Here is a 120,507-nt window from a genome sequence, read left to right on the forward strand (position 1 = left end):
CAACTCAGAGCATGCTGTGCAAGCCAGAAAGTCTCTTAAGGCAGCAGTCGCCAACCTTTCGGACCTCACGGACCACCAGTGGTCCACGGACCACCGGTTGGCAACCGCTGTCCTAACACAACACATCAAAAAAAAAAAAAAAAAAAAAAGCTTTTTCTGCAGCCAGGAGACAATGTACTGAAATTATGGGAGATTTAATCACAAAGGCAGCAAAACTACAAAGGAGACGATGCAACTCCACAGTTTTCCTGTACTAAAGTCAGGGCTTTTAAAGGGAAGAAGTGGGACCCTGCGGCCTGGTATGGTGAAGTTTGGGTGAATATACATAAGAGACTTGAGATCGCAGAGTCAATGAAGTGGAGATGCCAGAACTGCCTTTTAAAGAAGGGGCCTAAAGCCCTGGCTGTGTGGCTCAGTTGTTTGGGCATGGTCCTGTGCACAGAAATGTTGCGGGTTGGATTCCTGGTCAGGACACATGCCTGGTTGTGGGCTTAATCCCTGCTAGAAGGCATGCAGGAGGCAACTAATGGATGTTATACTCTCACATTGATGTTTCTCTTTCCCCCTCTCTCTAAAAATCAATAAACTATTCTTTTAAAATCAATCAATAAGGGGCCTGAAGGCTCAGGAGAGTGGGAATGTGAGGATGGGCTTATTCCGTGAAAACAAGATTTGCCATTTGATTCTGTTCTCTGGGAGCTGCCCAGAGGACACTCTCTTTGCGAAGGCACGAGGGAATGTGACAGTGATGTGGTCATTGAGTTACTGAGAAGCTGTTGGTGGCTGTCCCCTGTAGGCCATGGTTGACAGCAGGAGATACTGCTGTGGGACTGGGCTTCCCAGTGTCATTTGGGGATGATGGTGACAGTAAGCCAGAACAGTGAATAGGGAAACTGAGACAGATATATCTAGGCCTAGAGGTAACATCAGTTATATTTCAGTTCCAGACCTAGAAAGGCAACAAAACCAGGTGGGAAACACCAGGCCAGCTGCAATAATGCCCCCTGTCCTGACACTGACCAATCAGTGCAGACCACGACCCTTAAGGAACACACCAGGAAACTGATGACTATTCTGCTGAAACTCTCCCCTGAAACCTCCCCTAAGATTCCCCCCTGCAAGGAAGAGATTACCCCAGCCAATGTGGCTCAGTGGTTGAACCAGGAGGTCACAGTTCGATTCCCGGTCAGGGCACATGCCCAAGTTGCAGGCTCGATCCCCATGGGGGGCATGCAGGAGACAGCAAATCAATGAGTCTCTCTCATCATTGACGTTTCTATCTCTCCCTCTCCCTTCCTCTCTGAAATCAATAAAAATATATTAAATTGAGAAACATGAATCTAAGAGTCGACATCTTTAAATTTGGTAACACATGGATTAGTTAAGAGTACCTGATATTGTGGAGGAATAAGATAGAAAAAGGTAAGTGTTTGATTTTGCTTACAGAGGTATAACTTACCAAATTGCTGTAGGTTATAGGTAGTTCAGTAGAAAAATATCTTATATCTAAAAGACAAAGATTAAAATCCAGTAATGTTTTTTAAAGAGAGAGGACCCACATGAATAAAATTAGAAATGAAAGTAGGCAAAGTAACAACTGACATCACAGAAATACAAAGGATTGCAAGAAAATATCATGGACCTAGCTGGTTTTGTTCAGTGGTTAGAGCATTGGCCCACGGATTGAAGAGTCCCGGGTTTGATTCTTTTTTATTTTAATATATTTTATTGATTTTTTACAGAAAGGAAGGGAGAGGGATAGAGAGTTAGGAACATCGATGAGAGAGAAACATCAATCAGCTACCTCCTGCACACCCCCTACTGGGGATGTGCCCACAACCAAGGTACATGCCCTTGACCAGAATCGAACCTGGGACCCTTGAATCCGCAGGCCGACGCTCTATCCACTGAGCCAAACCCGTCAGGGCTCGGGTTTGATTCTGATCAAGGGCACCTATCTCAATTGGAGGTTCGATCCCCTGCCCTAGGTAAGGGCTCGGGCAGCAGGCAACCAATCAATGTGTCTCTCTCACATCAATATTTCTCTCTCTCTCTGTCTTTTCCCCTTCCCTTCCACTCTAAAAGTCAATGGAAAAACAAAAATATATCCTTGGGTGAGGGTTAACAACAAAAATAGACCCCGATTGGTGTGGCTCATTGGTTGAGGCTCGACCTACAAACCAGGAGGTCATGGTTCAATTCCAGGTCAGGGCACATGCCTGGGTTGCAGGCTTGATCCCCAGTGGGGGCCGTGCAGGAGGCAACCAATTAATGATTCTCATCATTGATGTTTCTATCTCTCCCTTCTTCTATGAAATCAAAGTATATTAAAGAAAATATTAACTATATGCCAAAAAATTGGACAACCTAGGTGAAGTGAAGAAATACCTAGAAACATACAACCTTCCAAAACTCAATCAGGAAGAATCAGAAAACCTGAATATGCCAATAACAACTAATGAAGCAGTAATAAACAAACAAACAAACAAACAAAAACTCCCAGCAAACAAAAGTCCTGGACCAGAGGGCTTCACAAGTGAGTTTTACCAAACATTCAAAGAAGAACTAACACCCATCCTCCTCAAACTAGTTCAAAAAATTCAAGAGGATTTCCAAGCTCTTTTTACAAGGTCTGCATTATCCTAATTACAGATAAAGTAACCACAAAGAAATATAGGCCAATGTCCCTGATGAACATAGATGCTAAATCCTCAACAAAATATTGGCAAATTGAATCAAACAATACATTAAAAAGATCATACATCAGGATCAAGTGGGATTTATTCTGGGGACACAAGGTTGGTACAATATCCACAAATCAATAAATGTGCTACAACACAAATTAAGGATAAAAACCACATGATCATATCAACTGATGCAGAAAAACATTTGACAAAATCCAACACCCTTTTTTGATAAAAACTCTCAGCAAAGTGGGAATAGAGGGATCATACCTCAACATAATAAAAGCCTTATATGACCTACAGCCAACATCATACTCAATTGACAAATACTAAAACCATTTCCCCTGCCGAAACTGGTTTGGTTCAGTGGATAGAGCGTCGGCCTGCGGACTCAAGGGTCCCAGGTTCGATTCAGTCAAGGGCATGTACCTTGGTTGCGGGCACATCCCCAGTAGGGGGTGTGCAAGAGGCAGCTGATGGATGTTTCTCTCTCATTGATGTTTCTAACTCTCTATCCCTCTCTCTTCCTCTCTGTAAAAAATCAATAAAATATACTTAAAAAAATAAATAATAAAACCATTTCCCCTAAGAACAGGAACAAGACAGGGATGCCCACTTTCACCACTCCTATTTGGCATAGTATTGGACGTGCTAGGCATAGCAATCAGACAAGAAGAAATAAAAGGCATCCAAATTGGAAAAGATGTAAAACTGTCATCATTCACAGGTGACATGATTTTGTACATAGAAAACCCTAAAGACTATCAAAAAACTATATTTAATGAATAAATTCAGCAATGTAGCAGGATACAAAATTAATACCCAGAAATCGATGGCATTTTTATACACCAATAATGAATTCATAGAGAAACTAAAAAAACAACCCCATTTACCATCGCAACAAAAAAATTATACCTAGGAATAAACTTAACTAAGGAGGTAAAAGACCTGTACTCGGAAAACTACAGGATGTTGAAAAAAGGGATAGAGGAAGATATAAACAAGTGGAAGAATATATTGTGTTCATGGATTGGTAGAATCAACATCATTAAAAGGTCCACACTACCCAAAGCAATCTATAGATTCAATGATAATGGGTTAATTTCCAAAATATATGAAGAACTCATATAACTCAACACCAGGAAAACTGGCGGGCTGGCACGGCCATGGCCTACTCAGCCCCAGGGTGCCTTATGGGCAGCGCCAGCTCAGCCAGGTTCAGTGACCCTGAGTGGGGGCGGCTGAAAGGCTTAGGAAAGACAGACAAGAGAATGAAAGCTGGGAGGGGTGGGGGGGGGGGGGGGGGGAAGAGTCAGAGAGAAACTGCAGTGTGAGGGAGACACATCCATTAGTTGTCTCCCACAAGACTGAGTCTGCAACCGAAGTACAAGCCCTTGACCGAAATCAAACCTGGGACCCTTCAGTCCGCAGTCTGTCCACTGAGCCAACCATCTAGGGCTTCTCCTCCTTGAGGCATCTGGTCTCAGCAGGATCCAGCCAGTGTTCCTGGACTGAAGGGGGCGGGGTGGCTGCTTTCGGACTACAGGGTGCTGGGACAGTGGCTGCTGGGGAGCCATCCCTGGCTCCCAAGCAGGTAGAGGCTGCCAGCCCCCCCCCCCCCCCCCCCATGGCTGCTGCCCATCAGAAGGAAAATGCTGCCCCTGCCCTCGCAGGGCCCAGTCCCCACATATGAGCGCCCTGGGGTCCCCCAGATGAGTGTCTATGCCACCAGCTTCTGCCTGGAAGGGCTGTTGGGGAGCAGGAAATGCACCCATAGCTGAAGAGTGATGGAAACTTCCGGAAGGTTCTCCCAGTGGCTTGGCTGGAGTCTCCAGGTCGGGAGAGGAGACTACTTGTTAGCGTACTTGTTAGGCCACATTCCCCGCCGAGGACTGCTGGCCCAGAAGCACGCTCCATCCGCCCGCCTGCCAGGAGAATCTGTGGGCGTGGCTCTGGAGAGTTCCGACGCCGAGCCACATGAGGGGGTGGGGGTGGGGGGGTGGGAAGACCCTGGAGGCCATGGTGGGGGGTGGGGGGTCAGGGAATGCACCCTGGCGGGATCCGGGAGCCGCAGCGTCTGCCTCCGGTCGGGGTGCCTCTGGGGGTCCTTTGATTGTCTACCTCTCCGGTTCTGAAACCACACCTGGATTCTGGACTGAGGAATCTGGGTTTGCTTGGCTAGTTCTTCTCGGACAGTGATATCAGGGTAGGGGTCCTTTTCAAAGGCCTCGATAAGAACCCGAAGTTGGTTTTTGCTGAACTTGGTCCTCTTGCACCTCCCGCTTCCTCCGGGCCTGTTGGAGGCCATGTCCTAGGGCACCTACCCACCAGCAGGGACCCAGGCAGGAACTGCCTTCCAACTGGAGTCTGGTAGGGAAGTCTGCATCCCTTTAAATACAGTTGGAACTGATGGGGGAATGCAAAGAAGATTATGTGAAAGTAGGAGGAAGTAAGGCGGGGAAATCTCTGGAATGGCATTACGGGATAGCTTAAACGATGTGCCCACTTGAGGGTGGTTACCCTTATGAGGGGTCTAAAAAGAGAGGCATTTCAAAGGTGTGTTAATCCATGGACACAGACAATAGGATGGTGAAGACCTGGGGCAAGGAGTGGGGGCAGGCTAGAAGGGTTCAATGAATGGAAAAGGGGACTCTGTAATACTCTCAGCAATAAAGATTTAATAAAATAAAACAACAACAACAAAGGAGTGTTAACCAGGCCAGGGCCCCATGTTATTAATTCTAATTGACCTTCCTGTTAGCAGTTTTATGACTGGGATTTCCCGAGTTCTGTAAATCTTTACCCAGTTTAGTGTTAGGTTTTTAAATTTGTCAGAAGCCTGTATTTTAGCGTACTTGTTAGGTTGTTGTTGTTTTTTTGTCAGGTTTTTAAAGAATGAATCTTTGAAGATGAAAAATATTTGTAGGAACATTTTCTTTTCTTTTTGCCAAAGCATCAAACAGTTGTCTGTAAATGATAAAAATCTTTAAAATGGCCATGGTAAAAGGGGACATCTGTAATACTCTCAACAATGAAGATAATTTTTTTTTTCTGGGTACAGTGAACTTTATTGATGGTGCACGGCAAAGTAGGGCTCCCTGAGCCCCTCCCCTTCTTCAGGGGTCTGGGATGGAAACAGTGGTCAGGAGATTCTCAGTGTGTCGGGGATCAATCTGGGCAGGGACTCCCCAGCAGCTGAGGGCCTCTCTTCCTCTCGCTGGGGCTGGTGGTCCAGGGGTTCTTACTCCTTGGAGGCCATGGGGACCAGACGGTCCACCACCCTGTTGCTGTAGCCAAATTCATTGTCAGACCAGGAAACGAGCTTGACAAAGTGGTCATTGAGGGCAATGCCAGCCCCAGCATCAAAGGTGGAGGAGTGGGTGTCACGTTAAAGTCACAGGAGACAACCTGGTCCTCAGTGTAGCCCAGGATGCCCTTGAGGGGGCCTCTGATGCCTGCTTCACTACCTTCTTTATATGATCGTATTTGGCAGCTTTCTCCAGGCGGCAGGTCAGATCCACAACCGACACATTGGGGGTGGGGACACGGAAGGCCATGCCAGTGAGCTTCCCATTCAGCTCAGGGATGGCCTTGCCCACAGCCTTGGCAGCGCCGGCAGAAACAGGGATGATGTTCTGGGCAGCCCCTCGCCCATCACGCCACAGCTTCCCAGGGGCCATCCAGGGTCTTCTGGGTGGCGGTGATGGCATGGACTGTGGTCATGAGTCCCTCCACGATGATGAAGTTGTCATAGATGACCTTGTCCAGGGGGAGCAAGCAGTTGGTGGTGCAGGAGGCATTGCTGACAATCTTGAGGGAGTTGTCATACTTGTCATGGTTCACACCCATCACAAACATGGGGGCATCCACAGAAGGGGCAGAGATGATGACCCTCTTGGCTCCGCCCTTCAAGTGAGCCCCAGCCTTCTCCATGGTAGTGAAGACACCGGTGGACTCCACCACATACTCAGCACCAACATCACCCCATTTGATGTTGGCAGGATCTCGCTCCTGGAAGATGGAGATGAGCTTTCCACTGCTGACAAGCTTCCCGTTCTCAGCCTTGCCTGTGCCTTTGACCTTGCCATGAGTAGAATCATACTGGAACATGTAGACCATGTAGTTGAGGTCAATGAAGGGGTCATTGATGGCGACAATATCCACTTTGCCAGAGTTAAAAGCAGCCCTGGTGACCAGGCGCCCAATGCGGCCAAATCCGTTCACTCCGAGCTTCACCATCGTGTCTCAGGGTTGTGGCTGCTGGCACAGCGCAGGAGGAGAGGCTGTCTGACGAACAGGAGGAGCAGAGAGCCAGATAATTTTTTTTAATGGCTATGGTTGACGAGCTGGTCAATTCCCATACATACATATAAAGAATGAAGTTGTCTTAGCTATCTATCCAACTTTAGTTACTTTGACCATCTATAAAATTCTTTTCTCAAGATCTCTCCTCCATGAACCTTCTGCAACTTCCACAAAATTTCTGCAACTTATATATAACTTTCAGGTTGTTTTTTTTCCCATTTCTTTATTCCCCGCCATTACCCCTCTCCTCAACCTCCCCACTCATGCCCTCACCCCCTGTTGTCTGTGTCCATTGGTTAGGCCCATATGCATGCATACAAGTCCTTTGGTTGATCTCTCCCCCTTACCCCCACCCTCCCCTACCTTCCCTCTGAGGTTTGATGGTCTGATTGATTTTTCTCTGTCTCTGCTTTTGTTCATCAGTTTATGTTGTTCATTATATTCCATAAATGAGTGAGATCATGTGATACTTATCTTTCTCTGACTGGCTTATTTCATTTAGCATAATGCTCTCCAGTTCCATCCATGCTGTTGCAAATGGTAAGAACTTCCTTTTTACCGCAGTGTAGTATTCTATTGTATAGATGTAACACAGTTTTTTAATCCACTCATCTGCTGATGGGCACTTAGGCTGTTTCCAAATCTTAGCTATTGTAAATTGTGCTGCTATGAACATAGGAATGCATATATCCTTTCTGATTGGTGTTTCTAGTTTCTTGGGAGATATTCCTAGAAGTGGGATCACTGGGTCAAATGGGAGCTCCATTTTTAGTTTTTATAACTTTCAGTTTTTGTCATATCTTTCCCTGTCTTATTTTGAAACAATTTTACTTTAGGACAAAATTACTTTTCTATTTCTTTTTATACAAAAACAAAAATCCAAAACTAAAACCAAACCAAACAAAAACCACCCATATCCTTTATATCCTTATTAAAAAAATATTCTATTTTCCCCTCAACAACAGTGCATCTCTATACTTCATACCTTCTTCTACTGAAAACATGTCTTATTTTTCATATACAGTCTTTTTGTTTCATGATTTTCTTTTTTAAAAAAATATTTTTATTTCAGAGAGGAAGGGAGAGGGAGAGAGAGATAGAAACATCAATGATAAGAGAGAATCATTGATCAGCTGCCTCCTGCGCACCCCATACTGGGGATCGAGCCCACAACCCTGGCATGTGCCCTTGACCAGAATCAAACCCGGAACCCTTCTGTCGGGACCCTTCAGTCCACAGGCCGATGCTCTATCCACTGAGCCAAATTGGCTAAAGCCTTATTATTTTCTAGAAGTTTTGTAAACACTACAGCTGTTTCACAAATTAATTTTGGCAGGGGTCTACAGTCTGTTTTAAAGATTTTTAAAAATTGATTTTTAGAGAGAGAGAAAGAAAGAGGGAGAGAGAAACATTAATGTGAGAGCGAATGTTAATCAGCTACCTCCTGCATACCCCCTACAGAGGGCCAAGCCCACTAACCCCAGCATGTGCCCTGACCAGGAATCAAGCCGGCAACCTTTCTGTGCATGGGAAGACGCCCAATCATCTGAGCCTCTCCGGCTGGGCAAACAGTCATATTTTTTAAAGGCTTGCCCTTGACTAGAGCAATGCAGACATAGCCAAGGAATGCCAACAACCACCAGAAGTTAGAAGAGGCAAGGAATAGATTCTTTCTCGATCCTCCAGCCCTACCTACCATCACCTTGACTTGGGCCCAGTGATACTGACTTTGGATTTTGGCTTCTAGAACTGTGAGAGAATATATGTTTTGTTGTTTTTTAATAGATTAATAAAAGGCCTTGCCTGGCTGGTATTGCTAAGTGGTTAGAGCATTGGCTGGAGAACCAAAGGGCACATACCTGGGTTGTAGGTTCCATCCCTGGCCAGGTTGGGGAGCACGCAGGAGGCAACCAGTTGAAGTGTCTTTCTCACATTGAAGTATCTCTCTCCCCACCCCCGCTTCTTCCCTCCTTTCCACTCTCTAAAAATCGATGGAAAAAAATGTCCTCAGGTGAGGATTAAAAAAAGACCTTTTTAGTTTTCTCCCTTCAGTCTCTGTGGACAATGTTATAGTTAGTTCTTAGGTGTTTACATGTTAAAGACATGATAAGAGTTATAACTTTAAGAGATGGAGAAGGACTAAGTGTTGTTTTTTTAACTTACCAAAATGTCAGAATTTTAGGAATTTTGTATAATTTCTAGAACATTTATATGAACAATATATCAAAATAATCAAAGGTTTAGCATAATTTATTTGACAATGCTTCCTGTGTAATTTAATACATCAAATAAGACTGATTAGTGTAACTTCCCCACTTTACAAAGTGAGAGAACAGACACCCAGTTCCTAAGAGTGCGTCCTGTGGCAAACCTGCCCATCGTGGTGTTGAGCAGCTGAAGTTTGCTGGAAGCCTTCGGTCTGCTGCTGAGGAGCGAGGGGCGAGCTGGGTTCCCCTGTGGGGCTCCGAGAGTCCTAAATTCTTACTGCTCGGTGAAGATTCCACGCACACATTCTTTGAGGTTATCCCTATCCATCCCATTAAGCTATCAGATGGAATCTGACACCCAGTGGATAACCAAACCAGTCCACAAGCACAGGGAGATGCAAGGTCAATGTGCTGGCAACTGGGGCAACAACCCCCCTTGGCGGGAAAACCCCCGCCCTTGAGGGAAAAATCCCTCTTATCACAGTTAAAGACATGTGACCTCCAGCTCCTTTTTCTTTTTTTAATAGGTCCAATGTCTCCACACCCTCACCAATATTGTTTTCTTTTTAAAAAATTATATCCATCCTAGTGGGATAAATCTCAAAAATGCCCCATGCCCCTCTCAGGCTATGCTTATCGAGATTGCAGAGCAGTCAATCCAACTCACTGGATATTGATTACGTTTTTCAAATACTGTGTGCACATTCTACGTTGTCCCTCGACCCCGATCTTCTCCTCGCTCCAGATCAGCGATTTTCAACCGAAGTGCCAGTTGAAAACGTGCAACAGCTGACTATTCAGTCAGAGGCACTGACCTCTTTTCCTTTAGATTTGTCAAGTAAAAAAATGACCACAGCCAACACCACAATAGCCATCCAATGTGAATAATCAAAATTATACCTTTTTTTTGGGGGGGGGGGAGGAGAGTCAGATAAAAAAAATAATCTATTTTTTGGTGTGCTGCAGAATTTTAGTAATTAGTTTATGTGAGCCATGAGATGAAAACGATTGAAAACTGCTGCTCTAGTTGGCTGGTGTACCTCAGTGATTATGAACCAGGAGGTCAGGGCGCATGCCTGGGTTTTGGGCTCGATCCTCAGTAGGGGACAGCCGATCCATCATTCCATCTTATCATTGATCACCTCCCTTCCTCTCTCTGAAATCAATAAAAAATATGTTTTAAAAATCATGGTGAAATACAAATAATATAAATTTACCATCTTAGCCGTTTTTAGGTGTGCAGTTCAATAGCATGAAGCGTATTCACATTGTTGTGCAGCCATCAGCACCATCCGTCTCCAGAACTTGCAAAACTGAAATTCCTGAACACAGCTTCTCATTTCACCTTCCTCCCTCTCCTGGTAACCACCACTCTACTTTCTGTCTCTCTGAATTAGACTAAGCACCGTATGTAAGTGGAATCACACAGCATTTGTCTTTTTGTGTCTGGCTCATTTCACTTAGCATAATGTCCGCAAGCTTCATTCGTGTCATAACATGTGTCAGAATTTCCCATGTTTTGTTTATCCATTCATCCGTTAGTGGGCACATGAGTTTCTTTCACCTCTTGGCTATTATGTATAGTGCTGCTACGAACATGAGTGTGCGAATATTTCTTTGAGACCCTGCTTCCAATTCTGTAGGGTGTATACCCAGAAGTGAGCGAAATTGCTGGGTCACATGGGAATTCTATAGTACTTTTTTTTAGGAACCTCCATACTGTTTTCCATAGTGGCTGCATCATTTTACATCCCCACCAACGGTGCACAAGGGTTCTAATTTATCCACATCCTTATCCACACTTGTTTATTAGTAGCCATCCTAATGGGTCTGAGATGGTATCTCATGGTGGTTTTGTGTTTCCTGTAATTTCCAATACAATCAATATTGCAATGAAAAGCCTTGTGAATAAGGTGGGATGCTCGATTTTGCTTATAATAACAGGAATGCAAAATAAAAATGCACTAAGTTGTCATTTCCCAGCTAAAGCCTAAGGGCTTACAAACATACTCTGCGGGCAAGGCCGTGGGGGAGCTGGCGTTCACATAAGTTGATTCAGGACATGCAGAATGATACAGCCTGCCTGGCTGGCATGGCTCAGTGGTTGAGGGTCGACCTATGAACCAGGAGGTTATGGTTCGATTCCGAGTCAGGGCACATGTCTGGGTTATGGGCTTGGCCCCAGTGGGGGGCATGCAGGAGGCAGCCGATCAATGATTCTCATCATTGATGTTTCTATCTCTCTCTCCCTCTCTGAAATCAATAAAAATTATATATTTTTAAAAATGGTACAACCTGCTGTTTATGAAAATCTGACAACATGCATCAAAGTTGCACGGGCCTTCACCCTCTAGCCAAGCCGTCCCACTTCCCTGAATTCCTCCCACACCCGCAGCCCTGACGTGAAGAGCTGTCTCCATTGTGAATGGTTTCCGTAGGTCCCCTTCCCGGGAGGAGTTGTGAGGTCGGTGTGCCTTTTCTCATTTCCAACCCCCACCGGGAGACCAACTGGGCAGGCTTTGCAGGTGCCAGACAGAATGTCCCTTCAGACCCGCGCCGCGGTGGGAAGTGGATAAATTCCTCCTCTTCGACCCCAGGGGGCGTTCGGAGACACATTTCATAAGGTCCCCCGGCGTGTCCTGGGGGACGGCGTGGAGGTCACCTTGGTAACGCGGGCTTGTGTCGGCGCGCTCTCCTTTCCTGGCCGCTTACACTCCTCACTGTCATCGCCTGAATCAGCCCCCCACAGGCTCTGCTTTCAGGAGAACCCAGGCCAAGTCAGATACAGAATAGTGCACTCCACCAGATTCATACGAGCTTATAAATGTGTCCGGCAGTATGTTTAGTATTTAAATAGCAGAACTTAAAACGAAAAGCAAAAATCCTTACCCTGCCCTAATCCGATTCCACGTGGGAATCAGTAGACATAGATTTAAACCACTTTCACTGCACAAACAAGGGAAGGACTTCGGGGGGCTGAACCCCCTGCCCAGGCCCAGCCACTCACAGCCTTCTCCGCGGTTGGGACTGGAGCACGGGGGCGCCCCCTGCTGGTAACGCGGAGCCTGGGCCGCGTGGCGCCTCCTGTAGGGGCAGCACCTTCCCTGGGGTGGGGGGGCGGGCGGGCCCTGGATCTGTTTGTTCCTACACGCTCCTGAAGCCGCTTTGAGATTCTGGGGGACGCCTCTCCCTTGGTGCCTCAATAGTCAGGAGCCCAGGGCTCCTCCCCCAGAGTGCAGCTCCTCTAGTGTCCCTCTTGGCCAGCTGCCCTGGGCCATCGAACCGACTGGAGAATGGAAGGGGCACTGGATTGGGACATGGCCCGGAGTCTGGTTCTGCCCTGCCCCGTTGGCCGGGTCTCTGCCTGTGCACCTCCCTGAGCCTGCTTCTGGGGGGTTTGGGATTGCTGAGAGGCCCCGGGGAGACCGCTGGTGAGGACCCCGCATTGAGGTCTGGCCCTGGAATCGTCACTGACCCAACTGCCTGAGCCCCCTCCTCTCCCCCCCAACCCGACGCTGTCCTTGTGGTGACTTTTGGTTCCTGTTGCTCAGCTGGAAGGTGCCTTACACCCACTCCACCCCACACACTTCCGGTGACTTCGCACTGCCCTGGGCCTGGCAAGAAGCTTTCCTTTATCTGTTAAACTAGGCCAGGGTCTTGGGGAAGCCTGACGTTTCTCAGACTCTTTGGCTCAGTAATAATTCAACTCTAAAATAAATATTGAATTCCAGGACCAAAACACTCTGTCTTATCAGTCAACAGACTCAGCCCTGAACGGGGAAAAACAGACTCAGCCCTGAACAGGGAAAAACAGACTCAGCCCTGAACGGGGAAAAACCGGGGGGAAAGGTGTGGAAGGTGAGGAAGGCCAGGGCTTTAGTGCAGCATGGGTGGGATACTGCCTGTCTCCTGGCTGGTTGATTGATTGATTGATTGATTGATTGGGTGGCTGTTGACTGAGGTGACTCCTTCAAAGACTAAATGAAATTTAGGGGTGCTACGAAGCTGATTTCGCCTTACGAGCTCTGAGCCCCACTCATTGGAGGGAAACAGGGCAAATTTGCTCTTTGATGGTGACAATCTGGATTTAATTTAGTCTTTTGGGTGATTCTTCCATCTTTCAAATGCTCTTCCTTTCTCCCTTCTCGTCTGTAGCCGACACTGGGCTGCCTGTGTAACACTATCCTCTGCTTCTGCTGCTTTGCCAACAGGACTGCGGCTGGGTTCAGGGGTAAATCCAGACCCTAACCTGCATTCCTCACAGCAGAGCCGCTCCCTGGCCTTGGTTGGCTGGGGCTGAGCACGTAAATTTAACCCAAGTCCAGAAAGCTTTCTGATTTTCAGAACTATGAATTTTGGGTTGGGGATAAAGGACTATGGACATGCTTTAATTTGCATTTCTCTGAGTACTTGTGAGGCCTCGTAAGTTTTAGGCCACTTATGTCCTGTTTTCTTTTCGTTCTCTTATTTATTGACTGGAGGCCTGGTGCACAAAAATTTGTGCACTCGGGAGTGTCCCTTAGCCCGGCCTGCACCCTCTCACAATCCGGGACCCCTCAGGTAGGGTCCCTAGGCCTGGTCTGAGATCAGGCCCTATCAGGGCTTTCCTTTCCCCAGCTGCAGGCAAGCTGGCCCCACTCCCGCCGCTGCCACTGCTTGCCATCTGTGCAGTGCTGTCCCCCCTCCCCTGCCACCAGTGGCCTCCCTCTGCAGGCGACAGGTGTGGGGTGTGATGGCTTGGCTGGCCTGGGCCTCCCTCTGTGGGGCGATCGCTGTCCAGCAGCACATCTGCCATAGAGTCGCTGAAGGTGGCGGAGGCCTCCCTCTTTCTTTGCTAGGTGGCAGGGCCAGCCCTGCGAGGGGCCACCTGCCTACCCGATCGCCCCGAACCACTCACCTGCCTACCTGATCACTGCTAACCACTTGCCTGCCTACCTGATCACCCCTAACTGCTTGTTGCAGGAAGAGACCAGCCCTGTGAGGGGCCGTCTGCCTACCTGATCACTCCTAACCGCTAGCCTGCCTGTCTGATAGCCCCTAACTGCTTGCTTGGGGGCGGGGCCAGCCCAGCGGTCTCTACTCAACTGGTCTCTGGTAGTTCCGGTTGTTACGCTTATGATGGCTGGCCTTTTATTATATACGATTGATTGATTTTAGAGAGAGAGCAAGGGAAATAGATAGGTAAACATTGATTTGTTGTTCCACTTATTCATACATTCCTTGCTTCTTGTATGCACCTTGACTAGGGAACTCTCAATCTTGGCATATCGGATGGCTGTCTAACCAACTGATATGCCTGGTCAGGGCACGTTCTGTTTTCTTACTGGTCTGTAAAATTGTAGGTGCTATTGTATATATTAAGGCTTTTGGCTCTTTGTGTTTCACATATTTTATAAATATTTTCTTAGCCTATCATTTGCTTATATAGTTTCTTATATCTTTTTTCTAGAAAAATTTAAGATTTGTGTGTAGTCAAATATATATTTCTTTTAGCTTCTTGGTTTCCAGACTTATTTAGGGAGTTTACCCCACCCCCAAGTTATATAAATACTAGAGGCCCGATGCACGAAGATTCGTGCAAAAATGGGCCTTCCTTCCCATGGCTACCGGCACCGCCTTTGCTCTGGCCAGAGCAGCCTTTCTGCCTTCCCATGCTTCCCAGAGGCCCAGAGTGGCTGGGGTGGTGCGGAACGCTTGTGTCGTTGCTTGGCGCCTGAGTATGCAAATTAACCTGCCAATGTTTGTTGGGTTAATTTGCATACTCACTCCTGATTGGCTGGTGGGCGTCACTAAGGTACGGTCAATTAGCATGTTACTCTTTTATTAGGTAGATTCTTTTGTTTTTTTTTCTTCTACTACCTTAATTTGTTTTATATTCAAAACAAATTAAGGTAGTAATTTGTTTTATCTTCAAAACAAATTAAGGTAGCATCTGTGCAGTGCTGTTCCCCCTCCCCTGCCACCAGTGGCCTCCCTCTGCAGGCGACAGGTGTGAGGTGTGATGGCTTGGCTGGCCTGGGCCTCCCTCTGTGGGGAGAATCAACACATTAAAAATTGTTTTGTGTTGCCGAAGCCGGTTTGGCTCAGTGGATAGAGTGTTGGCCTGCAGACTCAAGGGTCCCGGGTTCGATTCGGTCAAGGGCATGTACCTTGGTTTCGGGCACATCCCCAGTAGGGGGTGTGCAAGAGGCAGCTGATCGATGTTTCTCTCTCATCGATGTTTCTAACTCTCTATCCCTCTCTCTTCCTCTCTGTAAAAAATCAATAAAATATATTTTTTAAAAAAATTGTTTTGTGTTATTTTAGAGTAGAGTTTCTCAGTCATGAAACTATTAACATTTGGGGCCAGATAATTTTTGTTGTGGTGGTGGGTGTGCTCCTGGAAGGGAGAATGCACTGGATCCTCCATCCTAAGGGTTTTTTTTTTTTTTTAATATATTTTATTGATTTTCCACAGAGAGGAAGGGAGAGGGATAGAGAGCTAGAAATGTCGATGAGAGAGAAACATCGACCAGCTGCCTCCTGCACACCTCCCACTGGGGATGTGCCCGCAACCAAGGTATATGCTCTTGACCGGAATCGAACCCGGGACCTTCCAGTCCGCAGGCCGACGCTCTATCCACTGAGCCAAACCGGTTTCGGCTTTTTTAAATATATTTTATTGATTTTTTTACAGAGAGGAAGGGAGAGGGACAGAGAGTCAGAAACATCGATGAGCCGAAACCAGTTTGGCTCAGTGGATAGAGCGTCAGCCTGTGGACTCAAGGGTCCCAGGTTTGATTCCGGTCAAGGGCATGTGCCTTGGTTGCAGGCACATCCCCAGTAGGGGGTGTGCAGGAGGCAGCTGATAGATGTTACTCTCTCATCAATGTTTCTAACTCTCTTATCCCTCTCTCTTCCTCTCTGTAAAAAATCAATAAAATATTTTTTAAAAAAAAGAAAGAAACATCGATGAGAGAGAAACACCGATCAGCTGCCTCCGGCACACCCCCTAATGGGGATGTGCCCACAACCAAGGTACATGCCCTCAACCAGAATCGAACCTGGGACCCTTGAGTCCATAGGCCGACACTCTATCCACTGAGCCAAACCAGTCAGGGCAGGGTTTGTTTTATTTTAAAGAAATCTTTATTGTTCAGATTATTACAGTTGTTCCTCTTTTTCTTCCCCATAGCTCCCCTCCACCCAGTTCCCATCCCACCCTCTGCCCTTACCTCCCCACCCCCACTGTCCTCATCCATAGGTGTGTGATTTTTGTCCAGTCTCTTCCCGCACCCTCCACACCCCGTTCCCCCTTAGAATTGTAAGTCCACTCCCTTTCTATGCCCCTGATTCTATTATATTCACCAGTTTATTCTGTTCATCAGATTTTTTATTCACTTGATTTTTAGATTCACTTGTTGATAGATATGAATTTGTTGTTCATAATTTTTATCTTTAACTTTTTCTTCTTCTTCCTCTTCTTACAGAATACCCTTCAGCATTTCATATAGTCCTGGTTTGGTGGTGATGAACTCCTTTAGCTTTTTCTTATCTGTGAAGCTCTTTATCTGACCTTCAATTCTGAATGATAGCTTTGCTGGGTAGAGTAATCTTGGTTGTAGGTTCTTGCTACTCATCGCTTTGAATATTTCTTGCCACTCCCTTCTGGCCTGCATAGTTTCTATTAAGAAATCAGCTGACATTCATATGGGTACTCCCTTGTAGGTAACTAAGTGCTTTTCTCTTGCTGCTTTTAGTATTCTCTTTGTCTTTTGCTCTTGACATTTTAATTATGATGTGTCTTGGTGTGGTCCTCTTTGGATTCCTCTTGTTTGGGGTTCTCTGTGCTTCTTGGACTTGTAAGTCTATTTCTTTCACCAGGTAGGGGAAGTTTTCTGTCATTATTTCTTCAAATAGGTTTTCAAGATCTTGCTCTCTCTCTTCTTCTGGCACCCCCATAATTCGGATGTTGGTATGCTTGAAGTTGTCCCAGAGGCTTCTTACACTATCTTCATATTTTTGGATTCTTTTTGCTTTTCCGGTTGGGTGTTTTTTGCTTCTTCGTATTTCAAATCTTTGACTTGATTCTTGCGATCCTCTAGTCTGCTGTTGGATCTCTGTATATTATTTTTTATTTCAGTCAGTGTATGCTTAATTTCTAGTTGGTCTTTTTTCATATCCTCGAGGGACTCACTAAATTTATCGGCCTTTTCTAGAAGATTCTTGAATAACCTTATAACCGTGGTTTTGAACTCTATATCCAGTAGTTTGCTTTCCTCCATTTCTGTCATTTGTGACCTGTTTCTTTGCCTCCACATTTTGGCTGCTTCCCTGTGTTGATAGAGTGGCTTTGTGTGCTAGGTATCCTATAGGGCCCAGTGGCTCAGCCTCCCCAGTTACCTGAGGTGGACACTCTTGGTGCATCCTTTTGTGGGCTGTGTTCACAGTCTTGTTGTAGTTAAGCCTTGATTGTTGTTGGTATCACTGGGAGGAATTGACCTCCAGGCCAATTTGCTGTGAGGATCAGTTGTGTCTACGATGGGAGAACTTCTGTGCTGGAGACACCCTTATGGGGCAAGACTTGCCTCAGTGGGGCTTTGGTGCTCATTGAGTCTGCCCCCTGAGTGTGTCCCTTATGGATCTGAGGAGTTATAATCTGGATGGTCCCATTCTGACCACTGGGTACCCTGGCTCTTGGATCTCCAAGCGGGTGCAAATTTAGCCTCTGCCTGAGGCCACCCAGCAGGAGCTATGGAGAGATCTGCAGATTCCTCTTCTTTGTTTGGGGTTTAGAGGTGCCCAGATGAGGCCCAGCTGTGAAGCAATGCAAGCTGCTGTGGAGCCTTGGGCCTTCTTTTGGATGTTCTGGGTCTTTCTGACCCAGCTGCAGTTTGTTAGGTAATTTTTTTAAAATTTCTTTATTGATTAAGGCGTCACATATTTGTCCTCATCCCTCCATTCCCATCCCACACTCCTCCCCACGGATGCCCCAACCCCCTGTTGAACTTAACCGTTGGATAGGCTCATATGTATGCACACAAGTCCTTTGGTTGATCTCTCCCCCTCCCCCTACCCTCCCCTATCCTCCCTCTGAGGCCCAATAGTCCGATCGATGCCTCCTTGTTTCTGGTTCTGTTCTTGTTCATCAGTCTATGTTGTTCATCATTTCCCCTAGATGAGCGAGATCATGTGTCACTAGAGATATACTTTTAAGAACTGAATGTGAGACAAGCAATAATAGTTATGCTGACAGGCAGATGAATCAGTCTGTAGTGAGTTTCTTTCTGGACCAACAGTTCTTTAGAGACCCAATTTCAATGTCCACCAGTTCCTTATGTGTACATGTCGGCACTGACCCCTCAGCTCTGGATGGTGGACAAATGGTGGTAACGGAGGTCCGACTCCCTCTGGTTTGGTCTCGGCCGGACCCAGGGGCCCGGCTTCACCCGGATTCAGGTGCACGTGGCCTCACCCAGACCCAGGGGCGCGTGGCCTCTTCCAGACCCAGGGGCGCGTGGCCTCACCCGGACCTAGGTGCGCGAGGCCTCACCCGGATCCAGGGACACATGGCCTCACCCGGACCCAGCGGCGCGTGGCCTCTCCCAGACCCAGGGGCGTGTGGCCTTACCCGGACCTAGGTGCGCGAGGCCTCACCCGGATCCAGGGACACATGGCCTCACCCGGACCCAGGGGCGCGTGGCCTCTCCCAGACCCAGGGGCGCGTGGCCTCACCCGGACCCGGGACCCAGCCTCACCCGGATCCAGGGACACATGGCCTCACCTGGACCTGGGGGCGCGTGGCCTCTCCCAGACCCAGGGGCGTGTGGCCTTACCCGGACCTAGGTGCGCGAGGCCTCACCCGGATCCAGGGACACATGGCCTCACCCGGACCCAGGGGCGCATGGCCTCTCCCAGACCCAGGGGCGCGTGGCCTCACCCGGACCCGGGACCCAGCCTCACCCGGATCCAGGGACACATGGCCTCACCTGGACCTGGGGGCGCGTGGCCTCTCCCAGACCCCGGGGCACGTGGCCTCACCCGGACCTAGGTGCGCGAGGCCTCACCCGGATCCAGGGACACATGGCCTCACCTGGACCCGGGGGCGCGTGGCCTCTCCCAGACCCAGGGGCGCGTGGCCTCACCCGGACCTAGGTGCGCGAGGCCTCACCCGGATCCAGGGACACATGGCCTCACCTGGACCCAGGGGTGCGTGGCCTCTCCCAGACCCAGGGGCGCGTGGCCTCACCCGGACCCGGGACCCAGCCTCACCCGGATCCAGGGACACATGGCCTCACCCGGACCCAGGCTCCAGCCTCACCCAGACCCAGGGGCACGTGGCCTCACCCGGACCCAGGGGCACATGGCCTCCCCCGGGCCCGGGACCCAGCCTCACCCGGATCCAGGGACACACGGCCTCACCCGGACCCGGGATCTAGCTTCACCTAGACCCAGGGGCACGTGGCCTCACCCCGACCCAGGGGCGCGTGACCTCTCTTGTTAGGTAATTTTAGATAGCAAAGGGCCAGGTCATCCATATGCAAAAGCCTATGCACACAGCTTGGGTGGGGTAGGGTCTCAGGGAATCAACAGGGTGGAGCAAACAGCAATGGCTTCCCGTCAGCCCTGCCCTAAGAGGCCCCCAGGTCTCAGTGTCCCATGGTACTCGCTGCAAGCACCTCTGAGAGAAAGCCTCCCTCATGTTCCGGCCTGATGCCAGACAGTCCAGTTTCTCCCCGTATGAGTCTGGGTCCCCAGAGTCTTGCCGGAACTGGAGTTCAGAGCAGTCGGGAGCTGTGTCTCCCTCCGATTGAAAAAGACAACCATGTACTCAGTCGCCAGCCCTTTCCGCGCTCGCCTCCATACCTCTGCACTTTACTCCTACACCTCCACTGAGTCTCAGTGTGCTTTTCTCTTCCCTTCTAGTTGTAGAATTTCCACTCAGCCAGCTTTCCTGTGGTTCTGGATGATGTCTGTTTTGTCTTTTAGTTGTAGTTTTAAAGGGGTTGCACAAGGCAGCAAGTTCAGGTGTTTACCTTTGCCGCCATCTTGGTTTTTTACCATCCTAAGGGTTTTAAGGGTGAGTTCTTAGGGGAGGTCCCAGGGGAAGATCTGAATATTCAGCTGCTTTCCAGGTGTGTCCTTTCAGGGTCTAGGTCTCCACTGATTGATTGGTTGGCGCCAGGGCAGAGGGTCATTATCCAGTGCAGCTGGTCCTGAGGTCAGCTGTGGGGTTGCTTGTCTGGTTTTGCTGCTTTTCTGGGCCTGGAGATGAAATACACCTGAGGCCTAAATATTATCTCTAGGGAGAAAAGGTCAGGGGGCCCAAACCGCATGACCAGCGATATGCTAGGGGAGGAAAGGTCACCCTGGGGGTGAGGCCCCACCCCACAATTGTCCTTTGCGAGGCACCCGGGGCTTTGTGCCCTGGTGACCTTCTGTACCTGGCCCATCGTCCTTGCTCTGCTCATGACTGTCTGTCTGCCTACCACAAAATTACTTGGACATTCCAAAGATATGTTATCGTAGATGCAGAAAGACAATAGAAAGGCTCAGTGAAGGTAAAGATGGACCTTTGTCAGGGAAGATACTGACCTAGGACATGACTACCCACCATAAACTGCTTTTAGGTAAAAAAATTAATAATAATAATTTCAGACCACCCTTTGTGGTTATTTTAGGCCTCTGAGTTTGCAAGGCCACCATGAACACCCCTGAGGTTTAGTCAGGCTTAGTATGTGGCCCCCTTTTCGTCCATGTATTCTTTCATTTGTTTCATTGACACAACCTCCCAATCTATAACAAGTGTGATAGTTACGGGAGAGGAGAGGACCTCGTCTCCCCTGGTTGCTGCTGGGGGTGGAGTCCTTGGAATATTGCTGGAATACGTATTTTTGGAGGCCCCCGAGGGAGGATGTGTGATAGAGTAGAAAGTTTTATTTCTGTGGAATTATGTTTCTGGATTTCCAAAGTCCCATTTCCCTCATTCCAGTCATAGAAGAAGTGTAGCTTGGGTTTCAGTAGAGCTAAGATCAGTCAGTGTCCAGCGTTTCCATTCCATGTTGGAGCCAGGTCAACATCAGGCTAACTGTAGTCCCTCAGCCCATTGCTTTTAACTGTGGTGGGTACAGCATAGCTAACAGTCATTGCATGTGGGGGTCCGCATGGCCCTGGGCCACAGGGGAAAATGCAAGGGAGCCAAGAGCCAAGTGCCACATGAGCAACAAGAGTCCCAAGAGATGCCCGGCCAGCATGGCTCAGTGGTTGAGCATCGACCTATGAACCAGGAGGTCACAGTTTGATTCCAGGTTGGGGCGCATGCCCAGTTGTGGACTCAATCCCTAATGTAGGGCTTGTAGGAGACAGGTGATCAATGATTCCCTCTCATCATTGATGTTTCTATCTCTCTCTCCATCTCCCTTCCTCTCTGAAATCAATAAAAAAATATATATTAAATAAAAAAGAGTTCCATGAGAGTGAACTTGTTGTGTTTAGGGGATTATATATCTCCAAATTTCCATGCACTTTAAATGGCCATGCCCATTATGGCGAATACCCCCTGTTCCCAGGTGGGACTGACAACAAGTTAGAGTTAGTTCCTCCAACTTTATGGGCATACATCGATGTCCCCTTTGTTGGATCCCTGGGGAGTGTGACACTAGCTTCCTGGCTGCCCCAAATGTGCCTATAAGCCTGACTCCCCCCTTTGCGTCTTTCCTATTATTAGTAACCAGTCAATTGCAACAGTATTGCCATCCTAGATGTAAAAAGACAACACACAGCCTTAGTTAAGGTGAAGATTAACCTTTGTTAGGGAAAAATATCGTTTTAGGACATAACTACTCACCATGAACCACTTTTAGTTAAAAGTTTTCATTTCAGACCATTATTTGTGGTTACTTTAGGCCGCCATACAGGCCTCCCCTGAGCTTGTCAGGTTTAGTATGTGGCCCCTTTTTATCCACAGTAATAACTATGTATGATACCACGTGGGTACTAGACATATTAGGGTGATCACTTCATACAGTATCTATAATAATAAAAGGGTAATGTGCTAATTAGACCAGACGTCATTCCGGACATCCTTCCAGACGAAGCCGGGGCCAGAGGGAAGCCTGGGGGTCCCGGGGGCCAGAGGGAAGCTGGTGCCGGCAGCCAGGGGAAGGAAGGCCTACTCTTGCACGAATCTCGTGCATTGGGCCTCTAGTATAAATATATAATCACTACAATTTATACCTGGAATATTGTAGGTCAACTATAATTAAAAATAGAAGTGTAAGCCCATAAATAAACAAGACAATCACAGAGTGTAGAAACAGTGTGTAGGAAATAAACAGAGGAATTTGATAGAGAGAGGCCTGACCAGCATTGAGGGAAAAGTGCTCCAGGCAGAGGAAACACCATTTGCAAAGGCCAGGGGTGGAAAAGAGAAGACAGGAGCTCAGTGTGGCAAGAGTGTAGAGAAGGGAGTAGAAAAGTAATGAGAAGAAGATGGGGAGGTACATAGGAGTTACATCATGCAGGATCTTATAGGCATGACAAAGACATCATTTAATTTGCCGAAACCGGTTTGGCTCAGTGGATAGAGCATCGGTCTGCGGACTGAAAGGTCCCAGGTTTGATTCTGGTCAAGGGCATGTACATTGGTTGTGGGCACATCCCCGGTGAGGGGTGTGCAGGAGGCAGCTGGTCGATGTTTCTCTCTCATCGATGTTTCTAGCTCTCTATCTCTCTCCCTTCCTCTCTGTAAAAAATCAATAAAAAATATAAAAAAAAATAATTTGAAGTGCAGTATTAGCTTCTGAAGGACTTAAAGCTGGATTCTGTGATCTAATTTGCAGTTTTGAAAGATCACTCTGAAATGATAATGAGCAAGGGGCTTTTGTGGGTAATAAAAATGTTCTAGACGTAGAATGTATTAATGGTTGTGTGGCAGGATAGTAAGAAGTTAGGAAAATTCCTGGTCAAGGGGATTGGGGAAACTGAGAAAAGAAAATTAAACAAGGCTAAACGGTTTGGGCAGCTTGCAGCCAGCTTGTGAATTTCAAGACCCGATCTTCCCCTACCAAAGACACTTGAGAGCAAATAGTTTATATTCTCTTCCCTAACCAAAGAGTATATAGTTTAAATCACCCTGGCCTGGGAAAAGAGTGAGTAAAGACACAATTAATGCCATTTGTGCCAGCTAAACCCAGGGACAGATGAAGTCTGGGAGACAAATAACAAAAAAAAACAAAGAATTTGAGGGGGGAATATTAGGCAGGAAATATAGCTGCAAGGGCAGGAAGAGGGGAAGGAGGGAAACGGGAGAGTTTATCTCACCCACCGAACAAAGAAATCAGCAGTCTTGGGAATTGCCAAGATAAAACTGCCAGATGGCCGAAACCGGTTTGGCTCAGTGGATAGAGCGTCGGCCTGCAGACTCAAGGGTCCCGGGTTCGATTCCGGTCAAGGGCATGTACCTTGGTTGCGGGCACATCCCCGGTGGGGGGTGTGCAGGAGGCAGCTGATAGATGTTTCTCTCTCATCGATGTTTCTAACTCTCTGTCCCTCTCTCTTCCTCTCTGTAAAAAATCAATAAAATATATTAAAAACAAACAAACAAACAAAAAACTGCCAGATGTTCTCATAAATTCTGGGAAAAGCTGAAACAAGGGGGCCTTAAAATCTAGTCTATCTGGCAGGGGACTTTGAAAACTATGGAAGGAAAAGTACAAAACCCTTGAACTCACACTCAGACTAGCTGAGTTGCACACTTATGCTTTATGCCAAGTGTATTTGTAATAAATTTGTGTGCTTTGCTTCCTTAATAAATTCACTTGCTTTGCTTCAACACTGCTTTCTGTCACTCATCTGAATTCTTTCTCACAAGTGTGATAACAGCCAAGGAGGGGAGAGCCCCCTTCCACTTGGGCAGCTCTCTGGTAACAGTTTTACATTAAAAATAACTGTATGCACCCTGGCAGGTGTGGCTCAGTTGATTGGAGTGTCTTCCCATGCAACAAAGCGTGGGGGGTTTGATTCCAAGTCAGGACATATGCACAGGTTGCAGATTTGATCCCCTGTTGGGGTGTATGCAGGAGGTAGCCAATCAATGTTTCTCTCACATCAATGTTTCTCTCTTTAACAAGAAGAAGAAGGAGAAGGAGAAGGAGAAGGAGAAGGAGAAGGAGAAGGAGAAGAAGGGAGGGAGTGGGAGTGGGAGGGGGAGGGGAGGGGAGGAGGAGGAGAACAAGAGGAAGAAGAAGGAGGAGAAGAAGGAGAAGAAGGAGAAGAAGAAGAAGAAGAAGAAGAAGAAGAAGAAGAAGAAGAAGAAGAAGAAGAAGCAGAAGAAGAAGAAGAAGAAGAAGAAGGAGGAGGGATAAAAATATGAATAATAAAATGTAAACAAATACATATCTAGCAACAATGGAATCTAAAAATCAAAATAAATGAACAAGAAATCAAATGAGCAAAATAAACTGGTGAATAAAATAGAATCAGAAGCATGGAAGCATGGAACAGACTGAGGAATCTCAGAGGGAAGGGGGAAGGGAGCGGGAAAAGTTTAACCAGAGATCTTACTTGTGGACACAGACAGGAGCTTGGTGAAGGCCTGAGGTGGGGTGGGAACTGGGTGGAGGGGGGCAATGGGGTAAAAAAGGGTACATCTATAATACTTTCAACAATAAAGATTTTAAAAAATCTATTATTAAAAAATATCCTTCAACATTTTATGTAATACTGATTTGGTGGTGATGAACTTATATAGTTTTTGTGTTTTGTTTTTCTTTTGCCTGTGAAGCTCTTTATCTGACCTTCAATTCTAAATGATAGTTTTGCTGGATAGAGTAATCTTGCTATTCATCACTTTGAATATTTCTTGCCACTCCTTTCTGGCCTGCAAAGTTTCTGTTGAGAAATCAGCTGACAATTCGTATGGGTGCTCCCTTGTAGGTAACTAACTGCTTTTTTCTTGCTGCTTTTAAAGTTCTCTTTGTCTTTAACCCTTGGCATTTTAATTATGATGTGTCTTGGTGTGGGTCTCTTTGGGTTCCTCTTGTTTGGGACTGTCTGCACTTCTGAACTTATAAGTCTATTTCTTTCACCAGGTAGAGGAAGTTTTCGGTCATTATTTCTTTAAATAGGTTTTCAGTATCTTGCTCTCTTTCTTCTCCTTCTGGCACCCCAATAATGTGAATGTTGGTGTGGCTGAAGTTGTCCCAGCAGCTCCTTACACTATCTTCAGGTTTTTGGATTCTTTTTTCTCTTTGCTCTTCTGATTGGGTGTTATTTGCTTCCTCACATTTCAAATCACTGATTTGATTCTCAGCATCCTTTACTCTACCATTGATTCCTTGTAAATTATTCTTCATTTTAGTTATTGTATCCTTCATTTCTGACTGGTCCTTTTTCATGTCTTTAATGTTCTCACTGATTTCCTTGAAATTCTCATGAAGGTCCTTGAAATTCTCACTAAGTCCCTTGAAGCTCTCATTAAGATCCTTGAACATCCTAATAACCATTGTTTTGAATTCTGTATCTAGTAGTTTGCTTGTTTCCATTCCATTTAGTTCTTTTTCTGGAGTTATCTTCTGTTCTTTCATTTGTGACATATTTCTTTGTCCCCGAATTTTGGCCACTTCTTTTGTTTGTTTCTACATATTAGGTAGAACTGCTATGTCTCCTAGAATTGCTAGAGTGGCCTTGTGTAGCAGGCGTCCTGTAGGGCCCACTGGCTCAGCCTCCCCAGTCACCTGAGCTGGACACTCTAGGTGTGTGCCTGTGTGGGCTGTGTGCACAGTCTTATTGTAGTTGATCCTTGATTACTGTTGGCTTCACTCAAGGAATTGAGCTCCAGGCCAATTGGTTGTGAGGACAAGCTGCAACTACTGCTAGAGTTGCTGTTCAGCAGACACCCTTATGGAGCAGGACTTGCTTCAGTGGGGCTTTGGTGCTCACTGAGACTGCCCCTTGAGTGTGTTGTTTATGGATGTGTAGAATTGTAACCTGGTGTGGTCTGAAGCCGTCCACTGAGTGCACTGGCTCTGGGGCCTCCTGGGAGGTGCAAAGTCAGCCTGGGCCACCTGGCATGAGTTACAGAGCAATTTGCAGATGGCTGCTACTTGTGTTGGGCTTGGAAGTGCCCAGGACAGGCCAAGCTGTGAAGCAAGGCCTGCTGCTGCTAGTGCAGGGCCTGAGGTTTGAGGCATGCTGAGGCCAGATGCTTCTTGTTTGAGAGATTTTAGAAAAATCTGAGCATGCGTCAAGACACGCCATTCATATGAAAAAGTCACTGGAAATAGCATGGGTGGGCCTGAAAGTTGGGTGGGGCAGGACCTAAAAATTCAAAAAATAAACGTATTTTTATGTAGTCAAATGTACCAGTCTTTCCCTCTGTGGTTATGTCTTTGACTTCATGCTTAGAAATGCCTTCCTCACCTGAAACGTTTATAAATACATACATAACATTTTATTTTAGCTTTGCATAATTTTAAACTCTAAGTAGACTTAATCTATTTAGTTTGTTTCTTATTTTAATGTCTTTAGTTTATTTTGATGTATGGTGTGAGATAGAGCTCTAATGCTATTTTTCCCCCAAATTGCTAGTCGTTGGTTTTAACACCACGTATTGAAAATTATTCCCATTCTGATATGAAATGTCACCTTATTGTATGTTGGATTCCCAAATACATCTTGGACCTGTTTGTAGATTATGCCCCATTCAGTGATCTCTTTCTGTGCTGGTGCCACAGTGTTTTTATTTCATTATTGATTGATTGATTTTAGAGAGAGAAGGAGGAAGGGAGAGAGAAATACTGATTTGTTGTTCCAGTTATTTATGCATTCATTCATTGGTTGATTCTTGTATGTGCCCTGACCTGGGATTGAACCCACAACCTTGGTGTCTTGGGACAATGCTCAAATCAAGATACCCAGTCAGGGCAAGAAATTGGAAACTTTGTGCATTGCTGATGGGAATGTAGACCATTCAGCCTCTGTGGAAAATAGTTGGACAGTTCTTCAAAAAGTTAAACATAAAATTACCATATGAACAAGCAATTCCACTCCTACTTATGTACCTGAAGAATGGAAAGTAGGGAGTCAAACCGATCTTGTATACCAAAGTTCATAGCAGGATATTCACAATAGCTAAAAGGTGGAACCAACCCAAATGTCCATCAATAGATATATACTGGTAAAAAAAAAATGGGGTATATGTGAACAACAGAATATTGTTCAGCTTTAAATATAATGAAATTCTAAAAAATATAATAAAAAATAAAGTAAAATTGATGAAATTCTGGCACCTGTTATAACATGGATAGACTTGAAAACATTGTGTCAAATAAAATAAATCACACACAAAAGTTCAAATATTGTACAATTCCATTTATATCAGGTACCTAGAATAGGCAAATTCCTAGAGACAGATCATAAATGAATATAGTTTTACATATTTAATACACCACTTGTTAATTTTGTATCCTGCTATTTTCCCACATTCCCACATACTATATTTCACATACATTTCTCACATTATTAAGAATCTACACAAACATACTTTTAATAGATGTGATGTGTCATCACAAACAATGAAAAAAGTAGAATATGCCAGTTTCCAAGCCTAAGATGTCAATTTTAAGATACACAATTACTTTTGGTACAGCTAAGAAAAAAATGCTGCCTATTAAACTATGACTTGCCTTTGGTCTTTAAGACACATCTCTACTTTAGAGAGGTTAAACTGTGAAGAAAATGTGTTTTAGAATTGATGAAAAAGATAAATGAGTAGCCCAGTTGGTGTGGCTCAGTGGTTGAGCCACTCAGATGGTCACAGTTCCATTCCCAGTCAGGGCACATGCCTGGGGTTGTGAGCTCGATCCCCAGTGTGGGATGTGCAGGAGGCAGCTTGATCAATGATTCTCTCTCAACATTGATGTTTCTCTCTCTCTCTCTCCCTCTCTGAAATAATTTAAAAAAAAACAACAACAAAAAACAGCCAATAAACTAAAAGAAAAGTATCCCTGGCTTTGACTTCATTAAAATGAAAAACTTTAGTATATCTAAAAAATCAACAACAGCCGAAACAGGTTTGGCTCAGTGGATAGAGCGTAGGTCTGCGGACTGGAAGGTCCCAGGTTCGATTCAGGTCAAGGGCATGTACATTGGTTGCGGGCACATCCCCCATGGGGGATGTGCAGGAGGCAGCTGGTCGATGTCTCTCTCTCATCGATGTTTCTAGCTTTCTATCCCTCTCCTTTCCTCTCTGTGAAAAATCAATAAAATATATATTAAAAAAATATAAAAAATCAACAACAATGAAAAAGTAAATAGAAAAATGTTTATGGCAGCTATGGCCATGGGTGAATAGCCTTAGTGAAGACCAAAAGATCACTGGAGAAAGAAGTCAAACTGACAATTTATATGAGGGAATTGGCGGTAAATGTATAATATTGTACCTCACTAGTAATCAAAAAGATACAAATTCGAGATATTTTTTCTCTCGGAATGAAATTAGCAAAGATTATAGGAAATTTTTATTTCCAACAAAACATGCAACCCTCACACACCAGAGAGGATTGTTTGTGCCCTTTTTTTATTAGTAGCCCTAAAAATACTCAGATCCTTTTATGATTATGCAAGTATGCACATGCATTTTAGGAAGTTAGAAAATAAAAGCAAACATTTCTTTTTTTGAGAGAGAAACATCAATTTATTTTTTTCACTGATTTATGTATTCATTGGCTGATTCTTGTATGTGCCTTGACTGGATGGGGGATCCAACCAAAACCTTGGCGTAGCTGGAGGATGCTCTAACCCAGCGGTCACCAACTGGTGGTCTGCGGACCGCTGGTGGTCTGTGAGGTCTGAAAGGTTGGCGACCGCTGCTCTAACCACCCGAGAACCCAGCCATGGCAAGACATGATGCCATCCACCGACGGGGTTCAGATAATTTCATCAAATAATTTTACTTAGAGAAATCCGTGCTGAGGAAATTATCTAATTTTTCTGATGATTATACATTTACTCTTATTACAGAAAATCCCAGAAAACAATAGAAAAAAATTAGGAAAAAAACTCCAGAAGTGTGGCCATATTATTAAAAGGTAAAAACTTGATTTTTGTTTTTAATGTACTACTACCAAGGGGATCAGGATTTTCCCCTCATCTAATCAGAAACCAGTGTTCTTGGTCATTTAATAGGGCCAGAACGTGTTTTTGTGATGTTCTGGAGGGAGTACCTAAGAACAAAAAGGGTTCTCCTTGCTTTTGGATCACCCAGACACAGACCTGCTTTCTGGAACACCTGGGACTCCCGCATCGTGGTGACTTCAGCAAAAATGCCTTTCATTTCTAGGCCCTGAGCGCTTGAGGCAGGCAGCACCCTTCGCCCTCCCGTTCCCTCTGTGCGCCCTCACACTTTTCCTTACAAACAGCTCCTGCTGCCAGGCCTCTCGGGATCAGGACCTGCCAATCCCTAGGATCCCGGCTTGGATTACCCTCTCGTTTATTCCTCTCCAGTTTTCTCACACCTGTCAATCCTAGCTGGCCCCCAGACCAGGGCGCGGCGGGAACAGGCTCCGCCAGCATCTTCCTTCCCTAACCGTGGTAACCCCGCGCCGTGTCCAACACCGCCTCGTGGTGGTTTACTGCCGGTACCGACCGAGCCCGAGGTGGGGGCGGGTACCGATCAGACAAGGGGGGCCTGGGACACCGCGGGCCGCCTCCGCCACTTGCGGTGCTGCTGGAAGTCACGATCATCATCGTGCCAAGGCGCACACCGGGTGACCCAGGGTCCCGCACAGCTCAGGACCTCCGACCGGCGAACCGCGGGGGCTTTAGGCCGATTCCACTCGGGAAACACAGCCCGGCGCGCACCTGGGGCCCAGCCCGCGCTCGCGTGGCGCAGCGTCCGGCCACACCTCGTGGGAGCGGCCCGCGGCACGCTCAGGGCCCGCCGACCCTAGGGCGGGGCAGGGGGGGGTCGCAGGGTACGAGTTCGTTAGGACAAAAGCGGGGTACGGGCCTGAGGTACAGGCACGGGGACCCCGCGCGGGCGGGGGCTCCAGGCCCGCCGGCGGCAGGTAAGGGGAAGGGGAGGCACATTTGCTGGGACCAGCTCCCGGCGCCGCGGGGCTGGCCTCGGGCTAGGAGGGTGCGCAGCTCCGCTGCCCCCGAGAGGCCCTGGTGGTCCGGGCGGCTCTGGGGAGAAGGAGGGTGTCATTTCGGGTCGGCCAGCAGCGCGATTTAATAGGCTGGAGGCAGGAATAGGAAGACGGCCACCTAAGCCCAACGCAGGGCCGGGGACTGCCAGACGACCCCCATAGGGAACAGGCTGCCGCCATTCCCCTCCCCCCCTCTGGCGGGTAAGGCGAGAACGGTTTGAAGGAAGACGCATGCGCAGGAAACTGAATAATAACTCGCTGAAGCTTGTACAATAATCGCGACAATACGCAGGCGCAAAAAAGCCCGTCGGCTTTGTGCAGGTGGGCGGGGCTGAGCCACAAGCGCTAGGGCGTAACCACCGGCTGGTCCGAGTGGGCCGGCTCTTGACAGTGCGCCTGCGTCGGAGCGCTGTGTGACGCAGGGGGCGGGCAGTGCCTGGCTGCGCGTGCGCAGAGCTTGTTCAAAGGGCCTTATTTAGGTTGCGCAGGCGCCCGCTGGCCATTTCGCTCAGCCACGCAGAAGTCGTGTGATCAGGTGAGTGTTTGTTGCTCGGTGTGAGCCGCCCAATGGCCCCTGAGGATGCCGATTTTGTGAGGATTGCTTGCCCCAGGTCTCTGTAGAGCCTGAGGCGGGGTGGGGGGGACCTTCTCAAGGTACGGGCTGCCGCCTGGGCCGCTAGGGCCCGCAGGCCGCGCCGACTCTATTGTGTGATATGTCGGAGGAGGCGGAGCGGAAGCGCGGCCGCCATTTCCTTGCCTCCACGCTGGCGCCAGGCCTGGCCCCCTGCAGCTTGGTCCTCGGGTAACTAGAGCCCAGGGCGGCTTGGGCGGCCCGTCCACTGGCTTTTAAGAGGGTGTTGGGTGTTGGAGTCGCCGGGGTTGGGACTTGTGCACGGACTTGGTTCTATTGAGGCGCCGTGGACCCGCGGGCTGCCTCGCGGGGGAGGGCAGTTTAATTTGAACAATTTCCAGGTCTGACCCTCATCCCCTCGCTGCAGTCTGCTTCGACGCCAGGATCCACTAAGAGACGATGATGTTGGGTACCGAAGGCGGAGAGGGATTCGTGGTGAAGGTCCGCGGCTTGCCCTGGTCTTGCTCGGCGGACGAAGTGCAGCGCTTTTTTTCTGGTGAGTTTGAAGCGGAGGCGGGAGCTCGCAGTCTGGGCGCGGGGCGGGCGGCGGGCCGGAGAGGGCCGGAGAGGGCCAGGCCCGGCTAAGGGCGCCCCCTGGCGGGGCGCGGGCGCCGGCGCAGCCGTTCCCGCAGGGCTGCTCGCGCCCCGCGTCCGCTGTTACGCAATGGAAACAGCGAAAGCCCCGCCCTCCCGCCTTCTGGGCCCTGTTGGAAGACGGCGGCCTCTCCGGCGGATTTTTTTCCTTTTGTTTTGGTAATCCTCACCCAAGGGTACTTCTTCCATTGATATTTGGAGAGTGGATGGGAAGGAGGGAGGGAGAGAAACATCGATGAGAGAAAGGCATCTATTGATTGCCTCCTGCACGCGCCCCAACTTCGCTGTGGATGGAACCTGCAACTCGGGAATGAACCTTCCGTGCGTGGGCGTCGTTCTAACCACTGAATACATGGGCCAGGGCGGGATTTCTTTTTCCTTTACCTACCTTTAAGCACTAGCCTTTCTGTGATGCCTTCTAAAGGATAAATTGGATTTCCCCCTCAACCCTAAGAAAATGGCTCAGTGGCTGGCTGGGCAAATAGTAATATTTTGAAGACTAAAGTATAACAACTTTACAATTTTGGCATGTCCTTGAAAAGGAGGCATTTTGGTTCCTAGAGTTAAATTGTCACTTTAATTAACGACAGATTTGGCAATTAAGTTCTTCTTTATCTAGTTCTTGATCTGGCTCATTTCACAGTTGAGGACACTGAAGCCCAGGCAAGTTCAGTTGCCTACTAATTTTTCCCCAAGTAATGTAGGTTTCCTGTATAATTTCTGCCAAAATATCCTTGTTCCCATTAGTGTAAGAGTAGACTGATACAAATTGATTTGGAAGAATTCTACAGGTTTTGGAAGGACACTTGTAGTATTGACTAACTATCTGAATTCAGTGTTGGTAACGGAAAGCGACCTGTAATACAAGAACCAAGTACACTGGAAGCCACCTTGCAGTGGGCAAGACTGGTTTTAGCTTCAGCTGTTCAACTTGGAGCATTTTAGCTTTGTAACATTGATCCCCTTTCAGGTGAGTATTGGCCCTGCAATTTGGATTGTAATGTCACTGCTAGTAAGGTAAAATGATCGAAGGTCCCAGAGCAAAAGTTGAGACAAATATATTCAGGAGATGCATTAAAATAATAAGGTTCAGAATTAACTTACTGAGAAGTTACAAATGATGTTAATGGAGACAGTTGGGGAGTAAGTACTTGGAGATTTTTGTCAAGAAACTTTGAATATTGGCTTTTATTGATGGCTTGAGAATAAAGTCTGATCTGGAGGGGATAACTGCTTAATTACCTCGAAGAGACTCTAGGAGTATCTTGGTCATTTTAGGCTTTGCATGCAATCTACTTTGTTGAGGGGGCATGATAGGCATTTCATCAGTATCACCCAGAGGTGATTTTAAATTTTAAATTCTGTATTAACGGTTGTTTTCTTTCCAGACTGCAAAATTCAAAATGGGGCTCAAGGTATACGTTTCATCTACACCAGAGAAGGCAGACCGAGTGGCGAGGCTTTTGTTGAACTTGAATCAGAAGATGAAGTCAAATTGGCCCTGAAAAAAGACAGAGAAACTATGGGACACAGATATGTTGAAGGTTTGATTTATGTTGCCCTAGTAACAGTAAATAAGCATTAAACAGAGACCTATTTTATCCCTCCTGAATTTTAGGTATTTGACCGCATGGAAATGGTCACCTAAGGGTTTGTGGCAGCTCTTCCTAGATTATCTAAAGACCTAGGAAGTCTGAACTTTGTTCTCTAACTTTCCAAAATTGACTAATTCTAAGCACCTCTTTCAGTATTCAAGTCAAACAACGTTGAAATGGATTGGGTGTTGAAGCATACTGGTCCAAATAGTCCTGACACGGCCAATGATGGCTTTGTACGGCTTAGAGGACTCCCCTTTGGATGTAGCAAGGAAGAAATTGTTCAGTTCTTCTCAGGTATGTAGTCGTGTTTGTTGCTGAGCAGTGAGTTTTGGCTAGCTCCTGGCAACATGATTTAATAGACCTTAAAGTTGAGCAACTTAGATACTTAAACAGGTTGTGAGTATATGCAGATGAATTAATGTTTTCTTCCTGGAGACCTTCATATAATTTAGACCCATCTTAATGGTGGAAATTTTGTATTTTGAAAATGCTAACTTGCCTATATTTAGTATTGTAGTTCAGAGTAGATCTTTAGGATTGTCCTCAACAGCTTTAACTACTTTCCTCACAATGCTGTGCAGCAGAGTACTTCACGTTACAGGTAAGATCCCTAAACATTAGGTTAGTGTGAGATAGGTGGTTGTGATTTACGGCAGGTGTATATATTGTAAGACACGTTGGGTCTTGGGACCAGAAATATCTTTTAATGGTCTAATTCTCTTTATGCAGAAAAACTGGTTTAGCCAGGAAATTCTAAATTTGCTAAAAGTCAAAGAATATTTGAATGTATAGTCTTAATATCTGAAATACAGAGAATGTTTTAAAGTTGTTCTGGGCCTAAATAGTATTTGAATGTTTTTATGCTGAAGAGCTGATAAAATTGCATGTTTAGTAGAATGTTTGATCCTATATCTAAAATACTATTAATTGATATTCATGATGTCATAAACTGGAATTAAGAACAAGAAATCCTCTCATGATTTAGGGTAGTATAAATTAAAATCCTGACTGTTAGATATGTGTCAAGTCCTAATATTTTGCCAGAATTTTTGAGATCAAGTCTGTTTTTATTGTTTTATCTAAATTGGTGAGAATTTAATGCTGTCAACTGTCAACGTTAAATATGAACATAATTTCATATCTTCTAGGAAAGTGCTTTAAGCCCTTTTTGTAAGCTTGGGAATGTATCCACGGAAAGGATTTTTCATAGACGGAATTTCCAGAAGTGAATCATACTACTGTTAGAACATAAAAGTGCATGATTGTTCTGTCTAGATCAGTTTATTTGTTTGCTGAAAGTTTAGATTGTATGTTTGTCAATGATATACTTAAGCAATGTTTCAATTTGTATATAAAATGTTTAAATGTGTAAATTTTTTTTAACTTGAAGTTCCACTAACGTAAAACATTGAACTATAAAAATGAGGTAGCAGGTGTTTCTTGAATTTAGTAAAACTGTTGTATTTGTTTGAAACTATTAAATTATTGTGTAATTGTCAACTTGAGTAGATAAGAGTGTTTTTAATTTGTTGAATTCTTAATTCATCCTGTGCTCAGCAAGTTTTTTCTTTGTGCCATGGGTGTGTTAAGAATTGTTATACTTAGCCATAATGGAACTTCATATTACTGCAATGCATATTTAAAGAGTACTTGTTGAAAGCATACCGTTCACCTAAAGTTAAAATTCTGGTTTATTTAAAGCTATAAGAAGAATCATTTCTGGGCTTGTGATGTTAATATTGCCCCCCTACTGGGGTTATTTGTCCTTGGGTTGAAGGGTTGGAAATCGTGCCAAATGGGATAACATTGCCGGTGGACTTCCAGGGGAGGAGTACGGGGGAGGCCTTCGTGCAGTTTGCTTCACAGGAAATAGCTGAAAAGGCTCTAAAGAAACACAAGGAAAGAATAGGGCACAGGTGGGGATGGATGGTTGGTTGGATTTGTCACTTTTCTTATGGTAAAACATTAAATCCATATTCTCTCTGCTTAGGAATAATAAATCTATTTCCTAGTCCCAATTAATTGATGTTTGGCCACAGTTTTCAAACTTTACACTATGCCCAAGTCCCATAATGCATTCAGATTAAATTTTAGATTTTAAAATTAGAACTTCTCAGTTAATTTGGTCTACTTTATAATTTTGTAAGGTATCTATTTAACCCCAATCAATTGAGTTGAGAGACTATGGCTTTTAAAAAAAATGTAATGCAAACCTGACTTTAGCTGTAACACACCCACATAGTAAATTAATATTACCATAAGAAAATGTGATACTTTCTGATCTTGTTTTTAAAGTTGAAATGCAACAAACTTTCTTGCTGTATAAATATTCTGCATATGTATTAATAAGCATAGCTTTCAAGAAATTGTCACAAAAGGTTTTATTCTCTTCGCTTGTGACTATTTTTCATTGAAGCATGCGCTTACCTATGCTGATTCCTACTAAAAGCATAGGCTGGGGTATTTATTGGCGAAAGAAAATGTGTAGTGTGGGCTAGACTGTTGGTGGAGGCTGGCTTTCTAGCCCACTTGCTATACGTGCTGCCAAAGGATTTAAGACATGAAATGTTGAAAGTTGAGTGGAATCTTTTCCCTCCTAAGACATTTATTTATACTACTCCTCTCCACCCCTAACGGTGGGCTTCTCTGCTTTAGAGGAGTGAGTTTTCTATAAAGTTTACATGAAATAATCTTACAATTGAGTGAATTTCTGGTCATTGCCGATGCAAGTATAAGAAATCTGGCTTTAAATATTAGTCAGTTTCATGGCTATGACTACATTGTTTTCTTGTGTAACTAAATACCTGTATGACATGAACTAATTTTTCCTCTCCCCTCCCCATTCCCTTCTTCCTGGACAATGCTTTAGGTATATCGAAATTTTTAAGAGCAGTCGAGCAGAAGTCAGAACTCACTATGACCCACCACGAAAGCTTATGGCCATGCAGCGGCCAGGTCCCTATGACAGACCTGGGGCCGGCAGAGGGTATAACAGCATTGGCAGGGGAGCTGGCTTTGAAAGGATGAGGCGTGGAGCTTATGGTGGAGGTATGTGAGAAGATGCAGGTGTGAGGAGGGTGGTTCTTGTGTGTTTTCATTTGAGTGATTGTACTTTTTGTCTTTTAGGTTATGGAGGCTATGATGATTATAATGGCTATAATGATGGCTATGGTTTTGGGTCAGATAGATTTGGAAGAGGTAAGGTAAGAATTGAATTTCTCAACCAAAGGCTACTTACACTCTGTCCATCTAGACCTCAATTACTGTTTTTCAGGAATGTCTGACCACAGATATGGGGATGGTGGCTCTACTTTCCAGAGCACAACTGGACACTGTGTACACATGCGGGGATTACCTTACAGAGCTACGGAGAATGACATTTATAATGTAAGTGTAAGATGAATTCATAAGTCAGCTATTGCAGTAGAGCATTAAAAACCTGGGGTCTTAAATTCTGCCTAAGTGAAACGGGATGTTACAAATTTTTCGTAACATTAGAAAGTTGACTTGATTCTCTGAAATACCTTGTATTTAGTTTTTTTCACCGCTCAACCCTGTGAGAGTACATATTGAAATCGGTCCTGATGGCAGAGTAACTGGTGAAGCAGATGTCGAGTTTGCAACTCATGAAGATGCTGTGGCAGCTATGTCGAAAGACAAAGCAAATATGCGTAAGTGTGATTTAACTGTCTTGGGTAGTCTTGACAAGTGGTTGTGTGACTGACATGCTAGAGGAATAGAATAGAAAGGATGTATAAGAAATTGGTTTGCTAATGATAGGTTAGCTCTTTGGGGATGTGTTAAAAAATTTGTGGGTTTTAAAAATTATTGTGACAAAGGATCAGTGGTATAAACACTGACTTGAAGTATATCCAATAGACTTAAGGCAATTCAGGTGAACATTTAAGATAAAAGGCTAGTTTTGGAAAGCTGCATAATTTAAGTTACTGAGGAGCAGCTAGAATTTTTTTATACTAGAATATATTTGAAGTTCTAATCTTCCTTGTTTAAGAACTTAGTATTCTTTCACCAACAAACATTTTCAATTTCTTTTCTTCTCATTTCAGAACACAGATATGTAGAACTCTTCTTGAATTCTACAGCAGGAGCAAGCGGTGGTGCTTACGGTAGCCAAATGCTAGGAGGCATGGGTTTGTGTAAATATCGCTTTAGTGTCTTTTTTTTAAAGCTAACCGTGTATGCCTTTTCTCTCATTTCAGAACACAGATATGTAGAACTCTTCTTGAATTCTACAGCAGGAGCAAGCGGTGGTGCTTATGGTAGCCAAATGATGGGAGGCATGGGCTTGTGTAAATATCGTTAGTTTTTTTAAAAACCAAAACGTTTATATCTGTATAAGTCAATTATATAAGTTAATTTATATTTCATGAGTTTATTAGCATATTAAGTTAGGCAAAGGAAAAAGTTTTTATTTGAATTTTGGGTCTGACTTAAATCCTTCCGTTATAAAACTATTTAGAATAGATAACTAATTTTAAATATTTTGTGGGGGGCATTAAAGAAACAAGTGGAATTGTCTATATTAGTATAAATCTAAAGTGAATGACAGCAAAAAGCACAGGATCAAAATTACTTAGATTTTTGGACATAATTTGTTGGGCATAATTAGGTGTTCAGTAATACCTGTATAATGACATAGCCTTACTATATCAAGTTATGGGGACCAACCCTACTAATTTCAGTTATAAATAGTTTCAAAAGGTTTTCTCAAAATGCCTCTATGGAATCATGTGGATTTAGTCCTGCTGATGTGTATGCTTTTGGCTAGTTGGTTTATAAATGTTTGACTAGTTCAAATGATAGAAAGGTAGTCTGTTCATAGAAAATAGGCAAAGGGTTACAGTAATGTAAGATCAAGACTCGAAATCATAGATTTAGTTACAAGCCCGGTACCACCAGGTACCACATTACATAGGGAACAAGGTTCTAATGGTCTCTTCACTTAACAGCAAACCAGTCCAGTTATGGTGGCCCAACCAGCCAGCAGCTGAGTGGTGGTTACGGAGGTGGCTATGGCGGCCAGAGCAGCATGAGTGGATATGGTAAGTGTGTTTTTTAATATACTTGCAGTAAGTTTAGGTAGGTTTCTTTAGTTGGGGGAATATGCAGGCTCCTTTTTTTGGTGAAATTGGGTTATTAAATATATGCTTTTGATCCTGTTAAAAGTTTTTAATAAGTTTTAATTTACAGACCCAATTATGGGGTGGAGGGGGGAGTGTTCTATAAATTAAATGTGCAGCTTGGAATAATGTAGTCAGAAAACATCTGCCTCCATGTATTAAATAAAATAAATAGTTCACTTTTTCTGTCTTTTGGTTAGCATATTAAATTCATTTTAGATGGAGGGAGAATTGAAAATAGTAAAATGGGGGTTGGGTTCAGGACCGTATTTACTAGTCAGTTAACCTAGGATTGGTTTTATTTTTTTCAATTGGTCTAAAGAATGGTGATTTTGGTATTATAGTCTTACCCTACAAAATCCTTTTGCAGACCAAGTTTTACAGGAAAACTCCAGTGATTTTCAATCAAACATTGCATAGGTAAATATTTTCTCAAAAAATATAATTTAAATTCCCAATAGCAAATACTGATATGTTGTGCTAATACTTTTTCTATAGCAGTCAATGGCTCTGATTTAACTCCATGGAGGCTGCCATTTTGGGCACAGTGAGTTGCCTTTAGTCCCACTGTCTCACTCCTGCCCGCCATGAATAGGAAAAGCAAGACTGCCCCTGTGCTCCCTATTCATATACGCCATTCGATGGACACATTGTTGTTTTTGGTAAAATTTTTAAAAATGCCTTGTTTAGTTTTAGAAACGAAGTAATTTTGCAATTTTTGAAAAACACTAGTTTTCCTTTAAACTTAATTTTCCATGTTGATCCTGAAGCACCTGCTTTTTAAATGGTAGCACGAGAGTCTGGCAAGATTTTGGTACTGCAGAGAAAAGGGTTAATGAGACTTGTTTGGAGTCGGGAGTCCCTTTTCCCAAACATGCTTCTCGCCACTTGGACAGCAGCCATTTGTACTCAGTATTCTTTTAAAACTTTTTCCTGGAATGCGATATTTTACTTGACTGATAATGTGGTACTTCTCCTGACTTGTCAAATTGATCTCTTTGCAGGCAGCCAAGGAGCAGTGAACAGCAGCTACTACAGTAGTGGAAGCCGTGCATCTGTGGGAGTGAACGGAATGGGAGGGGTGTCTAGCATGTCTAGTATGAGTGGTGGATGGGGAATGTAATTGATCCTTATCACTGACTCTTGGTCAACGTTATTTTAAAGAAGAAAAAAACAAAACTTAACAGTTTTGCAATACCAGCTTGTGATTTATGCTTACTCTAAGTGGAAATCAGGATTGAATTAAAGACTTAAAGGTTCATTATTTTTGAACACAAATATTCATCTAGGATGTAACAACTAAGTTGAGTAAACTATAACTGTTAAACAATTTTTAGCTTTTCTCAAGTTAGTTCTCTTGTAGGATGTACTTAAGCAGTAAGTATATTTAGGTTAAAAAGTTGAATTATGTTAAATGTTGCTCTTACACCACATCACATCGAACACTTTGTGGAAGCATGTTGAAAAACATGCTTTTTTTGTAAAACTCAATATAGGAGCTGTGTCTACGATTAAAAGTGAAACATTTGGCATGTTTGTTAATTCTAGTTTCATTTAATAACTTCCAAGGCATGTAAGTTTAAGCTTTTTTTAAGTTAATGGGGAAATTTTGAGACGCAATACCAATACTTTAGGATTTTGGTCTTGGTGTTTGTATGAAATTCCGAGGCCTTGATTTAAATCTTTCATTGTATTGTGATTTCCTTTTAGGTGTATTGCGCTAAGTGAAACTTGTCCAATAAATTTTCCTTTTAAAAACTGCACTTTGTCTTGTCTGTGCTTCAGTGTCATGTGGACTGTTTCTTGGTGCTCTATTCCTGCCTGGGCGTAGGTGACAGTGGCCCCTATCTCTGGCTGTGACAGAGGCTCACCAGTTGAGGCTGTTGTGTAGGTGTCTTCAGACTTCCCTCCAGTACAAGGTAATCATGGCTTTGGGGCCCGTGTGGATGGGCTGTGTGTTTGTGTACTGCCTTTGACTTGCTAAGCACTTGCACAAAGCAGAGGCAGAAGTGTCCTCACTGCATGCTGCATGTCCACAGAGGCCTTCGGGCATGGCTGAGGAAGCACTACAGGCAAAGGGTGGCTGGCGCGGTCCTTCACAATTGGATGGCATCTTTTCGAGTTTATTTTATATGGATTTTAGAGGAAGGGAGAGAAAAACATTGATTTGTTCCACTAATTTTTGTGTTCATTGGTTGATTCTTGTACCCTGCCCAGGGACTGAACCTGCAAACCTTGGTGTGTATCAGGACGACACTTAAACCAGCTAAGCTACCCCACCAGGGTTCCTTAGAGTTTTTTGTTAATCATTACCCAAGGATATTTGTTTTTAGTGGGGGGGAGAGAAAGACAGAAACATTGATGTGAGAGAAACATTGGTTGCCTCCTGCATGACCCCTGACCAGGGCCTGGGCCAGGGAGGAGCCTGCAGCTTTGGCCGGAATCTAACCCCGGAAATCTGGTCTGTAAGGCCAGTGCTCTAACCTCTGAGCCAAACTGGCTAGGGCTGAGTTTTTATATGAAGTGCCCCTTTGCCCCAAACTAGAACAATATTTGTTTAGAAAATTCCAGAGGTAAAATAAGCTGTAGAAGAAAAGGGGTTTAGGAACCTTGGAGCTTGGGAGTGAGGAAGGTAATGGGTAAGTGCCTGGGGGGAGGGGAAAGAGGTGCAAGTGTGCTCCTAGGAGGGAGAACTCCAGTTTTCTTTTTCCAAATTGAGGTTTTAATTGTTTTTGCCTCATTCCTAAAGATCCAAGACCACTTAATAAGCATGTCAAACTCCAAGGCTAATACAGGCCAAGTAAGGTTTAAGTCTATGTGGGCCACAAAAAAACCCCAAAAGCTTCCATTTTCATAGAAACGTCGGTTTATTTCAATAGAGACATGCTGAATACAAAGGGCTGAAATAAGTGAGTAATCATTAATATAAAATAATAGAACATTTTAATATTTTTTCTTAAACATTACCAGGCACTGAATAACTGCACAGATTAATAAGCATAATGCAAATCTATTTTTCTTGTTCTCCAAAAGCAAAATATTTCCTGTTGGGCACACCAAATTAGTACAAGACTAATGATGTGGCAATCAGCTGCTAAAGTATTCACTGCTAGTATTAGTGGCGAGAAATGGTGTGCCTGTGCGTAAGGGAAATGAATGCAACACGATTATAGTGATCAGTCAGTGAGCATTGTAGTTTGTTTTTAATAATTATAACAGGATATTGTAAAAGTTATGACATTTTTTTATTAGAACATTTCTTACCATTATATTGGCTGGGCCACTAAAATATTCATTGTGGGCTGTGAGTTTGACATGCTTGACTTAAGAGCAAAATTCATTTCCTTTAAAGCTCTTGAGGGAAAAGACCACATACTGTTTTCTTTAAATTGATTTCAGAGAGGAAGGGAGAGGGAGATAGAAACATCAATGAGAGAGAATCATTGAACCGCTGCCTCCTGCACACCCCCTACTGGGGATGGAGCCCGCAACTTGCGTGTGTGCCCTTGAATCAAACCCAGGACCAAGGCTCTATCCACTGAGCCAAACCAGCGAGGGCCAGACCACATACTTCTGAAAGTAAGTCAGTATTTAAAGTCTGGTAGATTGTAGATTGGGGCTAAAATTTTATATTTGCTAGCATATCACAATACTCTGCATTAGGAATTTAAAGTGTAGGCTGCAGTTGGGAAACTACCACTCATTCACCGTCCCTCTAGTAATTTTCATCTAATGGCATACAAACTACTAAAATCTGCGGTACACCAAAGAATAGTTTTGTGTGTGTGTGTTGTTTTTTTTTTTTTTTGCCAATCTGATAAAATAGGTATGATTTTGACAGGTTTACAAAACAAAACACTACTTCTTGCCTACTATTTTTGCTCTAGAGTGACTAAACAATCAGTTGCCTATCTATAATAATAAAAGGGTGATATGCTAATTAGATTGGACGTCTTCCCAATGAAGCTGGGGCTGGAGGGAAGCCAGCCCCAGTCCTGGGTGCCTGTGGGCAGCCGGGCAAAGGCAGGCAGGCCTACTCTTGCACGAATTTCGTGCATCGGGCATAAGTACTAGAGGCTCCCTTGCAGCCATAGTGGCTGCTTCCATCCCACAGCTGCAGCCCCAGCTCTGTCTGGAAGGACGTCCTAATTAGCATATTATGCTTTTATTATAGATTTCTGGTACCAAGAATTGACCAATTATATGGCCTATATATTATAGTTCAAGATGGCATTTACACCAGATGGCTGTTGTGTTGGCTGTTGTCATTTTTTAAATTTGATAGTCTAAGGCAGTGGTCGGCAAACTCATTAGTCAACAGAGCCAAATATCAACAGTACAACAATTGAAATTTCTTTTGAGAGCCAAATTTTTTAAACTTAAGCTTCTAATGCCACTTCTTCAAAATAGACTCGCCCAGGCCGTGGTATTTTGTGGAAGAGCCACACTCAAGGGGCCAAAGAGCATGTGGCTCGTGAGCTGCAGTTTGCCGACCACTGGTCTAAGGGAAGAGAGGTCAGTGCTCTTGACTAAAATAGTCCGGTATTGCATGTTTTAAAAATTCTTGCAGCTCACCAGTTGGAAGTTGCTGCTTGCTCCAGACTCAGTTGTATTGATTAGCTGTAAAGGCTTGTACTGTTGGGAGCCTGGTGTGTACATTTTGCTCTGACAAGGGCTGAAGATTTTCTCCTTTATTCCTGGGTGAGATTAGTGGGGTGGGCCTACTCAATTCTAAGTCTGTAGGTGGCAGCATTGCACAAAGATGTGCGTGGGGCCCTGTAGACCCCCCTGGCCTGCTGTATGCTCTCTGCTGACTATTGGTGCTGCTCTACACTGTCAGGAAAGGGCTATGAACACACAGGTGTTGCACTTGGAATGTATCATGTCGCTTGTCCAGCAGGTTTAGAGATGATTAATTTTCAATGTGAGCACTGGTGATCAGCTAAACCTAGTATTGGCTGAGTTATTAAGTGTGTGTGGATTGGAGATCCCTGGTATTGAGAAGGCTCAAGGAGGGTTCCATCTTGAGTTCTTCAGTTAATTTTACATAAAGAACATTTTCGTTGAAAACATTGAGGAAGGGAAAGAAGTAGAAACGTGGAGTAAAGCTAATGAGTAAGAACGTTCTGGTTCTTAGGAATCTTAGCTTCCGTGGGCCAGCATCCTGGAGCTTGTTGGGAATGACCAGAACCTCCAGACATTGTCTGCATTGAACACAAATCTCCACGCTGCCTTAGGGCGTCTGTCACTGCCCAGGTTAGGAGAAGGCTGCCAGACCAGAGGGTCCCAAAGTTCAGGTGTATAACTGATGTCTGAGTGAAAAATTTTCCATGCAGCTAAATATTGGTAACTGGCCCCAGGATTCTTTGTGAATAATGCTTGAACATTTGTTGCTTGGGGGTTAGGAGGGGGATGAGGTTGGAGAAGAAAATAGGTGTGATTAAGGGAAGAGCACTAAGTGGCACAGTGGTGGGCATGTCATGTACTTACTGAGCCTTCGGAATGGTACATTAGTGGGGAGGTATTAGCCTGCTACCTTTTGTGTGTGCAGATGAGAGCTAAGGCTCAGAAGTGAAGTGACTTGCCTAAGGTCTCCAGCAAGCTGGAGTACAAATGGGGTGCACTGAAGACAAGGTACATACATCTAAGGCCAGACCAGTTCGAGGTAGCAGTATGTAAATGTTTGGGGAAGAGTGAATATTTAAAAAGCTCAGGGTAAGGTGTGAAAACCTGCAGCTTGGATAAAACATGGTTTTGGAGGCTGGCTGCACTGAATGCTGGTATCTAACCTCACGGAGCCTCTGTTTTCCATCCATAACATAAAGGTGTACTTAAGGGAGTAGCTGGGAACCTTGAGCTAGGCTGTGGAGAGCCCTCCTGAGAAGGAAGAGTCAGGGCCTCCAATAGGGGCTGGCCAGCTGGGAGCAGTCCAGGACTGGTGGGAGGTACAGACGGGCAATGAGGAGGATGAATCCGAGGGGCAGTAAGGTGAGTGCACTGAGGGTGGAGAAGGCTGAAGCCCAGTCCACAAATGGACTGACTTGAGGCCACTGACTGGGGGAGGGAGGTGAGCATGTGCTCTGAGCCAGTTTTCACAGCCCACAGCTAACACCTGTCCTGACGGTGCTTCTGAAAGGCAAACCCCAAGGTGCTTCCCCACAGGTGTGTCCATCTGTCCTGAGCTTTGGCGACAGGTCACTTCCCATACCACCAACGGACTTAATGGCCCAAGTTGTCCTTGGCTCACCTGGGTGCAGAGCACAGCCTATACTCCAGAACCCAGCAGGCTTCGCCCCAAACACAGCCCCCAAAGGGCCTCTTGTCCCGAAATGGAGCCCGTCTGAGGTGTCTTCAGAAGCTAACTCAGGTTGACACAAGCTCCTTTATTTTCTGCACTAGAGAGAGAGGATTTACAAGGGTGTGAAAGGGCCCGTTTCTTGACTCCAGCAGGGAAGGCACACAGGGCAGTCGGGAGGGTGGGGGGGAGAGAGGAACCGATTACTCACTATACTCACTACAGTAGTACAACTGCTGCAAGAGAGGTTAGTTCTGTAAAAAGTGAAAATGACAGTATCAAAACCATGAAGTTATTCTGACCCTAAACCGTGATGCAGCCAAGTGAGAAGGAAGTTTCAACCCAGAGTTCATTTCACTCAAAGTGCTGGCCGCCGACCCCGGACTGGTCTTTTCTTAGCTTCTCTTGGGAAACAAGCTTCCTCCGCGAACCCCTGCAGGTGGGCGCTGTCCGGAGGCCTCAGGAGCCTGTGGAGGAGGAGCAGCGCTGCAGGAGCAGGGTGTGGCAGCTGTCACACACGCGCACGGGCTTGGGGTAGGAGGGCAGGGCCAGCTCGTTACTGGAGCACGTGTTGCAGAAGATGTGGCCGCAGTTGCGGCAGTGGTGCTGGAGGACGGAAGAGGCAGTTACGGGACACGCTGTGCTCCCTGGCCCACACACCCAGTTTAGACTTGCAGCCTTTCAGAGTTCATCGACTACCTCCAGGTCCCTCCCCCAGACTTGCCAATTTGGAAGGGCTTCCTCTAGACAGGGGTGGGGAACCTTTTAGCTATTTAAAACAAAATTTAAGGGTCATACAAAATTATCAACTTAAAAACGAGCCTGCTATATTTGGTCAAACGTGTAATTAACTCACCCCTAATGCCCTGGCAGGGCCAGGCCACACTCCCCACCCCTGCTCTAGACCTTTACTTCTCCACGGAGTGTGGGTGGAGTGGTGTGCACTAGTAGGACTAAGGTTCTTTTTCTTTAAAATGTGTTTGACTGGACTTGGGCCCGGGTCATCCAGTGACGGCTGTTTGTGGCTACTTTACTGGTCCCTGCGGGGGGCGGGGGAGGGTGTCTTTGTAAGCTGAGCTGCCACAAATGTTGGACGGGCACACAGCAGACGCCAGGACCTGTGTGGCCTCTGCTCCTCTGGGCTGCCACTGGCCCACGCCCCTCAGGCTGGAAGCTGGACTTGGACGGGTGTAGGGAGAGGCAGGCCTGTGGAGGCCCCCCCGCTAGCAGGCCTTGAACGGCTGGTCTCAAAGGCGGCCTCGCCTGGGCTGCTGCTGGTTAGAATGTGGAAGATTTGCTTTTCTCCACAGAGAGGGTTTTCATGGGACAGGCGAGAATGTGCGTCCACATGGCCAACCACGGTCCTCTCAATCCTGGACCGAAGGCCGGGCCCAGGACCTGTTGTCGAGACCTGGAGGCAGGCTTCCAGGCAGAAAAGCAGGCTCGCCGGAGAGGTCAGCAGGACCAGGTGACCGTGAGCTTTGGGTGCTACTTGGATGCCTGTCCCAAGACCCGCTGCCCATCGGTTCCCCAGAGATCCTTTTTTTTTGACCAATGTGGGCAGATTTTGTTTGTTGCTTACAAAGACTTTTCAATGATCCATTCACTTAGACCAGTTCTGTACACAAGCAGCCCAACTCCCAAAGAAACTGCCAATCACTGAGAGGACTGCTGGGGACAAGGCCTATGGCTGACTGGGGCACCCTGAATGGGCCAGCACGCCAACTGTGACCACAGCACCTGGCTTGTCCCAAGGGCTCGTCCCAGAACCAGAGGAAGGGGAGCCCAGCTGGGTACCAACCCAGCCCCTGGGCGCACACACCTTTCTCCGGGAGATGGAGAACTCCTTCTCACACTGCTTACAGTGGGTAGCTTCGTCGTCTTTCAGCCAAGTGTGGCCCTGGGAGGAAAGCACATGGATGTGATGGCGGCTCCTGACGGACCATGGCCGTGTTCTGGTTGCTCAGTATCCAGTCCCTTCATTCCTCATTCCTCTCCAGGGACGGGCCTGGCCTGGCCTGTGGCTCTGGTTTTCAGCCTATGCATGCTGCCCCCTGGGCCTCAAGCCGATTCTCCAGCCCCCTGTTCACTACCTGTCAATAGAGGCCTCTGGCCGAGTCCTGAGAGGGTCTAGTGCTTGCAGCTCCAAGCCTGGCTGAGGCACTCCAAAGTGTCTCCTGAACTGGCAGGAGGGAGCAAGGCCAGCCCTTTTAGCCAGACAAACACAATCCGCCATCGTGGTCCCCGTCACGGGAAGCCCCCCTCATCCTTAGAGCATCGTGGGGGAGCACATGACTCCATGCTGTGGAGGAGGTAACTGAGGCTTTGAAAGGGGCCCTCGGGCCCTAACCCGTTTGGCTCAGTGGATAGAGCGTCGGCCTGCAGACTGAAGGGTCCCAGGTTCGATTCCGGTCAAGGGCATGTACCTTGGTTGCGGGCACATCCCCAGTAGGGAGTGTGCAAGAGGCAGCTGATCGGTGTTTCTCTCTCATCGAAGTTTCCAACTATCCCTCTCCCTTCCTCTCTGTAAAAAATCAATAAAATATATTTAAAAAAAAGAAAAAAAAGGGGGGGCCCTTGGAGCATGATTCTGTCCTGTGTGTGCAGGGCAGGGGACACGCGGACAAGCAGCGCAGCATTACACGGAAGGAACTTTCCCTCTACAGGGAGGGTGGGAGACAGACAGTTGTTCCAAGTCCAGATGCTGGCAGGGGCTGCGGCCCTTCGCTGCCTCTGACCTGTGTGCCCGTGGAGGCGAGATGCCCCGTCATCAGGTCTCTGCTCCAGCGTGTACGGGGCACCTGGAGCAGCTGTGCCCTGCCGTCAGCACCACCGGTGGGCTGTCCCTTCTGCTCTGCACTGCCCTGGGCCGGGCCGGGAGGCTCTGGTCGCGCTTGGAGGAAAAGGCCTCACTCTCACTATGGAAAACGACCACTGGCTTCTTTCTGCCGCCTTTCGCTTCCTTCACTAGGGCACCTGCATCTAGGCTTCTGTCACTCCAGCTGGTGGCAGAGGAACAAGTCCGGAGACGGGTTCCGGCTGGGCCTGCCGCTTACCAGCACCGCCAGCGCAGCGGCGACAGCTCTGAGCAGCGTTTTACCTGAGTGGTAAGAACCACGCCTCAGCCATGTCTCACCTGACGTTTGGGGAGGACCCAGGAGCATGCAGGGTATTAGCCTGAGCTGACCAACAGTCACAGGAGCGGCTTTTATGCTAATAACATGAGTAATTCAGTACCTTCAGTGCTTTATTGACTTCCTTGATGTCTTCCATCTTCAGCTTTGACCTTTAAAAAAGGAGAGAGAGAGGTTTGTGGGGTAATAACTTAGGAGTATAATATGAGTCGTTCTAAAACGTTTCCCACTTTGTTATCATCCCAGCATCGCCTCATCCACTGGTTCCCAAGTCGAGGTCTGAGCTGAGCCTGTGGACTGAATCTGGCCCCAAAACGGACCGTGTAGCCTGCCGGGGTTGAAATGACTGAGAGACGGCACTCATTGAAGAATTCCCTCACAAAAGCCCAGCGTTCTGGGTCTCTGGGCTAACAGTCCTGCACGGGACCTGTGCTCGGTGCGGGAGGCTCCTTTTTCCGGCGCCCACCCCGCAGGGTTCCGGCCTCCTGCTGACTGCGGGGCGGGGCCGCTGGTCCTGGCTCCACTGTTGCTGGTGTAAGACATTCCTTAGCCGTCCACACAAAAGGACACCGTGGTCTAAACTGGCAGAGTTAAACTAGAAAACACGAAACACGTTTGCAGGGAGAATGGTCTGAGCCCTTTTTTTTTGACCACCACACAAGCTTTATTTGCACAAGCTACATGAGATGTTGCTGGTCTGTCCCGGGGAGCACAGACAGGCTTATGATCATTTTTTCCATCACCATGTATCCTCTATGCCCTCTTCCACCCCCACCTCCTCCACCCTGCAATCATCACACTGCTGTCCATGTCTGAGTTCACATTTCCCCCCTCCCCCCTTCCCCCCAGCTATCTAAGGGTCAAAGTGTCAGTGCTCTGAGAGCATCAGGGCCTTTAGAAAACCCTGTGGCTTTAGAAAAGATCACACCGCCCCCCCCTTCCCCCGCAGAAAGAGGCCAGCAGATTGCTGGGCCCAAGGCTGCCCAGGGTGCACAGACTTGGGAACCAGGGCTTCCCCGGGAAATACTACAACACAGCTGAGGTCTGTAACGGGGCGGGGGAAGGGGGGCCTGAGGACAGGCTATCCCTTCTCTATCCCCCTGTGGGCGGGCACGGAGAGGGAAGGGAGACAGCACACGCCCTGCTCCTGCTCGCACTGCACAGCCCGCTGCGAGTCAGGCGGCAGCAGGGCAAGGCTGCCCAGTGCAGGGCTTTGTTTCCAGACCAGGCCCATCCACGTTTCAGGCTGAAGCCCCCAGAACAGGAAGGTGCTCTCGACCGCCTGCAGGCTGTCCCGGCAGGAGAGAATGGTGCTGGTCCCTGAGAAGGGACCGTGCCCATGGCGTCCTTCCTCCCTCCCTCCACACCACTGCACCCCCAGGGGCCAGCTGTATGCCAGCCTCCACACCTGGTGCTCCTGGGTCTCATGGACACCCTCAGAGCTCCCTGTGCTCCAAGCGAGGGGCAGGGACCAGCCCCCCAGGGTGGGGACGGAGCAAGTACCGGCGGGAAGAGAGCAGTGCGGCATCAGCAGGAGAGGCGGCAGGGGGGCCTCAGGGTGGAAGGGGTGGTCGGTAGCCCTGACCTGGTCTAGAAAGATACAGCGAGGGGGCGGCATCGTCACCTCATCCCCACCAGAGCCGTAACATTTCCTTTCTTTACTTTTGTGGGCCAGCCCACTGCACTGCTTTACCCAAACGTTCCGATCTTCCAGACTGAGAACCTGAGGGGTGCAGATCTGTGTCCTGTGTGTTTACAGTTTATTCTCATGTTGGTCCCCAACTCTGGACCTTTCTGGTCCCATTGTATTCAGCACTGGGCCTGAGCCCAGGCTGTGCTGGTCACAAGAGCCCCATCTTTCTGGTCACTGCGCTTGTGTGAGGACCCAGGGAGGGGGGGGCAGTGAGTCAGCCGGGGGTCCAGGAGTGATGGAGAAAGAGAACTCGTTCTCACAGACCCTGCTGGGTGCCATTCTGTCCCGTGGGCGCCAGGCTACCTAGGAGGTAAGTGACAGACAGGACAGCAGAGTGGAGGCAGGGACTGATCCTCTGACTTGCTTTGCTTAAGCCAGTTTGCGCTGGATTTCTGTCACTTGCATCCACGAGTCCTGGCTCATAAGGGACAAAGCTGGGTTTGGAACGGCAATGATCACACACATGGGCAAGTTGCACGATTGGCAGTGTGACCCATCAGAGCGCCTGGCAGGACAGAACACCAGGGGGCTGTGCAGCCAAAAGGGAGACCAAGCTCCCAGGGTCTGCGCGGCCGCAGCACCGCCCGGCGGAGACCGGGCTGGCGGGAGAGGGTTCCCCGGAAAGGCAGGCGCACACCGCAGGCCGGATTCTCAGCTCCAACCGCAGGCAACCCTCTCAGCAGCCCTCTGGCTCCCTGGGGACCCAGATGCTGTGTTAGTGAACGGGAGGGCTCTATGCCCCTGAGGTCTCACTTCTTGGGGTCACCCCTGAGTAGCTGGCAAGCCGGCCTGACTGGCTGCCCTCCTCTGACAACAGGACACAGGTTTGGGACTTGAGTCATGCAGTGGCCGGACTCTTCATGGGAGGGAGGGGAGCAGGTGCTTACTGGCTGAGGTGAAGGCCCATTTCCTGGAGGGCTTGTTCCTGCTCGTCACAAACCTTCTGTAACTCTGCCTTCTCGTCCTGGAGCGCTCGCAGCTCCTAAAATGAACAAACCAAATGGTTGACAGAATTGAAAGTCCTTTTTGTAAGGTTTAGTAATCATAGCAACAAGCAGGTCAGAATGTTTTTCTTTTTTTAATCTTTATTGTTCAGATTATTACAGATGTTCCTCTTTTTCCCCCCATAGTTCCCCTCCACCTGATTCCCCCCCACCCCCCCGACACTGTCTTCATCCATAGGTGTAAGATATTTGTCCAATCTCTTCCCGCACCCCTCACACCGCCTTCCCCCGAGAATTGTCAGTCCACTCCCTTTCTATGCCCCTGATTCTGTTATATTCACCAGTTTATTCTGTTCATCAGATTTTTTATTCACTTGATTTTTAGATTCACTTGTTGATAGGTATGTATTTGTTGTCACTTCGTTGTTCATATATATATATTTTTAATATATTTTATTGATTTTTTACAGAGAGGAAGAGAGAGGGATAGAGAGTTAGAAACATCAATGAGAGAGAAACATCGATCAGCTGCCTCTTGCACACCCCCTACTGGGGATGTGCCCGCAACCAAGGTACATGCCCTTGACCGGAATCAAACCTGGGACCCTTGAATCTGCAGGCCGATGCTCTATCCACTGAGCCAAACCGGTTTCGGCCGTTGTTCATATTTTTATCTTTACCTTTTTCTTCTTCTTCCTCTTCTTAAAGAATACGCTTCCGCATTTCATATAATCCTGGTTTGGTGGTGATGAACTCCTTTAGCTTTTTCTTGTCTGTGAAGCTCTTTATCTGACCTTCAATTCTGAATGATAGCTTTGCTGGGTAGAGTAATCTTGGTTGTAGGTTCTTGCTGTTTATCACTTTGAATATTTCTTGCCACTCCCTTCTGGCCTGCATAGTTTCTGTTAAGAAATCAGCTGACAATCGTATGGGTACTCCCTTGTAGGTAACTAACTGTTTTTCTCTTGCTGCTTTAATATTCTCTCTTTGTCTTTTGCTCTTGGCATTTTAATTATGATGTGTCTTGGTGTGGTCCTCTTTGGATTCCTTTTGTTTGGGGTTCTGTGCGCTTCCTGGACTTGTCAGTCTATTTCTTTCACCAGGTGGGGGAAGTTTTGTGTCATTATTTCTTCAAATAGGTTTTCAATATCTTGCTCTCTCTCTTCTTCTGGCACCCCCATAATTCGGATGTTGGTACGCTTAAAGTTGTCCCAGCGGCTCCTTACACTAGCACACCTCCCTGGCAAAGCGCAGGCCCTCCTCAGAGTGACGGTGTGGGCTGGCACTTGCTGACAATGTTTTTTTTATGTGTGTGTTTTTAAAAAAATATATTTCTTTATTGACTTCAGAGAGGAAGGGAGAGGAGAGAGAGACAGAAACATCAATGATGAGAGAGAATGATTGATCGGCTGCCTCCTGCATGCCCCCTACTGGGGATTGAGCCCGCAACCCAGGCATGTATCCTTGGCTGGAATCAAACCTGGGACCCTTCAGTCTGCAGGCTGACGCTCTATCCTCTGAGCCAAGTTGGCTAGGGTGCTGACGATGTTTAATGGTTACTGTGTTTTCTCTCTTGCAAACTTACTAACCATTCTCCACACTGTAGGTGGTGATGGCCTTCAAATGAAATAAATGGATTACGCCTGTCCAACAGCTTCTTATTGTGCTCAGAATAAAACCCAAATTCATAAAACCCAAATTTGAGGGCCCCACGCGGCTCTCTGCTGGAGGCCCCAGCTCAAGTGTCTCCTCCCTCTGCTGTCACTCCTCGGCCGCAGCCTTCTTTCTGCCTCTTCACCATGACACCCCTCACACTTCGTGGTGTCTGACCACCCCACTGCCTGCCGGTCCTTGGCTCGTCCGTCCAGTCTCTGGGTGACTCGCTCTGTTCCCAGACCTCCCGGCCACACTGGGGACAGCTTCCCGCTCTGTCTCTTCACAGCACTCACCACGAGTCGCTGGTTTGCTCACTGGCTTTCGATCAGCCTCGCCCTTTCCTCCTGAGCAGAGGCGAGGAGGGTGGGGGACAGTGCCTCCCAGCCCGGGCATCAGCGCGCAGCCCCCCCCTCCCCGCACCCGCTCTGGGCGGCGAGGGTATGGCAGGTGCTTCAGCGTGAGCTTCCCAGGATGCTACAGCTCTTTGCCCCAGGACAGTGCCACTCACCCTTTTCAGCCCGTCCACTTGCTGCAGCTCTGCTCGGAGGAGAGACGAGGTGTCCTTCTCACACTGCAACTCGCGTTGAAGAGCTTGCCTTTGCTCTTTTTCTGATTTCAATTCTTTCTCAAGACTTGAGCTATTTTTCCAAAACAAATGTGAATTAGTCTCCGTGGGAGATTTTCATGGTAAATCTACAATCCAACCCAAGACACCACACAGGAAATGGAATTCACAGGAAACTGAATTGCCTCAGGAGCCTTAGACCCTTCAGCAAAGCATGGAAACACGCTCGCTCCCCCCAGGGCTGCCTGCACACCACAGCACAGGCCAGAAACATGCAGGGAGCAGGCATGGCATGCACCGGACAGTCCTCGCACGTACGGAGAGGAAGGGAAAGGCTCGGACACGCTCAGGAGCGCACAGCAGAACCCTCCACTGAGATGGAGACCAGAGGGGCGAGTGCGACATGGATCCAATGACGGAGGATCCTGGGGGTCGGGTGCTATGAGGGTTAGGAGTGTGTGCCCCGTGAGGGTGCTGAACCTTGTGAGCCATTTCCTCACTTGTGAAACGAGTATACACACGTCTCTTCTCTCCTCATCGGCCTTTGCACTTCTCAGCACACCTGCCCTCACCCCCGTTCCAGCCTTACAGGGCACAAAGCAGGCCACCGTCTGCCTCGATGGGAGCCACCTGCCCTCTGGCTGGCCGCGGGCACCTACCACTGGCCCTGCAGCTGGGAGAGCTGCTCCTGCAGCACGCCGCTCCTGCAGCCCAGCTCCCGCTGCAGCTGGCGGCCCCGCTCCTCGGCGCCCTGCCGCGCCCTTTCCGAGTGCTGTAACCTGGACCAAAAGAACCACGGCTTTTTAAGGAAAGGATCAAAGCTCCGATTCAATGTAGCAATTTTTCATATTCTTGCTGCATTTTTTCTTTCATTTTTAATTAACAGACAGTAAAATTGACTTGTTGTGTGTCCAGTTCCATGAGTTTTAGCACGCAAGTCTCAAGACTGTGTAATCACCATGGCCACCACGAAACAGAGCAGTTCCACCCCCCACCCCAGAAAACTCTCTTGTGGGGTCCCCTGTAACTCTCACTTCCCATCCCTGACCCCTGGCAACTCTGATGCCATGGCTTTGCCTTTTGATAACATCATAGAAATGGAATCATTCATACTAGAGGCCCGATGCACGAAGATTCGTGCAAGAATGGGCCTTCCTTCCCCTGGCTGCTGGCACTGCCTTTGCTCAGGCTGGAGCCGCCTTTCCACGCTTCCCAGAGGCCTGGAGCAGCTGGGGCGGTGTGGAATGCCTGGGTCATCGCCATGGCAATGATGCAAGCATTCCGCCCCCGGTCGCTTGGTGCCTGTGTATGCAAATTAACCCACCATCTTTGTTGGGTTAATTTGCATACTCGCTCCTGATTGGCTGGTGGGTGTCGCGAAGGTATGGTCAATTTGCATCTTTCTCTTTTATTAGTGTAGATACCCACTGAGACTAGTTTCTTTCTCTCAGCACAGTATCTTCAAGACTGGTCCATGTTTCTATGGCTGAGTAGTATTTCAGGCCAGTTTGGTTATCCATTCCCCCATGAGAGATAGCTGGGTTGCTTCCAGTTTTTGGCAATTATGAATAGAGCTGCTATACATTTGTGTAAAGGCTTCTGTATGAACATTTTTTTAAATATATATATTTTTTATTGATTTTTTTACAGAGAGGAAGGGAGAGGGACAGAGGGTTAGAAACATCGATGGGAGAGAAACATCGATCAGCTGCCTCCTGCACACCCCCACCGGGGATGTGCCCACAACCAAGGTACATGCCCCTGACCGGAATCGAATCCGGGACCCCTCAGTCCGCAGGCCGACGCTCTATCCACTGAGCCAAACCGGTCCTGGCTTCTGTATGAACATTTTTTATTCTCTTGGGCAAATAGCCAAAAGTGGTACTTTTGGGTCATAGTAAGAGTATGTTCAGCCCTACCCGGTTTTGGCTCATTGAACTGAGTGTCAGCCTGTGGACTGAAGGGTCCCAGGTTCGATTCCTGGTCAAGGGCATGTACCTTAGTTGTGGGCACATCCCCAGTAGGAAGTATGCAGGAGGCAGCTGATCGATGTTTCTCTCTTTTCGATGTTTCTAACTCTCTATTCCTCTCCCTTCCTCTCTGTAAAAAATCAATAACATATATATTTTTTAAAAAAAGTATGTTCAGCTTTATTACTATTATTTTTAAAAATATTTTTATTGATTTCAAAGAGGAAGGGAGCGGGAGATAGAACCATCAATGATGATTGGCTGCCTCCTGCATGCCCCCTACAGGGGATTGAGCCCACAACCCAGGCATGTGCTTCGAACCTGGGACCCTTTAGTCTGCAGGCCGACACTCTATCCACTGAGCCAAACTGGCTAGGGCTGTTCAGCTTTACTGTAAGAAACTTTTCCCAAAGTGGCTGTACCATTTTGCATTCCCACCAGCAATACACGCGAATTCCAGTAGTTCCACAGCCTCACCAAACGCTGGGCTTTGTCATTAAAACAACGTTCAGCGGAGTGTAGAGGCTCTCAGCATGGTTTGAACATGCTCCTCCCTAACTGCTCCTTCGCCCTCTATACGCCTCTTCGGGAAGTTCTGTCCAAGTCTTTTGTCCTTTTTTTAAAAAAATATTTTATTGATTTTTTTTTTTTTTTTTACAGAGAGGAAGAGAGAGGGATAGAGTTAGAAACATCGATGAGAGAGAATCATAGATCAGCTGCCTCTTGCACACCCCCTACTGGGGATGTGCCTGCAACCAAGGTACATGCCCTTGACCAGAATCGAACCTGGGACCCTTTCAGTCCACAGGCCGACGCTCTATCCACTGAGCCAAACCGGTTTTGGCTCTTTTGTCCTTTTTAACTGGAATTGTTTGACGAGTTTGAAAGTTTTTATATACTGGATGCCAATCTTTTGTCAGATACAGGGGAAGGCAAAAGTAGGCTTACAGTTGTGAGGACACAAAACATAGTTTATTCTTCTATTTTATTAATTATTGTATTATTTTCCATATGAACAACTGTAAATCTACTTTTGCCCCACCCTGTATGTGATTTACACATTTTTCCCCAATCTACAACTTGTTTTTTATTGTTATTTTTTTAATCCTCAACCGGAGGATATTTTTCCATTGATTTTTAGAGAAAGTGAGAGAGAGGGGGAAAAGACAGAGAGAAACATTGATGTGAGAGAAACACATCGTTTGGTGTCTCCTGCATGCACCCAGACCAGGGCCGGGGAGGAGCCTGCAGCCAAGGTACGTGCCCTAGACCAGAACCGAACCTGGGACCCTTCGGTCTACAGGCCAGTGCTTTATCCAATGAGCCAAACTGGCTAGGGCTTTCACAGAATAAAGGTTTTGAATTATGGTAAAGTACAACTTGTCAAGTTTTTCTCTCATGGATCATGCTTTTATATCATGTCTAAGATCTCTTTGTACAACCCAAGGTCACAAAGACTTTCTATGTATTCTAAAAGTCTTATAGTTTAAAATGTTCTATTTAGACTTATGATCCATTTTGAGTTTTTATATAAAGGTGTGAGATATAGATTGAGGTTATTATTATTTTTTGCTTAGCGATGTCTAATTGTTCCAACATCATTTACTGAAAAGACAATCAACTGCCTTTGCACTTTTATAAAAAATCAGTGGCCCATATTTGTGGGTCTATTTTCAGATTCTATTTGGATCCACTACTGACCTGATGTCTAAATGTGACAGTGACATCGAGCCCCCGGAAAGCCCTGCTGCCCTGCGAGGACTGGAGTGAATCCGGGCCCCGGGCTGGAGGGCAGCCAGCCGACCTGTCTGCTCTTCTGGGCGAGACTCCGAGTCAGTCCTCGGGCTTGGAGAATGCCCCGCACATTCCAGGGAGTAGCTCCCAGGGAAGGGATTACCTTTCCTCCATCTGCTTCATGCTGGACATGATTTGATTGATTTTTTCTTCAAAAGATGCGATGACTTCATCCTTTTGCTGTAAACTGCTCTCTGTATCCTACAAAAGCAAGGCCGGGGGTCAGACGCCTCTCCCGCACCCGAGTTCAGCAGGGTTTGGCTGTTTGTTCACTTGGTACCGCCATAGCACTTGCAAGAGCATTTCACTCACTGCTGCTCTTCCCAGAGCCCTGGAAGTGTTACTCAAGTGTGACTTTCTGAGCCCAGGCGTTTAACCATGGCAGGTGCTGCGGGACAAGGAGCAGCAAAAAAAATAAAAAATAAAATAAAAAGCACTGTGTTTCTGTGTGTCTACAAGAGACATTCTTAAAATAAAAGGACACAGAAAGGCTGAGGACAGAAGGAAGTCCTAATAAATTCTTAGGAAATAATATAAAAACTGTATTCTCTGACCTTAATGTAATAAAATCAGACACTAATAAAAAAATAATAACTAAAAACACCTCATATCAGGAAATTATTTAATAGTTTCATATTACTAAAAATGAGCTTAAGAAAATGCACAGAAGAGAAATTATGAAATACTTAGAGCTAGAAGACAGTGAAAACACAGTACAGCGTATTACTGCACTGAAGATGCCACTGAGCGTACGTGCACCCTAACTTTACACACACTAAGAGGAAAAACACTGCTACTTGAAACACGTCATGCTGTTGACTATAAGATGCAATCTCGATTCCAGAGATGTTAAAATGTGAAAAACATACTTAGGATGAAATAAATATCTTTGTCACAACTTGAGGGCCACAGCCAAAGCAGTACTTTGGGTAATTTTTAACATTTTAAAAATTAAATTTATTGGGGTAACAGTGAATAACATTGTGTAACTTTCAGATATACAAGATTATAATTCAACATCTGTATACTCTATTGCATGCCCCCACCCAAAGTCGCGTTTCCTTCTGTCACCATATACTCAACCGCCTTTACCCTCTTCGCCCTCCCCCCACCTCCTCCTCCCTCTGGTAACCACCATTCTGTTGTGTGTATCTATGTTTGTTTTGTTAGTTTGTTTGAGGCAACCAACAGAATGGGAGAAGATATCTGCAAATGGTACCTCTGATAAGAGGCTAATACCCCAAATATATAAAGAACTCACACAACTCAACAACAACAATCTGATTTAAAATAGGCAAAAAAAAAAAAAAAAAAAAGAGGGCAGAGGACATGAATAGACGTTTTCCCAAAGAATACATACAAATGGGCAACAGACATATGAAGAGATGCTCAACATCACTAGTCATAAGGGAAATAAAAATCAAAACCACAATGAGATACCACCTGTTGGAAAACCCCTGTGGAGTTTAGCCTTGCTGAGGTTCATTAGGAGACTGAGAATAACAGCCTGCAGGCAGAGGTAGAGCTCTGGGTTCTTTGAGTCTTTGACTGATCTGCTTCTGGACCTGGAGCTAGGAAACACAGACCTTGGTGCACATCTTGGTCCTTTCCAAACACACCCAGTCCCAGCAGAGGGAACCACAAGCTGTGAATCATTGATAGCTTGTAACAGGGTACTCAAGGCCAGTCACAAACAGCTTCTGACATTGGCTTGCACCAGGGACCCTCCAATAAGACTGGGAGTCATAGCAGACCTACCTAATACATAGAAACAAACCCAATTAGGCAGCAAAAATGGGAAGACAAAAAAGCCCTGAATGAAAGAACAAGAGAATTCTCCAGGAGAAAAGCTAAATGAAATGGAGATAAGCAATTTATCAGATATAGAGTTCAGAGTAATGATTATAAGGATGCTCAACACGAGCAAAGTTGGAGAAACTAAGAAAAATGACCAGTCAGAAATGAAGAATAACTAGCAGAAATAAAGAGCAAATCGTCAACAATAAACAGCAGATTATAGAGAAAGCCAAGGATCAGATCAGTGAATTAGAAGACAGTATTTAAAAATCACTCAATCAGAGAATCAAAAAGAAAAAACAAACAAACAAACAAACAGGACAGTTTAAGGGAGCTGTGGGACACCATGAAATGTAACAATATCTGCATCATAGGAGTACCAGAAGGTGAAGAAAGCAAGCAAGGACAGAAACCATGTTTGAAGAAATAATGGCAGAAAACTTCCCTAACCTGGTGAAGGAAAAAGTCACGTAAGTTCAGGAGGCATAGAGAATCCTAAACAGGCCCATGCCCAGACACATCATAATTAAAATGCCAAAAATTAAAGACAAAGAGAGAATCTCAAAGGCAGAAAGAGAAAAGCAATTTGTTACCTACAAAGGAACTCCCATAAGGCTGTCAGCTGATTTCACAACAGAAACTTTACAGGCCAAGAGGGATTGCCACAAAATATGCAAAGTGATAAAAAGCAAGGACCTACACAACCAAGATTACTCTACCTAGAAAGGCTATCATTTAGAATCAAAGGAAAGATAAAGAGCTAATAGTTAAAGGAGCTTATCACAACCAAACAAGTATTATAAGAAATGTTGTCCAGCCAACGTGGCTCAGTGGTTGAGTGTCAACCTATGAACCAGGAGGTCACAGCTCAATTCCTAGTCAGGGCACATTCCCCGGGTTGCAGGCTCAAACCCCAGTGTGGGGCGTGCAGAAGGCAGCTGATCAATGATTCTCTCTCATCATTGATGTTTCTATCTCCTTCCCTCTCCCTTCCTCTCTGAAATCAATAAAAATATATTTTAAAAAATGTAAGATGGGTTAACAATGAGATCAAGGAAGAAATCCAGTCCTGGCATGAGCAGAAGCTGGCCTCGGTTTGCAGCTTGGTCTCTCCTGGCCACCTCCAAGCCCAGCACAAGTAACAGCCATCTGCAGATCACTTTGTAGCTCATGCTTGGTGGCCCTAGGTAGAACACATGTGGTGGCTGACCTTAGTCTGCACCTCTCAGGAGGATCCAGAGTCAGTGCACTTGGTAGACAGCTTCAGACCACACTGAAGCACCACCCAACCACCTCCACAAGTCACACACTCAAGAGGAAGAATCAGTGGGCACCAGAGCCGCACTAAAGTAAGTCCTACTCTATGTGGTTGGCCCCTGAACAGCTGATACTGCATGGTGGTCACAGCCAGTCCTTACAGTTAATCAGCCTAAGAGTAAAACCCTCCTAGTGATGTGCCAACAGCAATCAAGGCTCAACTACAACAGGAGAGTGTACACACACATGGGGTGGGCGGTTGGGTGGCAGCAGTGCATCTGGATTGTCCAACTGTGCCTTTGGACCCTCCAGAACACCTACTACTTAAGGCCGGGAGATGCAGCCGCTATACCTAATACATAAAAAGAAACACAACGAGGCTGCCAAAATGAGGAGATAAAAACATGTCCCAAATTAAAGAACAAAATAAAAACCCAGAAAAAGGAGATGGGCAATTTACTAGATGCAGAGTTCAAAACACTGGTTATAAGAATGCTTAATGAACTTAAGGGAAGAGTAGATGAATTTAATGAGAAATTGAACAAGAAATAGGAGGCATAAAAACAGAACTATAAAACAAAAAAGAACCAGTCAGAAATGAAGAATACAACATCTAAAATGAAGACTACATTATAGGGAATCAATAGTAGAACAGATGAAGCAGAGGATTAAATCAGATATCTGGAATATAAGGAAGCAGAAAACACCCAATCAGAACAGTAAAAAGAAAAAAGAATTAAAAAATGAGGATAGTGTAAGGAGCCTTGGGCACAAATTCAAGTATATCAACAATCACATCATGGGGTCCCAGAAGAGAGAAAGCAAGGAATTGAAAGCCATGTAATAAAAATAATGGTGGTAACCTCTCAAACCTGGTTCCTAGCCTGTGTGGCTCAGTGGGTTCAGCACTGTCCCTTGCACCAAGAGGTCGCCAGTTTCTGGTGAGGGCCCATGCCTGGTTGTGGGCTCAGTCCATATCAGGGGGTGTGCAGGAGGCAGCGATCGATGTTTCTATCGCTCTCTCCCTCTCTCTTCCTCTCTTTCTAAAATCAATAAAAACATTTAAAAAACAAACAAAACAAAAACAAAACACTTTCCTAACCTGGTGAAGGAAATACTATAGATATGTAAGTCTAGGAAGCGCAAAGAGTCCCAAACATGATGAACCCAAATAGGCCCACACAAAGACACATCATAATTAAAATGCCAAAGGTTAGAGATAAAGAGAGAATCTTAAAAGCAGCAAGAAAAAAACAATTAGTTACCTACAAGAGAGCTCCCATAAGACTGTCAGCTGATTTCACAACAGAAATTTTTCAGGGCAGAGGTAAGAAATATCCAAAGTGGTGAAAAGCAAGGACCTACAACCTAGATTACTCAACCCAGCAAAGCTCTCATTCAGAATTGAAGGTCAGATAAAGAGCTTTCCAGCCCCCCCAGGAAATGCCAAAGGGGTTTATCACCAGCAAACTACATACAATTTTAAAGGGTCATCTTTAAGAAGAAGAAAAAAGATAAAAATGATGAACAATAAATGGCAATAACTACATATCTATTAACAATTTAATCTAGCCCTGGCTGGGTAGCTCAGTTGGTTAGAACGTTGTCCTGATATGTCAAGGTTGCAGGTTTGATCCCTGGTCAGATCACATACAAGAATCAAACAGTGAATACATAAATAAGTGGTACAACAATCGATGCTTCTCTCTCTCTCTCTCTCTCTCTCTCTCTCTCTCTCTCTCAAATTAATAATAAAAGTATATATAATTTTAAAAAATTGAACCTAAAAAACAAAATAAACAAGCAAGCAGAACAAAGTAAAAAAATTCATGTACTCAAAATAATTAAGCCTTTTAATACTTTTGAGTGACAAAAAAACAAAAAGTAAACATTTAGAATGTTAGCATAGAGGAAAGAGGACGGGAGCAGGGGAGAGGGTGATAAAAGGAACTAAGAACGTAAGAGAGGTGTCTGATGACAGTGTGTCCCAAACTGAGGGACAGCATGGATTCCTTGGTACATGCAGCCAGAGGGGTAAGGGCAGAAGGAAACAGGCCACCAGAGGACGTGGCATGTGCTGCAGCACTGACCCAGCTGTCAGGGGCTGGGCGCTGTCCGACAGGTGTCCCAAGCTGGAAAGCTGGTGACCCTTGTTAGTTACGAAAACAGTTATTATAACTGCCACTTGCCCCAACTTGGAACACGAATCGCTGCCAGCCACGTGGTGGCTGCAAGGGTCGTGGTTGTGAAGAGCAGGGATGCTGGGAAGTGTGGCAGGTCTGAACGGGCACTGTAAGCAAGGCGTTTGCAGGGAGAGGGTAGAAACAGAGGGGCCAACGGTTGGGGCCTCACAGGTTAGCAAAGCAGCTGCTCCTGACCCTGACCTAAGTGAGAGAAGACGGAAGACTAAAAGCAGCAGAGGCCCGGGGCGTCAGGAAAGGCCAGGTTGGGGGATTTCTTCACAGCTCAATCGGCTGTTTCAGATGACTGGCCACTATCGCGTGCGCGCGCGCGAGAGAGAGAGAGAGAGAGAGAGAGAGAGAGAGAGAGAGAGATAGAGAGAGAGAGAACAAAGAAATGAAGCAGCCACAAGAACAGCCTTTAATAAATAAGACAACGAACTGGTCACTGACACACAGGCTGAGTGGAAATAAACAGATCAGACACGAGTCAGACCTGGAAAGTATCTGTAACGGATCCCTAGTACAACCTCCGGCTGGCACGCTGGGACCACACGCAGCTGGCCAGGAAAGCTGGTAGTCGCCTGGGAGGCCATGTTCCCCAAGAGCCACAGACAGTGGACTTCTCAGGAGCCACGCAGGAAGGATGACAAGTTCTTTAGACGGCAGAAGCGGGGTAGCAGACGTGCTAAGAAATGGTGCCCCCTGTCCTGGGCATCCTTTGCAATTCCTTCCCAGGTAACGTATGACTGCACCGGCCACTCCCATTGCTTCCCCTTTCCAGACAGGCCTTTCTCTTGGTTACCTGTTCCTGCTCTGCCCGGGATGCCGGGTGGGACGGGTTAATGCGAGAACGACAGCAGGCCTTCTGGTGCAGGCATGCGCTCGATGGAGTGCTGCCACCGCCCAGGGGCTGCGGACTTTGAGGGTGCAGGGACTGGATGGCCTGTGTGGTAGGAACAACCATGTCTGCCAAACATTTACCCTCTGCTTCCTGTGACGGGTAGCTGAGGAAGGACAGTCGCAGGCGCCCTGCCGCTGAGCAGCCATGCTGAGCTGCCCTTTTCTGTGGACTCACAGGAAGGATGGCTGCCGCTTATGTCTCCAGCTTGAGAGAAGAACCCCAGTGCTGACCTGCTTTTCTTCCCCACCTTCCACCGGCAAGAATGGGGACATCCAGAGTGGCCCTGAGAGCTGGAGCTGCCATTAGCCTGGGTCCCCGATGACTGTGTGAACAAAGCGGGTCTGAAGTGCTCTCCTTGGAAATAACTATAAGTAACTAAGATACAAACTTCCATATTTTTAAGCCACTCTACTTTAGGGTCTGCCAAGTTTTTACAGTAGTTTAGTTTCCTCTAAAATATATGTCACATATGTCTACATACTCACCCAAACCAGATAAAAACATGAAAACATTAAAATAGATAATTTGTTAGGAAGGTGAAATTGTTTTTTTTCTTTTCTCTTTTTACTTTGGTTTTCACTATTGCTGCTATAATGATGACTAGTGACCCGGTGCATGAAATTTGTGCACATTAAAAGGGAATTAATTAGAGGAAATATTTTAATATTGCTATTTGCCCTTTCTCTATAATAGAAGTGTCAGAGATGAAAGAAAATTAGTAAAATGTATATGAAAATCTTCCTCCTGTCAGAGTCTGGGGCGCGCCATAGGAACTAGAGTCAAGTCCCCGCCCACCCATGTGCACCTTGAAATTGTGCAAGAACCAGACCTGGCTGGCCCCACCCCCGTCAAGCTCTGCCAGGTGGGGGGTGCATCTCAGGTCACCTGGCCTGGCCCAGTGCCACACAGCCTCAGGACCCTGCTGATTGCTCGTTAAGGCTCATTACAGGAACTCAGCCTCCACTGTGGGCGCAGCCATCTTGTGTTACGGGATCCCTGCCTCCGCTGTGGGTGCAGCCATCTTGTTATGGTGTGATGGTCAATTTGCATATCCCCTCTTCATTAGATAGGATGAGGTGATCGTTTTAAAGAGACAGGACAAAATAAGTTTATTTCTACTGCCTGCTCTCACACTGTCTTTGACAGTGAAACTGAAACCACACCCCCGGAAAAGGAAGTGGAGTGGGACTGTTTTGGTAATAAAACAGGAAACAGAACTTCAAAAGGCCGTTTTGAGAAGGACACAGAATGGCAGCTTCCAGCCCCGATGGATTCTTCCTGGGCTGGGTCCCTTCACCACGCTGAAATGACAGGTGAGGCGAGCAGCAGACTGCTCACTGTGTGGCCTGCAGACTTGAAAAGACAATACAAACTTCTATCCTTAAACCACTTCTCAAGCACTCACCCTCGGAAGCAGAGGGACGGGCGGCAGGGAGACGGTGAGGGCGCCACAGGCACAGCTGTGCCCCAGGGGCACGTGCTTTACCCACTCAGCTCGGTCCCGTCATTGACGCTTTCCCCATTTTATAAACTTTTCTAGGGGTTTGCTGGGAGACTCAAATAAAATAAATACCGTGACATGGAACAGGGCCTAGGACACTGGGACCTCACAGATGTGCCGATTCTCTCCCTCTGCAGGACGGATGCGAGAGGATGGAGAGGCAGCGCGGGACAGCTCCACGCTGCAGGCAGCGGCAGGAGCCCAGGCTGGGGTGGGGACACAGAGCCTGCTCCCACCTGAACTTTGTGGAACATCTGCAAGTTGATCGCTTTGACGTCTTCCAGCTGCTGGCGGAGGGCGACGAGTGTGTCCTGCTTCTCATGGGTGTCCTTTTCCAGTAGCTTCATTGCAATTTCCATTTCAGTTTTCATCCCAATTTGTAATTCCAGTTCTTTTTCTAGTTCCTTAAAAGGATGGGAACAAGGACAATGTTACTCAAGTAGAACAAAGAAATAAGCTTAACAGAGGCTGTCTTGGGCAATATGCAAAATATAAGCTGAAAGCCAGAAGAGGTTAGGGCGATTTCTGGAAAGTCTGTCTAGGGTATAGCTAGATGGCGTTTTCCCCCTTTTCTTATTTTACAATGAAAACTGGCTTTGCATCAAGTCAACGGAAAGCTGGGAGGTGGCATATGAGCCTGGAGTTCTTGCAGCCATGTTCTTCAAACCGCAAGATCAGAATATATGGTCTGAAAGAACGTGTCTTGTGTTTCAGTGCTAAAGCGATTTGATGTTCAAATGTTAGAACTTCTGGAATGATTTATTGGTTTATGGCAACAAAGGTGAAACCATTTTGAAATGGTTCTGTCCTGGGTAACTCAGGACTCATGTTTTCCACATCCATGCAAAGAAGCAGGTGCAAGAACTGTATCTAATAAAAAACACGAGGCCCTGACCGGGTGGCTCAGTAGGTTAGAGCATTGTCTCGATATGCCAAGATTGCAGGTTCAATCCCTGGTCAGGGGACATATAAGAATCAACCAATGATAGCACAAATAAGTGGAACAACAAATCAATGCCTCTCTCTAAAAAAAAAAAAAAATCAATCAATAAAGAAAATAATAACAAATAAAAATCACAGGCCACTGACTCATAGATGGGGTGGGAATAAACAGACCAAGGCTCTGACTGAGGGAAGTGTATGGTCAAAGAAACCACGCATCTGATTTCACAGCAATCCCTGAAAAAGGTTTGTAAAACTGGAAAAATGTGACAGTGCAGACCTCAGTGGTAAACATGACCTTTTATTCTCTTTTAAGGGACGACTGTGGGCTGTCTGTGGGTGCCCGCGGGGTAAGCATGCCTGTGGGAAGTGCGAGGAAATCACTGGCACGGCTTTTGGGGAACCTTTCTGGACACCAGGCTCGCACACTCACCAAATGCACTTTCTTCTCCTCCTTCAGCTGCTTCCACACGTCACTGTACATTTTGTCCAGACCCTGCCGAGTTTGCTTGTAAGTCTCCAGCTCAACCTTTGTGTCCTGTTTTGTTATCTGTATCCAACAAGAGTACCGAGAGAATAGGTTTTATGGGAAGCAAGCCAACTACAAAGTATTTAAAAATATACCATAATTTAAAAAAATGTAGCACAATTTCTATTTCTTAAGTATACACTGAGTAGCCAGATTATTATGATCTCTGAAAGCATGCACCAGGCCTCTAATATATATATTAGAGGCCCAGTGCATGAATTCGTGCATGGGTGGGGTCCGGCCAGCCTGGCCAGGGGGAGGGGACATGGGCAGTTGACTGGCCTGCCTTCTGGTCGAACTCCTGGTCAAGGGGACAATTTGCATATTAGCCTTTTATTATATAGGATATACACTGAGTGGCCAGATTATTATGCGATCAGAGATCATAATAATCTGGCCACTCAGTGTAATAAAAAAAGGTTAAAATTTTAAAGTTATTTTGAAGTATCTTTGAACTCGAGGATCATAACAAGTCAATACATTTTTTAAAACTTAAAAAAAAATATATTTTTACTAGGGGCCCAGTGCATGAAATTCATGCACTGGGGGGGGGGGGGGTCCCTCAGCCCAGCATGCACCCTCTCCAATCTGGGATCCCACTCAGGCCTAAACCAGCAGTTGGACATCCCTCTCACAATCCGGGACTGCTGGCTCCCAACTGCTCACCTGCCTGCCAGCCTGATCACCCCCTAACCACTCCCCTGCCAGCCTGATCGATGCCTAACTGCTCCCCTGTCAGCCCAATTGCTCCCAACTGCCCTCCCCTGCCAGCCCGATCGCCCCTAACTGCCCTCCCCTGCTGGCCTGGTAACCCCCAAATGCCCTTCACTGCCAGCCAGATCGCCCCTAACTGCCCTCCCTGTAGGCCTTGTCCTCCCCAACTGCCCTCCCCTGCCGGCCCCTAACTGCCCTCCCCTGCTGGCCTGGTCGCCCCCAAATGGACTCACCTGCTGGCCTGGTCGCCCCCAACTGCCCTCCCCTGCAGGCCTGGTCACCCCCAACTGCCCTCCCCTGCTGGCCATCTTGTGGCGGCCATCTTTGACCACATGGGGGTGGCCATATTGTGTGAGGGCACATGGGTCAATTTGCATATTACCTCTTTATTATATAGGATTGATTTCAGAGAGGAAGGGAAAGAGGGAGGGATAGATAGAACATCAATGATGAGAGAGAATCATAGATTGGCTGCTTCCTGCATGCTCCACACTGGGGATTGATCCCGCAACCCAGGCATGTGCTCTTTACTGGAATCAAACCTGGGACTCTCAGTCTGCAGCCTGATGCTCTATCCACTGAGCCAAACCAGCTAGGGCAAGTCAATACATTTTTAAAAAAGAAAATTTAAGTTCAGAAAACCAATTTACTTCTCTTCCTTTTTTTTTTGTTAATCCTCATCTGAGGATATGTTTCCATTGATTATTTTTTTAGCGAGAGTGGGGGAGGGAAAGACAGAGAGAAACATACAGGTGAGAGAAACACATCTATTGGTTGCCTCCTGCATGTGCCCCAACTAGGGCCAGGGCCAGGGCCAGGGAGGAGCCTGCAACCAAGGTACGTGCCCTTGACTAAAATCGAACCCGGGACCATTTGGTCCACAGGCGATGCTCTATCCACTGAGCCACACCAGCTAGGGTGAAATTTACTTTTCTTTAAAATAGAACAATCATTCCTAGTGGGGAAGGCCCCATTCAACTCACCATTCTGTGTTTATTGAGCATGTTTTTAGCACTGGATGAATTTTGAGAAGAATCAGATATGATCTCTACCTTCAAATTATCAGGTGAGCAAGCCAGCAATTCTACAAAACAACAGCTTCTACAGAGGAGGGAGGCGTAGAGAACTGTGGGGACACGGGAGGAGGGCCCAAGCCTACTGATGGGCACTGGGGATGGCACTAGGGATGGCATCACAGAGGACCCGGCTCAGGAGTGGAAGCTGAAGAAGAGTGAATAGGAGCTGTTGTGTGCCAAGGCCCAGGGGCGGGGAGCAGGGTGCCTGGGAAACCCAGGTGGTTCGACTGGCTTGAGCGTGACAGAGAGGCACAGTGGCAGGAGGCACTTTCTATGAGCTTGAGATCTGTGATGGACACGTCTGTCCGAGTGAGAAACATGCCAACTGTCAGGTCAAGTTCTCACCTCTACACTCTTCTCACTTCTTTCACGAATTAATTCATTTTGTTCTCTTAATTGTTGCTGTTCTTCTTGAAGTGAAAAAATCCGGTCTGTTGCAGCTGAAAGCTGATTAAGAAAGATTTTTATATTTCTTAACATCAAAATGAATCTTACTGTTCAAATAAAATCTAACATTTGGCACCTTCACAACCGACAATTTATTTTCACATATCAGATATTCTATCTATCTACCATCTATCTATCTATCTACCTATTTTTGGTTAATCTTCACCTGAGGATATTTCTTCCACTGATTTTCAGAGTGGAAGGGGGGGGGGGGGAGAAGGGCGGAGAGAGCGAGAGAGAAAGAGAGAGAGAGAGAGAGAAATGGTGATGTGAGAGACACAAGTGCCCTGACTGGGGTTGGGACTGAACCTGCAACCCCAGGAATCGAACCTGCCGCTCTTCGGTGGGCAGGCTGATGATCTAATCACTGCACCACACGGGCCAGGGCTGGTCATATATTTATTTTATGTCCTTGTTTTGAATAGGTAATACATTCACATTCACAAAATTCCAAAGATATAAAAATATATATGATAAAAGTCTCTCCCACTCCTGCCTCTAGCCATCTCTGCCCTCTCCCAATTTCCTTGTTTTATAAAAGTGACAGCATACCACATAATGGGGGCAAAGATTTATGGATATAAGACATCAGAAATAGCTTAGACATCAAAGAAATAGTTTAATAAATTAAAGTGGAAGCATACAGTAGAAATATGTAATGACTGAAATGTTTACAAAAGCTGTTAATAATTTGAGAACATTCTTATAAAACCAACATGAAAATAAAATAAGTTATACAGTATTTTCTCACCACTTAATTAAACAAATCTACTGTGTTAAAAATGCTTAAGAAATATATATACCACATGATAAAAATAGCTGTCACTTAGCCAAGGGATTATGTTTTTTCTTCTGATTCTTTGTTCTTTTCCGCCTTTCCAGCCAATGAACAAAAGGGTGTCTGGTCAGAGGGCAGTAACGCACCCGGGGGTAGGCACCACCACCTGAGGAAGACGGCTTCCTCTCCTCGAACGACTTAGCGTTTAGAGAGACAGCCGCGCAGCCTCCTCATCCCGCTCCTGAGCGAGCCTGGAGGGAGGCGGGAGGCTGGAGCCGGAAGACCTCTGCCCTGGGGCCCTGGCTGTGCTCTTAGCAGCATAACCAACGGGGCCTTGGCGCACCGAGCTCTTCAGCTCTTCGTCAGGGCGTCTAAGTTCGCTCGGACTCGCATCCAGACCTGGGGTCTGTGAACACAGCAGCTGTGCCCCAACGAGAAACGTGGCGGCTCTGAAGGAGGTGCACGTTGCTACAAGGGAGGACACAGGCAGAAGCACGAGCTAACGCCCGTTCCACTCTCTGAAGACGAGCGAGCACGCCACGAGGAGGTCTCCTTTTCCCAAAGGACATTTTCTAATACAACTGTTTGCCTTTGAAAAAAATAACCCAGTCATTTCCTTTCAGAAGGTGAGTCAGCCCTGCTGCCAAGCAGGCCCTTGTCCGGGAGAGCGACCGAACCTGCTGGCTCTCCCACCGACCACCACCCTGAGTGCCTCCACAGGCCGCGTGTGTGCGGCACGTCTGTGGGTCTTAATCCAATGTGCTCTCTACAGCAGCGTGAGGGGGTCACCGTCCCGTGTGGCCATGAGGACTCAAACACCTGCCCCTCAGCGGGGGCCCAAAGGCCCAGCCACCCGAGGGGCAGGCGAGCCCGTTCCAGGCGCGGCCGGTCTCTCCTGCGAGGCCTGCCTGGGACGGCGCCTTCGAGTCTCCCCCACACAGATCGGCTCCGCCCAGAAAGGGTTTCAGGCCGCCTCTCGGAGAGCGGGTCCATGCCCTCCGACTCTCATCTTGGCTGTAACTCGCCTCCACCGTGGGGGAGGGGAGGGGGGGTTCCGCCTGCGGCTCCCTCTCACAGCCCTCCTCCTCCTCAGTGAGACCGGGTGGGGACATCGGAGCAGCCAGGGACCGCGCCTGTGGAGAGCCTCAGAAAGGCCGAGCACCCCCTCTTGCTAACAGGAGACGGATGTGTCCACCAAGGAGGCTGCCAGGCAGCTGGCAGCAAGCTGTCTTCCTCGGCTCAGCCCTCCCTCCCGTCCTTTCACTCTCTTCCTAGTGAGAAAGCAGAGCAAGGCCACACGGGGAAGCCTGGCTCCATGCTTCCGAGAGGCGACACCCAGGAGTGGGCGGGCTGCTGTCCACCTCGGAAGAGCCTGAGCCGCCGGGCAGCAGGGAGATGAACCGCATCCCAGGAAACGTGGGAGAGGAGAGCCGCTCACAAGGAGCTGAGTTTCTCCAGGGACGAGGATGAGAGGCCTGGCTCAGGAGCAGATGCCCTGGCTCCTGGGAGCCGTCAGGGCAGAACACACTGGGAGGACGTGAAACCTGAGAATGCCTGTCCCACGTGCAGCTCAACCCCAGGTCAGCAACCCAGTGCCAGCAGCAAGCAGCTCTGGTCGGGGGCACGGACGCACCATTTCCTTAACCTCAGGCCGTGCTGTTTTAAGAATTTCAGTAAGTTACCAACCTCTTCTTGAAGCTTTGAATTAGTCTTTTCCAAGCCATCTATCTTGGTTTGAAGATCCCCAACTGTGCAGCTATAGAAAACACAGTATTAAGAAAATGTGAACTTACAGAGGCCGACTGCCTTTTCAACCTGTAACAACGAGAACAGTGATTCCGATATTTCCTGCAGGAAGCGGAGTCCAAGGGCCTCCAATGAACTCGGATGACAATTCTAGGTACACATGTATGTGTGTGTACTGTACACTTGTTAAAGAGTGTTCAATGTTTTCTTCCCAACACAATAAATGGGAACTAAAATGCATTGGCAGTCATATATCTAATGTAATATTCATAACAAGACACTGGTACTTTTGGGTAGTAGGATCAAAGGTGATTTATAATAAATATTGTAATACTTAAAATGCATACTTTTATTGATTTCAGGGAGGAATGGGGAGGGGGGAGAGATAGAGAGAGAGAGAGAGAGAGAAACATCCATGATGAAAAAGAATAATTGATCAGCTGCCTCCAGAACGACCCCCACTGGGATCAAGCCCACAGCCCAGGCCTGTGCCCTGCCTGGAACTGAACTCTGACCTCCTGGTTCATAGACTGACGCTCAACCACTGAGCCACGCTGGCCGGGCAAATCTTCTAATACTTTGCCCCATTTTTCAAATATTCTTTAAGTAATATGTACTACTTTTCTACTGAAAAACATGTAAGGAGCTAGAGAAGATTGATAAACAATACTAATAACCCCCCAGAAATCACAGCAGTCACTTTCCGTTTGGACAATGTGCCAGGCCCTGTTGGTTCTAAGCTAGTGATGGCGAACCTATGACACGCGTGTCAGCACTGAGGCGGCCGCATGCCGAGGATGAAACATTTGCTGCTTCTGAGGATGAAACATTTGCGAAATAATGTTTTTTCCTCAAGTGACACACTACCCGAGTTATGCTCAGTTTTTTGGCGAAGTTTGACACACCAAGCTCAAAAGGTTGCCCATCACTGTTCTAAGCACTTTAAATGCATATAATCCTCCCACAATTCTGTGAGGTAAGCTTTATTAACCTATTTTACAGACTAGAAAACCATAACTTTATACTAAAGACTTTCTCAAGTTCATACCCGGATGAGGGGCACCGTGACTGAAGCCAGGTCGTCTGGCCCCAGAGCCTGCACTTGCAGACACCGGGCCCTACGCCAAACCTGGTGCTGGTGCCTGTGAGGGGACCAAGCCACGGCCCCGACAAGGCTAGAGACTCAAGGCTCAAGAGCTGGGTGGGAGCTTTTCAACAACAGGGCAGCGGGGGAGATCCCGCCAGGCCGAGGATGGCGGACCTGACTGTCCTTCCAGCCCTTTGACCCTCCCCTGAAGCCCCCAATAAAAGCGTTTGATTCATCCCCACCCCAAAAAGAACTGGGTGGAAGAGAAATAAAAATACAAGGACACAAAATGAAAAAGGGAACAAAACAAATGATATAAAGGGAACTAAAAGTTTACGAGTTGACAACTGTCAATTCTATACCAATTATATAGCTTAGAAAATATTAATAACATTTATATATTTTTTACCAAAACAGACAGATCCTCCAGAGAAGAAAACCTAGATGAACTAACACGAAGGGAAAACGGATACACTGGCACAGTACTGTCTGCGTACAGGCTCCGGCTTCCAGCGTCCGAGGAGCAGTAACGCTCACGGACTAGAAGGCGTTCAGTTCCCAGGCACAGAACCAACGCAAAGCTTCCCAGTTCGTGTTGCGAAGCTGCATAACCTCACTAACACGCCAGAGCAGCGGTCGCCAACCTCTCGGACCTCACGGGCCACCAGTAGGTGACCGCTGCGCCAGAAGGCGAGAACTAGAGGACAGCTAGGTCAAGTTCCCTGGTAAGAGAACAATGAAGTTTTAAAACTAGGATCAAGCAGAGTTTATCTCTGTGATCCAGGAATTGCTCAGTATGAAGAAATCTGTGACTAAAATAGATCACATCAACAGATTAAGGGAGAAAAGTCACAATTATCTTATTGGATGCTAAGAGTTCAACACCCGTTCCTTATAAAAACTCTCAGTGAACTAGGAAATGATCAAGAATTTCTTTCAAAGTAACAGCCAACGTCACACTCAGGAGAGCTCAGAGCGGCACTTCCCTAGGTCGGTCCCGAGGGATGTGGCAGCTCCTTCGCCTGTCTCTCCTGCCTCTGGGCCAGAGAGGCCGCCCTGCGAAGCTCTGACCATGTGACTGCGCACTCTCTGAAGGGGGTTCAGAGAGCGAGTACCGTCTCCCAGCACAGGCCACGGGGAATCTCCATCCCATAAATACCTCTAGCGACTGCTGTTTCATGAGATACGGCAGCAGCGGCTTTCCAATTAAAATGAAAAATCAAGATAAAGATGCTGGCCACGGCTACTGAATGCTCTCAGAGATCTAGCCCAGTGGTTTTCAATCCTCTTTCTCCTGCTCCCAAACCTGGAGGGACGTGTGCTGATTCCCAGCAGCAACAACGCTCCCCAAGGCAGTGATTTTCAACTAAGAGGCTGTGGGGAGGGGTGGAGAGTCAAGGTTTTACTTATTGACTCTCTAAATTGTGTAACTGCACAAAACACAGAACTGAAGAAGTCCCAAAAGCTCTTTTTCAAGACATCATACTTCTCCAGTCTGTACATGTGAGCAAGGCACGATGATCTTTCTTCCTGGTTTGGAAAGAAAGTTAGTTGGAAATACATGGCAACTCAAAAAAGTTCCACGAAACAATTATCAGGTACTGTGACTCAACTGTAGCCCTGGAAAAAGGGGTGAGCCTTACCTTAAGTGCCGGTTCAGTTCTTCCACATAATTTTTTTGATCAAGGACATCAGTAATTCTTTCATGCCTTTTAAAAGAGCACAAAAAGAAATTATTTTTACTAAGGGTTGACACTGTGTAACCGTCCCTCAACCTTCGAATCAGCTGGTAGGAGTAACAATGTTACCAGGAAACCAAGAGATAGAGCTTAGTACTGTCTACATGGCCCTGAGGGAACAGAGAGCAAGGCTGTGGGGGGACAGCAGCTGGGGCCTGGGGAGACATGGAGACATACCTGGAGGGCAGGCTCCTGCAGACACCCTCCCCACCCTGCAACTGGCTGAGTATTTGGGAGGATGAAAGCCATGAGCATGCAAGGTGGAAACACCAACAGCCACATGCAAATGGCTCCCACCGTGGCAGATGAAGACACCTTGCTATACTGAAGGAAAGGAGGTTGGCTTAGAAAAGAAGACCACGAGACTCGAAACACAAAGCTGATGGGTCTGCATTAAAAAAAAAAAAAAAAAAGACTTTGCCTGGCCAGCATGGCTCAGTGGTTGAGCATCGACCTAAGAACCAGGAGGTCACGGTTCGATTCCTGGTCAAGGGCACATGTCTGGGTTGTGGGCTCCATCCCCAGTAGAGGGCATGCAGGAGGCAGCCAATCAATGATTTTCTCTCATCATTGATGTTACTATCTCTCTCTCTCCCCTCCTCTCTGAAATCAATAAAAGTATATTTAAAAAAAGACTTTAATATTTTAAAGTTAGCCCCCCACATTCCTTTACATTCATACATACGTATGTACATAAGAAGGATCATCCTACACAGGCGCATTCCACGGGTACTGGATTTGTTTTCCAGTGCAGTCACTTTTTTCCTTTTACCTGTTCTTCACTTTACATAACTCTCCCAGGTAACCCTAACCCTGATGAATATATACTGGCCTATCTAATACAGAGGGAATATGCTAATTGACCCTCACACCATCGCAAAGACGGTGGCGCCCACAGCCAATAAGGAGGGAATGTGCTAATTGACTACCCCGCCCTCAAAGATGGCGGTGCCCACAGCCAAAAGATGGTGGTGCCCAGTCCCCTCAGCCCCACCGGGGCAGGAGGCGTGGCCGCTCCACGTGCCTGCCTCCGGAGTCCCCCAGCCCCCTCAGCCGCCCAGGGCCCACCCGAGGCACAGGCAAGCCTCAGATGGCGGCTGCCCAGGGCTGCCCAAGGCTCAGCTAACCAGGGCCGGCCAAGGCTTGTGCTGCCGGCAGTAGTAGCAGCAGAGGTGTGATGGGGTGTTGCCTTCCCCTGATTGCCAGGTCACCTCCCACCCCTGAGGGCTCCTGGACTGTGAGAGGGGGCAGGCCGGGCTGAGGGACCACCCCCTCCAGTGCATGAATTTTCATGCACTGGGCCTTTAGTGTGCATATAATCATCTATCGACCATGTGGTGTGTGTGTAAAATATAAAATATGGACTAGGGATTTTTTGGGTTCGTTTAAAAATGGTATACATATACTTCAGTATCATACTTTTCTCATTTAATAATACCTTGTGGAAATCCCTCTAAGTCAACTATACTAGTAGCTCATTTTTTTAGGTCTTCATGGAATATTATGGATGCTCCATAATTCATTCAATTATTCCCTTACTGATGGATAACCTGTTTATTTCCATTTTTTAAAATATAAAGAATATATTTTATACACATAAACTGTTGGACATAGAAATTGGGACTCAAAAGAACTGTTGGCCCAGAAAGAAACTCACTATAGACTGATTCATTTGCCTCTCAGCATAACCATTATTGCTTGTCTCATTTTCGGTTCCTATAAGTGTATTCCTAGTATCACACGAGCTCACTCATCTAGGGGAAATGATGAACAACATAGACTGAAGAACAAGAACAGCACTGATCAGACTGTCAGACCTCAGAGGGAAGGAAGGGGAGGGTGGGGACAAGGGAGATAGATCAACCAAAGGACTTGTGTGCTTGCATATGAGCCTAACCAGTGATCACGGACAACAGGGGGATGGGGGCATGAGTGTGGGGGGGTTTGGGATGGGAATGGGGGAAGGGGGTGATGACAAATATGTGATACCTTAATCAATAAAGTAATTAAAAAAATAAAAAATAAAATAAAATAAAAAGAATATATTTTAAGTTTAAAGTAGGTGAATCCTTGTATTTAGGGTGCATTAAGCATTAATGGGGTTCCCTCTGGTCCTTTCCTTGATAAGGTGTGCTGCCAAGGTGCTGAGACTAGGGCGAGGGAGGTGTCTTTGTTGGAAAGAAGAGTGAATGACAGGTAACAGATGCACAGAGTAAAACAGTCACACACGACCCAAGGGTTTACAGTGTATCTCCCTCTGTCCTCTTCCCTCCGCAGCATGGCTACCAATTCTACGTGCCACTCTAGAAACAGTCCATGGGTACGGAGGTACAACATATATAAATAGTGTTTTTTTTTTATCATAACGTAAATGGTAGCAGGTTTTACATGTTGTTTGTTTTCTTCTTCTTTTTTTTTTAAAAATATACTAGAGGCCCAGTGCACAAATTCGTGCATGGGCAGGGGTCCCTCGGCCTGGCCGGTGATCGGGAGATTGGCTGGCCGGGAAGAGGGACTGCAGTAGGTTGGCTGGCTGCAGGTTGGCTGTGGGAGTGCACTGACCACCAGGGGGCAGCTCCTGCATTGAGCATCTGCCCCCTGGTGGTCAGTGCGTCATCATAGCAACCGGTCGACCGGTTGACCAGTCATTCCGTCGACTGGTCATAATGGTCACTTAGGCTTTGTATATAGATATTTTTATTGATTTCAGAGAGTAAGGGAGAGGGAGAGAGAGATAGAAATAACAATGATGAGAGAGAATTATTGATTGGCTGCCTCCTGCACAGCCCCCACTGGGGATGGAGCTCAAAACCCAGGCATGTGCCCTGACTGGAATTGAACCCTGACCTTTTGGTTCACAGGTCAACGTTCAACCACTGAGCCAAACGGGCTGGGCGTCCAGGATAACTTTTTAAAATAATTTTTAAAGTATTTTTATTGATTTTTAGAGAGAGAAAGAGCAAGGAAGAGGGATATATATATAGAAATATTGATGAGAGAAAAATATCATCGATTGGCTGCTTCCTGCACAAAACTTACTGGGGTTCAAGCCCGAAACCCGGGCATCTGCCCTGACCAGAAATCGAATCAGTGACTTCTTGGTTCATGGGTTGACGCTCAACCACAGAGCCACACCAGCTGGGCCAGGGTTACTTTTTTTTTTAAGAATGCTTTTGTTAACAAGGATGAGGGAGAGGTCCACATGGAATGAAAGACATCAAAGATAACATTAGGATCAAAGAACAATTCCATGGGCAACTTCCATATATAACAGTACCATCCCATTTACATTAAAACAAACTGCATAGCAAAATGCATGACCAATGGCCCTGGCCAGGGAGCTCAGTTGGTTAGAGTGATATCCCAATACGCCAAGGTTGCAGGTTCAAGCCCTGATCAGGGCACATACAGGAATCAACCGATGATGCATAAATAAATGGAACAACAAATCCATGTTTCTCTCTATCCCCCTTCCTCTCTCTGAAATCAATTAAAAAAACAAAACAAAACAAAAAGCACCAGCCAGTGTGGCTCAGTGGGCCTCATCCCTGTACTGAAAGGTTGCTGGTTCGAGTCCCAGTCAGGGCACATGCCCAGGTTGCGGGCTCAATCCCTGGTAGGGAGTGTATAGGAGACAGCCAATTGATGTTTTGCTTTCTCTCTCTCTCTCCCTCTCCCTCTCCCTTCCTCTCTCTCTAAAAATCAATAAAAAATCTTTATAAAAGCAGCCCTGGCTGGTTTTGCTCAGTGGATAGAGTGTCGGGTTCAGTCTTCGGGTTCGAATCCTGGTCAACGGCACAGACCTTGGTTATAGGTTCAGTCTCAGTCGCCGGCCCCAGTTGGGGCACAAGTGGGAGGCAACCAATCAATGTGTCTCTCTCACATCGATGTTTCTCTTTCTTCCCTTCTCCCCTCCCTTCCGCTCTCTCTAAAAATCAATGGGAAAAATATCCTCACTCCTTGGTGAGTATTAAAAAAAAAATCATGACTAACAACGATGTATCTGAGGGGCATTAATAAAAGGCTTGAAAGGAGACATGAGCAGACTCCTCTGAGGGAGGAGCGGGAGTGGCAGTGGGAGGCAGACAAGAGACAGTATGAATGGAGGAATTTCCCTTGTCCTCTGCATTCTGTAGAGCACAATTCCTCAAACAACGGGAAAATTAATGTATCACTTCTGTAATTCAAAGTAGATAAATAAAAAGTAGAATTTCAAACAAGGCTAAAACAAATGTAGCATTCTTTGCTGGGATTTCACTAATAATGTGAATAGCAGCATGCAATCCAGTACTTACTCTTTGCCACCATCAAGATCCTGCATATCCTTAAGGTAGAGGGAAAAGTCGATCACTCCAACCTGTTCAACATAAAACATATACGTTTAACCAAAAAATCACTTTCTACACAAACCTTACCATCTTTAAAATTCTGGTATTTACATTCCCTGTCTCTTTCCTACAAATACTTAGGTTAAGCAGCTCTATAAAATAGCAATCAATCAAACAAGAGAAGAAAAAATTACCCCACCACCCCCTTGTAGAAGAAAAACTTACTAAAAATCAAAATTTAAAGGAATATTCTGAAATGTTACCACCTAGTTACGATTAGTTTTGTGTATTTATTCAATAATCAAGTTGTTGACAAAAGATCAACGAAGTTCTTTGGATGCCAAGTAATAAAAACGGGAGAGACCATGGCTTTAGACGAAAGCGGCGACCTTCACTAAGACTCTGACCCCTTGCGCCGGGACTGTGGGGAAACGGGCCATCGGTATGCCAGGAAAATTCTCTGCTGCTGCGGGCACCTGGAGAGGATGAAGACCCCTCACACGTCTCAAGGTCAAGGGCTTTGTCCAGAAATAAAGCACCTGAGAGAAAGGGAGGGTCCTAGCCTGCCATCATCCACTGCAGTGTAAGTGAAGCTATTCCTATTTGAAATATAAGAATATTGGGTCCACTGATAGAGAAATGTTTAAAGTCATTTTATAGCCATATCACAGAACCCTAGGGAGCATACCAAAGAATGCAGCAGATGGAAATGTAGTTACACAAAGGAAGTTCCAGGATAAAATTTTAAGTCAAAGAATAACATGCACAGCATTAAACTCCTTATCATAATTCACTTGTGTTAAAGCCAAAGCTATGCAGGATGGTTTCTGCAACTTCTCTGTAGCACCTCCCACTAATCCACATTCCTGACCCTTGATCCTGGGCAGCCTTCGTGCCGGTCTTGATGAGTTAGAAAACAGCAGAAAAATGCCCTGGCCAGGTGGCTCAGTTGGTTAGAGCATTGTCCTGTATACGGAAATGTGGCAGGTTTGATTCCCGGTCAGGACACATACCCCGATTGCAGGTTCGACCCCTGGTCAGAGCGTGTACACAAAGCAGAAGAGCGATGTTTCTCTCTCTCTCTCTCTCTCCTCTCTCTCTCTCTCTCTCTCTCTCTCTCCCTTCTTCTCTAAGAATCAATAAAAAACATGGATTAATGTGCTTCAGCAAGCAGCAGAAACGATGGCTATGACTTCTACAGCAGGCTAACGAGGGCAATATCAGCTTCTTCCTAGCACTTGCTCTCGGGGCACAGACCTTTGAATTCTCGGCTGGCATGAAAGAAGCCTGGCCAAGCTGAAGCCATCATGCTGGGAAGACCACCTGGGGACAGAGAGGTCAAGAAGCCCCTGCTGCTCCAGGCCAGTTCCTGGAGCCCCTCGGCCTCTCCCATCCAGCGAGAGCAAGCCTTCCGAGCTGCCTGCCCGGCGCCAAACAACAGCGCTCAGAGGAGGAAGGGCCTTGCTGAGCCCAAACCCCCCTGTGAGATACAGTGGGTGTTACTGTTCATGTGCCTGTTGGCTTGTTACACAGAAAGAGAAAACCAGAAAAGACTGAATTTGAACCAAAACCGATGTATACATAAGTGCATTGAAAATGCAGAAAGTTTAAGAAAGACACCCCAACTTTTACCGTTAAGATGAGAGTAAGAGAGGGGAGGGGAGAAGGGCAATTTGAATTTCACTTTTCATGCTTTTGTATTAATTAATGTTTTTTTTTTTCAAGAAGCCTGTACTTTTGAAATTAAAAAAATAACGGAAAAAATATATATTCAAATAAAAAAAAAAAAAAAAAAAACAAGAGAAAGAATGAGAAAGAATATCCAAAGTAGAAATGAATGGATAAGAAAGCAAATAAAATCCTCCTCCCAAAGCAGAATTAATACAAACAATAGCTGCTTCTTTGAGTTCAACAAAGTAGACTAACCTCTACCAAGTATGATCAGTATTCAGCAAGTGCACGATATTACATGTGAGAAAGGTGAGATTTTACGATGCTGTAAGAGAATATGCTCATATAATAATTGATTTGAATGAAACAAATGACTTAGGGAAAAATTTAAAAGACTAAAACATAGTCCTAAGACTCAGGAAACCAATACACTAACCAAAGGCCATGAAAAAAACGTAATGTGATAAAAGAACTAGGACCAGCAAAGGCATTAGAAGTGGTCCTACCAGCAAGCCTTCAAAGAAAAGCAACGCCTGCGCTAATGAACTGCTGCGGGAAACAGGAAAAAGGACACTATCCAGCGTATTTATGAGGTTAATACCATCCTCACACTGAAAAGTGACAAAGACAGCATAGGAAGGGAAATTCAGAACAGTGTCACTAGTAGCTGGAAACACAGAAATTCCACATAAACCAGAGGCATATTAAATCTAGAAACACACTCAGAGAATAATGCATGGAGACTTAATTTAGGAATGCAGGCATAATATCACACAGTAAACGGATGAATTAACTCAATTATATTTATGAATTAAAAGCAAATATGACATTTCAATGGATGCCAAAAACAGTATTTGGTTAGCATTTAATGTTCACCTTTCATAAAAACACAAAGTAAATTAGAATAAAACAGTACTTTCTAAACATGAGACGGAGGACTCCTCAGACATCAACAGCAAACACACTTTATGGTGACAGATGAGAGGCACTGCGTTAAAGAACAGCAGGGGCTCAAGCACATCTATTATTTAATACAATTCCCAATCTTTATTTTGGAATTCGACAAAATGATGTTCAAGTTGAGCTGGCAGACTGGACAGCCTGAACTATATTGAGAAAAGTATAACAAAGTAGGCAAGAGGTGAACTACTAGAGTATAAAACAAACCATGTGGGCCCTGGCTGGTGTGCTCAATGGTTAGAGCATTGCCTGTGCACTGGAGGGTTGCGGGTTCAATTCCTAGTCAAGGGCATGAACCTTGGATGCGGGTTCGCTCTCTGCCCCAGGTTGGGGCATGTGCAGGATGCAACCGGTCAATGTATCTCTCTCACATTGATGTTTCTCTCTCTCTCTCTCTCCCCTCCTCCATCCCTTCCTTCTACTCTTTCTGAAAAACAATGGGAAAAATATCCTCAGGTGAGGATTAAAATAAAAACCAAAAAAACCCCAAAAGCAAAACAACAACAACAACACATATATATGGCTCTAGAAATTAAAAGACTGTGCTACTGGTATAGGAATAAAGAGATCCAGAGACTAAACAGAGTCCAGAAATAAACTTCAGTGTATTTTAGATATTTCACACATAATAAAGATGGAATTTCTTTTTTTTTTTTTTTTCAGGATACAGAGTTTATTCAAAATCCAGTACAGACTGGCCAAACTGCCTTCAACAACAGGAGCAGAAAACCTGGGGCAAAGGCAAAGTTGTTATAAAATCACTTTAATTCAGTTCTTTCCACATTACAAGCCTCAGGCGGGCAATGGAATGTGCCATATTCCCTCCGCATTAACAATACTGAGCCTGTAATTGATATCAAAATATACATCCATGTCACCATAAAAAAACTCCATTTACTGCCCCTCATGTCGTGTAACGTATAACAATTTATAAATGTCTGTACCCTAAAAAAAAATAAATAAATGTTTATACCCTTGTCCCCACCCAGACAAGGAAGCTCAGGGTTCCAGGATGGGGAAGAGGGCGGGGCCAGCCCTCGGGGAGTCTGGTCTGTGCAGAGGGAAGCCCCGAGGACCCTGTGAGGGCAGGACTGCACAAGGCAAAGGAGACAGCTGAGACTCGAGGGCTGTTGTCCCACCGTAAGAGGCAGATGAAAAACAGAAAACTTTGGTCCAAAATTTGCAGGAAAAAAGAAACCCTGAAAGTGTGAAGACCCTGGTCCTCATGGGATTTCAAATTAGTAGAAAAATAATATATCATATATGATATTCAGAAAACTGGTTTACCACTAGTAAAGAAATCTAGACTCATACTGCACACTATGTTAAAACAAATGACAGGGAGATTATTTAAATGTAAAAAAATATACAGTTGATTTAAAAAATAATTTTTAGGTGGGGAAGGACTTTCTAAGCACAATACTTTAAAAAGTATAAAGGAAAGTCCATTAAAATTGATTGCCCCAAAAAATTTCTACAGAGAAAATCCGCTCTGAGAAACTGGGGATTGGGAGGGTGAGGAGGGGGAAAAACTCAGAGAAATGGGAAAAGGATATAAACAGGTAGTCAAAAGCCGAACCATCAATGGCAAATAAAACATGAAAAAAATACTTGACCTGGCCAGGTAACTGTTAGTTAGAACATCGTCCCCAATACGCCAAGGTTGCGGATTCGATGCCCAGTCAGGGCACATACAAGAATCAACCAGTGAATGCATAAATAAGTGGAACAACAAATCTGTTACACATACCAAAATGTAACACTGAATTAGTTATCTCTGAGTAATAGGATTATGTGTGATATTTAGTTTCTTTTCAAAAATACACCTCTGTATTTATTTATTTATTTACTAGAGGCCCGGTGCATGAAATTCATGCACGGGGGCGGGGATGTGTGTGTCCCTCAGCCCAGCCTGCACACTCTCCAATCTGGGACTCCTTGACAGCTGGCTCCCAACCACTCGCTTGCCTGCCTACCTGATTGCCCCTAACTGCTTCTGCCTGCCAGACTGATCACCCCCTAACCACTCCCCTGCCAGCCTGATCGATGCCTAACTACTCTCCTGCTGGCCTGATCGCCCCTAACTGCCCTCCCCTGCCAGCCTGGTTGCCCCTAACTATCCTCCCCTGCAGGCCGCAGTGCCCCCACCTGCCCTCCCCTGCTGGCCCGGTTACCCCTAACTGCCCTCCCTTGCCAGTCTGGTCACCCCTAACTGCCCTCCCCTACCAGCCAGATTGCCCCGAACTGTCCTCCCCTGCAGCCTGGTCACCCCTAACTTCCATCCCCTGCCGTCCTGGTAGCCCCTAACTGTCCTCCCCAGCAGGCCTGATCACCCCCAACAGCCCTCCCCTGCAGGCCTGGTCGCCCCAAACTGCCCTCCCCTGCAGGCCTGGACCCCCCCCAACTGCCCTCCCCTGCAGGCCTGGTCACCCCCAACTGCCCTCCCTTGCAGGCCGGGTCACCTCTAACTGCCCTCGCCTTCAGGCCTGTTGCCCCCAACTGTCCCCCCCTGAAGGCCTGGTCACCCCTAACTGCCCTCCCCTGCTGGCCTGATCGCCCACAACTGCCCTCCCCTGCTGGCCATCTTGTGGTGACCATCTTGTGTCCACATGGGGGCGGCCATCTTGTGTGTTGGAGTGATGGTCAATTTGCATATTACCTCTTTATTATATAGGATATTTTTTTGTTAATCCTCACCCCAGGGTATTTTTCCATTAATTTTTAGAGGGAGTGGAAGGGAGGGGGAGAGACACACAGAGAGAAACATTGATGTCAGAGATACACACTGATAGGTTGTCTCCCGCACCCACCCCGACCACGGCCAGGATCTTCACTGGAATCAAACCCGGGACCCTTCAGTCTGTGGGCCAATGCTCTATCCACTGAGCCAAAACAGCTGGGGCAAAAACATACCTCTGTATTTAAAAAAATTTGTTCAATACACAAAAACAACAAAACTACTGGGGGAAAAAAAAGCTGACCTGGGTGTGGAGGGATTAGGGAAGCTTTAGAGTCTTCAGGTCTAAACATGTGGCGGGCAGAAGGCCCTTCTTGCCCTGAAGAGGGGTCAAGGGAGGGATGGTCAGGGTGTCTGTCCCGCTCAGGCACCAGGAGTTTAGGCCTCAACCCTGGTCACCTGCTCCCATCCTAAGCGGGTGCCCCACCTCTCTGTACCTTACTTACTACTTTCATTTGTGCCTCATTCTATTAACCTGACTTCCCAAACCTCTCCTGACTCTCTCTCCCCACTTCTCATCCAACCTTCTGGACTTGTAGGCCTGTCAGCTCAATGTTTTACTGTGTCTATTCTTGGCCACTTCTAACTCATGGCCTGGATGTGAGACTGATTGTTCTCAAGCTCTGACCTGATCATTTCACTGCCTAAAAACCTCCAAGAGCTTCTCAAAGCCTTCAGCCTGACACCGGTGGCCCAGCATCTGAACCCAGCCTTCACCTTCACCTCCCTGTGGAGCATCTGGGCTCCAGCCTTGGAGAGCTCTTCCTACTCACAAGCATGCGTGCTTTCTGTGCGCCCCTGCCCAGCTTTCTTCACGCTTCCCCAGTGCTTCCCTGTCTACCCCAGCACAGCCTTCGGTCAGACACCCACTGTGCCTGCCTGAGGTTCAGCACTGTCTGCAGATCCTACATAAAATCCCTGGCCTAGAGAAGTCATTCCATCAGGATCCAAATCCCCGCTTTACCTGAGAATCCAAGTCTTCTCCTTTTAAGCAGAGATTGGCATCAAGAACATTGAGTCCCACCAGCAGACCGACGAGCACCATCCCCTCTTCCTCCATCATTAATGCCTCTGGCTCATAAAACTCACTGCAAGAGATTGGTGGCCAGGGGAGCCATTCAGGAATGTCATCACCACCCCTTCTCCCCACCCCAACCTGCCTTCCCACCTCTCAGCTCATGGCCTGACTGCCAGCAGCTCCCTGTGTGAACTTCCTTCCCTTTCATTTCCCTCTCTTGCTGCAAGTTGCTGTTTCTCCTCTGGCCTCTCTCCTTCCTATGGCGTAGAGAGGCCTCCTCCTGCCTCTGGTCTATGGAGAACTCTGCCATTTGGACCCTGGACCCCAGCCCTTCTCATCTCCTCTTGGCTCCTACATTCCTGACCATCTGCCCCTCCTGTCCCTTCCGGCTCCTTCTTCCATATTGCTGAGAACAACTCCCACACCCAAGAATCAAGTTCTTCCCTCTCCCACATGTCCCATGGAGCGACACTGGCTGCTCCTACTTCCTGACAGCAGCCACCGCGGCTGTTTGCAGTGGGACGTCAGCCCCTCTCTGACTGCTTCTGGTCACCATTGATCTGCTAATTTACCATCGTGTGTGTGCGTGTGTGTGTGAACTTACTATCTTAAGAATCAGTTTTTTAGACAAAATCTGTAACTCAAAGTTACTCATCGTAACTGTGCTCAGAGTACAAAGGACATGACATACTTGAAATCCGTATTTATCATGTAAAGAATATTCAACAATAAACCATGACTTGAAAACAATGAAAAATTTGGAGTAGCAGGCCATACTATAAAATTTATTTTTATCTCAATTAGATAAAAGAATTAACTCTAGAGAGATTTTTCCCTTATGAATGCCTATATTCTAGAGAAAATTCCTTTCATAATGATTATTTTTGCTTATAGTTATAAATATCAAATATGAAACAGTCAGCCCTACTTGGTTTGGCTCAGTGGACAGAGCATTGGCCTGCAGACTGAAGGGTCCCAGGTTTGATTCCAGTCAAGGGCATGTATCTGGGCTGTGGGCTCAATCCCCAGTAGGGAGTGGGCAGAAGGCAGCCAATCAATGATTCTCTCTCATCACTGATGTTTCTATCTCTCTCTCCCTCTCCCTTCCTCTCTGAAATCAATAAAAATATATTAAAAAAATATGAACCAGTCAAATTTCAGAGATAGCTAATCAGTCTTTACTGATGCTAAGAGATAAAATTTTATAAATTGGATATGGAATCCTAAAATCGGTAAGATATTACAAAAAGCATTTAGTCCGAAAATAATTTTTCCCTGTCATTATCCAATCTAATAAATACAATTTTGCTGACATTTAATGGATTATACTGTCAACTACCTAATTTTAGGTATTTTTGAAGAATTATCTTTAAAATGACTTTTACAAATGAAAATTCATATAAATCTTCAGCCATTCATATCAACTTTCAGATATCCGTGCTCAAAAAAATGAATAGAACTTTTAAAACTAAGCCAGAAAATATTTATGACTAATAATAATTTGAATAAAAGCTCTATACATTATAGACTCTTATTTTAATTCAAAGCAAGACAAGCAAAGATAGGTGATGAACTACCTTAAGAGATGTTTATTGTCTATCAGCACTTTCAGATAATCTGCCAGTTTCTTTTGCATGAGTGCAAGATAAAGCCAAGCTCTGCCTCTTCCCACAGCTGTCCTAGAATTCAAACAGAGAAACAAACTGTTATGGCATAACTAGAGGCCTGGTGCACGAAATTCATGCACTTTGGGGGGGGGGGGATAGGACCCTCAGCCCAGCTGTGCCCTCTTGCAGGCCGGGAGCCCTCGGGGAATGTCCAACTGACGGCTCAGGCCCACCACCGTGAGCCCAGCTTCTGACTGAGCGGTGCTCCCCCTGTGGGAACGCACTGACCACCAGGGAGCAGCTCCTGCATTGAGCATCTGCCCCCTGGTGGTCAGTGTGCATCATAGCGACCAGTCGTTCTGCCATTCGGTCGTTTGCATACAAGCCTTTTATTATATGGGACTAGAGGCCCGGTGCACGAAATTCGTGTATGGCAAGGGCGGGGGGTTTGTCCCTCAGCCCAGCCTGCAGCCTCTCCAATCTGGGACCCCTTGAGGGATGTCCGACTGCCTGTTTAGGCCCGATCCCACTCGGGCCTAAACGGGCAGTCGGACATCCCTCTCACAATCCAGGACTGCTGGCTCCCAACCGCTCGCCTGCCTACCTGCCCGACTGCCCCTAACCGCTTCTGCCTGCCAGCCTGATCACCCGCTTCTGGCAGGTCACCCCCTAACCACTCCCCTGCCAGCCTGATTGACGCCTAACTGCTCCCCTGCCAGCCCAATTGCCCCCAACTGCCCTCCCCTGCAGGCCTGGTCCCCCTCAACTGCCCTTCCCTGTAGGCCTGGTCCCCCTCAACTGCCCTCCCCTGCAGGCCCTGTCCCTCCCAACTGCCCTCCCTTGCCGGCCTGGTCACCCCCAACTGCCCTCCCCTGCAGGCCTTGTCCCTCCCAAGTGCCCTCCCTTGCCGGCCTGGTCGCCCCCAACTGCCCTCCCCTGCAGGCCCGGTCGCCCCTAACTGCTCTCTCCTGCTGGCCTGGTCGCCCCCAACTGCCCTCCCCTGCAGGCCTGGTCGCCCCCAACTGCCCTCCCTTTCCGGCCTGGTCCCCCCCAACTGCCCTCCCCTGCTGGCTATCTTGTGTCCACATGGGGGCGGCCATCTTGTGTGTTGGAGTGATGGTCAGTTTGCATATCACCTCTTTATTATATAGGATAATAACAATAAAACAAAACACAAAGACAAGTTAGCCCAAGAGGTACACACATTCCCGCTTGTGAATACAGAGAACTCGGTAAGAATAGCTGCTTTGGGGGTCGAGGGAGCACAATGTCAGGGAAGGCAGTTAGCTCACTATATACCTCTGGGTACTGTTTGAATTTTGTATCATGGGCATGTGTGTGTGTTTTTTTATTTTGACAACAGAGGAAGAAAATCTTAAGCCACAAATCTGATTCCTAGAACAAATATAATCTGATAAAACTTTGTGTGTATTGATAAAATTTCACAGGAACCAGGAAATATTAGATTAGCTTTATAGAATGATAAATATTCTTTCAAAGATTAATACACAACATCGTCAGTGCTTGTTAAAGTGTTGAAGTCTCACAAGGTGTCTGAGGCATTAGCTCAAAGATGCAATTAAAAAATAATTGTGGCCTGGCCAGCGTGGCTTAATGGTTGAGCGTTGACCTATGAGCTAGGAGGTCACGGTTCAATTCCTGGTCAGTGCACATACCTGGGTTGTAGGCTCAATCCCCATATGGGGCGTGCAGGAGGCAGCCAATGCTTTTTAAAATATATTTTTATTAATTTCAGAGAGGAAGGGAGAGGGAGAGAGAGATAGAAACAATAATGATGAGAGAGAATCACTGACCGGCTGCCTCCTGCACACCCCCCATTGGGGATCAAGCCCATAACCCGGGCATGTGACCTTGACCAGAATCGAACCCTAGACTCTTCAGTCCTCAGGCTAGGCTAGGGGTCCCCTAGGCTAGGTTAGCGGTTGCCTAGGTTAGGCGTAGGGGACCCCTAGGCTAGGCTGGTTGTCTCAAACCAGCTAGGGTGAGGCAGCCGATTGATGATTCTCTCTCATCATTGATGTTTCTATCTCTCTCTCCCTCTCCCTTCCTCTCTGAAATCAATAAAAATATATTTTAAAAAAATTGTGGTAGAAAACATATGAAATAAAATTTATCTTTTCAAGTGTATTGGTTGGTAATGTTAAGTGCATTCACATTGTTGTACAACCAATTTCAAAGGTGCAAACTTGAAAAGGCCTGTTTTAAACATGAGAAAAAGGAAAAAAGCCTCCCTACTACAGACCTCACACTGCTTAAGGAAAACACGGTTCTTTTTGTGCAGAGTAAGTGCACTGTGACACTCAGGAGCACAGAGGCCCCGCTGTCACAGTGTCTGCACCCAGGGGCACTCTTAGGGCCACAGCCTGGCTGTGCACCCCAGTGACCTCAGGGCTCATCTAACTTCATCAACGCAAAAGGCTCTGAACACCCCCGTAACCCCACTGCCCCCCAAAAATAAATGATGAGGGGAAAAAGAACCAGAGTAAAAGGGAAGAAAACAATACAGGGAAAAAGGTATCTAATGTTGGGATGTTGTGGAAAATGGATACTAACACAGGCTGCTCAGTGGGGGTGTAAACGGTCACAACTCTTCCAGCAGGCAGGTTGGTGATGGCTGGTTATCCAAGTCCTACATCTAGGAATACAGCCTCAGGAAGTGACCAGAATGTACAGGGGACGCTTGGGGATGGTCACCACTGCACTCTTTGGAGGATGAGCACTGGAAGACGAAGCCCAGAGGCGTTAAACATATGAGCTAGATAACATAAAGCTGTGCCCATTTCAAAAGTGATGTGGATGAGTATCTGATATGGAAAGAGGTCTAAAATCTAATATGAAATGGGAATAAAACGCCTACAGAACAGTATGTACAGTTTAATACTTAAATTTTTCTTCCTTTTCTTTTTAAAAAAAATTGATTTCAGAGAGAGGAAGGAAGAGGGGGGAGAGAGAGCAACATCAATGATGAATGAGAATCATCGATTGGCTGCCTCCTGCATGCCCCCCCACTGGGCATCGAGCCTGCAATCTGGGTGTGTGCCCTGATTGGAAATCCAACCATGACCTCTTGGTTTATGGGTCGACACTCAACCACTGAGCCATACCAGCCAGGCACTGTCCCTGAATGTGGCTCATGCACTTTGTTTGAAATTAGGAAATGTTTTATCAGCAAGGAATTGAGAAATGGGTAAGTTTTTCTAAATATCAAGTCAGTGTGATGACTTCTTACTCACTTTAATTCTGGTAGATTTCTGACACTAGTGGCTATATCTGATGCTTCTGGACAAAGTTTCTCCACCAGCTCCAAAGGACCAAAGAAAGATTTATTTTGGCCAATAAAACTCTTCTTAACTAAAAGGGAAAACAAAAGTGTTAGTTATAAGAATAGGTTGCAAAATGTCTTCAGGGGTCCATGGTCTCTCTTCCAAAAACCAAATAAATGCTTCAGATTTAGTCTTGAGGACTGGGAGAGCCAAGTAACAAATGAGCTCTCCCTTCTTCTGGAAACGGATTCTCTGATGTACCTACCATGCTCTTTCTCCAAGTTGTTTACTGCCCAGGAGATAAAACATGATCCCTTGTGAAGTCCTTCCCCTTTCTCCTTCCTACCTGATGCCAAAATCAACACTTAATTCCAAATGGACATCACCTGAACTGCTGCAAGAACCTCCTAATGAGTCTCCCTGCTCCTAATATTGTCACATTTCAATCTGCATTCCACGTTGCTGGGGGCCTTTTATGAATGGAAATCAGGTCATGTTTGCCCTTGCTTAAAATCTTCCCAGTACTCTCAGAATAAAACCCAATTCTTCGCCTGTAAAGGCCTACATGTTCTAGCCCGTCCTACTTTCCTCCTCTCAGCACCCTTTAGTTACCTGATCTCTTCCTCAGGCCAGGGTGGTCCCACTCAGGACCCTTAACCTGTTTTTTGTTTCTGATTTTTGCTTTCCCCTAATCTTTACATGATTGACTCCTCCCTCTCCTGTATGTCTCGGTTGACATTTCACCTCCCCAGAAAAACTGTCTCCCTTTACCCCAGCTGAAAGGTTTTCTCTTGGATTCTCTATCATTTAACCCATTTTGCTTCCTTGAATTTGTAGCATTTTATAATTACGTTGGTTTGTTCCTGCATTTATCATCTACCTCCTGGTCTGGAACTGTGCTGTCCAAGGTTATCACTAGCCACATGTGCTACTGAACACTTGTTCAAATGCTAGTGCAATTGAGGCATGCTGTAAATGTAAAACACAGCGGATTTTTAAGCCTTAGTATAAAAAAGAATGCAAAATATCTCATTAGTAAGGCTTTTAAATACTGATTATGTATCACAATATTTTGGATATATTCAGTTCAATAAAATATATCATTAAAACTAATTTTATTTGTTTCTTTTAATTTTTAAAAAATGTGTACTAGAACATTAAAAATTGGCCCTAGCTGGTTTGGCTCAGTGGATAGAGCATTGGCCTGCAGACTGAAGGGTCCCGGGTTCGATTCCAGTCAAAGGCACATGCCTGGGTTGCAGGCCTGATCCCCAGTGGGGGGCGTGAAGGAGGCAGCCAATAATTCTCTCTCATCATTGATGTTTCTATATCTCTCTCCCTCTCCCTTCCTCTCTGAAATCAATAAAAATATATTTTAAAAAATTGCACAGCTGGCTTGCATGACTATTTTTACTGGACAGCATGGCTCAAGAATGTCCCATCTTGCAGGCAGGGGCTTGTGTTTTGTACATTGCTGTTATCCTAGCACCCAGAACAATGTTCTGCACTGATGACTACATGCTGTGAGCCCCGGACGCCCCAGGCTCACCTTTCAGCCCATGTTTGAGGCAGTGCTCCATCACCACGAAAAACTGCTGCAAGGGGGCGTGGTCCGCATCCAGGCTGCGACCCAGGCTCAGAGCGGACTGGAGCAAGACCTTGATGCTGAGTTTCATCATGTGCATCAGGTTGGCGCGCTCCTCCATCATCTGGCACTTGGAAGCTGCGGGGCAGAAGCAGGGATAGCTTTGTCAGTGGACTGCGTGTGCTCCGGGCGAGGAGGTTGGATGCGGGACAACAATGGCAAGGCCAGCCAGGTGGGAGGCAGGCGGTCAGCGCGGGGTGCAAACGTGCGGATAACGGGTCCGCAGTCACCTGACCCCCGGAGGTCACAGCCGCACCAGGACCGCCTGGCCCGGCGTCAGACAGCAGAGGAGCGGCCTCTCTTGGGTGGTTTTGAGATTGGCCTCCCGCACGCAGCGTTCTATTCTCCGCCCACCTGAAAGGCGCAAGCAGCAGGAAGCCCCGCCCCAAGCGGGAGAACGTGTTCGCCCGCGGACGTGCCTATTGGACGAACCCGAGAGGCCACGCCCACAGCCCGCGCGGGCGTCACGTCGGGCGCGGGTGCCCCCTGGGCCCGGAGGGGGTCTGGAGCCGGCTCTTCGGCGTGAAGGCGTGAAGGTGCCGTCCGCGTTCCTTCTGGGAAGCACCTGCCGCTCGGTTCTGGACTCCCATTCAAATTGCTGCCCCCCTTTCGTCCACAATGAGCGGACAGTTATGAGTTTTGTAAACAAAACCGTTAAAATAAACTCAGCTGCCTTTCCATTTCAATGCCATTAACCTTGTCGCTTTGTTTTGAGGTTTAAAAACTTTGTGTTCAATCAGTATTAGATATCCAGGACAGATGCGTGCCAACTGTCCCCTCAAACCCAGGAAACTGTTATCACAGAAACTTGGTAAAAATGTAGACCTTCAACTTCTTATTTTTTAATTAGCAATAATCGCGTGTCAGATAAACCTCATTGGCTACGATACCGCCACTGCGCAAAGCTAGACCTTCAACTCTTACAAGTCGCGACCAGAAAACTCCCCAGGCCGGGGGGAGGAGGGGGGGTGCCCTCTGCGGGGGGGGGGGGGGGGAGGAAAGAGGGGGGGTGCCCTCTGCGCCCGGCGTCATCCTCCCTCTGCCCCGCGCCGCTCCGATCCTGCACCGACCCTCGCCTAAGGTCTGCAGGTGGAAATGGGGCGGGGGACTTACCGTTTTTTTAGTTTGCAGTTGTCTGATTACTATACTGAGCTTAATCGTTAAATTCATAATCTCCGAATTGTTTGTTAAGTCTTAACATGGATTGACCTGTATATTCCGGGTGTTAATCCTTTGCTTGCCTGTTTTTCCTTTATGAGCATTAATTAATATGGACACAGTTAAAAGGGCATATATATGTTAGCTAAATTGAAAGTAATGAAGTTATGACTAAATTATATAATAAAGGCATTAAGTAAGTAAATATTATTGAGACTTGAGACAGCCTGGGTGGGACTAAATATTCTCCACTCTCTGCAAAACCTAAGACTAGCTCTGGGAAAGGACACTCCGTCTGAACATTTCATCCTGGTTGTGGAAAGCACTTGGGTTGGCGGTGGTTTAATTATTTTTAAATTTTGAGAGAATCCTATGTATTATATTTCTACATTTGACAATTTTAATGAAATGGATACTGGGCAAAGGAAATAAAAATTATAAAACCTCCCCGGCCAGCATGGCTCAGTTGTTGAGCATCGACTTTTGAACCAGGAAGTCAGGGCACATGCCTGGGTTGTGGGCTCGATTCCCAGTGGGGGGAGTGCAGAAGGCAGTGGATCATTGATGTTTCTATCTGTCTCTCCCTCTCCCTTCCTCTCTGAAATCAAGAATTTTTTAAAATTATAAAACCTTATCAAGGGGAGTCACCCTGAATAAACCAATAACCATAGAAACAATTTGTAAAGATTTAACCTTACAGAAGATGGGCCCGGTCTATAAACTAGTGGTCTTCCAATTGCAATACTTATCCAGGAAGTCTTGCAGAGGGCGAGGCAAGCCCAGATGTTTTAAGGAAACCCATGAACAGACCTTCCTGTTTCACAGGCACTTTTTCTCCTCCCATTCCACAGAAGAATTCACTCCCTATCCTCTTGATGCACTGGTCTGGGTGCAAAGTCCCACACAGTCCCACACACCACAGGGTGGTGGAGCGCCTGTGATGATTAAGTCACCAACATGAGGAGCTTCCAATCCCTCACTGCTTTCCTGCACTTAGTTAAGGAAACCTGTCTAGGGGGAGAGGGGAACACTTCTAGCCCTCTGCTGGGTGTCCTGAATTTAGAAAATTACACCCCCCCAATTATAAATAATTATTTTCTGCTAGCCTCAATACTCTAGGATGTGCCATTAACTCCATGGACATGTTTCATAAATTAAATGAGCCAAACTGTAGCTCCAAGTTTTTGATGAAAATGGCTTTGAAGTACACATAAAATAAGTCTTTTGGTAAAAAAATATTGTATCGGTAAAGGTGTGATGAAATAATATTTAGATGTCCCCAACCATTTTGAGTGTTCTGGGTTAAACAAGATAACTAAGTACATAAAAGAATTACAAGCATAATTATCATTAGATAAGTCTTGGTAAAGCCTTTGTTGGAAAACTTCCCAGAGGTTGAGATATTTAATTATTTTTAAATTTTGAGAGAATCCTATGTATTACATTTACACATTTGAAACTAATGAAATGGATAATGGGCAAAGGAAATAAAAATATAAAACCTTTCTGCTTTATTGCACTTAGTTAAGGAAACCTGGTCTAGCGGGTGGGGGGAACACTTGCAAGTTGTATCCTCTCTTGCAAGTCAGATGATTTTCATTTGCTTTGAAAAAAAATTACTGACAGTAGATCAATGTGATTTGGGGCATATAACTTAGAAGGAGTTCAAAGACTTGAGCAACAATGCTCTAACAAAACTATCTATATTTCTTATTTATATGAACCAGGTTTCTCAGGGATAACATCCATAAAAACAAAAAATCTGGAATAAAATTGATGCTGAGTCCTATCACATTTTATCAGTAAATCATATATATTCATCTATAGATACATGCTAATGAAAAAATCAATACCATTTAGCTCATCTTAACAGAGGCAATTGTGCCTGCCCACCGGGTGTGGCTCAGTGGTTGAGCATTGACCTATGAACCAGGAGGTCAGGGTTCAATTCCCAGTCAGGGCACATGTTTGGGTTGTGGGCTCCATCCCCAGTAGGGGGCGTGCAGGAGGCAGCCAATCAATCATTCTCATCATTGGTGTTTCTATCTCTCCCTTCCTCTCTTCCTCTCTGAAATCAATAAAAATATATATGTTTTTTAAAAGAGAGGCAATGGCTCCGAGTCGGTCTGACCCTGAAGGAATTAGGAACAGATCACCCCAACTACCACTGCCGTATCGACTATGTAGAATGAAAGGCACATGAGCCTGGCCGGTGTGGCTCAGTGGTTGAGTGTCGACCTATGAACCAGGAGGTCACGGCTGGATTCCCAGTCAAGGCACATGCCGGGATTTCGGGCTCCATCCCCATGAGGGGGTGTGCAGGAGGCAGCCGATCAATGATTCTCTCTCATCATTGATGTTTCTCCCTCTCCTTTCTTCTCTGAAATCAATAATATATATGTATATATTTAAAAAGCACATGAAGAAAAAAACACAAGAGGGCGGCATAGGTAAACACCTATACTGCTGCCTTGCACAGCAATTTCAAAACTGCAACTGGAAGACAGAGCGGACATCGTCCAGAACCACTGGAAAGCTGGCTGAGTGGAAATTATACAACTAGGAAGAATGAGAAAAGGACACTGAGACTCAGAGGAGCTGTGGAAGACAGAGGTGCGGAGACCCATGCGTGGAAAGGGCGGGCAGCTGAATACACAGCTGGCTTACTTGCGGTGCGCGGAGAGGGCGGGCAGCAAGTGCGTGGCTAGCTTTCTCATTCGGGAGGGAAACAAAACCTCCCGACTGCACTGAACTCCAGTTCCGGGTGAAACTTTGGGTACCCAGACTCATTCGGGGAGAAACTGGACTGTCTGGCAGCGGGCGAAACTCGAGAGCAGCCTTCTCTCAGGGGTGCGTGCAGCCATTGCCAAGGGACACTGAGACACAGGGGCCTCTTAGGGCGGGGCTGACGGGAAACCAAGGTTGTCTGCTCCACCCTGAGACCCCGCCCCATCCAAGCTGAGCACAGAAGCTCTCCCAGCGGAGACACAGCTGATCCTCACCGCCAATTGGCCTGGAGGTCAACTCCCCGCAGTGATACCAACAACAATCTAGGCTTAACTACAACAAGACTGCACACACAGCCCACAAAGGGGCACACCAAGCGTGTCCACCTCAGGTAACTGGGGAGGCTGAGCCACTGGGCCCTATAGGACACCTAGCACACAAAGCCACTCCATCAACTCAGGGAAACAGCTAAAATGCGGAGACAAATAAACAGGTCACAAATGAAGGAAATGGAGGAAAACAAACGACTGGATATAGAGTTCAAAACCACGGTTATAAGGTTTTTCAAGAATTTCCTAGAAAAGGCCGATAAATTTAACAAGACTCTCGAGAATATGAAAAAGGATCAACTAGAAATTAAGCATACACTGACTGAAGTAAAAAATATTATACAGAGACCTAAAAGCAGACTAGAGGATTGCAAGAATCAAGTCAAAGATTTGGAATACAAAGAAGCAAAAAACACTCAACCGGAAAAGCAAAAAGAAAAAAGAATCCAAAAATATTAAGATAGTGTAAGGAGCCTCTGGGACAAGTTCAAGCATACCAACATCCGAATTATGGGAGTGCCAGAAGAAGAGAGAGAGCAAGATATTGAAAACCTATTTGAAGAAATAATGACAGAAAACTTCCCCCACCTGGTGAAAGAAATAGACTTACAAGTCCAGGAAGCACACAGAACCCCAAACAAAAGGAATTCAAGACACATCATAATTAAAATGCCAAGAGTAAAAGACAAAGAGAATATTAAAAGCAGCAAGAGAAAAACAGTTAGTTACCTACAAGGGAGTACCCATATGATTGTCAGCTGATTTCTCAACAGAAACTATGCAGGCCAGACGGGAGTGGCAAGTAATATTCAAAGTGATGAACAGCAAGAAACTACAACCAAGATTACTCTACCCAGCAAAGCTATCATTTAGAATTGAAGGTCAGATAAAGAGCTTCACAGATAAGAAAAAGCTAAAGGAGTTCATCACCACCAAACCAGAATTATTTGAAATGCTGAAAGGTATTCTTTAAGAAGAGGAAGAAGAAGAAAAAGATAAAGATTAAAATTATGAACAACAAATACGTATCTATCAACAAGTGAATCTAAAAACCAAGGGAATAAAAAATCTGATAAACAGAATAAACTGGTGAATATAATAGAATCAGGGGCATAGAAAGGGAGTGGACTGACAATTCTCGGGGGAAAAGGGGAGTGGGGGTGCGGGAAGAGACTGGACAAAAAGCGTACACCTATCGATGAGGACAGTGGGGGGGAGGTAAGGGCAGAGGGTGGGGTAGGAACCTGGTGGAGGGGAGCTATGGGGGGGAAAAAGAGGAACAATTGTAATAATCTGAACAATAAAGGTTTATTAAATTTAAAAATAAAAAAGCACATGAAATACAGCAAAAAAAATAAAAGAGTGACAATGCCATGAAAAACATATGTATGATTATTTATAAAATTATATTTAAATTCCTTGTATCGACTTATCATCACCAATAGTTTTAATGGTACATTCCAGAAGAAAAATTTTTTATACACTTAGAGCTTTAGTCACAAGAAAAGTTTATTAAATTTTTATTTACAGCCCTGGCCGGTTTGGCTCAGTGGATAGAGCGTCGGCCTGCGGACTGAAGGGTCCCGGGTTCGATTCCGGTCAAGGGCATGTACCTTGGTTGCGGGCACATCCCCAGTGGGGGGTGTGCAGGAGGCAGCTGATCGATGTTTCTCTCTCATCGATGTTTCTAACGCTCTATCCCTCTCCCTTCCTCTCTGTAAAAAATCAATAAAATATAGTTAAAAAAAATTTTTATTTACATATTTTTGGCTGAGATATATGATAGGATGACCAATAAAAAATTATAAAGCATATGAAAGTGGAATGGGAATTCAAGTTCAAGGGGTAAAAGAAGGGAAAAATGTAAAATTTTTAAATATTAAAAAACATGTTTATTCTTAAGATGAATGCTAGTGTTATCAAATCATTAAGGTATTTACATACCACTTGACACACTTAAAAGTGATGTAATAGTTTTATTTCAGAAAGTCAACATTTATAATGAGCCTGAAAACGTATTCTAAACTTTAAAATTATGATGAAGAACTTTATATGTCAACTTTAAAAGTTGGAGTTTCTTGCCCTGACTGGGTAGCTCAGTTGGTTACAGCATCATCCTGATACACCAAGGTTGCGGGTTCAAACCTGGGTCAGGGCATGTACAAGAAACAACCAATGAATAAATAAATAAGTGGAACAACAAATTGATGTTCCTCTCTCTCTCTCTCTCTCTGTGTGTGTGTCCCCTTCCTCTCTCTAAAGTAATAAAAAAAAAGTTGACGTTTCTTTAGGGGGTCATGTGAGCAAAAAACGTGGAGACTAGTGTTTAGGTGGTCAGTGCTGGGGTGGCAGCGGCTCCCACCACTGTGGCTGGGAATGGCAGTGCACTGCAGCCAACTCATCCACCTCTGGTTGGTGAGTCACCTATTCCCACACATGCTCGACTTAGAATTATGGAAAATTGGAGTGGGAGGATCTTCAACCTGGTCTATCTCTCAGTTTTACTAGGTTTGTGACCTTGGCCATGCTTTTCACATCTCTAAGCTTCATTAATAATAATTCAACACAACACACAGAATGTCACAAAATTCTACACTTATGGGATTGCCAAATAAGTGGTCTAATCAGGGATCTCAACCGTGACCCCTTTAGAAGGGCGGGCCTGTGACCTAAATGAGCACAGCAGAGAGGGGCTGAGCTTCAGACCCTCTTGCTGGAGAAATGCTATCAGTAGAGGTTTCAGAAACTGGGGTCCTGCATTTTTATGTAAAACCTGCCAATTGCCTAAAAACCAACAAACATTTTAAAAATGCTTTTACACCTTCAAGATAGAAAAAAATACAAACCAGCAGCCTCAAACAGCTCAAAGGGCTGCCAGTGTTGTAACATCTGGTAGAGAGAGTAAGTACTCAGGAGGGGGAGGGGGCTGAACGGGGTTTTTTGTTGGGTTCTGAATTTGATAGTGAAAGGACTAGATTCTTACAGGTAGATGTAAGTTTTAGTTGAGTAGCCCTTTGGTTTCTTGAAGTATTTTATCTTACAGTATGGTGTCATCTGACACCGACAAAGAAGAAAACGGTTTTTACACTTCCCTAATTTATACTTATGTCAATGGCTAATTTAAGGAGGTCAGCAATGCAAAGGGGAAAAAGCATCATGCTTCCCTTTGGAAAAAGTTGCACCACAAAATAAAATTTGTCATGGAAGAAAACAGAGAAAGGCATACCTACCACCTACCCAATGGCAAATATACAATTTTAAAATCAAAGAGTGCCTTCTTCAGTAAGTACCCACGTGCAAGACATTGTGCTGGGCACGTTAATTCTGTAAACATGTGTGTTTTGTTATTCATTCTTTAGGAGGAGGAACCTTGTGTGTATGCCCTGTGGTTGTGTGAGAATTGTGTGTGGAGATGAAGGGACGTGCCACAGGAACAGTTGCTGGGATGGAGGAATTCCTCTCCACGGGTTTTCTTTTGTATGTTTGTTGTTGTTGTTTTACCAGGCACATTTATTATCTTAAGAAAAAACAATCCCCCCAAAAAACAAGACAACAATGCGAATGCAATGGGGATCACTGTGGCGTGCTGTGCTACCAGGCCCGACACAGGACAGCATCGTAAGAGATATTCAGAGCACTCCACAACATTCTACCTCATTTCCCTTTAACCTCTATCACAAAAATAACTTTATCTGGCAAGAGTGCTGCTCAAGTTGGATCTCTGCTCTTCACCACTTCCTTTGAGAAAGCTCTGTCCTCACTGCTTGTGGAAGCAGATCAAGGGGAAAGAGAGGAATGAGCAGGCCCTGGCTTGGGGGGGAAGCGGGGAGGATGCTGCTGTCTTCTCTGAACCTGATTTTTTGAGGCCTCTGCCGAGTGTGATGCCCAGGGTGCATGGGTCCATTTCCTTTCCCTACCCCCATTCCTGTCCTACTGGAGAGCTTCAAATCCAGGTCACCCTGGGGATTCGCTACACAGCTCCTCCCAGCTCCTCCCCACATTTCGGTCCTTGGTAACCCATGTTCACAATTTTTACCAGATCTGAGCGGCAGTTATTTACATAATATTTTCTATAAATTGTCTAATTAAAAAATCCATATGTATATGTTATGGCAATCTATATATAAAAGGTTAATATGCTAAGTGTCTGACTGTCCGACCAGTCGCTATGATGCGCACTGACCACCAGGGGGCAGATGCTCAATGCAGGAGCTGCCGAGCTGCAGTGACTTGGCAGCGGCAGTTCTCGGGTGACGCACCACAAAACCAGAGAGAAGGGAGCCCGATTCCTCGCGTGGCCACATGATTCCACCTTCGGCTGTGGGTTATGTTGTTGCTGAGGCACTGTCGGCCCCAAATCTGGTTTACTGCACACTTGTGTTTGCGTTCCACACCTCTCACACTCCAGGACCCTTTGGGGGATGTTGGAGAGCCGGTTTCAGCCCGATCCCCGCAGGCCAGGCTAAGGGAACCCCACCTACCAGAGGGACCCCGCTCACTCCACAGATGCCTCTCAAGCCACGGTACCACCCCAGGTGCAGCTGGCCAGGGAGGGACAGCAGGAGGTTGGCTCCAGGGCATGCCTGGCCCATCTCACCCAGTCCCACCCCGCCGGCCACCTTCTAATTAATTTCCTTTCAATGTGCACGAATCCATGCATTGGGTCACTAGTCTATATATATAAAAGGCTAATATGCTAAGTGTCCGATCGGTCACTATGACATGCACTGACCACCAGGGGGCGACGTTCAACGCAGGAGCTGCCACGACACACACTGGCTGGTACCATGAACCCGGCGCCAACAAACCAACACTTGGCTTTCCCCAAGTGGGACACAGGCCCCACCACCACCCTGGAGTGACACCCCACCAAATCGCAGCCAACACTGCCAAGACCCCATGGCGCAAAATGCGGCCCACAGCCCAGCCCAGCCTGGAAATGGTCACTGTGGGCGCCGGGTAATGATGTCACGTAGCAACGCCTGGCTTCCTCTCCCTAGTGACTAGCCTCCTTGGAGTTTCTTCAGCCCAGAACAAGACTTCCTTTATAGCCAGGTGCAAACATTTCACACTCTAACCAAATGTCTGTGAAGCAATTTCCTGTGCCTCATCTCATTTGATCCTTACAGAAGTCCTGGAGTAGGTAGATAGGAGACTCGGTGGAATCCTATTTTCTTTTCATTAGCTGGAAAATGGAGATTTAGAAAGCTTAGAAACTTGACCCAACTGTAAAGAAGTAAGAAATGGTGGACCTTGAAAATGACTTCAGGTTTTCTCACTGTGCAGAATATAGTCAAACACTGCTGCTGTTAAATATATTACCCATTGTTCTCCCTGCGTGATCTACAATAATAATCTGCTTTGTGTTGATATTTACTACTGTGTTGCTGACAATTACCTGAAAGAGAAGTTAGGCTGGAAAAAGTTTAGCTAAATCAGAAAGCAGGTCTAATTAAGCAAGTTTATTCTTATATCTATAAAAGGCTAAGTTGACACGCACATGTGTGATACATATAAAGCTTTCACTGGCACCAATCGCATGCGTGTATTTTGATCTGTCATTATTGATCGTGATTTTAGTTGACACTTCTATTATAAAGAAAGGGCGAAGAGCAATATTAAAATATTTCTTCTAATTAATTTCCTTTCAATATGCATGAATTCATGCACTGGGCCACTAGTCTATACTAATAAAAGGGTAATATACTAATTAGACTGGATAGACTGGATGTCTTCCAGACGTCCTTCCGGACAAAGCCGGGGCGGCTGCAAGGGCCAAGGGCAGGTGGCTGCGATGGCCGGCAGTGGCAGCAGCAGCAGGGTGATGGGGGTGGCACCTTCCCCTGATCGGCCCAGTTGCCTCCCGCAGAGGGAGGCCAGACTGTGGCTTAGGCCCGCTCCCCAGGCCTAAGCTGTCAATAGGACATCCCCTGAGGGCTCCCGGACTGTGAGAGGGGGCAGGCCGGGCTGAGGGACCCTCCCACCACGGTGCATGAATTTTCGTGCACCAGGCCTCTAGTTTACTTATAAAATTAGAGGCGTCGAGGCATTGAGGTATTCTGACTGAGAGCATGGTCTCGAGAGGCAGATGTCTTGGTTCTGATACTGCCTCTGCCATGTCTAAGTAACCGGGTCAAGTTACTTCTCTTTAATTCAGTTTCTCTCTTTATAAAAAGGGGAGAATAATGGTACCTATTACCTGGGGCTGGCTACATGGGCAGAGACGAGGACGTCAATCTCCCCTTCATAGGGTCTAAGGTAGTGGTTCTCAACCTTTCTAATGCCGTGATCCTTTAATACAGTTCCTCATGTTGTGGTGACCCCCAACCATAAAATTATTTTCGTTGCTACTTCATAACCGTAATTTTGATACTGTTATGAATTGTAATGTAAAGATTTGTGTTTTCCGATGGTCTTAGGCGATCCTGCCACCCACAGGTTGAGAACCACTGCTGTAGAGCCTAAGACCATCGAAAAACACAAATATTTACATTACGATTCATTAACAGTAGCAAAGTTAGTTATGAAGAAGCAACGAAAATAATTTTATGGTTGGGGGTCACCACAACATGAGGAACTGTATTAAAGGGTCGAGGCATTAGGAAGGTTGAGAACCACTGGTCTAAGGCATCACAACTTCCTGCAGGGACAGTCTTGTCTGGTTGGGGTGGTGTGAGGCCCCTGCCCAGTTGCCTGCCTAGTATGCTGTGGTGCTGCCAGCCTGACTGCCCTGCCCTGAGACTCAGAAGGTGTGACCTCCACCCACCCACCCTCACCCTCACCCTCACCCCCACCCCAGGCCAGCAGTGGTCATGGAGTAGCGTCAGGGAGGGGTAGAGACAAGCCCCAGGGCAGTCCTTACTGGGCCGGGGGAGGCGGGGGGGGGGGGGGGGGCTGAGAACCTGTCCCAAGGAGGCAGTGGAAGGGGGAACCACACATGAGCCCAGCTCCAGGCCCCGCTTCCCCACATGCTCCTTTGCTCCACGGGACTTCACTTACAAAACACAAATTCAGAGATATAATTACTGAGGATTTCAAGCATGGGGCACTGCTCAGAGCCAGTCCTGGGTGACCACACTAGCCACAGCCTGCATCGGCTGTACACCATGAAGCCAGTCCTGCTATCAGGTAGTATTGTGAAGATAAAATGAATTAACGCATGTAGAGTTAAGATAAAATCTGCCGCTTAGGAAGCACAATAAGTGTTGGCTATTATTCATCTACCATAAATGGAAAACAAGTATTTTTCAAATACAGTGTGGGGCAAAAGTAGGTTTACAGTTGTAAGTACACAAAAGTTTATTCTTTTTTTTTTTTTTTTTCTGATCAAGCCTCGAAATTTTATTTTTTACATCGTTCCTTATATGTGGTTTCTAGAAGGGTGGATGCCTAGGAGGGGTGGGGGCTGACCTAGATAATTGGCTAAAGTCGTAAAAAAGTTTAATTTATTCTTGTATTATTATTATTTTTTAAAATATATTTTATTGATTTTTTACAGAGAGGAAGGGAGAGGGATAGAGAGTTAGAAACATCCATGAGAGAGAAACATCGACCAGCTGCCTCCTGCACACCCCCTACTGGGGATGTGCCCGCAACCAAGGTGCATGCCCTTGACCGGAATCGAATCTGGGACCTTTCAGTCCACAGGCCGACGCTCTATCCACTGAGCCAAACCGGTTAGGGCTATTCTTGTATTATTATTTATTAATCATTGTATTATTTTCCATATGAACATACTTTTCCCCAACCCTGTATGCATTTGTGTGCTAGGCCCCGACGAATTTATTTGCTTACTACATGCCATGAACCATCTGAGAGGCCCCAGGAGACCCAGGCCTCGCTCTCAGGACTGCCAGTGCGTGGGGGTAGACCAACAGCAGGGACTGCACAAAGTTGGCAGGCTTGTGGGAACCAGAAATCTGGGCTGAACAGCCTTTCTCATTACCTTCCAGAACTACTTTCCGTTGCCAGAATCTCAAGCCCAATTTTAAACTTGACTCAATTTCTCTTAACCCCTGAAATTTTCACAATTCACGATTCCGGGGTCAGTGTGACTTCTACAGCAAAGTTACCGGGGGATAGGGCCCGGTCAGGAAACCTCCCGGGCACACGGACTCTTTAGGGAGCGGAGCCCCGCGGCCAGCGGGGTCCCACACCCTTCCCGGGGAGAAGAAAACGCTCTCACCGCCATGCAACCGGCAGCCCCCAGCCACCCGCAGCCCAGAAAGTCACACTGGTCAGGTTCCCATTCTCCTCACAAAGGTGCTCAAACGCTTCTAGACGACAAGGGCTGTAAGGACTATGAGATCATGGGGCGAAAAAAAGACATGTCCCAACTTTCAGGCTGGGAAGCGTGGCGCTCCGGCTCGCCTGCACCCGCACCCCAGCTCCGCCCGCGCGGAGTCCCGGGGCGGCCACACCTGCAGGAGCGCGCGGGCGGGCAGAGAACAGCCCCGAGTCACTAACCAAGTACGTTTGAAGTTCACACAGATGTTTAGCAAACAACTTCCTAAAGCTCACCAGGAGAGTAAGGGTGTTGTTGTGGGAACGCACGTGGGAGCCCACACCCGCCCCCAAGCCCACGTGCTCATCTGGGCGCGGCCACGGAGCGGAGCAAACAGGACCAGTCAGACGGGAACTCCCCCAGCGAGGCCCGGCCGGCGGCTCCCGACCCGCGACGTCGCGGCCCACCCCTCCGCCGGGAACGCGGGGCCGCGCACCCCGGGGCCGCGCACCCCGGGGCCGCGCACCCCGGGGCCGCGCACCCCGGGGCCGCGCCCCCCACTGGCCTACCTGCGCGCGCCGCGCCCTCCGCGCCGTCCGGCCCCTCGGCCGCGCGCAGCGCGCTCCCGAAGCTGGCCGACAGGTTGCCCGTGGCCCGGCGCGCCAGGGTCAGGATGGGCGCGGACCAGCCCTCCGCCGCCGCCCGCCGCCTCGCCGCGCTCGGCAGGTCCCCCGGGCCTGGCAGCTGGCTCCTGTCCACTACCTCGAAGTCTTCTCCGGGCTCCGGCCCCGGCCCCCACTCCGCCGGGCCGCCGTCGCCCCTGCTGGCGGCCATCTTGGCCGCGTCACGTGGTCGCGTCACGTGGCCGCGCGGGTGGCGCCTCCCGCGGGCGGGCGAGCGGCGTCAGCGTCGGCGCCCTGGCTGTCCGGCTTTCCTTTGGGCGCGTCTTTCTCCTCTCCTCGCTCCCGCTCCCGGCAGGTTTGGGGGGCGGGGGGGTGGGGGGCACCGCCATAACCTGAGCAGCGCCCGCCGTCGCACCCGCGGGGGCTGTGTGAGGGCGGGTACCTGGGCTTTCTCCCCTTTCGGGGTCCGCCCAGCCCGGCCTGGAACACAGCCCCCCGACTTCGTTTTCTTTGGGACACGAGTTCCTCTTTTTTATTTTCAGTTCATATTTTCCTTTTTCTACTTCGTCATTTTTCCGCAGCAGTCTTCAGGACAAGCCCTAGAAAGAGCGGGAAAGGAAACGAAGAGGAGAGGCAGGAAACAGGATTTTTGGATTTAAAAAAAAATTAATTAAATACAGCAGGTTGGCAGGAAAGAGCACCCCGGTGGGACGGAAAGCAAAGGGTTCGGATTGTGCTGTCAGTCAAGTGGGGACAGCGACAGAACCCGCCTCCTGGTTCAGGGAGGTTTTGCGGGAGGAGCACGGGGCGGACGCTCGCCGCGGTGTGACTGACCCAACCGCGGGGCGTGGGCCAGGGCTCTGCCCTTGTAAGAGTTACCGGCTATTTTGTCACTTGGAAACGAAGGAAATTTGACAAAATAGAAACCCAAATTTCACTAACAGTTGACCTTTTTTTTTTTTTTTTTTTGCAAAGTGCTGCTTGTGGCCTCAGCAAACTAGAACTGTTTGGGTTGACTCCCAAAGTGCTTAAATTTAAAAATATTGATTGATTTTTTTAGAGAGAGAGAGGCATTGATTTACCTACATATGCATACATTGGTCGATTCTTGCATGGGCCCTGACGGGATGGATCCCACAACATTGGTGTACTGGGCAAGGCTCTAAACCAACTGAGCTACCGGTCAGGGCCTTAAATTCAAATATTGTAAATTGTTGCAGATATTTAGAAATTAAAAGATTTTGCATAAAAATCTGGACTTTCAAAACTGATTTTTTTCTTTTAAAATTTTAACTTTTTTTTCTTTCTCAGCATTTATCCCCCTATACCCTCTTTCCCCTCCAGCCCCCATCCCCTTGCCAAACATCTGGACTTCGGGCTTCTCTTGAAACATCGGAAGACCCGGCACTGCCGGGTATATTTCCTGGTGGCAGTGAACAGCTAGAGTGGACAATGGCTGCCCCTTGGGGTGTCTCCAGGCATCTTGGTCTAGCCCCTTCGCTGGTTTTCAGGACCTGGCTGGCTCCTGAAGGCGGTGTTTTGAGTGGGGAATTGGTGGGGAGAGTGTTAGAGTTGCCACAGTGGTTGAGGATTGGGATGAGCAGGGTGTTAAGGGGTCATTTAAAATATATATATATATTTATATTATATATATTGATTTTTTACAGAGAGGAAGGGAGAGGGGTAGAGAGTTAGAAACACCGATGGGAGAGAAACATTGATCAGCTGCCTACTGCACACCTCCCACTGGGGATGTGCCCGCAACCAAGGTACATGCCCTTGACCAGAATCGAACCCAGGACCTTTCAGTCCATAGGCTGACGCTCTATCCACTGAGCCAAACCGGTTAGGGTTAAGGAGTCTTGAATGACTTAACAGTTGTCCAGAACCCTTCAGGACTCTCCAGCGCCCTGGACACTCACATAAGTGAAAATCTTGTTTATAATGACCAGAGCCTGGATCCTAATTCCATTTTGCATAAAAATATAAACTCTTTTTTTGGGGGGAGGGGCAGGAACAGTTTTCACATTGTATCAGGCTATGCTTCAGTAACAACCCCAAATCTCAGGGGCTTAACATAACAAAAGTTTGTTGCTCATCACCCTTCACGGGAGGACCTGGGCTCTTGGAGGCTCCATCAGCTTTGCATCTACATTAACTGCCCCAGTGCTTAAGTGACAGACTTCACTTACATCGCATTGTCCAAAGCCAGTCACATGCCACCTCTCACTTCAAGGGAGTTAGAGGGTTAAGTGCCCGGGAAAAGGAGAATTGTGAACATGGGTGAGCAGTAGAACGACTACCATAGATGTAGCCTGAATTTCCCCAGAATGTAACTGAATTGATTTGTTCAGAAACTAAGAGATGGTAACCATTTCAGGACATCTCATCACCCACAGCACTGTTGCTTTTGGTATTTGAGATGTTAAGACAGTGCCTGTGGTGTCGCAATCATGGGATTTTATAAAAGGTGCAAATGTCTGGTTGCAGTATTTCTTTTAGTGGTAGCTGTATCCCATTTGCATATTGAAATACATATTATAGACTTATTTCTCTTTTATAGTTAGGACAGATTATTATTTTTAATTTTTTAAGTCTTGTTAGGTTTATTATCTATGAACTTTATTTCAGAATTGTAAATGGGGCACTATAAAATATGTATTCCTGACAAGGTAGGTAATTGAGTGTGCAGATAATAATCTTAATTCTCCTGGCAACAAACATGGCAATTGTAAGTGGTTTCAAGTTTTACTTTATATGAGATCAACTCTGGAGAAAACTTGGTAAGATGGGTTTTGATGAACAGGATGTGTGTGATTACTTTAGGTCAAAACAGTAAGATTTAGAAGACACTCTAACATATTTATGTTATTTTCTATAACCCGGGCATGTGCCCTGACCAGGAATGGAACCAGGACCTCCCGGTTCATAGGTCAAAACCTCAACCACCAAGCCACGCTGGCTGGGCTTAATAAGATACGTTTGATCTGGACCTTCCTTACAAGAAATGCTAAAGAAGGTTCTTGAAGTTGAAATGAAAGGACATTAATTAGTAACATGACAACTTGTGAAAGTATAACTCACTGGCAAAGGTAACTACATAGTCAAAGTCAGAATACTCTGCTCTTGTAATGGTGGTGTGTAAAACTTTTAACTCAAGTATAAAATATTAAAAATAACTATAGATATAATAATTGGTTAATGGATACATAATATAAAAAGATATAGATTGTGACATCAAAAACAAAATGTGGTAGGAGACAAAAAGTATACAGTTTTTGCATGTGATTAAAGTTATTATCACCTAAAATAGACTGTTATATCTATAAGATGTTTTATATAAGCCTAATGGTAACTGTAAAAAGAAAATCTATATTAGATACACAAAGAGGAAGAGCATACCACTACAGAAAACCATCAAAAAAGAGATATTTTAATCTAACCTTGCATTTGTATAAATTTGTAATTTTAAAAAATGATTGTATTAGATTGTATGGAGGTGTCTTCATTTATTTTACCAATTTCCTATTGTTGGCTATATAGATAGTTTTCTAATTTTAAATATCTAAACAACACTATATCTTTGTGCACTTACCTCCTTAAGATAACCACCTAAGAGTGGAATTGTTGGGTCAAAATATTAACATTGAAAAAAATTCTAAATTTCATTATATTGCCAAATGAGAATTGCGCACTTCTACCAACAGGCTGTGAAATGTTCACTTTTCTCTACCTTCTCAACAGTAGATGTGAACCTTTTAAAATTTGCCCAATTTGCTAAGCAAAAAAGATCTCTTATTTTAATTTGCATTTCTTTGACTATTACTGTATGAGACACACAGACAATTGTAGGCTCTGCCAGTTCCTGTCCTGTTTTCCTCATTGGATCTTGATTTTGTTAATCGGGTCAGCCCCAGGTGAGGTACTCATGTTGACAGCCTCCCTGGCATCCAGGCTGTCATGTGGCCTAGTTCTGACTAAGCTGCAACTAGAGTGTGTTGGGGTTTCTGGGAAGTGTGGTTTTCCTGATAAACAGAACAGTACAGCTGACGATTCCTGTCCTTGTCCCTTCCTGCCTTGAATCTCCATGATGCTGGAGCGAAGGCAGCCACTTTGCTACCATAATGTGACCAGCATAATAGGACCAGTCTGTGGAAGCCACAGTAAACCTCTTACTTGTATTTCTAAATGAGGTGCCCAGTGAAGCTGAACTTCACTCTGCTGGTTGGCCACGGCGAGCATCCTGCTGTACTAGTATGATAGTCCTCGGTTGGCCTGTCTGTCTCCTCTCTGTAGTGGAGCTCCTTAAGGTAGGGGCCTCCTCACAATAACCCCCACTTCTGTATGTCAGACAGACACGGAGTGGGTGCTCATGAAGTGTGTTCTGAAGGACTGAATGATGTAATTTAGTTCCATAAGCAATTATTTTTAAAATGGAGAGTCCGGGACGGACATTTACTTTCTAGGGTAGGAGGCTCCTCTAGGTCAAACTTTTTGGTCTTTTCACTTTTTTATCAGAGCCAGAGAGTCTCATTCTCTAGAACTGTGCCTCCTCATCTTCTTTACATCCTGGCCAACCAAGAACATGATCGTGCTGGATTGTAAGACAGGATCACAAATAGACCGAGGCTGCTTGCTGCGGACGTGATGCTTGGGGTGTCTGGCTTCACCAGACTTGACTCCATCACCCCGGAACCAAGGGCATCAGTATCCCTGCCTGGCCTGTACTAGCCGAGAAGCTCTGCTCCCCTCTAAAGAGAGTGGATGGCTTGCCTGTTTCCCAGGGAGGAATATCGTGTATGCTTTTAAATTTATGCCAAAGGAAGACCCAACTATGTAACAATACTGCCACTGTTTGGCTCCATCTAGTGGTCTAAAATGGATTTGGATTTGGGTTTCTAACCATCCAGGATTTGACCGTTTACATCCATCCATCCTTTCATCCTTCCATCCTTCCTCCCTCTATCCTCCCATCCTTCCTTCAGTCCATTCGTACATCCTCCCACCCACCTAGCCATGCCATCACGGACCGGGGGTCCTATGGGACCGACCCCTGCCAGTCCTTCTGACCCCATTTCCTAACATTATATCTGCATTTGTTAAGCCCACATGGTTTCTTTCTGTTCCTTAAACACACCAAGCTTATTCTTTGCATATGTTTCCCCTTCTGCTTGGAGTGACTCCCCGCCCCCCCACGTCCCCATCCCCAGTTTTAGCCTGACTGACTTTGTGTCATCATCCTTCTTATCCAAGCTCAATTTAACTTTGCACAGAGATGTTCCGTAAAAACTCTAAAATACACAGTCGTCCTGTCTCCAGTCCCTCGCTGTCACTGGAGCGCAGCACAGCGGGAGGCCTGTCTCTTTTGCTCATTGCCGGATCCCCGGTGCTCAGAGCAAACTACACCACGTGTTAGTGACTTTAACACAAGTCTGCCTGGCTGGCGTGGCTCAGTAGTGGAGCATCGACCTATGATCCAGGAGGTCAAGGTTCGATTCCCGGTCAGGGCACATGCCCAGATTTCGGGGCGTGTGGGGTGTGCAGGAGGCAGCTAATCATCATTGATGTTTCTATTTCTCTCTCCCGCTCCCTTCCTCTCTGAAATCAATAAAAATGTATTACAAACAAACAAGCAAACCAAAAACAACACAAGTCTATATCGCTGGATCTATTTTGTTCATCATTTTGTTTTGTTTATTAGATTTCACATATGAGCGAGATGATACTTGTCTTGCTCAGACAAATTTCAGAGGGAAGGTGGGGATGGATGGGGAGAGGTTAACCAAAGAATTTATATGCATACTAGAGGCCCAATGCATGAAATTTATGCAAGAGTAGGCCTTTGCAGCGCGGTTGCCTCAATCCCTCCCTCACAGCTGTGGCGGCTGCAGCAGGCTTTGTCCCGGAAGGACGTCTGGTCTACTAGTAATTAGCATATTACGCTTTTATTATGATAGATATGCATAACCCATGGACACAGACAACAGTGTGGTGAAGGCTAGTGGAGATGGGGATAGGGGCTTGGGGGTGGAGGGGGTGATGGGGGGAAAAGGAGGACATCTGTAAAGCTTTCATCAATAAAGTTAAATTTAAAAAAAAACAAAAAACAAGCACAGGATACAAAACCATCTAGCTCTGAAAAGAAAAGAAAAAGAATCCGGAACAGGCCAACCTCAAAAGTACTTTCTGAAAAGGAGAATGCAGCAGGATAAGGAATCCTTTGAAAGACATTCAAATGTGAAAAGTAAATTTCTTTTTAAAACTGTGGAAGTACCTAGGATAAAAAAAATAGCAACACAAAAACTAAACTTATTTTTAAAAATATATATTTTATTGATTTTTTACAGAGAGGAAGGGAGAGGGATAGAGAGTTAGAAACATCGATGAGAGAGAAACATCGATCAGCTGCCTCCTGCACACCTCCTACTGGGGATGTGCCCGCAACCAAGGTACATGCCCTTGACCGGAATCGAACCCGGGACCCCTCAGTCCACAGTCCGACGCTCTATCCACTGAGCCAAACTGGGCAGGGCTAAACTTATTTTGTAAATGAATATTGATCCATAAGCCTTTGCCTAAAATTATTTGTAAACAAAACAGTGAATGGGAAAAACAAACAGACAAAAACCCCACACAAGTGTATGCCATGCTCGCACCACACCGCCACTGTGTGGATGTTGGCAGATTGCTCCCCGTTCTTTCCACTTAGAGACCCTGCTGGCTGAGACCTGTCCTCTGGCACTTCCTTCATCACCTCAGCAGGGGAAGGGACAGAGAGAAAAGTGACCTGCTCCTAAGAGCTTCCGCATAGAAGTGACCATTTCTTGCGCTCACGTTTCACTGGCCAGAGAGAACTCATGGTCATGCCTAGCTTCAAGGGGAGGGGTGGGCAGTGCAACCCCACCATGTGCCTAGGAGAAGAATCAGGTTGGAGGTGCTCGAGGCTGATGGTTCCCACCTTGGCGAGGCAGACACGGCGAGGAGGTCATGAGGGGCCAGGCTGGAAGGGATGGCAGAGCACAACACCTCTCGGTGCACCAAGGAGCCATGCTCAGCCTCCAGTGTGGTGGTGGGAGGTGCTGGAGGGTGTTCGTAGAGAAGATCACATGGCTTGGGCCTGGGAGGATGAGCAGTTGCTCACCTGTGCAGGGAGCTGGGGCAGGGAAAGCATCCAGAGCAAAGAGCAGAGGCCTGGAATGGCTGAGATCTGCACCTCGTGCAGAACAAGCTGTGGGCTTTGAGTGGTTCAATGGGTAACGTGAGTCTACAAAGTGGTCTGAGTGCAGGCCTTGAAGGATGCCAACTGAGACGCGAAAGAGTCTGGACTTTATCCTGTGAGCAGCAGGGACTAGGATGCTTGTAAGCAGGGAAGAGACATGTTCAGAAAGTGCTCTAGAAGTTAAAATATGGTGGCAGGTGGCATGGTTCAAGGGCATATGAGATCAAAGAGAAGTGGACCAGTTTGGAAACCATTCGTGGTCATCCAGGTGGGAGGCCTACACTGAGACAGAACAGTCTGATGCCAGAGCTGTTGGAGGAGAGTCAGAGGACTTGTTGTGAGACAGGAAGGTGAGGAGGAGAAATGTAGGCCATGCTCGGCTTTCTGACCTGGTGAGTGGATGTGTGGTGGGGAGCAAGGAGAGGACATGTGCGGGGACATCCAGGTAGAGTGGTCCAGGAAGGGGTGAGATGTGTGGACCCAGAGCTGAGAGGAGCCTGGCCGAGCGCCTCCTGACACATGAGTAATAGGGTTAGAGTTAGGGTTAGGGCTAGGGTTAGGGTTAGGGTTAGGGCAGGGTTAGGGTTAGGGTTAGGGCAGTGGTCGGCAACTCATTAGTCAACAGAGCCAAATATCAACAGTACAATGATTGAAATTTCTTTTGAGAGCCACATTTTTTAAACTTAAACTTCTTCTAATGCCACTTCTTCAAAATAGACTCACCCAGGCCGTGGTATTTTGTGGAAGAACCACACTCAAGGGGCCAAAGAGCCGCATGTGGCTCATGAGCAACGGTTTGCCGACCACTGGGTTAGGGTTAGGGCTAGGGTTAGGGTTAGGGTTAGGGTTAGGGTTAGGGTTAGGGCTAGGGCTAGGGTTAGGGTTAGGGTTAGGGTTAGGGCTAGGGTTAGGGTTAGGGTTAGGGTTAGGGTTAGGGTTAGGGTTAGGGCTAGGGTTAGTGAAGGAATGCTCCTGGTAAATGCTCACTCCGGTTACCTGTGAAGGCCCTGGAGCAGGGGCATGAGATGAACCACCGAGGCCTTTCTGTCAAGGCTTCTTTACCTGGAGAAGCACAGGGTCTGGGCTTCCTCCTTGGTCTCCCACTGCCTCTGGGTCGCCTTGGATGGACTGCTGCATCTGTCTGGCCCTCAATTTGCTCTTTTGCACAAGAATGATGTCTGCATTGTAAGTCTGTGGGAGCCACATATGAATTTATTCTTTTTTAAAAATATGTTTGTATTCATTTTTAGAGAGAGAGGAAGGGAGAGGGAGATAAAGAGAGAGAACATCGATGTGAGAGAGACACATTGATTGGTTGCCTCCCACATGCAGAAACTAGGTGCCCTTGCCCTGGCCGGTTTGGCTCAGTGGATAGAGCGTCAGCCTGGGGACTGAAGGGTCCCAGGTTCGATTCCGGTCAAGGGCACGTGCCTTGGTTGCGGGCACATCCCCAGTGGGAGGTGTGCAGGAGGAAGCTGGTTGATGTTTTTCTCTCATCGATGTTTCTAATTCTCTATCCCTCTCCCTTCCTCTCTGTAAAAAAAGCAATAAAAAACACATTAAAAAAAAAAAAGAAAGAAATAAACTAGGTGCCCCTGATTGGGAATTGAACCCGAGACCCTTTGGTGCGTGGGCTGATGCTCTAACCATTGTGCACACCGGCCAGGGCTGTAGTTCCTTATTATTGCTGAGTAGTTCCTGTTGTTTGGCTACACCGAAATTTGTTTATCCATTTACCCTGTTGATGGACACTTGGCTGTTTCCAGTTTTTGCAAACAATCCTGCTGGGAGAAATTCCAGTCATTTGGATCATTGTTTCCCTTTATGCAATGAGTCTTTTTTTTGTGTGGCTGCTTTAAAACTTTTTCATTGTCTTTCATTTTCAGCAATTTGATGATCACATTTCTGGGCATGGATTTCTTTGTGTTTATTCTGCTTGGGGTTCACTGAGGATCAGTAGATTTATGTCTTACACCTAATTTGGGAAGTTTTCACCCATTATTTATTTAAATACTCTTTTAGTGGTACATCCTTTCTCCTCTTCTGCATTTCCCAAGACATGGATGTTAGACCTTTAGCTATTATTTGACAGGTCCCTGAGGCTGTTCATTTTTTATCAACTTTTAAAGTGCCTGCTCTTCAGATTGGATAACATCGATTGGTCTAGCTCTAGCTATTTAGTTCACTGACTCTTTCTACATTCATCTACAGTCTGTTCGTGAGCTCATCCAATACATTTCATTTCAGTGACCATACTTTTCAGTTATAATATTTTCACTTGGTTTACTTTTTAAAAGCTTCTTTTTATCTGCTCAGATATTCTATCTTCTGTTAGTTTCAAGAATGTTTGACCTTACTTCTTGGAGCATGGTTATAGTAACTGCTTTAAAACATAATAATTCCAACATCTGGGTCATCCTGAAGTTGGTGTGTTAACTGTCTCTTCTTTTGCAAATAGATCACAATTTCCTGGTTCTTTGCATGTCAAACAAGTTTGGATCTTATCCTGGGCCTTTGAAATATAATACATCATGAGACTCTGGGTGTTGTTTAAATCTTGTGGAAATTTTTTTCTTAGCAGGCGGTTAATTGGGGTGAGGTTTAAGTTCCAAGTTCCAACCTGCCCTCCGTGGGTTCTGGTTCCAGCAGTGGTTCAGTTTTCACAGCTGATCTGAGTTCTTGGATAACATGCCATTCAGTTCTCAAAGCCTTTGGTGTCCTGCTTGGGGTCAGGCCCATGCATGTGCAGGGTGAGCGCGAGCCCGGGAGTTCATATACACGGGGGATGCCTTTCTAAGCGGCCCCGTCCTCGCGGCCCCCTCCTCACAATCTTCTCCACACTCCCTGCTCCCAGGAGCCCCGAGAAAGCCAGCGCTGCAGCTTCCCCGCTCTGCACACCTTCTGTGGCGAAGCGGAGGGAGGAGAGAGAGAAATAGAAAAGCTGAGAGTGCAGCTTCCAGCAGGGGAGAAAGACCGGCCAGCCAGCGCAGGGGCATTTGCCACTGTCTCTGTCCTTTAGGGGTTCTTTCTGCTTCTCAGACAAGAAAAGGAGGGCTTGTCCTGGAGCAGTTTTTGTTGGCACTCGGTGTGCAGTCCAGGATCTGTGCTGCCTTTGAATTCAGACCAGGAGGTAAGGGAGGCAACTCCCCCAGAAGCCACTGCCCGATCATGTGTACCGTGAGATCTGGTTTCGTCTCCCATCTGTTTGATACTACTTATTTTTCAGAGCCCCCCAGAAAGCCAAACTGTGGGTCCAGGCCCAGGGTTTCAACTGCGTTCAGTGAAAGAGAAGGAGTGGACTGTGCTGACTCCATCTTACTTGGAACCAGACTGTCTTAATTGTTTTTACAACGATTAAGGGACATTGAAAACTGCATTTAATTTTTTCCCAGGAGGAAGCTTTGTTTGAATACACTGGTTTGCTATTACTAGAATCAGAATATTTCAGAGAAGGTCTATCAAGTTCTGTAATCAATCCAGTTGGAATTATAATGGAGTTGCCTGAACGTGGTAGGTTAATTCGAGAGCCCTTGGAGTGTTTCTTCAGACGACCTTTCATGTCCTTTAAGGAGTGTTTGGCCCTGGCCAGGTGGCTCAGTTGGTTCAGTTGGTTGGAGGGTGGTTCCATGCACCAAAAGGTTTCTCTCGAGACGATTCTCCTTGGCTTGCAGGCCACTCACTGCCTTCTCTCTGTGTCCTCACATTCCCTCTCCTCTAGGTCTGCCCCTGGTGTCTCTCTCTGTGTCCAAATCTTCTCTTTATTAGGACACCAGTCAGATTGGATTAGGGCCCACCCTACTGGCCTTATTTGAATTTAATCGCCTCTTTAAAAGCCCTATTTCCAATACAGTCACATTATAAGGTACTGGGCATTAGAAATGCAACATGAATTTTAGAGGGCACAATTCACTCTATAACACCGTGATTCTATGGTCAATGTGAGGAACACTGACTTAATGTTTTTTATTCTTCCCCTGCCCCCAGCTTTATTGAGGAATGAATGACAAGTAAACACTGTATATATTTAAGGTGTGCAGTGATGCTTTGATATATGTAGATATTGTGAATTTGAAACATCAGCATTCTTGCTGCCTGTCCCTACCAGAACCAATAAGTAGAGACAGAGACTGAATCTTTATGGGTGCTTTACTGAGATGGCTGGTGATCTGAGAAGACAGTGGGCACCCTAAAGACTGTCCTACATCTCACCTCAATCAACTTTTTTTTTTTTTTAATCTTCACTGGAGGATATTTTTCCATTGATTTTTAGAGAGAGTAGAAGAGAGTGGGAAAGACAGAGAAAAATTAATGTGAGAGAAACCCATCGATGGTTGCCTCCTGCACGTGCCCTGACCAGGGCCCGGGCCAGGGAGGGGGCCAGGGAGGAGCCCAGGACCCTTCGGTCTGCAGGCTGATGCTCTATCCACAGAGCCAAACCGGTTAGGGCTCAAAGTCAATCCTTTTTATAAGGAGAAGAAAAGTGTAGGTAAGGGGTTTGGAACTCATAAAATAGTAGGTAAGGGGTTTGGAATTCAGGGAAAAGGTTAATCAGATAAAAGCTGCAGTCCAGCGAGTTTCCTGGCATCCCTTCATCTGTTGACCCGTGATTCTTTATCTGCGTCCTGGGCGGGGGATGTTCTCCCCCTGGAGCACAGTGGCTCAGATACCAGATGAGAATCTGTTAGGCTAATCATAAAATTCCTCAGTATCAGTACCATCGTCATTATCACTGTGGATGAAAGGGGCCACATGCTGACCTGACAAGCTCAGGGAAGGCCTGCATGGCGGTCTTGCAAACTCAGAGACCTAAAGTAAGCACTCAGTAGCTGTGACAGGCACTGATCATCAGGGGGCAGACACTCAACGCACAGACATGGAAACATGGAACAGACTGATGAATCTCAGAGGGAAGGGGGGGGGAGGGCAGGAAGAGATTAACCAAAGATCATATATGCATACTAAAGGCCCAGTGCATGGATTCATGCACCAATGGGCTCCCTCTGCTGGCCTGCAGGGATCAGGCCAAAACCAGGGGTTCTGGATTGTGAGAGGGCACAGGCCAGGCCGAGACCCCACTGGTGCATGAATCTGTGCACCAGGCCTCTAGTAATTATATAATCATACAGTGAAATACTTCACATCCATTAGTAGTGGATTATTTTAGCCAGGCGTCATCTGCGCCCAGGAGCCCTCCTTGTTCACATGAAGGCTTTCAGGACTCCCAGCTCATCCCCAGGAGAGGACATTTCTTATGTGGCCTCTGCTGGCCCAGAACTGGTCCCCCTTCGTCTGCCCCCACCCCTTTGCCTGTAGCTACTGTAAATTCGTTCAGACTACCTCCCCCTTCCCCCTCCCTCTACTTCACCTAAAAATGCTTACAAAACTCTGGGATGAGGAACAAGTTGTCTTTTATACCTAGACATGCTGGTAGGGGTTTAGACTCTATGCCCCCAGTGGGTCTTGGGCCCAATAAAACCTTATTTAAGAAAGACTTCAGTCATGCAAGGTGAAGGTTTTTAGTTTAACAGAGGTGGTATCTCATGTGGTTTTAGTTTGCAGTCCCCTGATGATTAGTGACGGTGAGCACCATCCCGTGAACCTGTTGGCCATTTGTAAGTATTCTTTGGAGAAACGTCTCTTCAAGTATTTTTCCCATTTTTAAATTGGGTTATTTGTTTTGTTATTTTTGCTTTTGTTATTAAATCACAGGAATGCCTTAAAAGTTTTAGAAAATAACCCCATTTGATTTGCCATATTGTTCACTTAAAAATTTGTTAGAGGGCAAATCTCATGTTAAGTGTTCTACACACACACACCCCAAAAAGACACACAAAAAACTGTTGAAGGTGATGGATATGATTATTACCTTAACTGTGGTGATGGTATCGAAGCATAGTCCATCTTGTTCCAGTAACCTCTATGTTGTAAAAACTACTGTTTGAAATTTTCTACTAAAATAGTCCTTTGTTCTGTGAATTAACTTTGCTATTCTTGGCTTCTGTAAAACACGCTTGCTCGCATAATAGGGAAAATGAGCTCATTTATCTAGTCCTGCAAGACCTGTTTACTTAAGCACTGCTCCTATTTTGGAAAGGCCATAAACCATACAACCCCCAGATGGAGTTATCAATACTGGCACCAGGCCAGGCCTTGAGATATAGTCTCACGGCCCCATCCCAGCACATAGTTGTTGTTGTTTTTATTTTGTTTTGTTTTGCAAAGCCTGTGAAAGGTCCGGAAGCCCCATTCCATATTTGGGAGACAAAGAAGCTAGGAAGGTATAAAGGGAAAATTTTCTCCATATTATTTTGCTCAGACTTTGAGAGACAACTCCTCTGAGACCTCTAGCGTAATAAAGGCTCCAAATTAATTTGGCTTATTGATTAAGGCGTCTTCTGTTTAGCTCGCTGATTTACAATATAACAGTATCAAGAATGTACACATATGCTCAAACTTATCAAATGGTGTACATTAATTACATTCAGTTTTTGTATAGGAATTATACTTCAGAAAAGCTGAAAAAAGAAAAAGAAAATGATCTTTGAAAACCCATTTAATGGTGTAGAAAGACATGTTCACAGAGTACTCTCGTTTTTGAATTCTTTAAACCGATGGGTGCATGTGTGTGTTCCCAGAGAAGATTATAAATATACATCAAAATACACATAAGAATTGTTTCTGGGTAGTAGGATTCTGGGTTAGTTCAATGTTTTTATGTTATCTTATTTGCACTCTTTTAGATTTTCAGTACCAAACACATAATAATTTAACAATAAGAAAACCACATATGATTAAACCACACATTTGACTTTGAAAGCACAACGTGAGATGATGATACTCTATCAGAGTAAACAGAAAGCATTGTATGTCCGTTTTAGGAGAAGTTCAGATGAATAAAACCTAAACTTGTTGGTAGGCAGGAGACCAAGTAGAAAGAACAGACGTATGAGCAAGCGAGCAGAGAACATCAACAGAGAGCACCCCTGTAGAGGAGAGAAGTGACCTGCATCAGGTGGGCACCTTGGGGCGTCGCCTTTGGAAAGACCAGCCTCTCTTCCACACAGCACCGAGACTCCAGCTAAAGTGGTACAGGGTGCAACCCTGCTGTGTTCAATCAGCAGCCACAGCACTGTCACTGCAAAGCATTCCAGTTCACCAAAATCTCACTTTTGCTTTTATCTGATCCATTCCACAGGTGAAGTGGGTGCGGTCCAGGAAGCTGACTGCTGAGCCCTCACTCGTGAAAGTGAAGTCTTCTTTTCCAGATGGTTCACGCCAGTATGGGCAGCGGGGGAGGGAACTGGGCACCTTTGGTGTTACCACGTCTCTAGTATTTAGTGACTGGGACCCAATAGGGACCCGCTTACCTGAGCATTTGGGGAGTGATGAGTTTATTTGTGATTAACAAATGGTTTATTGCCGCGGTTCTCAAATGTTATCAGACAACAGGGAGAACAAACCCACAGAGTTTCTGATTCAGGAGGTGTGAGCTGAGGGCTGAGAATGCACATTTCTAACCAGTTGTCAGGTGCCTCCTGCTGTTGGCCTGGGGCCATGCTTAGAGAATCCCTGGTCTAGCTCCTTGCTCATCGAAGGGCCAGAGGAGAGGCATCAGTGCGAGCTGGTTGGAGAGGCGGAAGGTTGACCTAGTTACTTAACAGGACCCTCAAATGATCAGTGTGGATGTGAGAGTCTGGGCAGCAGGGCTTTGGGACAAAGGTTCTGAAGAGTGAATCAGGTGAACCAAAAACCAGGAATAGTGTGTGTGAAACTCCGGCTTCAAATATAATTTTTCTCAAGCTTATGATTAAAACATAAAATTTAAGTACTTGAGGCCTCTGTGCTCTGACGATGGGTAGCAGTAACTTCAATTTCATCAACCTTGGAAGCCTTATTCGATAAATAGTTTTTAAAAATTGGCACTGCTCTGGCTGTGTGGTTCAGTTGGTTTGAGCATTGTCCCCTATGCCAGTGGTCGGCAAACTCATTTGTCAACAGAGCCAAATATCAACAGTACAACGATTGAAATTTCTTTTGGGAGACAAATTTTTTAAACTTAAACTTCTTCTAACGCCACTTCTTCAAAATAGACTTGCCCAGGCCGTGGTATTTCGTGGAAGAGCCACACTCAAGGGGCCAAAGAGCCGCATGTGGCTCACGAGCTGCAGTTTGCCAACCACAGCCCTACACCAAAACGTTGTGGGTTTGTTCCCCGGCCGGGATGATACAGGAGGCAACTGATCGAGATTTCTCTCTCCCATAGATGTTTCTCTTTCTCTCCCTTCCTTTCTCTCTAAAATCAATAAAACCATGCGCTCAGGTGAGGATTAAAAAATATTGGAGTAGATGAACATATCGTTTCTGAGTTCAGCAAGTCAATTTTGTGTTGGATGCAAACTGAAGAAAACCAGGCACCTGTTCTGCACGCCACTGGGTGGAAGCCATAGTGAGTGAGATATTTCACTCCCCCACCAGCAACGGCTCAGAGTCAGCAGCCAGCGAGTCACCTGCCTTATCTCCACAGCCAGCTTGTGCTCCGTGGCTCCGCTGGGCGGGGCAGGGGAGGAAGTGGGGACTCGATGGGCAGATGAGTCTGTCAGGCCCTGTTCTTCCCCTTGTGACTTTAACTTTGGAAAAACAGGAAGAACAATTGTTCTGTGGCCTACCTTGAACCACATCAAGACCCTTCCATTGCCACACTCATCTCTTCCTTTGTAGCCTTGTCTCTTGAAGTGTCAGACCTCTGAGGAAAGGTATTACATATGATTGGGTTTTTATGGCTGGAGGAACACAGATTCTCTCTCTCTTTTTTTTTAATACATTTTATTGATTTTTTACAGAGAGGAAGGGAGAGGGAGAGAAGAGAGAGTTAGAAACATTGATCAGCTGCCGCCTGCACACCCCCCACTGGGGATGTGCCCGCAACCAAGGTACATGCCCTTGACCGGAATCGAACCTGGGACCTTTCAGTCCGCAGGCCAATGCTCTATCCACTGAGCCAAACCGGTTTCAGCTCTTTTTGTTTTTCTTTTTCTTATAAAAGGCTTTCTTCTTGAGTGTTTGGAAGAGAATAAAATATTGGGAGTCTTGACATCAGATTTCTTAGGAATAGGAAAGTCCCTATGAGATATGATCCTGCGATCCTGGAATGGCCTTGAAAGCCAAGTGATTCTAGCATGTTAGACTTATTCTCCCATGCTTCAGTCTGATGTGTTCACACACACACACACACACACACACACACACACAATCACAAACACACTCACACACACACTCACAAACACACTCACACACACACTCACACACACAGACACACACTCACTCACACACACACACACACACTCACACGCACACACACACACTCACACACACACACTCACACACACACACACACACACTCACACAATGAAAAAAGCATGCCTTTCTTCTCCCCTCCCCTTCAGAACGGTTCCTTCCTTCTCTAACACGCCCGTCCCCTGGCAGCGGTGGTGGGTGGGAGCACAAGTGGTCAGATGTCACATCCTGCCCCGTGTTGCACCCCTTGTTGCTTTGGTCAAGACTAACCAAAGTGGAGTGAAACGCAGAAGCTGAGAAACCGAGTCACTCTGAGAGGATGGGGAATTGTCTCCGGAGAGAACTCAGGTGAGTCCTGGCCCTCTGGGAGGAAGAGCTCAGGGAGGAGGAGGCGGGCTCTCTCACTGGACAGGGGGACATCTGTGCTTAAGAAGGCTGGGCCTGAAGACAGCATCCTCCGAGCACACAGCGACCCCCGCCTGCCGCTCCTTCTCTGGCCTTACTCGGAGCCACGGTCGGTTGCCAGATTTAGAAAATAAATACAAGGTGCCAAAGCAGATTTGAATTTCCAATAAATAAATATATTTTTGTATAAGCATGCCCCATGCACTATTTGGAGCATTATTGTATGGGTCATACTTATACTA

General features: G+C 46.4%; 3 protein-coding genes and 2 pseudogenes across 15 annotated transcripts in view; 2 read left to right on the forward strand and 3 right to left on the reverse strand.

Annotated features, from left to right (window-relative positions):
• Window positions 1-5,844: 5,844 nt before the first annotated feature.
• LOC129149366 (glyceraldehyde-3-phosphate dehydrogenase-like) lies at window positions 5,845-10,308 on the reverse strand (annotated as a pseudogene).
• Window positions 10,309-30,172: 19,864 nt separating this feature from the next.
• Window positions 30,173-40,051, forward strand: HNRNPH1 (heterogeneous nuclear ribonucleoprotein H1). 12 transcript variants are annotated; one of them, XM_028135407.2, is made up of 14 exons: window positions 30,781-30,859; window positions 31,323-31,451; window positions 32,938-33,093; window positions 33,298-33,441; window positions 34,925-35,063; window positions 36,017-36,195; window positions 36,274-36,345; window positions 36,401-36,534; window positions 36,683-36,818; window positions 37,215-37,274; window positions 37,368-37,427; window positions 38,118-38,210; window positions 38,659-38,708; window positions 39,293-39,378. In XM_028135407.2, the coding sequence occupies exons 2-13, from the start codon at window positions 31,355-31,357 to the stop codon at window positions 38,706-38,708; spliced, it is 1,320 nt and encodes a 439-aa protein (XP_027991208.1). In that variant the 5' UTR covers window positions 30,781-30,859; window positions 31,323-31,354; the 3' UTR covers window positions 39,293-39,378. The 12 variants fall into 12 exon arrangements, with proteins under 12 accessions (XP_054573101.1, XP_027991208.1, XP_054573104.1 ...); XM_054717129.1 differs by having other exon boundaries at window positions 36,422-36,534; window positions 37,368-37,457; XM_008158678.3 differs by having other exon boundaries at window positions 30,782-30,859; window positions 37,368-37,457.
• A 1,423-nt stretch (window positions 40,052-41,474) lies between these two features.
• Window positions 41,475-103,983, reverse strand: RUFY1 (RUN and FYVE domain containing 1). 2 transcript variants are annotated; one of them, XM_054717123.1, is made up of 18 exons: window positions 103,294-103,982; window positions 90,191-90,364; window positions 88,612-88,729; window positions 85,328-85,429; window positions 83,697-83,820; window positions 77,332-77,393; window positions 72,941-73,006; window positions 70,151-70,220; window positions 67,585-67,686; window positions 65,354-65,470; window positions 64,215-64,382; window positions 56,443-56,540; window positions 53,235-53,354; window positions 52,519-52,648; window positions 50,298-50,392; window positions 47,821-47,869; window positions 46,406-46,483; window positions 41,475-45,189 (listed from the first exon to the last, which is right to left on the reverse strand). In XM_054717123.1, the coding sequence occupies exons 1-18, from the start codon at window positions 103,556-103,558 to the stop codon at window positions 45,043-45,045; spliced, it is 2,085 nt and encodes a 694-aa protein (XP_054573098.1). In that variant the 5' UTR covers window positions 103,559-103,982; the 3' UTR covers window positions 41,475-45,042. The 2 variants fall into 2 exon arrangements, with proteins under 2 accessions (XP_054573098.1, XP_054573099.1); XM_054717124.1 differs by lacking the exon at window positions 67,585-67,686 and having other exon boundaries at window positions 103,294-103,983.
• Window positions 91,119-91,193, reverse strand: LOC114228745 (U4 spliceosomal RNA; annotated as a pseudogene).
• A 16,116-nt stretch (window positions 103,984-120,099) lies between the features above and the next one.
• GCSAML (germinal center associated signaling and motility like) overlaps window positions 120,100-120,507 on the forward strand; it is a 30,234-nt gene continuing 29,826 nt past the window's right edge. The window contains exon 1 of the mRNA XM_028135410.2: window positions 120,100-120,208. Within this exon, the coding sequence (XP_027991211.2) occupies window positions 120,180-120,208 (29 nt within the window). The 5' untranslated portion in view covers window positions 120,100-120,179. The remainder of the gene's footprint in view (window positions 120,209-120,507) is intronic.

Source organism: Eptesicus fuscus, chromosome 6, assembly GCF_027574615.1.
Source record: "Eptesicus fuscus isolate TK198812 chromosome 6, DD_ASM_mEF_20220401, whole genome shotgun sequence".
In the NCBI taxonomy this organism is placed as follows: domain Eukaryota; kingdom Metazoa; phylum Chordata; class Mammalia; order Chiroptera; family Vespertilionidae; genus Eptesicus; species Eptesicus fuscus.

Coding starts and splice junctions, on each gene's coding strand:
- HNRNPH1 (XM_054717126.1), top strand. CDS start 31,355: ATGATGTTGGGTACCGAAGGCGGAGAGGGATTCGTGGTGAAGGTCCGC. Junction 36,196..36,273: donor GCGTGGAGCTTATGGTGGAG/GTATGTGAGAAG, acceptor TTTGTCTTTTAG/GTTATGGAGGCTATGATGAT. Junction 36,819..37,214: donor GAAAGACAAAGCAAATATGC/GTAAGTGTGATT, acceptor TTCTCATTTCAG/AACACAGATATGTAGAACTC.
- RUFY1 (XM_054717123.1), bottom strand. CDS start 103,558: ATGGCCGCCAGCAGGGGCGACGGCGGCCCGGCGGAGTGGGGGCCGGGG. Junction 90,365..103,293: donor GGAGGGCGCGGCGCGCGCAG/GTAGGCCAGTGG, acceptor TCTGCCCCGCAG/CTTCCAAGTGCCAGATGATG. Junction 73,007..77,331: donor GATCTTGATGGTGGCAAAGA/GTAAGTACTGGA, acceptor CTCTTTTAAAAG/GCATGAAAGAATTACTGATG.